General features: G+C 36.0%; 2 protein-coding genes across 5 annotated transcripts; one reads left to right on the plus strand and one right to left on the minus strand.

The window, feature by feature from the left end:
- Positions 1-1,684: 1,684 nt before the first annotated feature.
- On the plus strand, positions 1,685-99,152 carry LOC130010785 (anoctamin-4-like). Its single transcript, XM_056098828.1, has 26 exons — positions 1,685-1,850; positions 4,965-5,092; positions 27,376-27,498; positions 33,524-33,562; positions 38,996-39,034; positions 40,789-40,866; positions 45,371-45,426; positions 50,817-50,918; positions 57,704-57,865; positions 66,547-66,645; positions 68,980-69,110; positions 75,293-75,411; positions 75,911-75,966; positions 76,198-76,254; positions 77,750-77,814; positions 78,394-78,528; positions 79,822-79,988; positions 81,698-81,777; positions 83,250-83,312; positions 86,449-86,472; positions 90,973-91,047; positions 92,162-92,326; positions 95,784-95,820; positions 96,342-96,453; positions 98,158-98,215; positions 99,099-99,152. The coding sequence occupies exons 2-26, from the start codon at positions 5,044-5,046 to the stop codon at positions 99,150-99,152; spliced, it is 2,145 nt and encodes a 714-aa protein (XP_055954803.1). The 5' UTR covers positions 1,685-1,850; positions 4,965-5,043.
- A 10,509-nt stretch (positions 99,153-109,661) lies between these two features.
- LOC126810245 (uncharacterized) lies at positions 109,662-123,320 on the minus strand. Of its 4 annotated transcripts, none has more exons than XM_056098569.1 (9): positions 123,231-123,320; positions 117,935-118,016; positions 117,029-117,370; positions 115,280-115,666; positions 114,770-114,919; positions 112,753-113,814; positions 112,026-112,128; positions 111,532-111,621; positions 109,662-111,093 (listed from the first exon to the last, which is right to left on the minus strand). In XM_056098569.1, the coding sequence occupies exons 2-6, from the start codon at positions 117,957-117,959 to the stop codon at positions 113,180-113,182; spliced, it is 1,539 nt and encodes a 512-aa protein (XP_055954544.1). In that variant the 5' UTR covers positions 117,960-118,016; positions 123,231-123,320; the 3' UTR covers positions 109,662-111,093; positions 111,532-111,621; positions 112,026-112,128; positions 112,753-113,179. The 4 variants fall into 4 exon arrangements, with proteins under 4 accessions (XP_055954544.1, XP_055954542.1, XP_055954545.1 ...); XM_056098567.1 differs by having other exon boundaries at positions 117,029-117,373; XM_056098570.1 differs by lacking the exon at positions 123,231-123,320 and adding an exon at positions 120,580-121,580.
- Between the last annotated feature and the right edge of the window lie 2,952 nt (positions 123,321-126,272).

The raw sequence follows: 126,272 nt of genomic DNA on the forward strand, positions 1-126,272 counted from the left end.
TATATTGTGTGTAATTATACGTAGAAATACTGTTTAAACCAATTTATGCTAATTTCAATAAGTCATACATATTCGAAAACTAATACTAGCAATACAGTAGCATAACGGAAATCCGTATCCATTATACATAGTGCGTAATTATGTTATAGAATTAATGTTTAAACCATACAAATTTGAAAACTAATACCAACAATACAGTAGCAACGGTAATCGGTTATTTCAAATATGATGTATATAAAAGCAGTCAAAATGTTTATCCTACCTTGTACAGAAAAAAATATAATAGATTTATAGACTCAATTTTAACACAAGTAAACAGATCTTACTGACAGCCACAACAGGGAATTTGTGTGATTGGATCTGATTGTTTATTGGATTACTAGGCTTGTCATTAATTAACAATAAATGGTGTGATTAGGGTCTTGTATATATTGCTACCGGAGTTTTATACTATAAAGTGTGATTTAATTAACTTTGTTTAATGTGTATATTACTAAGACAATTTTACACATTTGTCAACCTATTTAGTGTATTGCATTCAACACTTGTCTAGATCAGGAAGGTCTCTGTCTCGGCTACTACTAAATAATAAAATATTGGTTTGTAAAGGAATTGAATCGCCACCAAATGTCTCGTACATATATGAAATAAAATGATATTTACTAATTAAAATATTATACAAAGAACAATTTGTCTGTCATTTTTTCAACTTCACTCATTACAAAATATCGCATTCGTTGCAGTAATTATACTGATAGGAGGCTATTTGATATTGGGTTACAATTTGATAATACTGGGTAGTATTTATTGTCATGCAATTAACATATTTAAAACACTCTCGTCATTAGTCTGATCATGGTCTGAATCAGCCAAGAATCTGGTCCCAATCAGCCAAGAATGTGAAGCATCTTCTCTGTGATTTAGCTCATTTGTATTGAAGCCGTCATTCACTAATTACACTATTATTTGTGACAAATTACACTATTTATTGTCATAGTTGTCTTATTATCAAAAATATGCAAACATATAATTTTAAATACTCGCGTCATTTAAGTAATGGTCTGAATGAGCCTTGTTGTGGTTCCAATCAGCCATAAATCTGGTCCCAGTCAGCCAAGAATCTGGTCCCAATCAGCCACAAATCTGGTCCCAGTCAGCCAGGTCCCAATCAGCCATGGTCCCAATCAGCCAATTAACCTTGACAAGGAAGGAGTAGGGTCGCCTATCCAACCTCGTCGGTTTTCTCCGAGTCCTTCGATTTCCTCCCACTGCTAACTAAAGACCCCAGCTATGAAATAAAATTGAACCATATGTTAGTCCCGAAATGACCTAGTTTGTGTCGAGTGGACTGTAAACCCCATTTCTCTCTCCCTCCCTCCGCTTTCCTCCCGCTGCTATTTTAAAAGACCCCGGCTACGCGCAGGCGAATTAATGAAATAAAATTGAATCATATGTTAGTCCCTAAATGAACTAGTTTGTGTCGAGTGGAGTCAGTGGACGTTAAACCCCGTTTCTCTCTGCTGTCTCATAATTAACATTTTATCAGCTGGTCCTAATCAGCGTGTCATGACTGCTCCGCGCCGCCTTTGTCAGTGTTACATATCACCAACATAGTTGTCGGGAATAACCCGACTTGTGAGCTAAAAATAGATGTTTTTTAAATCGAAGGCGAGGCTTTGCTATGGTTGAGGGATTCTCCATAGTGCAGCGAACTGCTTCGTTTTGGGAGTGACTGTTATTATTTTTGACCCAATAATTTCTTCTCGAAAGTAGGAATATAACCAGTTAATTCGACAGAACCACAGACTAATATCAATGTAGAAAACAATCATCCATTTAACAAAATTTAGGTGAGTGTAGAATGTAGTTTTGTTTTTATTTTTGTGAACTCAACAAGTCGAGAAAGGAGAAGAACGATAGCATTGCCTTTGCGTTGGATTGGATTTCAAACCATACAGCTACCGGTTCCTGCTCACCCCGAACGGTACCAACACTGTAAAAATTGGAACCATTTTAAAAGTTGAAAGTAAAGCTGTGCAGCTAAGCTATATGTATGTTATAGTAAATTTTTGTGGTGTTACGAAAGTATAATTTATCTTCAACGTTTTCTTGTTGTTTATGATTTATTTAGATGGTTAACGTCATTTATAATGCAATTGAATATGTGACTTGCGTGTTTACCGTTAAGTATTGGACAGTAAATCAATTTATTTTTATGAAGTTTAAAGTGTTGACAATTTATGGGTCTCATATATTGATGGTTCGAGGGCCCAATTGGTTGAATATTGGTTGATAATGGTTAATAAATAAATTCAAGGGCAGATCTAGGCTGGGGAGTAGGCTTGCACGTCTGTCAGTCAAGGCTGTCTGAGCATACATGTATCAAAATTTGACTGCCTGTCATGATGGATAAGATGCGTTGCCATGACTATTGCATTATGCTCGCGATATTTATTAAAGTCTGTATTTCATTTATTTTCATGCTGGGCCCCATAAAACTTCTCTCAAATACCGCAACCAGAAAAGAGTTCATTTGATTACTTAATTAAATAATTTATTGTTAATAATGAATTTGAGTAGCCTACAATTCAGCGTAAATTATGCCATAAATAATGAAATATTGCCTAAAAAAAACTGAAAGCCAGGTCAATGAGAGACTAATACTTTGTACAGATTTTGCGTGTGGGTCTGTGGGGAATTGGGGGGGTTGGATGATCGAATGGTTAGCGTGTGCACGCTGTATCATAAAGTCTGTCACAGAGTCAACTCGCGTTGTTTCGAATCCCCGGTTGTACGTGACAAGGAGTAGGATCGTCTGTCCAACCTCGTGGGTTTTCTCCGGGTCCTCCGGTTTCCTCCCACAGCTAAAGACCCCTACACGCAAGCAAATTATTGAAATAAAATTAAACCATATGTTAGTCCAGAAATGACCTAGTTTGTGTCAAGTGGATGCTAAACCCATCTCTCTCTCTCTCTCTCTCTCTCTCTCTCTGTGGGAAGTTAGGGGGAGGGGTTGGTCCAGAGAAAGAGAACATGTACCATACCGGTATTTAAAATTTAACAATGGATAGGTAACCTTGCACTTGACTGACAAAAAGGATGTTTGCCTACACCCAGATTTTGAGATGAACAAATATGAACAGAGCAAAAGAAATCATGCTCTCTCAATATATTATATGAAGGCGAGTAGGCGGCATTACAGCCTGTATATTGAACATGTACATCAGGGGCGGATCTAGGAATTTTGAAAAGGGGGGGCGCTGCAAAATGAAGACATTGACCGCAGAGACAGGGCACGCCGCTGTGTGTGTGTGGGGGGGGTCCCCAAGAAAATTATCCGTCATTTCTTTGCATCTGTAGCCATTCCAAGAGCTATTTCCCAGACTGGTGTGTTTGAGTCGATGGTTTGAGTCATTTGGGATCCCTACAACGGGTTGGGAACGGACATATTTGAGTCTGAGAAAAGGCACTTTCAGCAGTAAAAAAGGGCACTGTCGAAAATTAGGGGGGGTCCGCGCCCCTCGCGCCCCCCATTGAATCTGCCTCTGTACATGTACTAGTCATTGACTGTCAGAGACTGGTGAATGGTCGACATGTGACCACGCCCAATCTCGTGGGTAAGATGCTGGCTCGCTACCTCTGAGGTCGGGTGTTCGATCCCCGGATTGGTCGATAAAGATAATCAGGATTTTCCCACATGGTTTCCCCCTTGTCAGTGGTGCAGACTGGAGTGTTTGACAAGGACAGCTATCTAGTCCTTCGGATGAGACGAAAAATCGAGGTCCAGTGTATACATTGGAATGCACATAAAAAATCCCTTGGCAGCTAGAGTAGGCGATAGCGCCGCTGCCCGGGCAAAATTTCCCTCATAGCACACTATATGGCGTATGTCTGTCTTCATTACCCAGACGGAGTAGATCAGCACGACGTTAAACCCTATTTCATTTCATTTTTCCCCCTTCTCAGTGGTGCAGAACGGAGGGCCTGACAAGTACAGCTGTCTAGTCCTTCGGATGATATGGAAAAACTGAGGTCCCATGTATACATTGGAATGCACGTAAACGATCCCTTGGCAGTTGGAATTCGATATAAGAGTAGGCGATAGTGCCTCTGCCCGGGCAAAATTTCCCTCATAGCACAGTACCTGTATATGGCGTATGCCTGTCTTCATTTACCCAGACGGAGTAGATCAGCATGACGTTAAACCCTATTTCATTTCATTTTTCCCCCTTCTCAGTGGTGCAGAATGGAGGGCCTGATAAGGACAGCTGTCTAGTCCTTTGGATGATACGAAAACCGAGGTCCCGTGTATACATTGGAAAGCATGTAAAAGATCCTTTGGCAGTTGGAATTTGATATAAGAGTAGGCGATAGTGCCGCTGCCCGGGCAAAATTTCCCTCATAGCACACTGTATGGTGTATGCCCGTCTTCATTAGCCCAGTATAGGAGCAGAACAGTAGGACGTTAAACCCCATTTCATTTCATTTCAGTACCGTAGCTGTTTTTCCACAAGTACATTGTAGTGTACATGTATGGTTGATTGCTCTATCCAGTTACTAAATGCCTCTAAATGTATTGCGGGGGTTGGATGGCCGAATGATAAGCACGTGCGTGCTGTATCATACCGCCTGTCATTGAGTCAACTGGCGTGGTTTCGATTCCCCGGTTGTACTTGACACGGACTGAAGGGTTGCCTGTCCAACCTTGTGGGTTTTCTCCAGGCCCTCCGGTTTCCTCCCACCCCTACGCGCAAGCGAATTATTGAAATAAAATTAAACCATGTGTTAGTCCCAAAATGACCTAGTTTGTGTCGAGTGGATGTTAAACCCCATCTCTCTCTCTCTCTCTCTCTCTTAATGTACATGTATTGTATTAGCTGTTTACCATAAATGTGTTATATTTTATTTCTCTATCCAATCAATAAATACTTCTACAGTATTAATAGTTTAATGTTTAATTGTAGGTAATGATTTGTGTGTTTCATTCTGATTTGGAATATTTTTTGTGAATTGTGAATTGAAGGATTACTAATAGAGAGGAAAATGGCCGACCCAGAAAATAGACCAATTGGATTTGAGATGATGGAAGCAGGTAAGTTATCGTCTGTTGTATTGTAATTTGGAGACAATTTGTCTGCCTCGTATCCATTGCCGATATTGAGAAGCCTGTATTGTGTGTGTCTGTGTGAGGACGTCTGTATTAAATCTTTCATATTGATACAACTTGTATATTTACACAATCTCTTTAAAATACAGATCTTTTGTTTCATTTTTTATACGTTCGATGGCCTACACTACATGAAGATCTGACCAGTTGTAGCGATAGGTCGTGTTAGAGGTCATACAGGTGGCTTTTGACCCTATGACATCAGACATTTGATTAACCAATCAGCATTGATGTTACTAGTGGATTGCCCACAGTTCTGTGCAAAACACGTCTAAAGCTCACTGTAACAGACCGTTTCATTGGCTAATAGCTCACATCATTCAGACCATGTCTAAAGCTCACCATAACAGACCGTTTCATTGGCTAATAGATCACATTATTCAGAGCACCTCAATGATAACAACTCTTCCAGATCTTAGTGTAGTAAAGACAAGTAAAGCGACATTTTGAACAATAAAAACGAAACAAAATAGGACCTGTGTTTTAGTCAGATTGATATTAACAATAAACTTATAGACTGACAAATTAACTCCTGTCTAAAACTACAGATGATAGCTGATAGGTGGAAGAATCTCACACGTACAGTGTAGGCAAGATCCAATCTGGAATTAAACTCTTCTTCTTCTAAGACTATCTTGTCAAGTTCTTTGCTTGAGGAATTTTATCTATAAATTATTTATAAAAGATGTGTTCCTGGTCTCAACCACAGACACTTGATGGGATTAACACTTTAAATTTATTAATATCTAGAAGATAACTTGATTTGGACAGGAAGTTATATATTTGAACTACCGTTTATATTGGTGTGGGGGATGGGGGTAGGTATATGTACATGTACTTTGCTCGGAGACCTCAAATATTACTTAAGACAGCCCTGGCTCTTGGGTTGTATTGCACGTCTTCAGGGGCGGATTCAGAGGTGGGGGTGGGGTGGGGGTGAACCCTGCTCAGCTACATAAACTTTTTTGTAAATCAAAACTTTTTATGAGAAAAGTTTCTTGGCCGTTGGGCATTCAAAGCACAAGATAATGATATAGACATTATGTGATGTAAATTGAATCACTGCCATGGTATTAATTCATAATAAAAATTGACGTCAAATGAGATGTTGAAAACCCCCTCCTGCAAAAATTCCTGGATCCGCCCCTGGTCTTTATTGCTTTTCTGTTTACAAACACCAGAATCCGGAAGATTGGATAAAGAGTATTTCTTAAATACTCAGTAAGATAAGCTAATAACTTATTTCCTGCTTGCACCCACACTTGAATTTTAATGTATTTTTTTTTGGGGGGGGGGGGGCGGGGCTATTTCTTTAATACGTACTCAGTAAGATTTGGCTATCCACAATAACCAAACCATAATTTCCTGCTTGCACCCACACTTTGATTTTAATGTATTTGTTTTGTTTGTTTATTTTGGGAGGGGTGGGGGGGAGGGGTGGGGACGCGAGGGATGCAGGTATTTTACTCATTCATTTATACATGTATATAGACAGGATTGTTACTTGACACAATCCGGCGTAGTCCCCCCTTGTCAGTGATGCAGGACGGAGGGCCTGACAAGGACAGCTGTTTAGTCCTTCGGATGGGACGAGAAACCAAGGTCCCATGTACACATTGGCATGCACGTAAAAGATCCCTTGGGAGTTGGAATTCGATATAAGAGTACGCCGTAGTGCCATTGCCCGGGCAAAATTTCCCTCATAGCACACTGTATGGCCTATGCCCGTCTTCATTAGCCCAGGTTAGGAGCAGAACAGTAGGGTGTTAAACTCCATTTCATTTCATTTACTTGACACAATGTTAAGTGAGAGGGGAAGATGTCTACACTGTACTCAGATAAATAAAACAACGAAGAGCGATACATGTAAAAAATAGTTTGATGGACACCTTGAAGCAGTTAACTATTTTTTGATTATGACAGCGAACAAGATAATCAGAGTATATTGTCAACACCCAACATAATACACTTTATTACTGAATCTATAAATAGTTTTATTGTTGTTCATGCATGAAATACTGAAATATTTATCATAATAATGACCTCAGATGATGTCACGAGAGGTTAATCTCTAAATACGAGATGAATGAGATAAATGCCCCATGTTTTGTGTATATAGACCCAAGTTGTTTACTTGTGATATTATTATATTGTAAGCCAAGGTTTAAGGTTTATAGTTTTTATATCAAATTTTGTATACGTGGGAGCCACGGTGGCTAAGTGGGTAAGACGCTGGCTCGCTAACCTGGAGGTCGGGTGTTTGATCCCTGCATTTGCCGAGAAAGTTCATCCAGATTTTCGGGCGTGGTTTCCCCTTGTCAGTGATGCAGACGGAGGGCCTGACAAGATCAGTTGTCTAGTCGTTCGGATGAGACGAAAAACTGAGGTCCCGTGCATATATTGGAATGCACGTAAAAGATCCCCTGGCAGTTGGAATTCGATATAAGAGTAGGCGATAGTGCCGCTGCCTGGGCAAAATTTCCCTCATAGCACACTGTATGGCATATGTCCGTTTTCATTAGCACAGTATAGGAGCAGAACAGTAGGACGTTAAACCCCATTTCATTTTATTTCATTTTTGTATACGTACAAGAGATACACAAGTAGGGATTATCACTTGAAGTTTAAAGAGTTTGAACACTGATTTGAAAGAGTTCTGTCTTGAATTTAAAGTAGCTAAGTCTCTTACTCATTGAAAACAAGAATTATTTGTCAATTTAAATCAACATTGATGTTGTGATCTTACCGGGAAAAGATTGGCATCTGATATCCAATATTTAAGACAAAATAAACATTTTGCTGTTGGTACATGAATCGTGTATCATAATGCATTTCAGTGCCATTTGTAACAAGGTATTCGAACATCAAGGCTAGACATATTCCACAAGTCATATCACAAGCATACTGTATGGCCGTCTTCATTAGCCCAGTTCGGAGCAGAACAGTAGGACGTTTAGCTCAGGAAAAGAGGAGTTATTTGGAAAGAGGTTATTATCAAGAAAACAAAGTTTCCCTAGTTTATTGGGACTTGTTCTGGTATTTGATGCACAGTATCATAAGGTCTGTCATTGAGTAAACTGGCGTGGTTGTGGTTTCGATTCCCCGGTTGTATGTGACAAGGAGTAGGGTCGCCAGTCTAATCTTGTGGGTTTTCTCCAGGTTCTTTGGTTTCCTCCCACTGCTAAAGACCCCTACATGTATGCACAAACGATTTATTGAAATAAACACCATTTAGTTTTGACATCGGTCATCTAGTTTTGACCATTTAGTTTAGTTTTGATATTGGTCATCCAGTTTATGACCATTTAGTTTCATAAACTAGACAACCGATGTCAAACTAAACGGTAGCACAAACTGGGCGTTATTTGATGAATCTTGATGGTATTTAATACTTTCTGCATGGCAATCTATTAACTGAATATGTGTATTAGATTATAGATGGTAAGCTCAGTTTCTTTCCTTTTTTCATCAAATCTGAATGATACCAGGTCCCTAGTGTATGTTAGTCCCGAAATGACCTAGTTGGTGTCGAGTTGAGGTTAAACCCCATCTCTCTCTCTCTCTCTCTCTCTCTCTCTCTCTCTCTCTTTCTCTCTCTTTCTCTCTGTCTTCACCTTCTTTAAGATTTATATACAGGCAATGGTTTCATCAGCTGTATTTTCTGTACATGTATATTCACGTACATGTATACAATTATTTACAATGTTTATACAAGTACATTTATTTTATAAGAGGAAAACCAGAGATATTTTATTATAATCCACACAAAACATTTATACCTACTTGAACTTTAACATTTCGTCTCACTGTTTACAGGCCATAGGGGTAATAGTCTAATAGGATAATAGTAATTTGTGTACAAAGTTTTATTTATTTGTTAAACCACAGGAAATAGTTTTATTTTTAAACAATGACAAAAGTTGTGAAGGAATCTAAATATTATCAAGTAGTATTTAAACACGGACAAAGGTCGTGAAGGAATTTAAACATACATTATGCAAGAGATAAATCTGCCTATTGCAGGTCTTTCTTTAGGCCTGAAATGTTATATAAATTATTAATTAGACATTAATTAACTTATCCAGGCTATAATCAACTCTCGATGGCATTGAATTTCTCCGATATTAAATAGATTAGAACAGTACAGCCATATTTTGATTTTCGCCATAAATGGAGGAGCGAGCCTTAGCTTCGAACAACCAGTGCAGTGGTTGAAATTATTGCACACGTCTTGTCAAACCTTCAAAGGCTAATATCTTCGCTCGCAATAGAGTAATTTGAACGAAATTTTCAAATTATTCATTTTACATTATCTATTTTCAAACTTTTATAGCAAGAATGGCTAGCTCTTTATCTAAATCTTACATAATGTATCTTTAAATATTATCTAATAGTTTTTAAACAAGAACAAAGGTTGTGAAATACAGGTCATCAAGATATTATCAAATATCTTTTTGGGGGTAATTTTCTAAGAATGCCTTGTCGCAAAGAGAAACTTACCGTGCCCGAGGTTTCTCGTAAACTATATATTATCAAATACTCTTTTGGGGTAAATTTCTGAAAATACCTTCCCGGAAAGAGAAACTAACCCTGTCCAAGGTTTCTCTGAGGGAAGTTTATCTGAAGATCTGGTGATTTCCGAGAAACAAGATACTAGATTAGATAAACATGCTGTACCCATTACAAGGAAATCGTGAGAGAGAGCCCAAGTGAAGGTTTATGTTTCCCTGAGAAAACACCTGACAATGAACAGTGTATAGTTGTTGGGATGAGACAAAAAAAAACCTAGGTCCACTGTACACATTGGCGTACATGTAAATAACCCTTGACAGTTGGAATTAGAAATAAGAGTAGACCATAGCGTCGCTATCGCTACAGCGGACAGCTGTTATTTTATTTCAATTAGGTGTATGCAAACAGAACTAGATGAAACTCAACCGGGACAATTCTTTGAAACATTACTATCTTTAAACATGAACAGGGCATAACAGTGGCTAAGTGGGTAAGACACTGGCTCGCTAGCCTGGAGATCGGGTGTTCGATCCCTGTATTGACCAAGAAAGTTCATCCAGATTTTCCGGAGTGGTTCTCCCTTGTCAGTGATAAAGGACGGAGGGCCTGACAAGGACAGCTGTCTAGTCGTTTGGATGGGATGAAAAGTCAAGGCCCAGTGTACACATAGGCATGCACGTAAAAGATCCCTTGACAGTTGGAATTCGATATAAGAGTAGGCCATAGTGCCGCTGTCCGGGCTAAATTTCTCTCATGGCACACTGTATTGGGTATGCCTGTCTTCATTAGCCCTGTTCAACAGCCACCCATTCGGTAACACCCACCTACCCAACCACCCCTTACCTGGTGCAACGGCCGCCCAACCACCCCTTACCTGGTGCAAAAGGGTAAATACTTAATTCATTACATTTCTTCAGGTAAATCCGGAGTTGAACTTATTGCCCTTTGTTTGATATTTCATGCACTGATAAGTGAACACGCCCAACACACCCTACATACAACAGACTACAATACCCAGTATATACATGTAGGACGTGAATTCAATATGATAAATAAAAGTTTTATGATGTAGAAAAGGTTTTTTATGTTGAATTGTGAATATAGAGTAGATAAACCTGTTTTATGATGATATGAACATTTTTTTATATAAAAATTATCATCCATTTTTGCGGAAAAAAATTGAAAGCCAGTGTGAGCCCTGCTCATAATCCCCATCACTGATGAAAAGAATGAAATGGAGAGAGGGAAGAATGGGGTTTAACATCCACACGACACAAACTAGGTCATTTTGGGACTGACATGGTTCAATTTTGTTTCCATAATTCGCTTGTGCATAGGGGTGTTTAGCAGTGGGAGGAAACCGGAGGACCCAGAGAAAACCCACGAGGTTGGACAGGTGACCCTACTCCTTGTCAGTACATCTGTTGAATCGAAACCACGCCAGTCTACTCCATGACAGACCTTGGGATACAATGCGTACACACTAACCATTCGACCATCAAACCCCCGATATACATGTAGTACATAGAGAGTAAAATATTGAGTGGGGTCACCTGTCTAATCTTGTTGGGGGGTTTTCCGGTTCTTCCCACTGCAAAAGACCTCTACATGCAAAGCGAATTATTGAAATAAAATGGAACCATATGTTAGTCCCTGAATGACCTGGGTGGAGGTTAAACTCTCTCTATCTGTCTCTGTTATTTCAATTTCCAACTGTCTGTGACAAGTAATTTCTTTTACATTCATTCAATATCGAACAACTCTGTAATAGACAACTCTGTAATAGACAACACAGTAATCAGGGAGTTACGTGATCAAATCTATTCATTTCCACATACACAACAAGCACACAATAAACCACAAACTGGTAACAGCAGAATTATATGCTATAATAGCTTGTTAACTAATTGTTCTATTTATTAGCTACATATTTCAAATATTGCTGCTATACATGTATCCATTAATATTGAATAATAAAATCATGCTCAGGGACTTTAATGTAAACACCAAAAAAACAACAGTAAATATTTGTCAGTAACTATAGAGTTGAGATCTTAATTAATCGACAAACTCGTAACTACAGAATATTTCTATAATACAGTACCTGTAAATGAAATGAAATGAAATGGGTTTAACGTCATACTGTTCTGCTCCTACTGGACTAATGAAGACGGGCATAGGCCATACAGTGTGCCATGAGGGAAATTTTGCCCAGGTGGCGGCGCTATGGCCTAGTCTTTTATCGAATTCCAACTGCCAAGGGATCTTTTACGTGAACGCCAATGTAAATATATATATATAGAGAGAGTTGAGAGAATAAAAGTTTTGTTTAAACTGTAAATAAAACACTAACTTGTAATATAATCAATATTTTATAAAAGATCTTAAAGGGACCATCCTGATTTTAACGGAGTCTCAGAAATAAAAGTCTGTATACGTATGACATTATTATAGCGCCAAAATATAGAGGAATGGTTTATTTACCCTGTCTCAGTTATTTTAGAGGACTATACCAATGTACATGTATATATTTTATCCCTAATTTTAAAATAAATTAGGTTATATATCCTGAATGTTAAAATAGATTGTGTAATTTATCCCTAATCTTAAAATAAATTGGGTTATTTATCCCAAATTTTAAAATAAATTCACAAATTTTAAAATAAATTCACGAATTTTAAATAAGTGCACGAATTTTAAAATAAATGCACAAGTTTTAAAATAAATTAGGTTATTTATCCCAAAATTTTAAAATTATTTCTCCCGAATTTTAAAATAAATTGGGTTATTTATCACAAATTTAAAAAAAAATAGGGTATTTTATCTCAAATTTTTGTTGTTACTGAATGAAAGAAATATAATATTATTATAGAATATATTTACACAGCTGTAATATAATCTGTATTTATACAAGGTATGTAAGTACTACTAACATACTGGCCTTCAGCTGTGTTATCAGTATGAATATCGTAGATTAATACATCATCTTTATAGAATGAGAAATATGTCAATCATCTTCACATTCAAGTATTATATTTACATACGGACTGACGTGGATTTCCCTGGTTAATCAACGAATAAAAATAGACAATTTTATAATCAATGAATTAACACAATATTTTGATCTCATCATAAACCACTGAAATAGAAAATATTCATCAATTGTCTTAAAATGACCACAAAACATTGTAAGTTGATGCAACATTACCCCCTCCTCAATTCCATTTGATGCAGGGAGATTTTAGACCCAAACTCTTGGACTGTACTGAGTGTCAGGAAACATGATATAACCTATTCCCAAGCCTTGACATAACCATCTTCAATAGAAGGCTTGATCTCACTTTAACTACGTACATCTTATCAAGGCCTTCGCGTAATACCCTGCATATTTCAGCACTAATTTCGATTGGGTCTTGACCCAGTTTGAGAGCCTATCAGATTCCTCGATCATCACCAACACCAAGTCTCATGCTTTCCAGCTAAAATGTCAAGGTTTCTGGGTTCGCTTTAACTCAATCTTCAATAGAAGACTTGATCTTGCTTTAAACTCTGTACATCAAGTCCTTCCCGTAATACCCTGTATATTTCGGCACTAACTTTCCATTGGGTTCTGACCTAGCTTGAGAGCCTTTCAGATTCCTCGATCATCGCGAATACCAAGTCTCATGCTTTCCAGCTAAAATTTCTACCTGTGATAATCGAGTTACAATGTTCAAGGTTCATTCAATGTCAAGGTTTCCGTGGAGGTCACGATGTCACATCCTCTGATTGGACGCTACTGTTCACATGTCTGCAGTAAATGGAGATAAGGTAGCTATTGTAAAGCAATCTAGCAACGTCCCGTTGCTTCAAGAACATTAAGGTATCTGTAAAACAATCTAGCAACGCCTAGATGTTGTAAAACTCGTAGTCGTGGCTTCAGGAGACTTTAGACCCAAACTCTTGGATTGTACAGATATAACCTAAGATGCCAGACATGTATTGATAATATCAATAAAAAAGACAAATCAGTACCGAAAGAAATGACCTGACCTCCCAGTACAACTGGTCAGATCTTCGTGTAGTGTAGGCCATCGAAAGTATAAAAAAACGAAAGGAAATATATACACTGTGCATTTTGTGCTGCATCAACCAAAGTCGTTTTTCCATGGTATACGGTATTTGGGTAGAATGTCAATTTGTTTCACATTTTTATTTTGCTTAGAAATGTTGAGTTTGGATGCAAGAGACAAACTCAGTAATGTTTTATCAAGTGTTTTAAATCTAAACAAAGTCCAATCTAATTAAAATATAGATCTATATTTCGTTTCGTTTTTTATACTTTTGATGGCCTACACTACATGTAGATCTAACAATTTATAGTGGGAGTTCACGTTCTATGACGTCAGGTACCAAGCAAGCGACATTTGACCAGATTACGTCAGTCATTCGATTAACCAATTAGCAACCGCCATGTATTTTTTTATCTACTTTTGCTTTGTTTTGATTTCTATTGCCGCTAATGTCTACCCACAGTTCCGCGCAAAAAAGGTCAAACGCTCGATTGACAGACCATTTGATTGGCTGACCCCTAATTTCAAACAGAACACGAGTTAATTAACAACGCTTCCAGATCTAAGTGTAGTAAAGACAAGTAAAATCGAAATTTTGAACTATAAAAACGAAACGAAATTTGATCTGTGTTTTAATCAGATTGAACAAAGTCATAATTTTAGTGTGTATACTTTCTTTTAGACATCGTCAAACCTTGTGGGTTTTCTCCGGGTCCTCCGGTTTCCTCCCACTGCTAAAGACCCCTACGCGCAAGCGAATTATTGAAATAAAATTAAAACCATATGTTAGTCCCGAAATGACCTAGTTTGTGTCGAGTGGACGTTAAACCCCATTTCCCTCTCTCTCTATTCGGATCAAGATTGTTGTGTTGGTTAAATGACTATACATGTATGTATAAAGGTCGCCTGAAACTTGATGCTGATCAATATAAAATCTGTGCCACTAGATAGTTATTTTTATCCTAAACATTCTTTGAGTGTATATAAGCATCTCAAGAATATTGGATTAACCAGTAGCATTGTCAGTTATTACACGGATATGTGGAAAAGTGTGAAACTGTTAAAAACAGACAAATTTTGATTTCAAATTTGAATGTTTTGAATTATTTATAATAGTCTATGGTATTTTTTTTTATTAATGTAAGGTACACACATGTATTATAATTGTATATATTGGTGCTGACATTTCTCAAATCTTATAACTCATTATACCTTCCTTGCAAACATTATTAAAAAATACCACCTTTTTCAGTTAATCTTTACGTCCCAATAACACTGATGGCCTAAAGGGGGATTAAGGTGTAAATTCTGACATGAACATATAAAATGTTGTGTTTTTTATATTTTCCTTGGAAAGTTTTATGTATAAATGAAATGAAATGGGTTTTAATGTCCTATGATTCTACCCCAACTAGGCTAATCAAGAGAGTTTTATGTGTGAATTATAAATAAGGTAATTTACATATTGACTGTATAATATCAGTATTTACTATAAGCTGGATCTACATGTATTGACTGTATAATATCAGTATATACTATAACCTAGGTCTATTTACTATAGTATATAAAACTGAATGTATTTAATGGTAATTTGTAAGAAATATGCCAATCAATAAATCCAGTACAGCGAGTTGTTTAAAAGGCGTAAGTATCAAGGATATTTGTGTGACCAACACTGTTCTTGTATCTAGATAATTAGGCTGTCTCTAGCAAGCAGATTAACTTCATATCTTGAGTGCAAATCATTTTCCTGACATTTACATGGGAGGGGTGATGTAAAGATAGGAAGATTTTGAATCATGTTGGAGAGAGAGAGAGAGAGATAAAGAGAGACTAACATCGGATGGTGTTATTAAGAGATTGCAAAGCGCTGGGGGGAGAGAGAGAGAGAGAGAGAGAGAGAGAGAGAGATATGGGGTTTAACCTCCACTTGGTATTATAAGAGTAATAGATATTATAATTGCTATATTAATCTCTAATTATAATCGCCATGGGAACATGGATAATGGCTAATGACAACCACCATTATTGGATCAGTCTCTGTGGTCCGTGTTAAACAAACAAATGGAATAATAATCACACTTATTATTCATTGGCTGAATTATTGTAGAAATCCCTTCCGGTGAATAATTTACCCAATGAATTATAATCTCACTTATTATTCAATTGGTGAATTATTCACTGGAAGGGATTTCTACAATAATTCTAGACATAATTATTAAAGGCTTGTTTCGTAATTGTAATTAAAAGTTTCTGGATGTCATTTGAGGGTATTTCAAACTACAATATTTTTAAAGAATATCAGTTCGAAAATTTCACAGTACTATTATACTGTTGTGATAATCTGCCAATCGCTAACAGTGTATGGGAAATAGCTTTTTTTTATGTCCACTTCCCCCGAAGTGATATCGCAGATGATTAATTACAAGGTGATAAGTCCCCCCCCCCCCCAAATTATATGAATTAAAAAATATTTATATATGCACAGAAAGAAAAAAAAAAATTGAATGGATTAAGAACGAACCATAAAAAAAAAAACCAAGAAAAAAATTTAATGATGTGACGATAACAGTTATTACAATATGCAAATAGAGACAAATATAGACATTTTACAGACAGACACACATCGTACCGGACAACACGAACAGTTGATAAAACAAGACAGACATACATCGTACCGGACAACACGAACAGTTGATAAAACAAGACAGACATACATCGTACCGGACAACACGAACAGTTGATAAAACAAGACAGACATACATCGTACCGGACAACACGAACAGTTGATAAAACAAGACAGACATACATCGTACCGGACAACACGAACAGTTGATATAACAAGACAGACATACATCGTACCGTACAACACGAACAGTGGATAAAACAAGACAGACATACATCGTACCGTACAACACGAACAGTTGATAAAACAAGACAGACATACATCGTACTGGACAACAGGAACATTACACAAAACAAACATGGATAGAGACGAAGATAATTAATTAATGTTTCTTAAATTAACCGGGGGTTGGATGGCCGAATTGTTAGTGCGTGCACGCTGTATCATAACGTCTGTCATTGAGTCAGCTGGTGTGGTTTCGATTCCCTGGTTGTATATGACAAGGAGTAGGGCCACCCCTGTCCAACCTTGTGGGTTTTCTCCGGGTCATCCCACTGCTAAAGACCCCTATGTGCAAGCAAATTATTGAAATAAAATTGAACCATATGGTAGTCCCTAAATGACCTTGTATGTGTTGAGTGAACCTCTCTCTCTCTCTCTCTCTCTCTCTCTTTTTTTTTTAATGTACATGTAAGCTATCTCATCATCAACTGGCAACAGAGCCTACTAAGGGAGATACGATATTAATCATGTCACCAACACGCCCAAACAAGTGGTAATACGTGATACAAGATACATGATGATCACTCGACTTCCTGAATAATTAACATAGTCAGAAATATTCTGTTATGTCATTAGATATCAATATACATGTGTTGTCATTATTCATTGTGACAGATATATATATATTATTCAATATCCATTAATACTATTAGACACCTTGAATGACCACTCTCGGAGGGCCTGACAAGCATAGCTATCTAGTCGTGCATGCACATAAAAGATCCCTTGGCAGTTGGAATTTGATATAAGAATAAGACGTAGTGCCGCAAAATTTCCCACACTGTATGGCGTATGTCTGTCTTCATTAGCCCAGTTTGGAGTAGGACATTAAACCCCATTTCATTTCATTTTGTGGTACTACTCATCATGAGTATAGGATTATAAAGTATGGAATTGATGAGGTGCGAGATGCCAAGAGATAGAACAGTGGGACGTTAATCCTCAATTAATTCCATTTTCCAGAGAGAGAGACAAATCTGGTTATCATCCATTCGACATAAATTAGGTCATTTCGGGACTAAAATAGGGTTCAAGTTTATTACGATAATTCTCTTGTTTGCATGGGTCTTTAACAGTGGGAGGAAACCACAGGACCCAGAGAAAACCTACAAGGTTGGACAGGCAACCCTACTCCTTATCACATACAAGTGGGGAATTGATACCACGTCACTTGATTCAATGACAGAAATTGTGATGCAACAATACACGCGTTATCCAATCGGCTACCCAACACCCCCTATACCACAATTATTTTTTAGAACATGAATATTGGAGGGATTCTTGTTGAAGTTTAAGGATTTCCCAAATTTATGTAAACATTTTTTCTCAGTCGCTGACCTAAATAAAAAATGATTTGTGCTTTGAAAGCAAAAGGTAGAAATTTATATTGTTTGGATGGTTTGCTTTCTAGATATTCAAAGCTATTCCTAGATTTCCAAAGCCTTTTTAGGTTTGAATGACTATTTAGTTAGTACCTGGAAAAAATTAAAGTTTTAAATTGGTTTGACCTGAATATGGACTGACATAATATTGCGAAATAGATAATGATTTAAATTGGTTTGCCTGAATTTGGACTGACATAATATTGCGAAATAGATAAAGTTGAATAAAGTTTGTTGACTATGTAAACTATTATGAAAGGTTGTGAGAGGATGTCACCATAGTCGAGTGTTGTTGTGGGTGTATTCTTTATCCCATTAAATTTAAGTTTTCAATAAGTGTGTGATGTGGGGGTGGAAGAATGGGCGGGTGCAAAACATAGGGGGGCTGGGGGTGATATGGAGGAAGGGGTAAGTGCAAACCAAGGGGGGTGGGTAATGTTGAGGAAGGGTTAAGTGCAAAACAAGGGGAGGGGGTGATGTGGAGGAAGGGGTAAGTGCAAAACAAGGAGTAGGGGCTGAAGTGGAGGTGGAAGGAAGGGGCAGGTACAAAACAAAGTCTTGCAGAGCATAAGATTTCTTCCCAAGTTAAACCGTGCAATAATCGACTAAACAATTTGATTAAGATAATAAGGCCTGCCATTGTGTCCCAAGTGATCCCACATGACAAGGATTAGGTTTGACTTGTGGGTTTCTCTGGCTTGTTCCTTCAGTTTCCTCCCACTGCTAAAGACACCTACATTCTAGCGAATATTAATGTTTACAACTGAGAATCGGATTATCAAAGGTTGTTGTCTACCTGTAGTCACAGATCAGTGGGACAAATGAAATAAAATGAAATGGGGTTTAACGTCCTACTGCTCTGCTCCGAACTGGGCTAATGAAGACAGGCATACACCATACAGTGTGTTATAAGGGAAATTTTGCCCGGACGGCGGCACTACGGCCTGCTCTTATATCAAATTCCACTGTCAAGGGATCTTTTACGTGCACAGCAATGTGTACAGGGGACCTCATTTTTTTTCGTTCCACCCGAACGACTAGACAGCTGTCCTTGTCAGGCCTTCCGTTGTGCATGCAGTGGGACAAAATAACAGATATACCAGTGATTTGTCTGATTTTGTGCCCCGTGCCTTATTCTATTTCTAGGCTTGTACATGTATTTCAATGAAGGATTGATTGGCAGATTGGTCTCAAATTTTGAATACAAGAAAAACAGGGTTTAACGTCCACAAACTAGGTCATTGTGGGATATTATAGCCTTTGAAGGTTTTACAAGACGTGTGCAATAATTGCAATCACCGTACTGGTTGTTCAAAGCTAAGCCTCGCTACTCCATTTTTTAGCTTAAATCAAAATATAGCTGAACTGTTCTAATCTATTTAATATCAGAGAAATCCAATGCCATCGAGAGTTGATTATGGCATGGATAAGTTAATTAATGTCTAATTAATAGATAACATACATTGTAGATAGGACCTGCAATAGGCAGATTTAGTTCTTGCATAATGTATGTTTAATGTAGTCAACCTACATGTATCAGTTATGTCCCTTTAACTATCTTCAGCTTAATTTCTGTCATGCTCCAGTGGTTTAGTGGTTAAATCGCTGTCATGCTTCAGTGGTTTAATGGTTTAATCGATGTCATGCATTAGTGGTTTACTCCCTGTCCTGCTTCAGTGATTTAATCAATGTCATGCTTCAGTGGTTTAATCGATAACATTATGAAATTCAAGGGAAATAAAATGAAAGAGTCTTTGACCATTGTCAGGGCGTTAACAACATGCTGCCAACAGTTTTCAGTCCTATTGAAACAATTTTCCTTTGCAAGGACATCAATCCTGTTCCATAAGATGGATACCAGGATGGTACCCACATTCATTTAATTTTCCTCTTTAACCCGTTAAGCGTGACGTTTTTAAAACGTTAACTACCCCCTATTGTGTAATTAATTTGACGAAGTGACGATGAACTATGTACTATGTTCTAAGAATAGGTTCGTTATACATCTATTACGCCCTACACACAGTGAGTGGCAGTTGTCCAGGATGTTATATAACGACCTACGCACTTAACAGGTTAAAGTTCTAGTGTTCGATCTTACTTGCTACATAACGTCCACTTTTATAGGTATACTGCTCTCCCCCCCTGCCCCAATTTGATTGAATGCAAACATTAGATCTAAATACTACCGCTGCCAGTCAGTATGTCAGCTATTTGCTCAACCAGAGCTTCATGTATATGATAAAGTGCTAACATTTTTAAAAGAGACAAACTTTATTCTAAATATTAATTGTATATATTTAATCATGAATCTTGTTTTAAATATTTATATATGTAAAGATTTATATATTTATGTTTAATTATATTTTCTGTGATATTTGTTTTTATTTACATATATAAATTCATTTATGTGATATCGTTTTAATTTGTCTCGTTAGATTCACCATATGTTTGGCACAATATAGCCCGGTTGGAGCTGGCGCACCATTAAACAACATTTCATTTCATTTCCCCCCAATTTAGGGTTTGCCAGTAGTCGTTCAGATGGGACGAAAAGTCGAGGTCCCATGTACACATGGGCGTGCACATAAAAGATCACTTGGCAGCTGTATTTCGATGTAAGAGTAGGCCTAAGTGCCACTGTCTGGGCAAAATTTCCCTCTTGTCATAGCACACTATATGACGTATGCCCGTTGCAAGAAGAACAGTAAGACATTAAACCCTATTTCATTTCGTTTAATTTTTTTAGAGTTTGTCACGTCCATACCATACCTTATAAAAAATGACATTTGATTGTTTTTGGTATTGTTTATATCACCTGTAGAAACATTAGCCTAATTTTTGTCATACCAAGCAACCACACAACAATAACAACATTAAAATAACTGACTATATATATAGATTACAGGATATATTTACAGAGAGAGAGAGAGGGGGGAGGGGGAGAGAGAGAGACAGAGAAAGAGAGAGAGAGAAAGACATAGAGAGACAAAGAGAGAGAGATTAACCTCCACTTGACACAGACTAGGTCATTTTGTGACTAACACATGGTTCAATTTTATTTCAATAATTTGCTAGTGCGTAGGGGTCTGTAGCAGTGGGAGGAAACCAGAGGACCTGGAGAAAACTCACGAGGTTGGACTGGCGACCCTATCCTTGTCACGTACAACCAGGGAATCAAAACCACACCAGTTGACTCAATGACAAAGTGCACGCACTAACCATTCGGCCACCCAACCTCCCACAGTATTTAAATCATGACAGCTCTAATTTTTATACTCTGGTCGATATAACCGCGACAATAAAACAAGTAACCACAAGGGAGGGATGTTTTGTTTCCTGGCATCAAATAGATGGAACTATGTACATGTAAATGAATAAAACAAACTATCATTGTCCTTGATTTCCAGGCAAACATTCTATTTTCCGTTAATATTTACCTCATTAAACCACGGGAATAGGAAGGAATGACATTGATTGGTCCATTGTCTTACAATACAGAAGTTCATATATAAACAATATATACATGAAGCTACCAAAATAAAAGTATGAATTATCTGTTTATTTAGGTATCCAAACGGATGGAAGCATTAGAACCACAAGAGAATACTGACGTACAGTTTTATTTGGTTCCCAGTTTGGCATGGTACCCCATTTTGGTGGACCGACAGGGAAATGTTGTCATATATTGCCGTCGCTTGCGTCCGTCAGACAGTCCATCAGTCCTCCGTCCACACTTTCTTGTGAACACTCTACAGGCTACATTTATCATCTGATTGTTTTAAAATTGATATATGTTGTTTACATTAGTGAGATGAAGAATCCTATTTTTTCCTAAATTTACAAAGTACCATAGTACTATGTATACTGGGCTTACAGTTTAAGACGATTGATGGTGAGACTCACTCTATGGCTCTAGCAACTATTATTTTAAATTCCAACTGTCAAGGGGTCTTTTACATGCACGTCAGTGTTTCCTATCTCATCCCAACAACTAGACCTCATTCCTGTACCATTGACAAAGGGAAACTACTCCAGAAAATCCAAAGGAACTTTCTCAGTCAAAACAGGGAGTCAGTGGTTACAAAGCCAGTGTCTTACTTGAGGGTGGGAGGGTGGATGGCCGAATGGTTAACATGTGCACTTGTATCATTAGGTCTGTTATTGAGTAGGGGGTTGGAAGGCTGAATGGTTAGCATGTGCGTGCTGTATCATAACGTCTATCATTGAGTCAACTGGCGTGGTTTCGAATCCCCGGTTGTACGTGGCAAGGAGTAGGGTCGCCTGTCCAACCTCGTGGGTTTCCTCCCACTGCTAAAGACCCCTACGCGCAAGGGAATTATTGAAATAAAAATTGAACCATATGTTGGTCCCGAAATGACCTAGTTTGTGTCGAGTAGAGTTAAACCCCATTTCTCTCTCTCTCTCTCTGTCATTGAGTCATCTCCCACTGCTAAAGACCCCCACGTGCAACCGAATAATTGAAATAAAATTAAACCATATATGTTAGGCCCAAAATTACCTAGTTTGTTTGGAGTGATGGTCAAACCCCCTCTCTCTCTCTCTCTCTCTCCCCCCCTCTCTCCAGTGCATCAGATCTGAGTCAAACCAGGTACATAATACCAAATCAAACATGCATGTACATAGTATAGTTTTACCACAGTCGAGGAGCCACGGTGGCTAAGTGGGTAGGATGCTGGCTTGCTAGCCAGGAAGCCGCGTGTTCGATCCCTGCATTTGCCAAGATAGTTCATCAGGATTTTCCGATGTGGTTTTCCCTTGTCAGTGGTGCAATAAGGTGGGTCTGATAAGGACAGCTGTTTAGTTGTTCGGTAAATTTCTCTCAGCACACTGCATGGCGTATGTCTGTCTTCATTAACCCAGTATAGGAGCAGAACATTAGGACGTTAAATCCCATTTCATTTCATTTACGACAGTCAAGTGCACAATGAATTAAGTCAAGCCAGGTACCGTATCAAACTTCTACATCAGTATTTAACGATTAATAGCGCCATTGTCTTCCGTGTTTTATTGTGTATATGACATAACCATAGCAACACAATGTTAGGCAATAAATGTATTCAATATAGTTCAAGTTGCCCCAGGCGAAAATATATATTTAATCAATTTCTAATTATATTAGGCTGCTATGTAACTTCTGATTTGACAGTGTTATTGTTGTGGGCGTCGGCTGTCTCAGGTATGTCAACAGTAGCCATTGACTGTTAATGTTAGATACCTATACCTGTATTTACCTGTATCCAGGTATTGTGATACTGTTTCCAGTAACTAACTACTGAATTATCTCATAGTGAAATGTGAAATGTTTTGTGCTCCAAGGTTGGAATATTTGATTTCTGTTAACGCGATTGTGTTGACCGACTGATTGATTGATTGATTTCGGGTTTTCACCTGTGTGATTTACTTGATCTTGAGTAGTATCTATATGTAATATATCACTCTCACCTGGAGAAAAACTAAATAATATATGGCAGGAGGTAGAATTCTTGATCAAATATATTTCATATCACTGGAATCAGAAGGAGTATAACAATATGAAAGTGAGGAATTCCTACTGAATTCTGGAAAAATAAATGCTGGAGGAAAACTTTTAAGTACTGTATTATATGGCATAACCAAGTCTGTTGAATCAATTCCTAAATGATCTATACATGTAGATACAATGTAGATGCTGGAGGAAAAGTAGTAGGACATCGAACTGAGGTATTCCCTTGAACTCTGGAAAAACAAATAATGTACCTGAAGAGCTGCAAGAGGGGAAAACACTAAATACTGTATTATACAGCCTTCAAGAGAAATCATTCTACGTCAACTTTTATTTCTTAAAGGCAATGAAATGAAATGAAACAGAGTTTAACGTCCTACTGTTCTGCTCCGAGCTGGGCTAATGAAGACGGGCATACGCCATACAGTGTGCTATAAGGAATATTTGGCCCGGACAGCGGCACTACGACATACTCTTATATCGAATTCCAACTGTCAAAGGATCTTTTACGTGCACGCCAAATGTGTACACAGTACCTCGGTTTTTCGTCCCATCAGAACGACTAGACAGTTGTTTTTTTCAGGCCCTCCATCCTGCATCACTGACAAGGGGGAACCATGCCAGAAAATCTGGGTGAACTTTCTCGGCCAATGCAGAGATCAAAATTTCTTAAAGGATCTATGGATTAAATACTGGGGGAATTGTGAAAACTAGCAGAACTTCAAAGTGAAGGATTACTCAAATTCTGGATTCATAGATTTTATGTTAATATACTAGGAGAGCCAGATTAAGCTTGCATGGGTCCCCTGGATAAAAATGTCACTAAGGTCCTTTCATTAACAGTTAAAATAGGGCATATTATTAGGTGCCCTTTTAATATTGGGGTCCCTGGTTGCAGCCCAATCAATCTCGCCTTTAATCCAGTCCTGAGTATAGGGGTGTTTAATAGAAAAGTTACAGAAAACTGAGTAGGAGGAAGGAGGAAGTTAGTGGTGCTGGACTGAGGGTCTGGCAAAGGACAACGGATGGGATGAAAATCTGTGGTCCTGTGTGCACGGGTAAAAGAATCCTTGGCAGTTGGAATTCGATATAAGAGTGGGCCATAGCACCGCTGTCTGGGTAAAATTTCCCTCATAGCACACCGTATGGCGTATGCCGGTCTTCATTAGCCCAGTTCGGAGCAGAACAGTAGTGCGTTAAACCCCATTTCATTTCATAGGTTTGTGATGGTCTAGTGTAAGGAGATTCCTCGGGTGTACGTGACAAGGAGTAGGGTCATCTGTCCAATCGCGTGGGATTTCTCCGGTTTCCTCTCACTGCTAAAGATCCCTGTTTGTCAGTGAATAGTTGAAATAAAATTGAACCATATGTTAGTCCCGAAATGACCTAGTTTGTGTCAAGTCAATGTTAAACCTCTCTCTCTCTCTCTCACTCTCTCTCTCTCTCTCTCACTCTCTCTCTCTCTCTCTCTCTCAAGGAACACTAGTTTTGGGTGTTCCAAGTAAAGACGTGTCATTGTTAATTGATAGTGAATTGATTTACACCTGATTTATAGATCTATAAAACACACTTTCACGTTAAAATCTTTATAAAATACCTGAATAGTGTACCTGGCTTGGACATTATTATTAGTTACTTGTCACAACTTGTAATGTAACCATGTCATCAAGAGAGATCAAGTATTAAAATAGCCATGAGTTGTATAATTTATAACATCTGATAAAGTTAACGATACTGTTGCTAGAATATAACTGATAATATTATTTATAATCCAATCTGATTTGTACGGAAATGCATTAACGTGAACAATATTAAAGACTTGACATTCAAACCCCCCAAAAAATCTAAAGCAAACTACGTATACATACAGAGAGAGAGATGGGGTTTAACGTCCACTCGACACAAACTAGGTCATTTCGGGACTAACACATGGTTCAATTTTATTTCAATAATTCGCTTGTGCATAGGGGTGTTTAGCAGTGGGAGGAAATCGGAGGACCCAGAGAAAATCCACGAGGTTGGACAGGCGACCCTACTCCTTGTCACGTACAACCGGGGAATCGAAACCATGCCAGTTGACTCAATGACAGACTTTATGATACAGCGCGCACATGCTAACTAGAACCCAAACCAAACTACATATACATGCAAACAAACAAAAAGCCATATAAAACTTGAATGCCCATATACATGTTACGCATAACCAAAAGGTAAAAATATATAAGTATTATGTGTATAGAACATTGGCTGTACCTGAGGAACAAAAAGTATTTGGCCTAAGTGTTAGGTGTATACTATTAGTCTACATGTATAGTCACATGGTATACAAAATACCACAATCTTGAATAGATATAATATATAGGTATTGAAATATATGAATTAGAATAAATATATATACATGTATATATATATAAAATCAAATAATGTTTCTAAGTACAGGATCTGTTTTTCCAGAGTTCACGGGAATCCTTCAACAATAAAACGTTTTCTAGTGACTATTTCAATAAATTAATGTTCTCATCAACTAGTGATAAATGTGCTGTTTATTAAAACTGATGTGATAATCGTTTATAGAGTCTAGTGAGGATTAAATTTGGATCAATAATACGTATACAGTGTGCTTGATATTGGTTAACTTAACAGTAAAAATGTATTTTAGAAGTACGTATTTTTCACAATATTATTTGATTACAAATTTTTATACAATCAATAATACGTATTCAGTGTGGTTGATATTGGTGAACTTGTCAGTAAAAATGTATTTTAGAAGTACGTTTTATTCACAATATTATTTGATTACAACCTTTTTTGCAATCAATAATTAATTACCCTAATTCAACACAAAATATAAAAAAAACATGTGAAATCTCATCGCTGAGGGCAGTGATTGTGTTGGAAGAGTTATTGTCTAGATAACACAGTTTTGGTGTCATCAGTTAGTATGATGGTCGGGTGTGCAGTTGGGTGGCTGGGGGTCAGAGAGAGATGGGGGGGGTAGTGTGGACTAAAGTGTTGTGTCATAGTTTTGTTTTTATCGGTTATCGCGGATGGGTGGGAGGTGGGGGAGTCTTGTAGCATAAAGTGATGCTCTAGACACGACAACTTCAATAGTAGACTTGATCTCGCTTTAACTCCGTATATCTTATCAAGCACTTCACATAACACCCTGTTAATTTTGGCACTAATTTCCATTGGGTATTCATACCAAGTCTCACGCTTTCAAGCTAAAATGTCTACCTGCGATAATCGAGTTGCAAATTTCAAGTTTTGTTCAGTGTCAAGGTATCCGTGGAGGTCTCTATTGCACAACCTCTGATTGGAGCCTACTGTTCATGTGTCAGCAGATATGTTCAGGAATTGTAAAGTAATGTAGCAACGTCCAGATGTTGCTTCAGGAACATGTAGACACTATATTTATTTTTCTATGCAGTTATTGGTAAAAGAGTCTTTTGGTAGTTAAAATTTCTTGAATAGTGGATATAAATGCCACTGTCCTGGTCAAGATTACCGGTACAATCATACATGTAGCACACTACATGGCACATACATGTAGCACACTACATGGCACATACATGTAGCACACTGCATGGCACATACATGTAGCACACTGCATGGCACATACATGTAGCACACTGCATGGCACATACAAGTAGCACACTGCATGCCACAAATATGTAGCACACTGCATGCCACATACATGTAGCACACTGCATGGCACATACATGTAGCACACTATATGGCACATACATGTAGCACACTACATGGCACATACATGTCTTCATTAGCCTAGTGGGTGTAGAAAAATAAAATGTTAAACCCCATTTCATTTCATTTATTTTTATTTCCAGGAATGGCGGTATCGCCACAACCACCTCCACCAGAAGAATTAATCTATCCACCCGTTGGTCAGAATATGGATACGTCTCCGTTAGTATCTGGTAATATTCAACCAATTGGATTCGAAGATCAAGGTATGGTTTAATATAATACACCTCATTTATTATACAAACATTGATTCAATTTGTTTCATTTTGTATTTTCTGTTATTTTCAATATTCTTAGTCCTGAAATTTAAGGCACCAGGCACAAATTCTGGCTTTGTCAGAAGGTGTGGAAGGAATGTCTGATATCAGGTAGTTGTGCTGTTTTAGCAGGTGTTTCTGTATTTATTGCTTAGTTTCAAACCATTGTACATCTCGTTGAAGTAGGAACCCAATAGTTTTCTATGATTCTCAACGAATTGGAACAAATTGCCAACAATTGTTTGAAACTAAGCATTAAATACAGCAACAGCACAACTGCTCGATACCCAAGTAGAGTTACCCCCCTTGGCAGGAGCTGCTGTATTTATTGCTTAGTTTCAATCAAACCATTGTACATCTCGTTGGAGTAGGAACCCAATAGTTTTCTATGATCCTCAACAAATTGGAACACTTTGCCAACAATTGTTTGAAACAAAAGATTAAATGCAGAAGCTCCTGGTAAAACATCGAAACTACCTATTTACTACCCAATATTTTGGACATTATGCAGGATTAGAATTATCAGTAGAAACAGTGCAATGAGACAAATCCGTACCTGATGAAGCCAGAATATTTTGTCTGTTTGTCATTTTGTTCCTCACAGATTTAGTTATATTTTTGATTCAAGTCTGGCCAAACGTTCCAATTGTCAGGTAGCTCAAACACTGAGTTCCTGAGATTTTGTCATGTTGCTCAAACGTTCTAAAATCATTATTACCAGACCTGGTTCATTTTGAATGTATGGCATTCATATATGTGATAAAAATTCTAAATTTGTATATCTGATTCTGTTTGTCTTGTTGTTCTGTATAATTTGCAGATCAACAGCCTTGGTCACCAAGGTGTCCAATTTAAGTATTATGTTAAATCGGATGTCTTGGTGACCTGCATGCATTGACTGTGTGTAGACCTATGTGTAGGCAATGACTGTGTGTAGGCCTATGTGAAGGTAATGGTTAGCGTGCGCGCGCTGTATTATAAAGTCTGTCATTGAGTTGACTGGCGTGGTTTTCAAATCCCTGGTTGTATGTGACAAGGATTAGGGTCGCCTGTCTAACCTCGTGGGTTTTCTCCAGGTCCACCGGTTTCCTCCCACTGCTAAAGACCCCTACGCGCAAGCAAATTATTGAAATAAAATTAAAACCATATGTTAGTCCCGAAATGACCTAGTTTGTGTCGAGTGGACGTTAAACCCCATTTCTCTCTCTCTCTCTATGTGTAGGTAATGACTGTGCATAGGCCGATGTGTAGGCAATGACTGTCTTATGACTGAGTAGGCCTACAATGTATGTCTATAATCAATGAATATTACAAAGTATGCAATCAATTGTTACTCCCTACATGTATTATTTAATAATTTTTTTTTTTCAGATTTGTATAGGATATGTACAATATATTATATGATTTCTATGATAAAAAAAAAATGGTTTCTATGTTAAAAATACATAATTTCTATGATAAAAATACATAATTTCTATGATAAAAATACATAATTTCTCTGGTAATGAACCATTATGTGGTAATACATAATTTCTATAACGAAATGCAGTTTCTTCACATAATAAAAATACATGACTAATACACATGTACATGTGATTATAAGTTGATATATCCTGGTTGATAAGGTTAAAGGTCAAGTATACAAATATAAACAATGTATACTTTTTATAGATGGTCAGGCTAATATAAAGTATACATTGTGTACCATAGGCTGATAAACAAAGAGGAGAATGTTTAACTTTAGCTTTAGTTATTTTCTAATGAGTCAGAAGGGGTGGAGTGGTTTAAACATCTGCATGTTACATCATAAGGTCTGTCCTTGAGTTATGTGGCTTGGTTTTGATTCCTCGCTTGTATGTGACAAAGTGTAGGGGGTGCCTGTCCAACCTTGTGGGAGTTTTCTGGGCTTTCTCTAGGTCCTCCAGTTTCTTCCCACTGCTAATTACAAATACATGTAACCCTATGCGCAAATGAATTATTAAAATAAAATTGAACCATACTGTATGTCAGTCCCAAAATGACCTAGTTTGTATCGAGGAATGTTAAACCCCATTTCTCCCACTCTCTCATATAAATGTTAAATAATTAATTTGAGTAGATTTTTAAGAGTAGAGTAAACAAGAAATAAATCTGTCTAATGCAGGTCTTTCTTTAGGCCTGAAATATTACATAAATTATTAATTAGATATTAATTAACTTATCCAGATCTTGATGTCATTGCTAGTCTTCGATATTTACTGGATTTGAACCCTATCTGCTGCTCAATGCTCATTCATAATTAAATCCAAAAATAGATAATCGAGATTGTATTGACTTTAGTAATGATGATCGAGGCTAGGCCTAAATTTCAAATTTGACTGAAATTTTCAGCATAATCGCTTTATATTATCTAGTTTTTAACTATTAGATTGAGAATTGCCAGCTCTTTATCTAATCTTCCATAATGCTCTTTAAGTCGTGAAAAATTAGAGATTGCTAGAAAACGCACGATGGAGATTGTTGACTATTAAGCCATCCTATTATATTGCGATTATAGTATGCATGTTTTACGTGTGAACGTGTGCTATCTGATAATTAACGGCCTAGTCACACGTTACGGACGGTACTACCATTTATTGATTGAAAGAATCTCCCTGATGACTTCTGATGAGAACATTTGCTATCCATTTGATTTCATGATTGGCATTTGCGATTGCTTCTATATTAGTGGGCTAGCTAGGAAATGTTGGATGAGCAGTAAAGTGTCCCAAGAGAACTCTAAAAGATGCATTATGTAAGATTTAGATAAAGAGCTGGTCGTTCTTGATAAATGTATGGGGGGTTGGATGGCTGAATGGTTAGCGTGTGCACGCTGTATCATAAAGTCTGTCATTGAGTCAACTGGTGTGGTTTCGAATCCCCGGTTGTAAGTGACAAGGAGTAGGGTCGCCTGTCCAACCTCGTGGGTTTTCTCCGGGTCCTCCGGTTTCCTCACACTGCTAAAGACCCCTACACGCAAGCAAATTTTTGAAATGAAATTAAAAACCATGTTAGTCCCGAAATGACCTAGTTTGTGTCGAGTGGATGTTAAACTCCATTTCTCTCTCTCTCTGATAAATGTATAATAGCTCAAAAATAGATAATGCAAAATGAATATATTAAAAAAAAATATCAGTCAAATTACTATTGTAAGCATTTTAAGTTTTGACAATATCTGGTTTAGATTGTTCATTATCGTAGCAACGGAACTTGGCAACCAAGGCTTAGTCTTGATTATCCAATTTATTGTTAAATTTTAAAATCTTGCATGTGTTTTAATCCGTTCAAATCTCAGCCATCCGATGATCTAGAGAATTGATTAACGGTTTGTCTAATTAATAAGTTATATACATGTAAAATTTAAGGCTTAAAGAAAGACCTGCAGTAGGCAGATTTACATTTGTAGCTCTTACATAATGCATCTTAGCACACTGTATTGCGTATCCCCGTCTTCATTAGCCCAGTTTGGAGCAGAACAGTACAGTAGGATGTTAAACCCCATTTCATTTCATTTCATTTCATTTCATTACATAATGCATCTTTAAAAAAATGATATGGTAAAATATGAGAGTTTTCCCCGGAGGGTTTAACGTCTGACTATCTGCTATTAGGGAATTGTTTGCTACTCTTTTTTCCTATATTCTGTCAAGATATCTTTTTTGTCCCAGAATAATAGATATTAATACAGACATCAGTATATATTGTAGATAATATAAATAACTCTTGGTAAAGTCTAATGTTCAATGGTGGACAACTGCATTACTAAGTAAAGACAGAACAAACAATACAGGTGGCTTAGCAAGAAACAGCATATAGTCATTCGAATGGGACAAAAAAAAAACAACCTGGGTCAACCCAAATCATCTTATTTATACTTGTGTCCAGTTTAAGGCTAACTGATTGATTTGATAATGAGTGTCCAATTTACAAGTATTTAATTTCTTGACCACTGTTCAAAAATTAATCATTATAGATCAATAATCATTTGGGTTGGGTTTTTTTTAACAGTGATCAAGAAATCAAACACTTGTAAATTGGACATTCATTATCAAAATTTAATGGTCAACTTTAAGTTGGACACAAGTACAAATCGGATGATTTTTGGCGATTTTAAATGATTTTTACAAATTTTTAAGCAAAGATTTGATATTAAAAGAATGTGAAAGAAATTAGTGCTAAATACATAAGATTAAATGATACCCGGATTATAGTGCATGGTGGACTGAAAATTCTTCTCAAAAGGACTGTTAATGAGTGAATTGGCATGGTTTCCATTCCCAAGATTCCCTGCTAGTGGAGGATAACCCCATCTCTCTCTCTGGACATAACTCACCAGATCTATGTAGGATAAGAAAATATAAATTTTAAGGCATCCTTCGTAACCTGGACATACATCTACATGTATGTGAATACTACCTGTACTTTTGTTATGATGTCAGTATAACCCTAATATAAATCTTGAGTCTAACAAATGATTGCAGACAGTCTATAAAATCATCAGCGTAATGTAATATCGTGTGAGGTTGTCGTTAAAAATAGAATCACAAAAAATCTTGAATGAATAGGCATAGTTTAAATTCTCTATTGTGGGAAGAGAAAGGGAGAGAGAAAATGGGTTCATCATCCACTCAACACAAACTAGATCATTTTGGGACTAACATTTTATTTTAATAATTCACTTGTGCATAGGGGTCTTTTAGTAGTGTGAGGAAACCGGAGGACTTGCAGAAAACTCGCCAGGATGGCACAGTCAACCCCACTTCTTGTCACTTACAAATTCTACATATGACTAAATAAATGGTCTCTCTTAGTCTCTATCATCCAGAAAATATTCTACGAATATTAGTCTGGATGCCTTGTCAACATTTGAGAATAATGAGTCATTGACTAGATTATCTGGTCTTTTACATTATCATAGACAAAGTCTAAGGGAGGTAATTAGTCCTCAAACAAGATGTTGACGCCCATGAAATTAATTCAAGAATGTCATTTCAAAAAATCCATTTGATTGCATTCCCAGTTTAATATGAAACACTCTTAATTTTTTTTTTATTGTAAAATTTCTCTCTTAATGGGCCATATATATACATGTACGTTTTTTTTTTAAATTAATCCTTATTCGTTGTCACATTCATGTTTATATTAATGCAAGAATTATGGGATATTTTTGCGGGAAGGGGCGCAACTCTTACTTGTCTTGGCCAAAGAAACAGCCCGTTTTGGTCAAAGGACTTTTTCCTACTCGTCCCGAACAGAGTGGAATGATCTGCCACTGGAAATAAAGAACTCTCCAGATATTGCTGTGTTTAGATCCAGACTAAAAACCTTTTTGTTTAAAGGCTCAATACCACTCTTGTTGTAACTGAATAATATGTCCCAATCTTTATTCTGGTCAACAAAATGTACTATTTTACAACATTCCAAGTAATTGATGATACAAATTTCATCTTAACCCACCTTATTTAAAAATTTTGAAAAATTCAACATAATGGTTTGAAACGTCTAACATAAACCTTTTCAAATGAAACTTCGATTTAAAAATATTTTCGAACCCTCTGGACAAGTAAAATAGGATGTAATGGATAATTTACACAACAGGTAGGACACTTAAACGTCTAGTACTTAGATAGAGATATTATTTATTTTCTGGAGCTTTCAAGACAGCAAGAGTGTTATTGTCCCTTTAAGAAAGCATTCACTTTATGACAGTTGTGATCATTTTTGAACTGCGCTTTGAGCATGCTCATGCATGGATATAGCGCAATATAAATAGACAATTATAATCAACCACATTAAAAATCAAACTCTCGGTTACGCAAGAGCAATGGACTTTTCGTCAAATATTGACAACAGTTCCCGAGACCCTCCATCCGCTGAAGATTAAGAGGTTCTGGGTGACCAAGACTATATCTCTCTATGCATGTTGTTTGATATCTATGTTTATAATTTAATTCAGTCAATCCAGCATTTCGAGATGATGTTCCTTCTCAACGAGGTATAATATTCATAACAAGTACACGCTGCAAAACAACATAAATAGCTTCTATTTTTAAACACGCTATTTTCAATTTGTTAGTTTTATTAAATCTGTCAGTTTTATTTTTACACATCTACTTTCATTTTGTTAAAACAACATAAATGGCTTCTATTTATACATAATGCTACTTTCAATTTGTTACTTTTAATAAATCTATTAGTTTTATTTTTACACATCTACTTTCATTTTGTTAATCTAATGGTTTTTATTTTATACATACTAGGTAACACTACTTTCATTTTCTTTCAGCTTTTATCTAAATATACATACTCCTTTAATGTTTTGATTTTTTTTTCTGCTCAGAAAATATTTGAACAAGATGTGACATTTGACTGAACTTGATAAATTCATTTTATCACTTGCTTAAAGCACAAATATATGTTTGGGCCTGCATTGTAATTGAGTTTATAACGCATATAGGGCAATTATCCAAATAATTCTGACACTTTCCTGACCTCCGATAGATGCACTTTTAGCTATAAATAGAATTCTTTAAAATATAGCCGTCAGGGGTTGAGGAAAAGTAAGAACAATTTGAAAACATGCATGCAGACGCACGTGTAGCCTATCTAGCTTTTAAAGTGGATAGTGTTATTGTCCCCCGCCTTTCGAAGAAAGCAGGGGACTATTAAAATGGGTTCGTCCGTCTGTCTGTCCGTCTGTCTGTCCGTCACACTTTTGGGACACAATAACTCTCTTCCTAATTGAGCTAGAATGTTCAAACTTGGTGTATGTGTTTATTAGGTCAATGCCTTGATGGAGTTGGAAGATGAGCATTTTCCGCTTAGGGTAAGCAGAGATAAGCAATTTGATTGGTTGATGCTTTGGGACACGATAACTCTCTTCCTAATTGGGCTAGAATGTTCAAACTTGGTGTATGTGTTGATTAGGTCAATGCCTTGTTCTAATTGGGCTAGAATGTTCAAACTTGGTGTAGGTGTTTATTAGGTCAATGCCTTGATGGAGTTCGAAGATGAGCATTTTCTGCTTAGGGTAAGCAGCGATAAGCAATTTGATTGGTTGATGCTTTGGGACACGATAACTTGAGTTCTAATTAAGTGAGAGTGATGAAACTTGGTGTATAGTTTTATTACATCAATACCTTGACTAAGTTCGATAATAAGCATTTTCTGCTTATGGGTACGCAGAGCGATAAGCAATTTGATTGGGTGAGACTTTGGAACACATTAACTCTCCTTCTAATTGAGCTAGAATGTTCAAACTTGGTGTAGGTGTTTATTAGGTGAATGCCTTGATAGAGTTCGAAGATGAGCATTTTCTGCTAAGGGTAAGCAGAGATAAGCAATTTGATTGGTCGATGCTTTGGGACACGATAACTTTAGTTCTAATTAAGTGAGAGTGGGGACACTTAGTGTATAGGTTTATCTCATCAATACCTTGAGTAAGTTCCATAAATAAGCATTTTCTGCTTATGGGTAAGCAGACCGATAAGCAATTTGATTGGTCGAGACTTTGGAACACAACTCTCCTTCTAATTGAGGAAGAATGTTCATACTCGGTGTAGGCATTCATTAGGTGAATGTCTTGATGGAGTTCGATGATAAAGCTTGTCTGCTTACGGTCAGCAGAGATAATCAATCTGATTGGTTGATAACTTTGGTTTTAATTAAGTGAGAGTGATGAAACTCTGAGTATAGATTCGTTATATCATTACCTTGACTAAGTTTGTTAATGAGAATTTTCTGCTTAGGCTAAGGATCGATAACTTTGATTCTATATGATAGAGAGTGATCAAACTTAGTGTATAGGTGATAATTTGTTTGATTGCTTGATACTTTTGAAAAAAAATAAATGTGCTATTAATGAATATGTGTCATCTATTTATTTTGGGATTTCGGCGGGGGACATCAGCCTCACTGTTGGCTTGTTATGTCTGCTTTTGTTAACACAATTTTTCAGAATTTATGTTATATACAAGTATTTTCAAATGTTTTCTGTGTCTGTCTTTATAAATTTGTTCATTTTAATTTAAGTTTTTTTTTGTTTTCAACTTTTTCTCTTATCTTTTATCATAATTTATTTGGGTTATTTTCTTTTTTTTACCATTTCTTATTAAGGTCAATTATTTTCTATTAACACCCCTTTTTATACAACTCACATTGAATTGTTGCCTGGCTATACACCCACATTGAATTGTTGCCTGGCAACCGCTGGCTATACACCCTGGCTATACACCCACATTGAATTGTTGCCTGGCAACCGCTGGCTATACACTCACATTGAATTGTATATATTGCCGTCGTCACTATTGGTCAATCCATCCATCGTCAACAGTTTCTTATGAATGCTCTATCATAGACTATATCCATCATCCACTCTTTATTAAATTTTTATGTGTCATTTAACCTATCCTTTTTATACACCCACATTGAAATGTGGTCATAGATTGTCGTTGCCTCCGTCCGTCAGTCCAGTGTCCACAATTGCTTGTGGACGCTCTAGAGGCAGCAGTTAATATCCAATTGAATTTAAACTTATACACTGTGTTTAAGGTCATGAGACAAAGAATCCTATTGATTTTTAACGATATCTGATAATTACTACCCGAGTTATGGCCCTTGATCACTTTGTAATATCTTGTGGGTGTTTTAGATTCTAAAGCTATCATCCGATTGACTTTAGATTGATAAACAGAGTTTAAGGTCTTGAAACGAACAAGTTTATTGATTTCCAATGAATTTAGATAACTTGAACAGCTAAATCTATGATATTAAATGTTTTGTATTCTAAACATTAGCATGGGGCAGAACTAAAAGCGAAACAATTTCTAATGATTTTCAGATAATTACTTAATGAGTTGTTACTCTTAATGAGATTTTAGTTTATTATAAATGTTTCATTACCAACAATAGAACAAATATGCGACAAATCTTGTTGACTGCTCGGATGACTTAGCTGCTGTGTGCAGATGTTTCATTGCCTGGCAACCTATCTTTATTAACTGTCAGAGTTATTCCCTCTTAATTTGTCACTCATGTGAACAACCCTTCCACAATGAAACAGATCAGCTGATATGTTTGAGATTTATACTTTTATGCATTACTTATGGGATTAGAATCCGATCTGCTGCTCTATGCTCATTTATGATTAAATCAAGAAATAGATAATCAAGACTATCTCTTTTTATCATATTGACTTTAGTAATGATGATCGAGGCAAGGCCGAAAATTCAATCATTTAATTCTTGGTTCATAGTGGATGAATTTGACTGAAATTTTCATCAAATTGCCTTTACATTATGTAGTTTTTAACTATTATAGTGAGAATTAACTGCCAGCTCTTTATCTAATCTCCAATAATGTATCTTTAACAATTTGACACTAATCGTTATAAACTACTCATACGACAGGCTTTGTTGTGGGTGTATGTTGTGTTACCTGGCAACTCATATACTTGACACAAGTATAGTGAAATCTAATACAGTGTTTCCTGGTTAGATCTAAATATTAAGGCCACTTCCCGATTTACGCGATGTTAACAGGACTAGCGCTACTTCCAGCTTTCGTCAAGGTCACAACATGTAGCGCTAACCCTAGCCCTAACCTTACCCTAACCTTACCCTAACCCTACCCCACAATCCTGGCCAACACTCACGTATCCTGGCCCTGTTTACCTCCCGTAACCCCGACGTAATCTAGAGTAGGCCTTAATATTTAGATCTGAGTGACCAGTATTTCATATAGAACTAGCAACAATCTTTTCAATACAAAGAGATTACATAGCTTATTTAAACATGTAGATAGAAATACAGATCTATATTTCGTTTCGTTGATTTTATACTTTCGATGGCCTACACTACATAAAGATCTGACAAGTTGTAGCGATAGGTCGCGTCAGAGGTCATACAAGAGGCTTTTGGCCTTATGATGTCAGACATTTGATTAAGCTGGCTCCCCAGTCATATGGATATCAAAGGGAACGATCAAGCAGACTCGGCTGCCAAGTCTGCTTTAGATCTTCCCGTATCTGAATTTTATATACCTTTTAAGGATTTTAAATCCATTATAAATACATTTATTTATGGCCGTTGGCAACAGTCTTGGGATCTTGCAGGCACAAACAAACTTCATCACGTTAAGCCTCTCTTAGGAGACTGGCCAAGCTCCTATAGAACCAACAGGAGAGATGAGGTTGTTTTGTGTCGCTCTCGCATAGGCCATACATTTTTAACACATTTTTTCATCTTAAAGCGAGAGCCTCAACCAGAATGTGAACATTGTCATGTTCCCTTGACAGTGAAGCACATTTTGATTGAGTGTAATCATCTCAAGAATACAAGATCACGGTATTATCGTTGCCAGTCACTACATCACTTATTTGCCCAGCCCGGGCTATATTGCGAAATGCTAAACTTTTTAAAAGAGACAGGTTTTTATTATAAATTTTAATTTGTTTATAATATATATATATATGTAATATTTATTGTTTATATGCATAAAAGATTGTTTTTATTTTTAAATTTGATAAAACTGTGATATTGTTTTTATTTATGCATATAAAATTTTTGTGATATGATTTAGCTTGTCTCAAAGAATCATTATTATGTTTGGCGCAATATAGCCCTGTTGGAGCTGACGTGCCATAAAACCACATTTCATTTCATTTCATTTCATTTACATTTGATTAATCAATCAGCATTGATGTTACTAGTGGATTACCAACAGTTCCATGCAAAACACACCTAAAGCTTGTCATAACAGACCGTTTCATTGGCTAATTCCTCACACCATTCAGAACACGTCAATGATAACAACTCTTCTAGATCCTAGTGTAGTAAAGACCAAACGAAAATTTGAAGTATAAAAACGAAACGAAATAGGATCTGTGTTTGAATCAGATTGGGACACCGTCTTTAATAGAGTTATTAAACATAATATACAATGTGGATGAACAGCACTTAGAAATACATAGACATAATATAGCGCTTTATAAGATTATTATTATTATTATTACCAATACATACAAATTAGCTTGCAAACAAACACATTGATACACTTCACTGTACACTCTTTAAATCTTATATAATAATTAATTCATTAAGTTGTTTTATAGTTAATTAATTGATTTTTTTTTTAATTTTTACATTCTAATTTATTTATTTTATATATATATTTCACAGCATAAACATTGAATTGTATTTAATACTTAGGTCATTATGTTATTTTTATTTATTCATTTTCCCAATAAACAGTAAATATTATTAATTAGTTCATTTATAAGGTGTTTCATTTAATCAATCAATTGATTTTTATAGATTATTGATTAATACCAATACATTTATAGTTGATAAATCACAGTTACATACTTATATGTATCAGAAAAAAAATACATCCATGTTTGATATAGAAATATTTTTATTTTAATTCATAGCTAAGGGTCATGTTTCATTTTCTGGTGTTTCCAGCCGAGGTAATTTTTAACGGGATGTCTTTAATCTTGTCTCCTCTCCTTCAAAGACTTTTATCTCTGATAACACAGAGTTTTAGTTTAATGAAATATAACTCGAACCTTTTAGTTAGAGATATCGGATTATATTTCAGCCTTTTAATTCATTCATAGCTAGCATTAAAGAAAATTTACATGTAGCTTGCTCTTTTCTCAGATTAGAATTAATATTTGTCACAATATTTATATTGATATTTAGTTAGAAATCAGACATTATTCTTAGCTTTTCACTGTATTTACAACAAGCCATTATAGGCCTATTTAATGCTGAATATATGTAGTTAGAAATCAAAGATTATTGTAAATTTTCAGCCAACAAATCAGAATTCAGAATGTCATACGGTACATGAAACATGTAACACTTAACTTTTAAAGGACAATATTGGTGTCAGTCATAATTACATATGTGATAGAACTTGTTAAATACATTCCAAAAATAATTTTAACACAGAGATATGCTACTGGAGATGTGTTACAACTTTTCATCTTCAACTGAATTATCAGTAAAATGAAATTCGATCGCGTGTCTGTTATCGCTCGTTACTTCAGTCAGATATATAGAGGGATTACTCGTGTTTGTCATGTTTGGCGTCACTTCCCGTTTCTTCACATGCTTGTTACACATCTCCCGTAGCAATGATCTCTGTGTTAAAATTATATTTGGGATGTATTTAACAAGTTCTATCACATATTTTATAATGACTGACACCAATATTGTCCTTTAAGAATATTCACTCAGATTCTGTTCTAACAAAAACATTATCAGTTCCAGATTTGAATTCAATATAACAGTATGCCATAGTGCCGCTGCCTGGGCAAAATTCCCCTCATAGTACACTGTATGGCATATGCCCGACTTCATTAACCCAGTCCAAGCAGAACAGTAGGACGTTAAACCATATTTCATTTCATTTCCATTGTAAGCCACTGAGTCACTGTTAAGGTTCAATAATGGTGTAAATATTTTAACATTTTTACAGGATATCAATAGTTATAGTCAATCAGATTAAAACACAGATCCTATTTTGTTTCGTTTTACTTGTCTTCACAGCACTAGTATCTGGAAGAGTTGTTATATATAAGCCGCATTTCTGGTTAATGTGAGGGATAAGCCAATGTAATGGTCTGTTTTGGGGAGTTCTTGGCGTGCGATGGCCGGAACTGTGGGTAAACCACTAGAAACGTCAACGCTGGTTGATTTATCAAAAGCCACTCGTATGACCTCTGACGTGACCTCCCAGAACAGCAAGTCAGATCTTCATGTAGTGTAGGCCATCAAAAATATAAAAAAAACGAAATATAGATGTGTATTTTGATCAGATTGTATATATAGTCCTAGTATAATATATAGGCTACAGTACACACTAAAATTAAAATATATTACAAATAATTACTGTAAGTAACTAGAACTTAGAGAATTTACTTTTTAGAGATTATTACTAAACAGTAGAAAAAGGTTTTCTTTTCATAACACAACACAATACAATAAGGTACCAGTATATTTGGATATAACTACTTTTCTATTATTTGATAACGATGTTTCGTAACACATACAGGTCACGTTTTCAAGGTTATGATAAATATCCATCTAGTCAACCTGTATGTGTTACGAAACGTCGTTATTAAATAATAGAGTGTTGTGTTTTGTTATGAATAGTTAACAGTGCTTCTAGATTTCATTAAAAGAATTGAAGTTTTTCTTTGCTTCTTGAATCTAGCTCTCATATTTCCTGGGGATCAAAATGGTGTAACTCTGATTGGAGTGAAGACACTAGTCACGGAGATTGATGTCACAGGTCCAGTTTTTTGATATATTCACCTTTTTTTTTTTTTTTCAGTAACGTAATTGCATGGACGTTTTTGTTCAGGGAGTTTATGTTAAGGGAGTTTTTTTTTGTTTTATTAATAGTTTTAGAATTGTTGTGAAAGTCATTTTCAATATATTTTAAAAGCTGACAATTTTCCGTTTTAAGAGTCTTTTGTAAATGAGGTTTTTCTTGACTTGAATTTCTCGAAATTACTTCCCTTTTAGCTTCAGAATTATCTCCCTTTAAATTGTAGCTTAAACCCAGAATTACCTCCCTTTTAAATGTAGCCTAAACCCAGAATTACCCCCCTTTTAGCCTACATCTAGAGAACTACTTAATAATGTTGAGAGAATAATCTTCGAAATGTCGCCCAAATAAATAAATAGCTGTTTTTCAATAAGTATGTGTAGTTGTGTATAATTACTGAACCCTTATTATATCTCATACCATCTGATAAATCAAACATTCTGGCACGATTGTTTCTGGAACTACTTAATTAGAAACCAGAAATATTTGATAAATATTGTATCATGTGTCGGCCGAAAATTGATTTTGTTTGTGTTAGACCCTCGGATCATAAATCAGTTATGAGAATGAGATTGTCTACAGATCGGAGATCATATTTGTTTCAACGGTATTGGATAATGAGATCAATCGAACTAGAATTTGTTTCGTACATGTATTTGTTTTAACGGTATTGGATAATGAAATCAATTGAACTAGAATTTGTTTCGTACATGTATTTGTTTTATAAACGGTATTGGATAATGAGATCAATTGAACTAGAATTTGTTAATAAATATCAGTTGCAACAGCATTTGGGTTATTGTTTGCGGAAAGATAAGTAATTATCAGACAGAGCTATTAGTAGCGGAATTCGGGTTTCAGCGAATCACAACACCAGCCATCTGTTTGCACGCAGGCTGGAATCTAATTATAACACAAATCTCAAATTTCCTTGATTCTGATTGGTTAAAAAGTGTGATTGAATAGTCAATAAATGCACTCTGTTTTAGCTAGGTGACTGTCCAATGGTTCAAGCATGCTTCAGTCATCTTCAATGGACTAAAAACCTCGTCTGAATTAGAAACAGGAAGTTTAGATTCAAATGCCCTAAAAACCCATCTAAATTAGAAACAGGAAGTTTTCAGCTCCTAATTATAAAATAGAGCAGTTTAGGTTGAAATACTCTAAAAATAATATATTGAAAGGCAAACATGCACAGTTCCTAGCTCTTTAATCTTTTTGAATATTTGATTAGACTCCAATAAGGTTTCAGCCAATCGAAAGTGTCCTTAATTCAAATAAGCTTGGTAATAAACCATCTGGTTTCCCCTTGTCAGTGGTACAGGGCGGAGTAGTGTCCCCATGTCAGTGGTGCAGGACAGAGTGGTGTCCCCATGTCAGTGATGCAAGATGGAGGACCTGTCTAGTCATTTGGATGGTACATGTACGAAAAGCCAATGTCCTGTCTACATGTTGGCGGGCATGTTAAAGAACTCTTGACAAGGCCCATCTTCATTAGCCCAGTTGGTGCAAAAAAGTAGGACGTTAAATCCCATTTCTTTCTTTTCATCAGTGTTGGATGTCGTGACGTTGAAATATGCCACATGTATCTCTTCCTATTCTGGGTTACGGATGTATGCTACATGTATCTCTTCCTATTCTGGGATACTTCGTGTGTCGTACGTCTGCTTGCTGTCATTGGCAGGTGTTGTGCGTGAGGTTGGGTATGCTCTCTATTCCTATTCTGGGATTTGTGCGGTGTGTCTGCTTGCCGTCACTGGCAGGTGTTGTGCGTGAGGTTGGGTATGCTCTCTATTCCTATTCTGGGATTTGTGTGGTGTGTCTGCTTGCTGTCACTGGGGCTCTTGTCGTGCTTATGCTCCTCCTATTACTTTATTCTTCTATCATGGCGTTGTCAATGAAATTTTCAAAATTTGTCCAGAGGGCTTGGTGTTTTGACCTCTGGCTACGATTGATTGCCTTTGGTTTTTAACGAGAAATAGAAATACGTTACAATTCTCTGATTAATCGTAGATTTTATAGATTTCAGTATATTTTACAGTTTCCCAGTTTTACAGTCGTAACCAGATTTTTATTACTTACCTGTTCATATAATATGATTTTATGATGTAATTTATTCTATTAGTTGATAATGAATAACAGTTTTTGCTTATTTTTTTTTTTCATATAAATACTATATACATGTAGTTTTTATCGAAATGATTTTATTCTTGGTTTATTGAATGAATTTTCTTTGTTTCTGTAAGCGTATTATAGCAATTGTAACCATATGTATATATACATTTTGTAGCAATATTTACATATAAAGTCTCTGAAAGCCGTTTGAAGGATTTTTAGTCCCTTGCAGGCTAAAATATTATGAAAGCTGAATCTCCAAAGGTATATCAGTTTAATTATGAATCGAAAACTTAGAGAGATATGATGAATTGAAAATGTTTTAAAGACATAATGAATTGAAAATCTAGAAAGAAATAATGAATTAAAAATTTAGAAAGATATCATGAATTGAAAATTTAGAAGGATATAATGAATTGAAAATTTAGAATTATATAATGAATTAAAAATTTAGAAGGATATAATGAATTGAAAATTTAAAAGGATATAATGAATTGAAAATCTATAGTATATAATGAATTAAAAATTTAGAAAGATATAATGAATTAAAAATTTAGAAGGATATAATGAATTGAAAATCTAGAAGGATATAATGAATTGAAAATGTTATAATGAATTGAAAATTTGGAAAGATATAATAAATTGAAAATCTAAAAAGATAAGATGAATTGAAAATGTTATAAAGACATAATGATGAATTGAAAATCTAGAAAGAAATAATGAATTGAACATTTTACAAAGAGATAATATGAATTGAAAATTTGTCAATTTGTCAACTTTCAGCGTCTTCTGCACAATAGTGGTCTCTACTCTTTAATCTGGTTGAATGCAAGCCAGAAGATTATCCACGATTGATTGATATTTTGATTTAGGTTTAATGTGGATTAAGCGGTTGAAAATTTGAGATTGTCAGAAAAATATAAATGGCTTACAAAGACTTTATTTTTAAAACTAACAAATTTTTGATAATTTAGTTTTAAATTAATCAATTATTCTTTTAACCCTTTAGGTGCCAAATTGCAAATGGTTTCCAGAAATCATATTTGGGAGAACTTTTTACTAAGTACCTCGTCCCATCAGTTTGCAGTATTTTGGTTAATGATGTTAAAATTGCCCAACATTGTCATAAATCCTTAAAGCTCCCACATTTGGCAAAGGATATGATTTCTCTGTTTCTTTTTAGATTTAGAAAATGATATTAATGGTAGGTTCCCACTTACGATAGGATTTATAACCAAGCATTTGAACATTATGCTTGGTCATATATGCCTCCTATTGAAGATTATGCTTGGTCATAGATTGTCCCTATTGAGTCCACGATCTGCTAGGTTCAGATACGGCCAACACGATAAGACCTGTTTACCGTTCCAAATTGAACAAATCAAATGCTAGGTTCCCATTGTCGTGCGATGAGCTCGGTTAGGATTGTTCCTAATGAGTCCATCATCAGAGAGAGGCCACTGGTAATATTTGGCAATGGAAGTCAAAAGTCACTGGGAATCTGGCACTCAGCAAACCTCGGCAAATTACAGTACCCTACATCGACATACAGCCGAGGCTAGGTGTAGGGTACTGTAATCTGCTGAGGTTTGCCAAGTGAGGGATCTGGTACCTAAAGGGTTTAAAAAAAAGAAATTAGTGAAAATATACAGGACCTTAATTAGTTGTACTAAATTTATTAGCATGATTGTTGCATCTATTTATAGCAAGATTCATTAATACAGCAATTAATATTTCATTTCATATATACCTGGCCCCAAGTTCACAAAGCATTCTTAGATTTAAGTTAAGAATTTACTCAACTTTCAATCACTGTTTATGAGAAATATCTTTGATCCAGAAACACAAAAATTTGCACATAGTTTCTTATTGATGTATTTGGTACATTAAAACAAAAAATATTTTATAAAGGGCTATATTTTTGTTAAAATAAGGCAAACAATTTCGAGTAAATTCTTTACTTAAGTTTGAGAATGCTTTGTGAACTCGTGACCTGAACATTTTATCAGAACTTTATGTTAATTAACATAATATTAATTTTAAAAGTTTTATTGTAAAATTGAAATGATATATTGGCATGAATTCCCATGTGTTCATCATTTTAGAAGTTATTCATATTTGCATAATATTTGTAAATAAATGAATCAGCATGAATCATTCAGTATTTTTGTTTCCATATGAATTAATTAATTAATGAAATCATTAAAATCTAACACATGTTCATTAATACGCATCTTGTTTCTCATTCAAATTCATTTAATCTTTAAAATTGTTTGGGAAAGATATTATGGAATTGTGTTCATTTATTTTTGCGACATTTAAATGTTTTGCGTATTTTTCTCTTTATCAGATGAGGGGAATACAAATGGTCATCCAAAAACTAAAATTGCCAAGGATGGAACAGAGGTATGATGTGATCTTTTTATTTTTAGTATTTTTTTTTGTTTTTTTTGTTTTTTTGTTAAATAATCAAAGTTTTGTTGTGTTCCATTCAATGGCACTGTCTTTAAGAATGTTTTTTGGTTGCTAGGTGTGTGAATTTTGGTTGCTAGGGGAGTGAATTTTTTTTGGTTGCCAGGTGTGTGAATTTTTTGGGTTGCCAGGTGCGTGAATTTTTTGATTGCTAGGCGTGTGAATTTTTTTCGTTGCTAGGTGGGTGAATTTTTTGATTGCTAGGTGTGTGAATCTTTTGGTTGCCAGGTGTGTGGATTTTTTGGTTGCTAGGTGTGTGAATCTTTTGGTTGCTAGGTGTGTGAATTTTTTGGTTGCCAGGTGTGTGAATTTTGTATGTACACAAATAACACTTATGTGCATGTCCACCTATTCCTATCTTACTGTTGCAAGTTTTATGAATTCTGTTAACAATGAACAAAATTCTGTTCATTTCTTCTTTCGAGTTCTTCACCTATCTTTAAGAATGTATTTTGTGTTTATTTTAAATTTGTTATACTAATATACCCCTGTATGGATTCAGTATAAATGATGATTTCTATGTGTTATACAATATACCCTAGTATAATCTTATATTATAGTATGAATTCAGTATAAATGATGATCTGTGTTATACTAATAGTAATACACACCTAATCTTACATTATTGTATGAATTCAGTATAAATTCCTTCCATTGCTAAAGACCCCTATGCGCAACTGAATTATTGAAATAAAATTGAACCATATGTTGGTCCATAAATGAACTAGTTTGTATAGAGTGGATGTCAAACCCCATATCTCTCTCTCTCGCCCTCTCTCTCTCTCTCTCTCTCTCTCCCCCTCTCTCTCTCTCTCTCCCTCTCTCTCTCTCTCCCCTCTCTCTCTCCCCCCCCTCTCTCTCTCTCTCTCTCGCGCTCTCTTATTGTATGAATTCTCTAAGTTCATGATCGGAAGTTGATTCACTTTTGCCAGTCATGAATTCTGTGGTTGGCATCTGATGGGGAGGGGGGGGGGTGTCTCCTACCCCTCCCTTGAACCGACCGCTTAATAATGTTATTTGTAGCTACATTAGTCGATTTACCCAGATGTAATTATTTCCCTTGATAGCGTCCTTGTCTAGGAAGTCACATGTTTCATTGGGAAACTGGGAAATATTTGAAAATCATTTCTGGGTACACCCCCTCCATTAAGTAGATTTTAAGATTGATACAAACGTTTCAACTTTGAAGTCACAAACGGTTCAACTTTGAAGTCATATATATATATATACAATGTATATATCTCCAAATCACATTGGGGTTCACGGTGGCTAAGTGGGTAAGACGCTGGCTCGCTAGCCTGGAGGTCGAGTGTTTGATCCCTGCATTTCCGGCATGGTTCCCCTATGTCAGACTTTTATTTTGTAGAAGTAATGTCTCGGTGAAATTTACCTTTCGTTATCAAGTTAGCCCATGGGTCATTCACTGTATAAACCTCAAAAGGAATGGGGATCGATTAAAAAGGGTTACGCGTCCGGATAAGCAGTTTTTACGTTCACGTCCAAACGACTCAGTATTTTGAGCTAAAATTTTGAGACGGGGTAAATACACCATTCCTCTATATTTTGGCGTTTAAATTTTATAAGTACTCAGACTTTTATTTTTGAAACTCTGTTCAAACCTTGATAGTCCCTTTAATTTAAATGATTTCTGATCAGTTGAGAAAAATTGACATCCATGAGATTTTTATTACATCATTTTGTTTATTTCACACATATGTGTTTATGTCTTTATTGTCAACCCTCTGTAATATACTACCGGTATATGTTAAAATCAATAAAGTTTATTTGAAACAGTCTGTTACTCTAGGTTTATATGTTTATCAAATTATTATATATATTTCTCAAAAAAAGGGGTTTATAAATCTATAAAAACCATCTGTTACCACACAATTAAAACAGAAATTAAAACTCAAGTCGGTGTGAAGTCTTTCACATGTTGAATAATTAACCTGTTACAAAATGGATAAAATATCGTTAAGACAAACAAAATATGGAACGTTAGATGATTCAGGTGAAGTTGAAAAGGTAAAAATCTAAATTCATTAATTTTACGATGATTTGAAAGATAAATGAAGAGTCCAGGGGAAGAACGATTTAAGTCACATTTTTGCCTTATTCACGTAAAAGGCAGAACAGTCTTTTGGACGAGAATGCTTAACGTGAACAGAACAACGAGTGGGTTTAATTACAACTTCAAAATGATGTTTAATACGAATCATAATTACCAGTACAACAACTGACTTCTTCTTTTTAGCCAAATTAAGGTCAAATAAAGGGTATGATGGGCGTATTTGTCCAGGCGACCATTTTAGAAGAGCCTTGGTTCGATGTGACTCCGATCATTGTTACCTGAAATTGATTGTTCCTCAGAAAGCTTAAACAATTTGCTACCAGACGGTGCCATTAACTGGGGTTTGTTGAAAAAGTGACTTAGATTGTTCTCCGATGGAGCTCTTCAATTGAGTAGTTGGCTGGTGATACCTGGAGCCAACTCCTGAATGGTATGCCCCTTATCTTCAAGTTTAGGGCCTAATATCAGAAAGGAGGACATTTTAAATACTGTAAATAAAGCAGGTGAAATAAAGCTTTTATTTAAATTAAATATAAATCTGCTACGTTAATTAAGTTTGGTGTCCCATGTCATATGTCCAGTAATATCCACGCTTTGCATGATGATTTCCTTAAATTACTTTTATAATTATTTCTCTATAGAATTTGTACGTTGTCAGTTCTATTTGTATAGAATTTGTATGTTCCTAGTGAATACATGTTTGTATAGAATTTATATGTTCTCAGTGAATACATGTTTGTACGTTCCTAGTGAATACATGTTTGTATAGAATTTGTATGTTCCCAGTGAATACATGTTTGTATAGAATTTATATGTTCTCAGTGAATACATGTTTGTACGTTCCTAGTGAATACATGTTTGTATAGAATTTGTATGTTCCCAGTGAATACATGTTTGTATAGAATTTATATGTTCTCAGTGAATACATGTTTGTATGTTCCTAGTGAATACATGTTTGTATAGAATTTATATGTTCCCAGTGAATACATGTTTGTATAGTATTTGTATGTTCTCAGTGAATACATGTTTGTACGTTCCTAGTGAATACATGTTTGTATAGAATTTGTATGTTCCCAGTGAATACATGTTTGTATAGTATTTACATGTTCTCAGTGAATACATGTTTGTATGTTCCTAGTGAATACATGTTTGTATAGAATTTATATGTTCCCAGTGAATACATGTTTGTATAGTATTTGTATGTTCTCAGTGAATACATGTTTGTATGTTCCTAGTGAATACATGTTTGTATAGTATTTGTATGTTCCCAGTAAATACATGTTTGTATAGTATTTGTATGTTCCCAGTAAATACATGTTTGTGTCTAGTGATGTAAGTGTGCCATGATGAAATGTACACAATATAGTATCTCGTTGTGATTATGATAATGAGAATCTAATAATTGTGATGTTTTTCATTGCTTGTTTACATAAAAGTTTTTCCTTTCTGTGCATTTGTGTGAAGTTATCATGCATGCTTATGAAGTATGACATACCCTCCCTATAATGTATATATATATATACCCCTCCCTGTATTGTATACACACTGTTATACCCTTCCTGTATTGTATACACACTGTTATACCCTCCCTGTATTGTATATATATATATATATATACCCCTCCCTGTATTGTATACACACTGTTATACCCTCTCTGTATTGTACGCACACTGTTATACCCCCCTGTATTGTATATATCCTGTTATACCCTCCCTGTATTGTATATATACCCTGCTATACCCTCCCTGTATTGTATACACACTGTTATACCCTCCCTATATTGTATACACACTATTATACCCTGCCTGTATTGTATATACACTGCTGAGTGTTATATCCTTCATGTATTGTACTGTATGTACCGGTACTGTTATACTTATACCCTCCATGTATTGTACTGTATGTACCGGTACTGTTATACCCTTCCTTGTATGGTATACACACTGTTATACCCCTCCGTGTACTATTGTATATACATTGTTACATCTTCCTATATTGTATATATTTTATGTTGTTTGTCATTACATCATACATGTATGTTTACAATGTACTTATTGTCCCCTACAATATATATATTTTTTTTTTTACGTCGTTATTTTATTTCAAATTTGGTTGACAACACTTGGTAATCATCACTAGGATTTCAATCAATCTTGACCTCTTTCAACTTGACCTCTTGACCTCTTACATCTTGAATTCAGGGAGATGCTGTAAGAACCATGCTCCCAGTACACAAAATATTTTCAGACTTACGAATTTACTCAACTTTCAATCACTGTTTATGAGAAATATCTTTGATCCAGAAATACAAAACTTTGCACATATTTTCTTATTGATATGTATTTGATACACTAAAACAGCAAAAGTTTGATAAAGGGTTATATTTTAGTTAAAATAAGGTTTATAGTTTTGAGTAAATTCTGAACTTAAGTCAGAGAATGCTTTGTAAAACTGAGGCCTGGACTCTCAACTAGAGTTATTCAGGGTAAAATCTTGGTTCATCACTTGGACCCAGAGAAAAAAACGAGCAAAAGTTTAAAAGAACGTCTTCCATTGGCAAAGTCATGGCCTATTTTTTCTGAGAATCTGGGCATAAGATGTGCCGGTTTTTGAGAAGAATCTTGGGATTTTTAACATACGTCAAAGGTAGCAACAAGGATAGTTATAGGCTCTAAACTTCAAGCCTAGTTCTCAGTGGAGCTGACAAGGAAAGTGATGTTTAGTCATTTAGATCGGACGAAAAATCGAGGTACATTTGTGTACCGGGTTGCTCTTTTCTCTAAAGAAAAATGTCTAATCACTTGGATGGGATAAAAAGACTGAGATCCTGTGTACACATTGACATGTACGTAAAAGATCCCTTGACAGTTGGAATTTAATGTAAGAGGAGGCTGTAGCGCCACTGCCCAGACAAAACTACGCTCATAACTTTATGGTGTATGCCTGTATTCATTAGCCCAGTTGGAGCAGAACAGTAGGACGTTAAACTCTGTTTCATTTTATCTCGAAAGCTTTCAGCTCAAATAGCTTTAAAGTTTAATGGATTAGTCCCGAAATGACCCAGTTTGTGTTGTGGATGTTAAACCCATTTACCTCTCCTCTCCCTTTAATGGATGGTTATTTATCAAGGACTTGAAAAACTGAAAATTTGAATGCTGAGAGTTGTCAACCCCAATGTATCTTTGTTGCTTGCCATTCATGGATCATGTTATTTTTTTTTTGCTTAAATCTAAATTGTGTGTCCCTCAAACAGAGTTTCATACCCTACGTAGACGGTGTCGACGATAATGAAGATATTGTTCTATTAAGAAATTTTGAACAGCAACAGCAACGACATGGTTCGAACAGTTTTAAGGTGAAATCATGTGACTGCTCTTATCCAATCAGCTGTCATAACACATCTATTGTTTCTAACACTGTAGATGCATGTTGTTATCTGTAACTTCATTGGTTGAAAGCTAATTGTCATGATTTTTAACTTGCTCGCATCACAGATTGGCTAGAAGTCTTTAATAATTGTAAGGACGATTAAAATCATTTTAAAGGAGCTGCCCCAGAGAGAGAGAGAGAGAGAGAGAGAGAGACAGAGAGAGAGAGAGAGGTTTAACATCCACTTGACACAAACCAGGTCATTTCAGGACTAACATATGGTTCAGTTTTATTTCAATATTTCGCTTGTGCGTAGGGGTCTTAAATCCAAACGAATTATTGAAATAAAATTGAACCATGTGTTAGTCCCAAAATGACCTAGTTTGTGTTAAGTGGACGTTAAAACCCACTTCTCTCCCTCTACACAGATTACCGATTTTAATAAAAACCCGAACCATATGTCAGTCCCAAAATAACCTAGATTGTGTCAAGTGGATATTAAACTCCATTGCTCTCTCTCACTCTTTCCCTTTGAAATCTTGGACAGCTCTTTCAACTGATCAGTAATTTTGCACCAAGTGGCTATAGCGTATTATTTTTTTTTAGCTCACTGTCACAAATAAATTTGTCTGACATTCAGAATGTTATAATGACCTAAAAATGTTAGCATGTGAAATATGATTATAATTTAGAATATTAGATTGAATTATTTTTATTATGCATGTTTACATTATTGTCTGCGACATTCATTTAATTATTTAAATTTATTTTAATTTTTTTATTGCATGGTTGTCAGCGTGATGAATATGTAAGCTATGATTATAGTCTAGTAAACCCCAAACTTCAGCACTCCCTTTCTCAACACTCATTAATCCCTTGCTGTTAACCCTATGGTACCTGAAACGCTGGAAACTGTCTGAAACGACTTTTCCTTCTAATGTCCCAAACTTCCAGTCACATAGCTATGTACTTCCAGTCACATAGCTATGTACTTCCAGTCACATGAATGTATCAAATAGCTATGTACTGCCAGTCACATGCTTAGATCAAGTAGCTATCTATTTCCAGTCAAATGAATATATCGAATAGCTGTGTACTTCCAGTCACACGATTAGATCAAATAGCTGTGTACTTCCAGTCACATGATTAGATCAAATAGCTGTGTACTTCCGGTCACATGATTAGATCAAATAGCTATGTAATTCCAGTCACATGAATATGTCAAATAGCTGTGTACTTCCAGTCACATGATTAGATCAAATAGCTATGTACTTCCAGTCACATGATTAGATCAAATAGCTGTGTACTTTTTAAAGACCATGTGTGGTGGTGTAGAGAACATTAGATTTGAGGTATTTCGCAGATGAGCTAAAAAAATGAAATGTTAAAAAAAATCACTTTTCTCAGATTTATTTAGTGAAGTGTATATAATAGTTAATATTTACATATACACCAGGTGCTAGAGGGTTTAATTTATCTCTGTACCATTTTTCTGCGTTTAATTACCTCCCCTTAATTACTTACAGACACATTCCATTAATCTTTCCACTACCTTCAACACAGTTAGTGCTAAATGATAAGGCCAGATCAATTTTTTGCTATAGGTCACAAAATGTAAACAGGGCTAGTGCTAATCCCAACCCTAACCATGGACCTTGCCCCAATGCTCACCCTAACCCAAACCTACAATGTTGCCAAGAATCACGTGTCCTAACCTTATTTATATCCCAGTGACCTTGACAAAAATTGAGATGGCATTAATAAATAGATTTAGTCCCTTGAACACACCAGAAAGAACAACTTTATAATGAACAATTTGATGATTTTTAAGGGCTGATTTTGTTGGGTGTAGGGCAATCAGAGAACTGGTCAAAGTACCTGACACGGGGGGGTTGGTCGCAGCCTTGAAGCCCCAGGGTCTACACTGAACAAAATAACGGAGAAACATCCAGCAACTCGAGTTTTAAAATATATAAAATATCTAATTTATTCTTATCATTTTTTTCAACCGTGAAATTCTGCTCAATCCTTCTTTTTTTTTGGCATTTCTCTGCTGTGTCGTTTATATAAGAATGTATATTTACGTGCAGGTTTATTAGATCGTGAAAGTTTATTGAGAGTAGACATATTTGTAGGCAGGTCGTAGGTTCTAACAGGATATATCAGCTGTATATTCATTCAACCATGTAAATATAGACTTGTATATACATACATATAGTAAATACATCGCTACTCAATAAATAATAAATAACTTTTATATCTTGTAAATAATAAAAAAAATCAAAGAGATGCCCATCGCGCTTCGTCGCCGCAATCCACCCCCCACTTATATGGTGTAAAATAAACCAACATGACCCTGTGAATGCTTTAGACCATAATTTTGTTCAATTTGGGCCGGGTGAAGCTGGGTATTCAGCTAGTTTTACATATGATTAGTAAATACATCGCTACCCAAAATATTTAAATACATCGCTACCCAAAATATTTTTAAAATTACCTCATTAAATGATTTATAACTTGAAAAATGAGAATATTGGATTGTATAAAAAAAAAAAAAACTAAAAAAAAAACCATCGATTGAAGTAATTTATAAAAGAATCCTAAATGAAAAGTTGAAAAAAAAATTATACCATTTGTCCAAATATGATCTAGTTTTTGTTGATTGGACATTACCACAATAATTGTAGAAATATTTTATAATCTCTCTCTCTCTCTCTCTCTCTCTCTCTCTCTCTCTCTCCCTCTCTCTCTCTCTATCTATCTTTTCCCTACATATTTTATATTGTTTTAAACCCCACTTATTTAAGATGTCATGCATATTTCCACTTTCATTATTAAAATATATGATAAAATACCAGCTTCCAAACCACGTACATCCACTCAAACCACATTCATTATTAACTTTCAATTTAAAAACTGATGACAATCTGAGATTTGATCTGTGATATAAGAGTCACGTTGTTGACTGTAATGTAAAGTTAAGAGTCAACTATCCATGGATCAATGCCTAGATACATTGGAGTGTCGCTGAATGTTTAGGGCGTGGTTGTTAACCTAAAACTATTTCACTCTCTATACATATATATATATAAAAAGTCGAATGTATGCTAAAGACAATTAATCTAGGGAGATAGTCGAGGTTGTCAAGTTGAATGTTTGCTGAAGACAATTAATCTAGGGAGATAGTCGAGATCGTAAAGTTATATACTGGGACGAAAACAATGGTTTACATTAATATATCCACATGGTCGTGACACTCAAGAAAGCTGAAATAGGCAGGATACATGTGGTCGTGACCCTCGAGAAAGCTCATATACACGGGTAGTGATTAATGAAGTTTTTAAGTATTAATTTTTAAATCTGTTTTGATATAGACAAAATCAATACCGTTATAGGAGGGAAGTGATTAATGAAGTTTTTAATTATTATTTTTTAAATCTGTTTGGATATAGAGAGATAGATAAAAATCATTTAGCAGAGAGGAATTTAAACCATGTTATATAATATACATGTATATACCCTGTCGTGAAACTCGAGAAAGCTGAAATAATCGAGATACATGTAGATATAGGAAGTTTTTAATAATTAGGATACGAGAGACGGTGTTAATTATTACAAACATGTAGATATTAATCTTTCTGGTTAAATATTGATTCTGGGATGATATTGTGTATAATGTTCTGTTGTATTCGCATGCGACAACAACGAGAGGATTAACGGAAAAAGTGTGATAAGTTAGCGAAGTAAAAAAGGATATGTTTAAAAATGCCTTGTTGTGTAAATAAAACAGAGGCCTACGATATGGATGAAGATAACAAGGATCCTTCTGTGAGGATTTTCATTTTTTAATCAATTTTGAAATTTTTTTAATAATTTATTTTCTTCAGCCTATTTTATTCGGGGGATCACGGTGTTTAAGTGGGTAAGACGCTGGCTTGCTAGACGGGAGGTTGTGTGTTCGATCAATGCATTGGCCGAAAAAGTTCATCCAGATTTTAGGCGCAGTTCCCCCTTTGTCAGTGATGCAGGACAGAGGATCTGACAAGGACAGCTGTCTAGTAGTTCGGATGGGACAAAAAGATCCCTTGACAGTTGGAATTCGATATAAGAGTAGGCCGTAGTGCTGCTGTCCAGGCAAAATTTCCCTCATAGCACACTGTATGGCGTATGCCCGTCTTATTAGCCCAGTCTGGAGCAGAACAGTAGGACATTAAACCCCATTTTAGTTCATTTCTATCGTATATACGTAGAACACAGGGGTTAATAAAAGAGGCCTGTCTATCCGTCACACTTTTTGTTATAGAACACATTAATCTTGTTTGTAACTGGAGGCAGGGCGGCCTGTCATTGAGTCAAGTGGTGTGGTTTGGATTCCACGCTTGTACATGACAAGGAGTAGGGTCGCCTGTCCAAGTTGAATTTTCTCTGGGTCCTCCAGTTTCCTCCCACCGCTACAGACACCTAAATGCAAGCGGATTATTGAAATAAAATGCTAGCTTGTGTCTAGTGGATGTTAAACCCCATTTTGTTACCATGGATATATTCCAATCTGTTTAGAATTATATATTAACTCATAGTTTTCAATGGTTTTTAGATTTATTTGGTTAATGTAAAAAAACACAGTTAAAGTAATAACAATATACATATATTATAATAATATTCTGAGTAAATGTTTATATATTAAGTAATATTTGATGATAGAGTCATTTTATTTAAATATTATAACATATATTATAATAATATTCTTAGTAAATGTTTATTTTGAGTAATGATATTACATGTTTTATAACACTACTTAGTCGTATATATTTATATATTAAATATTATTTCATTATAAAACCAGATTGTTTGACAGATCTACGTTTCAAATGTTTGTTTCTCACATTTTAAACCAGGAAAAATCTTTTTCAGATAAAATACAAAATGATTAGATCATATATCAGTGATTTTAAATCAATATTTTATATGTATTTAAAAATCTCACTAGCCTGCAGGAGGTCGGGTGTTCGATCCCTGCATTGGCAGAGAAAGTTCATCCTGATTTTCCGACGTGGTTTCCCCTTGTCAGTGGTGCAGAGCGGAGGGTCTGACAAGGACAGCTGTCTAGTCCTTTGGATGAGACGAAAAACCGAGGTCTCGTGTATACATGTACATTAGAATGCACATAAAAGATCCCTTGGCAGTTGGAATTCGATATAAGAGTAGGCCATAGTGCCGCTGCCCGGGCAAAATTTCCCTCGTAGCACACTGTATGGTGTATGCCCGTCTTCATTAGCCCAGGTTAGGAGCAGAACAGTAGGACGTTAAACTCCATTTCCATTTCGTATTTAGAAATATTTTAAAGATACATTATGTAAGATTTAGATAAAGAGCTGACCATTCTTGCTATATTAGCTCAAAAATAGATAATGTAAAATAAAATATTGAAAATTTCATTCCAAGTACTTCATTCAGAGCCAAGTTATCACTGTTTGTAGTTTTAACAAGATGTGTGCATAGTGTTAACCAGGGCACTGGTATATTTGAAACAGCCTCGCTTTCCCAATTTTAAATTTTTAAATGGCGAACTGTTCTAATCTAGTTAAAATCTCGAGTATCCCATGGCATCAAGAGTTGATTAATTGGTCTTGTTTTGTTTATAAATACCTAATTAATTATTTAGATAACATTTAAGGCCTAATAAAAGACCCACAATTTGCATATTTAGCTGTTACATAATGTATGTTTAAAGGATTTGAGAGGGGTGTTGATAAAAGGGAGCTCTGTTGCCTAGAACAAACAGAGATGACTCTTTTCTTGAGAGGAGTAGGGTCGCCTGTCCAACCTTGTGGGTTTTCTCCGGATCCTCCGGTTTCCTCCCACTGCTAAAGACCCCTACACATAAGGGAATTATTGAAATAAAATTAAACCATATGTTTGTCCCTGGTTCCTCCGGTTTCCCTCCACTGCAAGCAAATTATTGAAATAAAATTAAAACATATGTTCGTCCCGAAATGACCTAGTTTGTGTCGAGTGGACGTTAAACCCTTATTGTTGACAGATAGACAGGAGATAGAAATATTAGGCCCTGCTTTTTTTTAACTAGAAAATGTATGCATTCTTTTCTAAGCTTATAATGGTAAATAGCCACACAGAACAGGGCTTAGTATTTTTGACTGAACATAGAGAGCAAAATGAAAATTTTTCCCAAGAGAAATAGCATCTTTTACCCTATTCGGAAATAGCCCATGCCGTGTATCTTCCAAAACAAGCGGAAAAACCATTTGCATCATTAAGAAGGCTGATATGCGAGTAGAAATGTTACAATATAAATAATTGGGCTTTTCATGACTGATGCCGACCGAGACATACATGTCAATGATATGTATGTCGCGTTGGATAATATTTGAACCTTTTTAGATCTAAATGGATTCACACAAATGGCTATACAATTGCATAATATTTAGCTTAGCCCCGAAGGCTCCCCACATTCTTTTTATTTATATCTGAAGTAGAGGCTGTCATCTGACCAATTAGGTCCTCTTTTTGGGGAAGTTTTATTCAAAGGACCTAGGATATTAAGAAGTACCCCGAAATGGTAAATAGCTACATGTTCTCAGGCCTTGTTTGTTGATTCAAACATAGGTTCATCTGTCCACAAAAAGGACAGGGCCTTGTTTGATTCAAACATAGGTTCATCTGTCCACAAAAAGGACAGGACCCTGTTTGTTCAATTCAGTCATAAGTCTCTTAGAGAATGGGTCCATAACTATATATTATCCTTTATTGTAGATACCGGCCGTGGAAACATTATATTTCCGTGATGGCGTCAAAAGAATTGATTTCGTTCTGGCTTATAACGACACAGACGCGGACAAGAAAGTTAACAGGCGGAACTTGTTCGAGGAAAATCTTAAAAAAGAAGGAGTTGAACTGGAATATGAAGAAAGACACGTAAGTCTAGTAGAATCCAAGTTTTATTGTTTGTGACATTTGAATGCATTTTGTTGGATGTTGGTTTCTTATATTTATTGTTCGTGTTGATTTAACCCTTTGAACTTGAAACTCCTGAACTGGAATATTGTCAAGATTTTCTTATGTGTTTTCCCTTTGTCATGATAGTGCGGGATAAAGGGCCTGACATGAACTGCATGCACATAAAAGATTCTTTGATTATTGTGGAATTCAAAATAAAGAGTGGGCTGTAGTGGTGGTGCCTGGGCAAAATTTTCCTAATAGTGTACTGCCCAGTTAGTGCATGAAATGAAATGGGGTTTAATGTCCTACTGTTCTGCTCCTATACTGGGCTAATAAAGACGGGCATACGCCATACAGTGTGCTATGAGGGAAATTTTGCCCGGGCAGCGGCACCATCACCTACACTTATATCGAATTCCAACTGCCAGGGGATCTTTTACGTGCATTCTAATATATACACGGGACCTCGGTTTTTTGTCTCATCCGAAGGACTAGACAGCTGTCCTTGTCAGGCCCTCCGTTCTGCACTACTGACAAGGGGAAACCACGTCGGAAAATCTGGATGAACTTCTCGGCCAATGCAGGGATCGAACACCCCAGTTAGTGTAGACAAGTAGGAAGTTAAACCTCATTTCGTTTTGTATTGCAATACGAATATAGTCTACAATACACAGCTATATCTTGTGAGGGGGATCACGGTGGGGAAGACGCCCGCTCGCTAGCCTGGAGGTCAGGTGTTTGATCCCTGCATTAGCCGAGAAAGTTCATCCAGATTTTCCGGCGTGGTTCCCCATTGTCAGTGATACAGGACAGAGGGCCTGACAAGGACGGCTGTCTAGTCGTTCGGATGCGACAAAAAACCAAGGCCCCGTGTACACATTGGCGTGGACATAAAAATTCCTTGACAGTTGGAATTTGATATAAGAGTAGGTCGTAGTGCTGCTGTCTGGGCAAAATGTCCCTCATAGCACACTGTATGGCATATGCCCGTCTTCATTAGCCCAGTTCGGAGCAAAACAGTCAGACGTTAATCTCCATTTCATTTCATTTTTGTATCTTGTGAGAATTTCTGATTACTGTGTAATATTGATGTAACAAGGTTCAAAGGGTTAATTATTAGATGACTGACTGATATTATGTACTAAATATAAATTGAGCTTGTTAATTATACTGTGTATCGGAACCATTATATAGAGAAAGTCAGGAAGTTAGGTCTTCCAACGCGAAAAATATCACTTTTAGTTGGGAAGTTATGGTCTTCCAACGCGAAAAATATCACTTTTACATAAGAATTTACTAGAACGTGAAATGGCAAAAGAGAGAGAGAAATGGGGTTTAACGTCCACTTGACACAAACTAGGTCATTACGGGACTAACACATGGTTCAATTTTATTTCAATAATTCGCTTGCATGTAGGGGTCTTTAGCAGTGGGAGAAAAACCGGAGGACCCGGAGAAAACCCAAGAGGTTGTACAGGCGACACTGCCGTGACAAGGTAGTCTGTCCAGCCTCATCGGTTTTCTCCTGGTCCTCCGGGTTTCCTTCACTACTAAAGACCCAAACATGATGAAGCATATTATTGAAATAAAATTGAACCATATGTTAGTCCCGAAATGAGTGAACTAGCATTCTGGTTGATGTGTGGAATTAACCAATGGAACAGTCTGCTATGGCGAGTTCTTGGCGTGCAATTCACAGACCTGTGAGTAGACAATCACAGTGAAGACAAAGAAAAAGTTGGATTTCCAAATACCCACTTGAAACATCAATGCCTCTTGTATGATCCCTTGTGGGACCACCCACTACAACTGGTCAGATCTTTCATGTAGTGGAGGAGGCCATCGAAAGTATAAAAACAAAATGAAATATAGATCTGTAAGGGGGGTTGGGATGGCCTAGTGGTCTAGAGTGTCACGCTTCGACCTCTAGTTGGCCGGTCACCTCTGGCTTGCGGCTGTGGTTTCGATCCCAGGTGTGAGCGTATGTGGCTTGGAGATAGGGACGCCTTCTCAACCTCGTGGGTTTACTCCGGGTACTCCGGTTTCCTCCCACAGCAAAGACCCCTGCGCGTGCGCTAAGATCATTAAAATGAACTTGTCTGCGATATCACCTTCGGTGGAAGCGGACGTTAAACGCTAAGAACAACAACATAGATCTGAATATTAATAAGTTGTAAGTTGACCCAACTCTCTTTGACGTTAAACCCTATTTCTCTCTGACCCAACTCCCTCTCTATGTAATGGTTCGGTACTGATACTCCTGCATATTTAGTGTGAAATTTTATAGAATAACTACCACTGTTTTATTAACGTGCAACGTAACGACGATGATACTCTCGTCTTAATCAAGCAAATGATTGACTATTGCATGTCAATAAACCAGTATTGTTATTCTATCACTAGTTTTTAGTGTGTTTTTATTTGATTACTAAAGTGTGAAATTTGGCAGAACTTTAAAATCTGTCCATTGCTTAGATTAGCTATAATAATAATTTTTTGGGGGTAGTGTTAGAAGGGATCATGCTGGTAGAATGGTAGGCCACCGAGGTGGGTTGGAGGGGGGCGGGGGGTAATAGTGCTAGAAGGGGTCGAGCTGGTATGGCACTGGGGTGGTATAGTGTTATAGACACTGCAAGCGAATTATTGAAATAAAATTGAACTATATGTTAGTCCCGAAATGACCTAGTCTATGTCGAGTGGTACCAACTTGTTGAGGAACTTCTCCTGTAAATCACTAGAAATCCATCGAAATCCACCTAGGGTTTTAAGAGGTATCTACTTGACATTTTACCATTGGTAATATGAAAACCTTTTTGAGAGAGAGAGAGAGAGAGAGATATGGTTTAATTTTATTTCAATAATTCGCTTGCGCATAGGGGTCTTTAGCAGTGGGAGAAAACCAGAGGACCCAGATAAAACCTACAAGGTTGGACATGCGACCCTATTCCTTGTCATGCACAACTGGGGATTTGAAACCACACCAGTTGACTCATTGACAGGCCATATGATAAGCGCGCACATGCTAACCATTCGGCCATCCAACCTACCATTTTAGCTGGAATCTTATATCCATGGGGATGACACAGACTTAAAATTCTCGACCACAATTTCTGCCGGCATTTTAGATTTTTATCTAGGAACGAAATAGAATTTATTAGTGAAATTTTAGATTTTTATTAAGAAAATCAAACAGAATTTATTAGTGAAATTTTAGATTTTTGTAACCTTATGAAATTTTTATTACAAATGATTATATAGAATCATTACATTATTCCCAATTCTTTACAAAAATAACCTCTAGTTCAGTTTGGGATACCTCTGGTTCAGTTTGGGATGCATTTTGATAGTTATAAATAATTTTGTCCCTCGCCTTTCAGAGCAAACGCGGAACTATTTAAATGGGTTTATAACATTATCGTCCTATCATCTGTCTGTAACACATGTGGTGGAGATGGTTTTTTTTTTTTTTCATTTCTTTGTACAGTTTTCAGTGTCATCTATTTTGGGTGGGTGGAGATCGGGAGGGGGTGTTGTTAAGGTGGGGGACATCAGCTTGATTAGTAATCTTTTAGTTTTAGTATGTTCAGTTTTTGTATTCTATTAACTGGCTTGTTCATGCATTTAGCTTTTATTTATCTTTTTATTTTTTACCCTATTTTGTCCTGTCTCGTCCTTGATTGTGGAATTATGGATCTAAATGTACGGTAAGTAAGCATGCATTATTATAATTAGAATACTGATATTTTAATTGTCAAAACTTGAGAAAGAGTTACACGTATAATCGTGAGAGTCAAGGTTTATTTTTGTATCTAACCCTTAAGGCGGCTTTCGCTGTAACCTGGGTATCATTTAATCTTGTGTATTTAGCACTAATTTCTTTCACAAATTCGATGATTTGGGGTGATTTTAAATGATTTTTACGAATTGTTAAACAGATTTGAAAGAAATTAGTGCTGGATAAACCAGATTAAATGGTACCCAGGTTACAGTTGTTAGTGTCGCTGCCCAGGCGAAAAAAACAAAATAACTGAGGTCCTGTGTACACATTGGCGTGCACACAAAAGATCTATTGACATACGAGTAGGCGGTAGCGCCGCTGTTCGGACAAAATTCCCCTCATACAGTGTATGCCCATCTTCCTTAGTCCTGTTGGAACAGGACAATAACGTGTTAAACCCCATTTTATTTGTAGCCTGCTTCCAACCACTACTAACAAACAACCTAACTAATAGTAACAACTTTTACTAACAGGAACAACTTTTACAAATAGGAACAACTTTCATCAAATGTCAATAGAGACAATTTGCAGCATTGATATAACACTGTAACCAGGGTATCATTTAATCTTGTGTATCCAGCACTAATTTCTTTCACATTCATTTACATGTAATATCCAATCTTTGTTTAAAAATTTGTAAAAACTGTTTAAAGGGACTATCCCGATTTGAACAGAGTCTTAAAAATAAAAGTCTGAGTACGTATGAAATTTAAGTACCAAAATATAGAGGAGTGGTGTATCTACCGTGTCTCAAAATTTCAGCTCAAAATATTGAGTCGTTTGGACGTGAATGTCAAAACTGCTTATCCGGACACGTAACCCTTTTAAGATTTCAGGACAATTTTTTCGTTGGGTGATCTGATAATCGATCCCCGTTCCTTTAGCGGTCTGTACAGTGAATGGCACATGTGCTGTACTTGATAACGAAAGGTAAATTCCACCTACACATTATTCTTATAAAATAAAAATCTGGTTTTATCCAGACACCGTATAATACAGCTTGGGACACCGGTCTCCATTTCCAGATGGAGACTGACGGATTTAAGTTGTTTGAAAACATGTCACATATATTGAGTTAGTTGCTCGGCCCTAAGGTAGATGATTTTAAGACAAATTTATCTCCAAAATATTATCGGAATTGGCCCTTTAAAATCACCATAAATTGTTTAATTTGTACTTGTGTCCAGTTTAAAGCTGACCATTCAATTTTGATAATTAGTCTTTAATTTCTCAATCACTGTTAAAAAATAAACAACCCAATTGATTAATGGTGTATAATGATTAATTTTTGAACAGTGGTCAGGAAATTAAATACTTGTAAATTGGCCACTCATTATCAAAATTAATCAGTCAGCTTTAAACTGGACACAAGTACAAATTAGATGATTTTTGGTGATTTTAAACGATTTTTACAAATTTTTAAACAAAGATTTGATATTAAACGAATGTGAAAGAAATTAGGGCTAGATACAGAAGAGAGAGAGAGAGAGAAATGGGGTTTAACGTCCACTCGACACAAACTAGGTCATTTCGGGACTAACATACACTACAGTGCTGGAGTTTGGGACTACAATCGCCGAACACCGCGGAAAAACACTCTATTTCACGGTGGAATCTTGGAGAATCGCTAGCGAAACGGCAGCTAGCCAAATCACTGCGAAATAGGGTGTTTCGCGGTGAATTATGGTGTTTCGCTTGAGTGCCGATATCATCCCGATGTAAGCATGTTGACGAAAAATGTAATTTATTTAAGTTGAATACAATATATGTTAACCGTTGGCGAGGCAGCTACGGTCGTATTTCTAACACACTGTACATGTATAATGTTGTGCCACAATGTACGTGTATGCAAACAATGAATAACTTACAATTTTTTAAACGTATCATTTCATCTTATTGGCTGCTATCAAATCCAAACTTTAAATTATATTCGATGAGATTTTACACATAACTTCATTACTCGCAGCTTCAGTTAACCTAAATCAACCATTCATAAATCACAGTGCCATACATGTAAATCACTCCTCAATGCGGTTAACCGTACATCATGTGGTCAGAAACGCGCGAAAACATGAGATGTTGGGTTCGACACGGGGACTATATATTCTTACGCTGTGTTACTTGGCGAAAAGTATTTAGCAAATCTTGACTGTCACTGGTATATGATAATAATGTATTATGACGTATTAAAATAATATGGGTGGGAGGGGGTACACTGCGAAAGTCACAAAAGTGACAAATAGAACTTGCAACGGGAGTCGAAAGCGCTTTCAAATCAGACATAAGAAGCTTGTACTTACCGCAAAAATGAAATGAACGCGACACAAGTCTCCGATGTCAGAGAATATTAGTAAAGTATAACCGCTATCAAATCCACACAAAAATCCAAGGCACTCATTTTATTTTAGAAAAGAATAACTGTAGGCTCGATAGAAAAGCCTATTCTTCATGAACCCCAAACCAATGGTAACTGTCAACTTGTATGTTGTCATTCTCGTGCAGATTTGTTTGAATAACAGAAATGTCCCGTGTATCAAAAAATAAAATCGCACGTAGCCACTCTTTGTTGTTTTTATGCGAATTCAATTAATCTAAAAGGGGCTCCGGCGCAATTTAAGGAATTATTTTTGAGCCAATATTAACCATCGCCAATTTTTTAAATCATGGGATAAAGTCAATTAACAAACAATACGGGTCTACTTTATTACAAAAACATTGGTGAACTTACCATTTTGTCTAAAATCATAACGCTAATCAACAAACAATACTATTGTTCTTTATTACAAAAACATCGGTGAACTATATTGTTTTTGTACATATTGTATTTATTTATTTGTTTGTACTATATGTTATACCTGATGAGTCTTTGGCTTAAAGGAATAAAGAATTTGAACTCGAACTAATCGCTGTCGGGATGGCGAGCCAAGCTAGTTGATTATTAGGTAAATAAAACAATATAAACAACCAATGAGTAAAAGTGATCTATTCTAATCAATTAAATAATATACAAGTCAAGTACCGGTATTACCTTAACCGTGGACGGGTTTGCTTGTGGACGGGTTAACGGACACTCAACTTACAAATATTAAATCATCGCAGTATTGGCACTGACTGACGGCACTTCGTGCACGGACTGTTGAGTTCTCGTTTAACTTATTGTGTTAATTTCACTATTGTTTAAAATGTAAACAAAATCTTATCTCGAGTACGTAGTACCGTATATCGAGCTAGTCTAGTAAGTAGTAGGCTAGGTTAATCCAGACTAAAACGAAAGTCCTTTTATTGTATTAATAACATTGGCTTCTGGTAGACTCGATTGTCATCTAAGGGATTATATTTTCTTTACGCGGTCTATTTATAGAACAGTAAAACGATTGTAAATATTGGCGCGATAAAAATTTAATTATAAGTCCAAGCTATTGTTGATAGAAAATAATAATGATTTACGTGTATCATAGATTATATTAAGTAACAATAGAATGAAAATACTGTTTGTTGTTTTTCGAGTTTTAGGTCATTATTACTTATTTTATGCATATTTTTGGTATGAAATTTTTTGGACCAGTAAAATCTCATTCGGTCCAGCAATAGTTGGAATAATACCTGCCCAAATGTCCAGTAAAAAAAATATCATTTCGCATGGACTGCAGGGTACATGTATATGCAGTAGGAAATCGACAAGTTGGACGTACAAAAGAATGGAATCATTCAGAAAGTGTACTCAAAATAAGTAAATTATAACGGGGTGAAGACGAGAATTAACACACTCGTGGATATTGTATAAATATATGAGGCGCATGTAATGTACACGTATGTGTGTGTGAAATGGCTTTATTCAATATCTGCTCCCACCGAAATGAATTGGGTGACATAAAGTAGATGTATATTGTCACAGCGGATATTATTTGCCGAGTAAAACAGCGTAAGAATATACATGTAGTCCCAATCTTTTGCCGCGTTTCTGACCACGTAACATACCGTTAAGCGACCCGCGGAGTGATTTACTGTACGTGCTGTATGGATAATTGATTTAGATTAACCGAAGCTGCGAGTAATGAAGTAATGTGTAAAAGCTCATCGTATATAATTTAAAGTTTGGATTTGATAGCAGCCCCAAATTGACGGATTACATCTAAGTTATAAACGAAGATGAATTGATATGTTTAAAAAATTGTAAGATGTTCATAGTTTGCATACATTTTGGTCGGCGTTATGTTACGTATGTATAAAGTGCATTGGGGAAAAATTCCTAACCGATACAGAATGCCGGTAAATGTCTTCCCGAGATTACCTAACTCATTTGTTATTCAAACCTGCCTGTACATTATACATGTACACGTTTCCCGGGAGCATTACTATATTACAACTCCTTTAATTTATTATAGACAATATTAGTTCGACCCTAGCTTAAGGTAGGCTCTCGAATTCCTTGCGGGAAGCACGGCAAAACACGATGTATTCTTATCGAAACACGGTGAATTCCTAGAGAAACACGGCGAATTCCTAGAGAAACACAGTGAATTCCGAGCGAATCTTAGAGAAAAATCGCCGCGGAATCAAGCGAAATTCCACCGTGAAATCTAAGAGAATTCCGAGAGTTTTTTTTCACCGCGTCGCGGCGATTTCGGTCCAAAAAATTTGGGAGGAACTGTATAGTTTAATTTTATTTCAATAATTCGCTTGCGTGTAGGGGTCTTTAGCAGTGGGAGGAAATCGGAGGACCCACGAGGTTGGAGCTAGATACACAAGATTAAATGATACCTGGGTTACAGTGTAAAGTTTCATTAGTAGATATCATCTGTTTATAAAGTGAACAGTATTAGTTTTACAGTGTAAATATCTCCACATATTAAAACCCAGTTATTTCCCTTTATTTCAGCGTAATAAGAAGGACAAGTTAAGGTTTGTAAAGATTCACTGTCCGTGGGAAGTATTGATAAGTTACGCAGAAGTTATGAGTATGAAGATGCCTTTAGCTGTAAGTATTTAAAGATACATTATGGGAGATTAGATGAAGAGCTGGCAGTTCTTACTATAATATTTAAAAACTAGGGGCTTGTGTTTCATCAACAATAGCTAAGTAATAGTTGTTGGGGCTTGTATTTCATCAATAATAGTAATAGTTGTTGGGGCTTGTATTTCATCAATAATGGTCATAGTTGTTGGAGCTTCTATTTAATCAATAATGGTAATAGTTGTGGGGGCTTGTATTTCATCAATAATAGCTAAATAATAGTTGTTGAGGCTTGTATTTCATCAATAATAGTAATAGTTGTTGGGGCTTGTATTTCATCAATAATGGTCATAGTTGTTGGAGCTTCTATTTAATCAATAATGGTAATAGTTGTGGGGGCTTGTATTTCATCAATAATAGCTAAATAATAGTTGTTGAGGCTTGTATTTCATCAATAATAGTAATAGTTGTTAGGGCTTGTATTTCATCAATAATGGTCATAGTTGTTGGAGCTTCTATTTAATCAATAATGGTAATAGTTGTGGGGGCTTGTATTTCATCAATAATAGCTAAGTAATAGTTGTTGAGGCTTGTATTTCATCAATAATAGTAATAGTTGTTAGGGCTTGTATTTCATCAATAATGGTCATAGTTGTTGGAGCTTCTATTTAATCAATAATGGTAATAGTTGTGGGGGCTTGTATTTCATCAATAATAGCTAAGTAATAGTTGTTGAGGCTTGTATTTCATCAATAATAGTAATAGTTGTTGGGGCTTGTATTTCATCAATAATGGTCATAGTTGTTGGAGCTTCTATTTAATCAATAATGGTAATAGTTGTGGGGGCTTGTGTTTCATCAATAATAGTTAAGTAATAGTTGTTGAGGCTTGTATTTCATCAATAATAGTAATAGTTGTTGGGGCTTGTATTTCATCAATAATAGTAATAGTTGTTGGGGCTTATATTTCATCAATAATAGTAATAGTTGTTGGGGGCTTGTATTTTATCAATAATGGTAATGTCTGTTGGGGGCTTGTATTTCATCAGTAATAGTTGTTGGGGCTTGTATTTCATCAGTAATAGTAATAGTTGTTGGGGCTTGTATTTCATCAATAATAGTAATAGTTGTTGGGGGCTTGTATTTCATCAGTAATAGTTGTTGGGGCTTGTATTTCATCAGTAATAGTAATAGTTGTTGGGGCTTGTATTTCATCAATAATAGTAATAGTTGTTGGGGGCTTGTATTTTATCAATAATGGTAATGTCTGTTGGGGGCTTGTATTATAGTAATAGTTGTTGGGGCTTGTATTTCATGAATAATATTGGGGCTCACCAGAGACTTATGTTGAACTTTGGGATTATGCAATAAAATGATACATGACAAGAAGTAGGGTCGCCTGTCCAATCTCGTGGGTGTTCTCCGGGTTCCTCCCACTGCTAAAGACCCCTACGCGCAAGCAAATTATTGAAATAAAATGGAACCATGTGTGAGTCCCGAAATGACCTAGTTTGTGTCGAGTGAGGTTTGGTTTAAATAATCAGTGTCTTGGTATTGGGCAGATCATTGACCCCTTGGGTTGGAATCCTGTGTGCTTAGTCAATCGGATGGGATAAAAAAAACTGAGGTCCACTCACTATCACATTGACCTGTACATTATACGTTGCTTTTCTGGCGAACCGACGAATCTGAAATACTTAAGTATAGAGAATTATGCGTTTGAAATTTGCGCTCTGTTGTTATCTCTATGTCCATTAAATAATAACATTTATGTAAATGGCGGCCGGTGTCCTGATGTGTATGTATGGAATATTAAATCATAAATAAATGTTAATGTTTGATGAGTACAGAGATAACAACACAACACAAATTTCAAACGCATAATTCTCAATACTTAAATATTTCAGATTCGTCGGTTCGCCAGAAAAGCAACGAAAAATGCCTATTCCAATCTGATTAAAATACAGATCTATATTTCATTTCGTTTCTTATACTTTCAATGGCCTCTACTACATGAAGATCTGACAAGTTGTGGGAGGTTGCATCAGAGGTCATTTGAGCGACATTTGACTCTATGGCGTCAGAATTTTGATTAACTAATCAGCGTTGATGTTTCTACTATGATACCCACAGTTCCGTGCAATGCACTCAAAGAACTTATCGTAACAGACTGTTTGATTGGCTAATCCCTCACATCATTCAGAACACGGGTTATATAACAACTCTTCCAGTGTAGTAAACAAAATATGATCTGTGTTTTAATCAGATCGAGAACCATTCCAGTGAAAGACCGTTACTATTTGAGTAAATGAAGGAAGAAATTATTTATTTATATTTTGAATATTTTATGTTTTTGTAGATGAATGATTTAGATGAAGAGACCACAAGCTGCTGGTCAAAATGTCCGACACCGTTCGATCTGGACGAGGAATATTTACCTCCCGTACCTGATTATTTTACTGCAGCTTTCTCTAGAAACAGACTGGATAAGTAAGTCTACAAAATAATATGATCACTGACACCCAGACTCATATCATTCAAATTCTGTTTTCCCATGTTCAAAATGTGTAATTTTATGACGTCTTTGCAGATTGACAGATTGAACAATTAATTACGAAAACAAAACCGAAATATCACGGGTAGATACGCTCGAAGTTTAATAGATAAGAGGCCCATCAAAATATTTTACCCAGCACTCTCGCTGAGGTGATGCCGAATATTGACAAATTTTTAATTCATCATATCTTTGTTAACTCTAAGCTGACCCAAGCTGACAACTGTTACGTATCCACGGCGACTTTTATCAACAAAACTGGTTAGCTGAACGAGAGTTACTTCCCTTATAAACAGATGACTTTCACTCGTTTGTTTACTTCCTGTTTGACATCTTGACAGTTAAAAATTGTGCTGTTTTTTTTTTTGAAAAATTATAATTAAACGGTGATATTGTCTAGGCCTACACAAAAAATATTCTCCTAATCACGGATTACCATGATGACATGGTTTTTATGACACTATGACGTCAAACCTCTGGGTCACTGAGGAGCCACGGTGGCTAGGTGGTTAAGACCCTGGATCGCTAGCCTGGAGGTCGGGTGTTTGATCCCTGCATTGGCCGAGAAAGTTCATCGGGATTTTCCGACGTGGTTTCCCCTTGTCAGTGGTGCATTGGTGACAAGGACAGCTGTCTAGTCCTTCAGATGATACGAAAAACTGAGGACTCGTGTATACATTGGAATGCATGGAAAAGATCCCCTGGCAGTTGGAATTCTATATAAGAGTAGGGGATAGTGCCGCTGTCCGGGCAAAATTTCCCTCATAGCACACTGTATGGCGTATTAGCCCAGTATAGGAGCAGAACAGTAGGACGTTAAACCCCCTTTCATTTCATTTCTGGGTCACTGAAAGGAACTAAACCATTTAGAGATTCAACTTTCATATTATTGTGTTTTTTTAAGCGATGCACGTAGCGCCGCTGTCCGGGCAAAATTCTTCAAATAATGAGCAGAGAATTTCGATAACTAAAATTCAGGCCTTTGAATAAAACAGAAATCTAATCCTCATACAAACAATGAAATTTTGAATATCTGAATAAAACTTGTGAGGCAAGAAACGGCAAAATAAACTATATGATAAATTTAAGTAAATTCAATTTTTATGATCAAATCAATGCGATTGTGTCTTTACTGATGTCATTTTCACGATTTCTGGACCTTGCACTGTACTTAGGGGCCCTGCTTCAGGAGTGTCCACCTCGCGTCTTCTCCCCTGAACTCAGGTTTTTTGGTTTTATTTCATTCTTTTGGTAAATTTAAAGGAATAAGAAGTTTTTAGGGAACTAGATTATTGTAATTCCCCAGTTTCATGTGGAATTTTTTTGATTTATTTATGAAATCTGATTTCTTGTAATTTTTTTTTCTCTTTTTCTCTCTACAGAGGAATGTAAGACCATTTATCATTGCATGTTAAAATATGTACAAACTCATTTCCAAATCATTGTAAACACAACACCAAACCTTTTCTTGAAAATAATCAATGTCTGGCCGTTATGAGTGGCCCAGCCAAAAGCAAGGTGCATCGATGTAAGCGTGGGTGTGCATGTTAAAGATCCCTTGATAGTTGGAATGTAATATAGAGTAGGTAGAATCAGCGCTGCCTGTGCAAAATTCTCCACTCTAGCATTTCAGCATAGTTTAAGAATGTCTGAAGTATTGGTGTTGAAAACACCTGATGCCATTTCCTTTCTGGAGTTCGGGGATCAAGGTGGCTGAGTGGGTAAGACGCTGGCAAAATTTCCCCCATAGCACACTGCATGGCGTATGCCCATCTTCATTAGCCCAGTTGGAGCATAACATTTCTCTGGATTTCACATTTTGAATTTACAAGGAATACTATTTTTGTGGTATAAAATCAAGGAATCGAAACTGGTTTGTAACAAAAGGTTTGGATTGTGTTTAAAGTGAGTTTTGGAAGAGATGTGTATATATTATTATAACAACTATTTTTATAAGTTATATTATACTTATAGTCAATGTTATTGTGTTTCTTATAATATTGTTATGGGCATTATGATAGATTTAGTTAAGCCTGGTATTGGGGCAACAGTCAAAGACAATGTCAGGCACAAATTCAAGCTTTGTCAGGCACAAATTCAGGCTCTATTAGGTACAAATTCAAGCTCTGTCAGGCACAGATTGAGGCTCTATTATTCAAGCTCTGTCAGTCACAGATTAAGGCTCTGTCAGTCACAGATTAAGGCTCTGTTAGGTACAAATGCAAGCTCTGTCAGGTACAGATTGAGGCCCTATTAGGTACTATCTCAAGCTATGTCAGGCACAAGTTCAAGCTTTGTCAGGCACGAATTGAGGCTCTATTAGGTACAATCTCAAGCTCTGTCAGGCACAAATTCCATCTTTGTCGCACACAAACCTTCTTGTGACTCTCATTTTTGCCGGCACATATTTGTCTTTTAGCCTTGTAGTGTTTTATTAATATTTTAAATAAATATATGACACAAAGTTTAGAATATCAGATAATGATTATCGCCTGACATTTGGTCAGGTACAAATAAAAATTGTTATTACCTGACAGGTAGATTAGTTACTGGGAGTGGCGTGTGATGTCTGCTTTTTATAGTTAGTTGGGAAATGGGTAGAGTCAAGTGAAGGGTAGTGTATTAATATTACCTGGGCCTACAAGAAACGACCTAGTTATTCTTTTAGCGGGTGGTGGATCAAGAAGAACGTTCAGGATTTTGTTAATTTCAATTCCAACTTGGCAGAAGTACTATCATGCTGTTTTATACATAATCTTTAAGTAGCATTTAACGATTGGAAAACATTAACTGAGCACAATTTTTATGGGAAACAATCACTTGTTTTATACCTAAGAAGACACTTGTGGAAACATTATGTCTTTAGAATAAAACCAGGAATTTGTTTCCCATAAAAATTGTGTACTGTTATTGTTTTGGTTTTTTTAAAAGCAGATAGATCTTCGGTATATTTAGGGGGTTTGGATGGCTGAATGGTTAGAATGTGCGCGCTTTATCACGAGACCTGTCATTGAGTCAACTTGCGTGGTTTTGAATCCCCGGTTGTACGTGACAAGGAGTAGGGTCGTTTGTCCAACCTCATGGGTTTTCTCCATGTCCTCTGGTTTCCTCCCATTGCTAAAAACTCCTACTCGCAAGCGAATTATAGAAATAAAATTAAACCATATGTTTGTCCATAAATGACCTAGTTTGTGTCGAGTGGACGAGTGGACGTTAAACCCTATTTCTCTCTCTCTCTCTCTCTCTCTCTCTCTCTCTCTCCCAATATTTTTACATCAAGGCTGTATGTGTATTGTCAATAGATTTGAAAGGGGTGGTCAGAAAATCTGTAGCGATTAGGGAAATAAGGAGTTACATGTGTAATGTTTATTGAGAAAAAATCCAGATTAGATTAATTTATGCTGGGAGACATTTGTGCTGATTTTTGTTGCATTAAGAGTTGCTTTTAATAATTCTGTTTGCAGAATGAAGTAAATTTGGCAGGCACTGTTTACTGTTACTTATTAACAATGTACTCACATAAACAAAGTCCATGGTCCAATCAATCTGGGATCTTCATGATTAAATCCATCAGAGATATCCATGGCCCCTTTGATCTGGAATGTCCATGATCCCATTAATCTGAGATCTCAATCCTCCCATCGATCGAAGATGTCCATGGCCCCTTTGATCTGGGATGTCATGGTCCCATTAATCTGAGATCTCCATGCTCCCATAAGGTACCTTATTGTAGAAATAGTATAGATCCCAGTCACTAGGTCCAACAGAAAGTTTTAATATCAATTATTGTGTGATGTCCTCGTGTTACAGGGCCATGATGTAATGAAATGTTTAAACAATATTTAAACTTTTGTTTTCAGAGTATATTTATTATTAATAAGCATGCAGCTATTTAGCCTGATTTATAAATCTAACTAATTAATAACAGCATGTTATCAAAAACAAATAGAGGTTATTTGTACACACAGTGTTTAAGATTGGGGTCCATTTTTGGGACGTCTCCGATGTTGTTTCCCCTATCTAGTAATTCGGATGAGATGAAAAACTGAGTTCCTGCACGTAAAAGATTCCTTGGCATTTGGTGAATTCAATATAAGAGTAGGCCATAGTGCTACTAACCAGGCAAATTCTCTTCATAGCACAAGTAAACCCCATTTCCTTTCATTTATTTGGTAGTGTCAGTTAGCTAGAATAAGAGGTCGTCAATTCCTATGAAGCGTTTACGAGATAATAGTAATTTATAATTACTGCCTGGTATACAGTATATACCAGGTAACCTTTATTCATAAACATTTCGATTCCCCGGTTGTACCTGAGGAGTAGGCTTGCCTGTCCAACCTTGTGGGTTTTCACTGGGTTCTCTGGATTCCTCCTACAGCAAAAGACCCCTACGTGCAAGCGAATTATTGAAATACAATTGAACCATATGTTAGTCCCGAAATGACCTAGTTTGTGTCGAGTGGACGCTAAACCCTATTTCTCTCTCCCTAACTCTATCGATAAACACTGTATGTGTAATAACCTCCTCCTATGAAATAATATATTTAACTACTTATTATACCACATATGTTACGTTACATGTAGCTTAGTTGTAAATAAATTTACTATTATCAAGCTACGCACCAATATTTTATCTAATATACTTGTTCAGATATACTTGTTCGAATATAGAAGCTGATTAATGATTTATCGAGCAAAACTTGTTTAGACTTAGGGAATCGGAGATCCTATTTTTATTACTATTCTTATCTCCAAGTGTCAGTCCACATGAAGTCATATTTTGTGTCTTTCATACCAGTAGAAGCCAAATTGGCTCAGTGTCGAAAGCACTTGCTCACTGAACAGGAGGTGGAAGGTTCAATCTTGGCTTTCGGCCATAAAAAATGACCACATGGGGAGCCACGGTTGCTCAGTGAGTGGCTTACTAACCAGGGGGTTGTGGGTTCGATCCCGTTATTTAGATGTAGATGTGTGGCTATTATAGTGGCAAACCAGGGTTATGATCGGGATCAACAATACTATAGTGTGCTTTCTCCCCACCCAAACTCTGTCATTGTCTTCTTACCTTCCTAGTATAACCTTTCTTGGTAGTGTATTGTAGCTGGGATAAATAAATACTGCCTCTGATTTTTAGAAACCAGAAAAGGACAGATATCGGAGTTGTTTTGACTACTTCTTGAGTCCATGTAATAATATGGGTATAACTACACTCACATTATCTGGTAGACAAAAAAAAGAGCGCAATATTTTTTTGAACAGATATTCAGAATTTGTGTTAAAAACCTCAGAGTACCTCCGCACAATTTATAGTCTTACGATGATTTGAAATAATTTAACATAGTAAACACAGTAATTCAAATATATGCAAATTAACAATATCCATGAATGAACAATCAACTTAACAATATCCTTATATGGAATATCAACTTAACCATTAAATGTAGATTTAGAATCTAAAGCTAACAAGTAATGATCAATAGTATATTATAACTTTTTTTCCAGTTATCAAAGTGTTAAATTTCAAGGTGTTAAAACCCCTTTGATTTAGTACGAAAATAAATTGTTGAATTGATTTCATCCAGATGTGTGATTATGATTGGTTTACCGCATGATTAATCAAAGGGTTAAGCAGGAGTCAGTGTGTTGCTGGTCTGAATCTTTTAAAAGTAGAAGGAGACTTTGTTAGTCCGAATGGCATGACCAAACTCCGGTCCACTTGTATTTAGATTGACAGTTGTAAATCAAAGGAAAATTGGCGAAAATGCCACTGTCTGTACAAAATTCTACTACAGCGGATTGTACACGAAACCATTGAAATAAAAAATACTCATATATTAGTCTCAAAATAACTGAACTATTTTGTTGAAGAGACTTTATGTAGAAGTGTAGAAGACACATTACAATCTTGTTAGTCATTACTATGATATGATAATCCAAAGTCCCGGAAACAGTGGGACATTAAACCCTCTATTTCATTTCATTGTAACCAATCACACAAGACAAATCAACACATCAAATTTAATCAAAGCAACACATTTGTTTTCTACCCATATCAAAATGGTTTAATCCATTCTAAGATCATTTAAAAAAAACAGCATTTGTTGAATTTATTTTACAGGTTTATAGTTGATAATAAGGAGACGTTCTTCTCGTCAGCACAGCGGGGATTAATCGCGTATCAGGTCTTGAGTAGATGTACGTATGAAGAGGCTTCAGACAAACGAAAGAGGAAGTTTGGTAAGTTTATTGAAAGTTTTAACAACGCAATTACAAGATATGATCCTCGGCAACAATCACATGCCCTAACCCTGTTTACATCTCGTGAATTTGAGGAAATCTGCAGGTGGCCTTAATATTTAGATCTGATCCTCACTTCCTGATCATAATAGCAAGTGCATGAGACACCGGTGGACAAGACACAGAAACTACACAGCTATTGCAAGTAATATAGGTGGGGGTTGGATAACCGAATGGTTAGCGCGTGCAAACTGTATCATAAGGTCTGTCATTGAGTCGACTGGTGTGGTATTGATTCCCTGTTGCAAGGAGTAGGGTCGCCAGTCCAACCTCATGGGTTTTCTCCAGGTCCTCTGCTCAAGTAAATTATTGAAATAAAGTTGAGCCATATGTTAGACCCGAAATGACCTAGTTTGTGTTGAGTGGACATTAAATGCACTGTTTCATCAGCTGTAAACAATAATTAATGCTTATTAACACTTGATATATTTAATTTCAGGTATTAAGAATTTAATTAATTCTGGAGTTTACCAAGCGGCATACCCCTTACATGAGGTAATAATACAGTTTATTTATTTACATTTATGATGTTAAACCCCATCTCTCTCTCTCTATCTCTCTCTCTCTCTATCTCTCTCTCTCTCTCTGTCTCTCGCTCTCTCTCTGTGTCTCTCTCTGTCTCTCTCTCTCTCTGTCTCTCTCTCTCTCTGTCTCTCTCTCTCTCTGTCTCTCTGTCTCTCTCTCTCTCTCTGTTATCTATAAGTGAGAATATATTTTATACTTCAGGGTGAATATCTGAGTCCCCATTCTCTACTGACCAGAGGCAAGAGTAATGATAGACATGTAAGTGTTGTTTTTATTTTATTAAAGATGTATTCCTCCCAACATAACTAGGTTGTCTATTTTATTAAAGATATATTCTCTACAACAAAATTATTTAATTTTATTAAATTCAAGATATGTTCCCTACAACATAACTAGGTTATATGTATTATTAAAGATGTATACCCTCCACCATAATTAGGTCATCTATTTGGCCCAACAAAACCTTTATAAAATTTCAACTCTAAATACTCATCTTTCAAAACTCTGATCTGTAAACAATCAGTGAATATAACACCCAATAGATCATATTTCTAATGAACAGGATAAGTAATAATCTAAATAAGATATATGTCATAATCTAAGTAAGATATAAGTTAAAATCTAAGTAAGATATAAGTTATAATCTAAATAAGATATATAATCTAAGTAAGATATACGTTATAGTCTAAATAAGATATACGTTATAATCTAAATAAGATATAAGTTATAATCTAAATAAGATTTGGCGCAATGGTTAGAGAGTAGGATTTGTGACCGAATGGTTGCAGGTTCGAGACCCGAATTGTGCGCCGAGTTCTTGTGTCCTTGAATAAGACACTTTATCCCTGTATTCCAGTCTACCCAGCTGTAAATGGGTACCGGTAGGATGGTGTGTGCATTATACAAAAAACTGTTGCGCTCCTTGAAGCAGCATATGTTGGGGCTCTTTCTAAGAGTTCAGGGGTAAAGGGAGGTAATCAGGCTTTACCTGTATCCTGGAGACAGGGATAATAATTGTGTAGCGCTTTGAGCATAAACTTGGTTTATGGATATAACGCATTATAAATATACTCATTAAAAATATACTCATTATAGATAATCTAAGTAAGATGTATGTTATAATCTAAATAAGATATAAGTTATAATCTAAATAAGATATACATTATAATCTTAATAAATATAAGATATAAGTTATAATCTAGATAAGATATAAGTTATAATATAAGTAAGATATAAGTTATAATCTAAGTAAGATATACGTTATAATCTAAGTAAGATATACGTTATAGTCTAAATAAGATATACGTTATAGTTTAAATAAGATATACGTTATAATCTAAGTAAGATGTATGTTATAATCTAAATAAGATATAAGTTATAATCTAAATAAGATATACATTATAATCTTAATAAGATATAAGATATAAGTTATAATCTAAATAAGATATAAGTTATAATCCAAGTAAGATATACGTTTTAATCTAAGTAAGATATACGTTATAATCTAAGTAAGATATACGTTATATTTCTAAGTAAGATATACATTATAATCTTAATAAGATATACGTTATAATTTAAATAAGATATAAGTTATAATCTAAATAAGATATAAGTTATAATCTAAATAAGATATAAGTTATACTCTAAATAAGATATACGTTATAATCTAAATAAGATATAATCTAAATAAGATATAAGTTATAATCTAATTAAGATGATAATGAATGTATAATATGTATTATTGTTTTTTTAGTTGCTGTATGAAACTTGGGCCAAACCCGGCCGATGGTACAAATATCAGCCACTTGATCATATTCGGTTAGTATGCAGCTCTGAATTCTTTATTACAGCAGTGGCTATAAATGAATAAGACGCAGAATCACTAACCAGGATGTCCCCAAGTTGATCCCAGTGTTGGCCAAGAAAGTACCTCTAGATTTTCCTGCCTGGCTTCCCCTCTGTCAGGACGGAGGAAATCCAAGGTCCCATGTACACATTAGAATGCACGTACAATAACCCTTGGCAGTCTTGAGTGGGTAAGACGCTGGTTCGCTAGCCTGGAGGTCAAGTGTTCGATCCCTGCATTGGCTGAGAAAGTTCATCAGGATATTCCAACATGGTTTGTGCCTTGTCAGTGGTGCAGGACAGAGGGACTGACAAGGACAGCTGTCTAGTCATTCGAATGGGACAAAAAACCGAGGTCCCATGTATACATTGTCGTACACGTAAAAGATTCCTTGGCAGTTGGAATTTGATACAAGTGTAGGCCATAGTGCTGCTGCCCGGGCAAAATTTCCCTCATAGCACACTGCATGGCGTATGCCCATCGTCATTAGCCCAGTAGGAGCAGAACAGCAGAACGTTGAACACCATTTCATTTTATTTTATTTTTTACAGGAAATATTTTGGTGAGAAGATCGGAATTTATTTTGCATGGTTAGGATATTATACAGCCCTACTTTTACCAGCGGCATTGATTGGTCTAGTAGTTTTCATCTACGGATGTGTCCGCCTGTTTGATGATACTGTAGGGTAGGTAACTCTGCTGACTTAACGGACTAAGACTAGTAATTACTGCATATGTTGGTTTATTAGATTACAGCAGCAACATGTGAGGTATATTGACTCAGACTAGCAAAACATCAACCAAAACATGCAGGAAAAGAGGAGTAGGTAACTCTGCTGACTTTGCTATAGCACGACTCTCATATCAAAATCTTATCACTGGTTTTTGTTTAATGGTGTAAGTATAATTGATGTGTTTTTCTGAAGGAGGAGGGCGGCAAATACAAGGATGGCATAAAATTTATAGTGAAACTCTTGTCGGTAATTTCACGATGTATCCACTATTTGTTTTATAACATAGTTAGACTTTTGTGGGTAATTTCACGATGTATCCACTATTCGTTTTATGACATAGTTAGACTTTTGTTGGTAATTTCATGATGTATCCACTATTCGTTTTATGACATAGTTAGACTTTTGTTGGTAATTTTACGATAGGTATAGAAATACAAACATGTTTCACAATATTTTTGAAAAACTACAGTGGAAAATTGCTCATTAAAGAACAGACCATGATGCAATATTTGTTTTATTACATAGTTAGGCTGGGGTCATTAATTTTAAGATGTATCCTCTAATTGACATAGGGGGGTTGGATGGCCGAATGGTTAGCACGTGCATGCGCTGTATCATAAGGCCTGTCATTGAGTCAACTGGCGTGGTTTCGAATCCCCGGTTGTACGTGACAAGGAGTAGGGTTGCCCATCCAACCTCGCGGGTTTTCTCCGGGTACTCCGGTTTCCCCCAACTGCTAAAGACCCCTACGCCAAAGCGAATTATTGAAATAAAATTAAACCATATGTTAGTCCCGAAATGACCTAGTCTGTGTTGAGTGGACGTTAAACCCCATTTCTCTCTAACTGACGTCTACTGTAAATTGTACCATATATACGTAGTGAGAGAGAGACAAATGGGGTTTAATGTCCACTTGACACAGACTAGGTCATTTCGGGACTAACACATGCTTCAATACTTTATTTCAATAATTCGCTTGCGCATAGGGGTCTTTAGCAGTGGGAGGAAACCGGAGGACCCGGAGAAAACCCACGACGTTGGACAGGCGACCCTACTCCTTGTCACGTACAACTGGGGATTCGAAACCACGCCAGTCGACTCAATGACAGACTTTATGATACAGCGCGCACTTGCTAACCATTCAGCCATCTAACCCCCCACGTAGTGAAATAGGTGTTGGTAATTTTACGATGCGTCCACAACGTAACATCATCAAGGCCTTGTATCATATTTTTAATGTTTCAGGAAAGAAATCTGTGATGAGAACGGTGTCGGTAATTTTACGATGTGTCCACTATGCGATGTTCGCTGTACCTTCTGGAAATTAAAGAAATCGTGTACATATTCTAGAGCTACCTACATCTTTGATAATGAAGCTACAGTATTCTTCGCTGGATTCATGGCCCTGTGGGGTAAGTAGTCATTGTTAGGATCCAAGACAGCACGGTACAAGCTCTAATAACAGTAAGGTTGCTGGCCCAACCTCATTGGTTTTCTACAGGTCCTCCACCAACTGCTAGAGAGGAGTTGGATGGCTGAATGGTTAGCATGTGCGTGCTGTATCATAAAGTCTGTCATTGAGTCAACTGGCGTGGTTTTCGATTCCACGGTTGTACGAGATAAGGAGTAGAGTTGTCTGTTCAACCTTGTGGGTTTTCTCCGGGTCCTCCAGTCTCCTCCCACTGCTAAAGACCCCTACGCACAAGCAAATTATGGAAATAAAATAGATCCATATGTTAGTCCCGAAATGACCTAGTCTGTTTCGAGTGGACGTTAATCCCCATCTCTCTCTCTCTCTTTCTCTCTCTCTTTCATGAAAGTGAGTGTTCAACCACAATTGACAATTTCAAAAGGGATTACATTAAAGCTCCTGGCAACATGCATTTGTCAGCGATAACAAGTATTCGTATATAAAGTCTTATACAAATATAATATTCTGAACAATCTCCTTAAAGATACCTTCCCACGTATAAACTGAGTGATTTGGTGATATATTTGGACTAAAAACATATTCAAACTAATTAATCTATCAAAATTTGCTTCAAATCCCTATCAAAATTCTGTATTCATAGGGAGATACCCCAAACTATAAAAAAATCTGTTTTTGTCCCCCGCCTTTCGAAGAAAGCAGGGGACTATTAAAATGAGTTCGTCCGTCTGTCTGTCTGTCCGTCTGTCTGTCTGTCCGTCCGTCTGTCTGTCCGTCACACTTTTTGGGACACAATAACTCTCTTCCTAATTGAGCTAGAATGTTCAAACTTGGTGTATGTGTTTATTAGGTCAATGCCTTGATGGAGTTCGAAGATGAGCATTTTCCGCTTAGGGTAAGCAGAGATAAGCAATTTGATTGGTTGATGCTTTGGGACACGATAACTCTCTTCCTAATTGGGCTAGAATGTTCAAACTTGGTGTATGTGTTGATTAGGTCAATGCCTTGATGGAGTTCGAAGATGAGCATTTTCCGCTTAGGGTAAGCAGAGATAAGCAATTTGATTGGTTGATGCTTTGGGACACGATAACTTTTAATTGAGCTAGAATGTTCAAACTTGGTGTATGTGTTTATTAGGTCAATGCCTTGTCCTATTTCGGCGGGGGACATCAGCCTCACTGTTGGCTTGTTAGAAGCCATGTTTGTGACCTACATTGATTGAGGCAGGGTCCATTTTTCAGAATGTATTTGTCATTACTTTCTGTCCATGTACCATACATATTGAGGCCTAAGTAAATTCTTGAAGTATTTTCTGCCAACTTCTATAGACTCAAGTCTCACGTACTTAATGAACGTGAATATATAGTTATACATAAAAAACAGTTATCAAAGACCTGCAGAAATTAGGGGTATAAATTAGGGGGTATAGGAGGTATAAATTAGGGTGTAGAAGCAAGTTGGATCAGAGCTCACCTAGAAATTCCTATCAGCCATTATTATTGAGAACGAGGAACCTGCAAAGCCATTACATCTTAGCAATAAAGTTGTAAAACTATTTTATGCTGTAGTCTTGTTTACGGTCAGCAGGAAATAAGCACAACAAGAAAGAAGTCCTATAGTACTACAAATAACCACCCGATAAATACTTTCGTGAGAATATATGTATCTTTAAGGTTTGGTTGTTCTTTTCAGCGACATTTTTTCATGAGATGTGGAAACGGAAACAAGCTGAAATAGAGTACGATTGGGATGTGGCAGATTTTGAACAGGAGGTAATTATCACTGTAATTTGGTTACCGTTTAATCTTGTGTATGTAGCACTAATTTCTTTCACATTCGTTTAATATCAAATCTTTGTTTAAAAATGGGGGGTTGGATGGCCGAATGGTTAGCATGTGCGTGCTGTATCATAAAGCCTGTCATTGAGTCAACTGGCGTGGTTTCGAATCCCTGGTTGTACTTGACAAGGAGTAGGGTCGCCTGTCCAACCTCGTGGGTTTTCTCCGGGTCCTCCGGTTTCCTCCCACTGCTAAAGACCCCTACGTGCAAGCGAATTATTGAAATAAAAATTAAACCATATGTTAGTCCTGAAATGACCTAGTTTGTGTCGAGTGGAGTTAAACCCCATTTATCTCTCTCTCTCTCTCTCTCTCTCTCTCTCTCTCTTGTTTAAAAATTTAGCACTAATTTCTTTCACATTCATTCAATATCAAATCTTTGTTTAAAAATTCCTAAAAATCATTTAAAACCACCCATAGTCATCTAATTTGTACTTGTGTCCAGTTTAAAGCTGACTGATTAATTTTGATAATGAGTGTCCAATTTACAAGTATTTAATTTCCTGACCACTGTTCAAAAATTAAACATTATACATCATTAATCAATTGGGTTGTTTATTTGGTGTGTTCCCACTTAGTCATTACTAAAGTCGGTAAGATAAAAACATAATCTCGATTATCCATTTCATGATTAAATCATGAATGAAAATTGAGCAGCAAATGGGATCCTAATCCAGTAAATAACGCAGGCTAGCGAGAGTTGATTTTGATCTGGATCAGTTAATTAATGTATCTTTAATAATTTATATAACATTTCAGGCCTAAAGAAAGAACTGAAATAGGCAGATTTAGCTCTTGTATCATATGTTTAATATATATTTCAGTGTCTAATGTCTTACTAATTATCTGGGGGTTGATGGCCCGAATGGTTAGCATGTGTGTGCTGTATCATAAGGTCTGTCATTTGAGTCAACTGGTTGTACGTGACAAGGAGTAGGGTCGCCTATCCAACCTCGTGGGTTTTCTTCAGGTCCTCCGGTTTCATCCCACGTCTAAAGATCCCTATGTGCAAGTGAATTATTGAAATAAAATTGAACCATGTGTTAGTCCCAAAATGACCTAGTTTGTGTTGAGTAGACCATCAACCCTCCCTCTCTCCCTCTGTCCCTCTCTCTCTCTCCCTCTGTCCCCCTCTCTCTCTCTCTTCTTGATGATCAGGTACATGATTAAAAGGAATATAGGCCTAAAGAAGATCAGGTTTTTTTGTCATGTTATGGTAATTGGTAAGTGCTTGCTGTGTCATGTGATGTTAATTGGCAAGTTCTTGTTGGGTGATGATAATTGGCAAGTGCTTGCTGGGTGATGATAATTGGCAAATTCTTACTGGGCCATGTGATGTTAATTGTTTTACACATCTCTCCTTATAAATATCTTCATCTATAATTTTTATGTTGGGTAATTTTTAGGAAAATATCCGACCAGAATATGAGGCTCAGGTGAGCACGACAAAGAAGAATCCAATTAATCAGGTAAGATTATTTTCTATATTTGTTCCCAAATCTGTGGTTTTAACCCTTTAACCCTAAGGCTCCTTAAACCACCTGTTACCTGCATAGCTGTGGCGAAACCCAAAATCGTCCAATAATACGGAAAACTGTTCAAATATCTCCGGTGGTTTAGGGCGATCTAAGGATCAACAGTTTAGGTCTCTCCTGGGCCCTGTTTCTTGAAATCTTAACTTACGATATAAATCCAAATTTTAGTAGATACTTCAATTTTGATTGGCTCTGCACTAAAATCAATCTAATATTATCCAATCAAATTACTAAAATTTGAATTTTATCTTAATTAATGGTATTAATGTTTCACTTCACTTGGACAGTTATTATTTATATACATGTATCAAGTGTTATAGGGTTAAAGATACATTATGGAAGATTAGATAAAGAGCTGGCAGTTCTCACTATAATAGTTAAAAACTAGATAATGTAAAGGCAATTTGCTGAAAATTTCAGTTAAATAGATCCACTATGAAACGAGAATGAAGCGATTGCAATTTCGACTTAGCCTCGATCATCATTAATAAAGTCTGTAAGATAAAAACATAGTCTCGATTATCCATTTCATGATTAAATTATGAATGGAAGTCGAGCAGCAAATGGGATCATAATCCTTTAAGTATCGCAGGCTAACGATGACATCGAGAGTTGATTATAGTCTGGATAAGTTAATTAATATCTAATTAATAATTTAGATAACATTTCAGGCCTAAAGAAAGATTTAGCTCTTGCATAATGTATGTTTAATTGTATGTTATGTTATATTCTAGTGTGTACTATAAGTAACATACATAGTTGATATTTTTGATAGTAGTATAGGATTTTTTTATATGTGTGTGGATTTTTTTTGGAATGTTAGTTTATAATTTATAGAGTTTTTATATTCATCCTTGTGCACCTTGGATTTTGATAACATATTGTTGTTGTCCCCGTCTGTCCGTCCATACGTCATTTACAATTTCTTGTGGATGCTATAGAGCAGTGGTTCTCAACCTCTTTCTGCCACCGGCACACCTTGGAACATATGAAAAAATAGCGGCACACCTGGCTAATATGAAAAATATTTGAATTTTGCAAAATAAAAACATGGCAAGTCAAAGACGGCTTACAACCATAGACAGAGACTAGTGATAGACACATAGAATGACTCTAACTAAATAAAGAAAAACGCAGCTATGAAGTTACCAGTAGACACCAGTGAATACTCAATTAGGATCACATGTTTTTTTCGCATTTTCTTAGTGTACCGTTCAAAATTTCACGGCACACTTAGGAAGATCTGGCGGCACACCTGTGTGCCCCGGGACACTGGTTGCGAATCACTGCTCTAGAGTTTAAAGTTAACGTCAGATTAACCTGAAATGTATGCCCAGTGTTAGTGTTCATGAAGAAATGAAGAAGCTATTAATTTCTTTCAGAGTTATTGCCCAAATAGCTATATTTTTGATTGACTTAAGCCATTGATAAGATTTCATACAATGAAGAGTAGTGCACATGAAGGATCCCTCAGTGGTTGGAATTTCAGAATTTATAAAAGAGTAGATGAACACGCCACTGCTTAGGCAAAATTCACACTTGCTTTGCACACAAATCATAGAAAGTACCACATGTTAAGGTGTGTTTGTTATTGGTCGTGATTACATTCAAGGGCACGTAAACAAAAAAACTGGCAATCTGAATTTGAAGAAGATTATTTTGGGTCGCAAAATGCACAACAACTCTATTGATGCTTCGAGGTTTCACCGCAAGCAACCAAACACACCATTGGTGCTGTTTCTATTGACGCTTCGATGTTTCACCGCAAGCAACCAAACACACCATTGGTGCTGTTTCTATTGACGCTTTAAGGTTTGGCTGCAAGCAACCAACACGCCATTGGTGCTATTTCTATTGACGCTTCGAGGTTTGGCTGCAAGTAACAAACACACCATTCATGCTGTTTAACCGCAAGCATCAATCACACCGTTGGTGGTGTTTCTCCGGGCGATTTGAGACTTCACCACAAACAACAAACACACCATTGACACTGTTTCTTTTGACGCTTCGATGTTTCACCGCAAGCAACAAACACACCATTGGTCCATCAATGAACAAAATATTTATCTTTAATGGACATTAAATTGGCTTTTATCTTTTTCAAAGCACTTTCCCCAGTTGAACCAATATTTAAGTGGTATTTTTTTTGTTTTTTTTTTTCACCTGACATTTTTACAGAGATCAACGTCGTCTCAATGCTCTTCTACTTCATCACCTTATAGAGATCCAGTAAATTTAAAATTTATTCCCAAATTTATCCTCGGCGTTGATTCTCAAAAAAACAAGCCCATTATACATTTTGAATTCAACCTTGATATGTCTTCATGGGAGTCACAGTGAGTCAGTGAGTAGGACGTTGTAGGTCCCTAGTTGGATCCCTGCATTGGCCGAGAAAGTTCATCTGGATTTTCTGGCGTGGTTCCACCTTCTCAGTGGCGTAGGATGGAGTGCCTGGCAAAGGACAGCGTATAGTTGTTTTATGTGGCGTGCACGTAAAAGAACCCTTGACAGTTGGAATTAGAAATATGAGTAGGCTATAGCGCCTCAATTTCATTTCATAAATGGTTGTTATGGTTTTTTCGTATGCTTATATACGGCAGGGGGGGGGGGGGGCGAATGGTTAGCACGTGTGCGCTGTATCATAAGACCTGTCATTGAGTCAACTAGCGTGGTTTTGAATCCCCGGTTGTATGAGACAAGGAGTAGGGCCGCCTGTCCAACCTCGTGGGTTTTCTCCAGGTCCTCTGGTTTCCTCCCACTGCTAAAGACCCCTACGCACAAGCGAATTATTAAAATAAAATTAAAAACCATATGTTAGTCCCGAAATGACCTAGTCTGTGTCGAGTGGACGTTAAACCCCATCTCTCTCTCTATATGTACGGAAGAACTAGCCGTTCCAGATGTGCCTAGAGTATTTCATAGGTTTTTAAAATGTATTTTTGGTTTAGTTTTAAAGAGATGACTCACTCCATGCTTTAGATTTATGTCGTGTCAAACTTTTCTATTTTACGATCATAATTTTATTTTTATTGTATTTTTTCATTATTCAAATTTTGAATTATTTTACCAGGCAAGAAGCCTTCTTTTACTCGAGGTAGTTTTCTTGGTTTTTTATTGACGTCTCTAATTGCAAATCCTGAAACCCCTTAAAACTGTAAATGAATGTGTAATGAAGGGATTTCTGAATGTTCTGTAATAACAAATTATTAATAATTTACTAATAACAAATTATTAATTTGTGAAGTAACAAAGTAATCATAATAACAAAAATTTACAAATGTGTTTGAATATTAACAACTAATGAGAATTTACTAATTGAATATTGACAACTAATGATAATTTACTAATTGAATATTAAGAACTTATGATAATTTACTAATTGAATATTAAAAACTGATAAATATTATGACACGTTAGTCATACTGAGAAAAAACCCCAAGAAATTATTGAATTAATTGAGTCCTGATTTCAATCAGCATATTTATGTTTTCTGTTAGTCTCGAAATGACCTAGTTTGTGTTGAGTGGAGATTATACCCTATTTTTCTCTCTGTCTCTCTGCATTTTTCTTGGTAATTTCTAAATTTTCACAGCTGAATGCCTGTTGATTTGCATTAATCAGTGTAAAATCAGTTCCTCAGCTCCGCCCCCTAGTGGCTACTGATTGGCAGGATTTGTTAGAATGAAATGCTGCCGATTTCAAAATGGCTGTTGAGTTTTACCAGAGATAAAGGAAGGGGGGAGTTATCTGTGGGATCGATATTGATTAGTTTCATGATTCAATAATTTCTGAGGATGGCTGAATGGTTATCATGTGCGCGTTGTATCATAAGGTCTGTCATTGAGTCAACTGGCGTGGTTTCGATTCCCCAGTTGTACATGACAAGGAGTAGGGTGGCCTGTCCAACCTCGTGGGTTTTCTCCGGGTTCTCCGGTTTCCTTTCCTTGCTAAAGACCCCTACGTGCAATCGAATTATTGATATAAAATAAAACCATATGTTAGTCCTGAAATGACCTAGTCTGTGTCAAGTGGATGTTAAACCCATTTCTCTCTCTCTCTCTCTCTCAAACCTGGTGTGTAGTACTGTGGTTTTGAGAGGACGAACCCTATTGACATGATTACTTGCATTTTATAAACGATTTATGAAGCTTTTCCGGTGAGCTTTAACCCCTTAACTGTGTAATTAATTTGACGTAAACTACCCCCTATTGCGTAATTAATTTGACGATAAACGTCATATTTGGGCCTATTTTTTCCTGAATACAAACAGTAAATAGAGTTGTCTCCCTTCAATTAGATTTCCTCGACCAGGCGTAATATAACGTCTTACAAATTGTGAGATTGTGTTCGAAGAATAGGTTGGAGAAAATATCTCCAGGACGTTATATTACGTCCTACACACGGTGAGTAGCAGTTGTCCAGGACGTTATATAACTTCCTACGCAGTTAACGGGTTAACAACATTATTTGTTGCTTGGTGGGTCGTCGGGGTGTTATTTAACCTCTGATTCCACCATCATGATATGACTGACAAGCTTGGGTTGACATTCTACTAATAATAACGATAATCTTTTCAATTATTTTTTATGTTAATGTTAATATTAAAGATACATTATGAGAGATTAGATAAAGAGCTGGCTATAATAGTTCAAAAACTAGATACAGTAAAAGCAATTTGCTGAAAATTTCAGTCAAATTGATCCACTCTGAACCGAGAATTTAGCGATTGAATTTTCAGCCTAGCCTAAATCATCATTACTAAAGTTGGTAGGATAAAAAACATAGTCTCGATTATCCATTTCATGATTTAATCATGAATGAAAGTTGAGCAACAAACCGGATCTTAATCCAGTATATATCGCAGGCTAGCGATGACACTGAGAGTTGATTATGATCTGGATAATTTAATTAATGTCTAATTGATAATTTAGATAACATTTCAGGCCTAAAGAAAGACCTGCAATAGGCAGATTTAGCTCTTGCATAATGTATGTTTAATATTGATATTAAACACTAAACACTCCTTCTTCAAATTTGAATTTTACTATTATATTTTATTAAATTTTAGTTGCTTAGCAAGGTAATCTTATGCTTATTGTTCTAGTAAAGTAGTGTTTTATTCTTTCGTAGTTTCTGCTTGCACATATGTATTCATTCCTATTTTATTTCAATATGCATGATTATCACTTAGTTTATTTTTTTCCTGCTTCTTAAGTTTTATGCTTGAATATTTAAACTTCAACTTTGAACTCTTCAGAAATCTCTTAGATTGCCTTTTGTTACAGTGAATGACTTCTTGCTTTCAGTGGAAATGAAACCAACACCCTTTCACCCTTTCAGGAATGTCCACTATTGTTTTGATGTATTGGTAATCTGGGTTTTTATGTATAAAAGAGTTCCTGTGGTGTGAGGACTCTGTGAGGAGTGGAGTAACACTCAAAAAATGACTTTTGGTTTTGATTTCCTTTATTTTGTTTCTAAACAACAAGATTATAAGTAAATTTTGCATAGTTTTGAGAAGAAATATTGGAGCCCACAAGCATCCTCGAATACTACGCAGGACGGAGGACCTGACAAGCACTGCTGTCAAGTCGTTCAGATGGATGAAAAATCGAGTTCCTGTATACACATTGGCGTGCATGTAAAAGATCCCTTGGCAGTTGGAATTTGATATAAGAGTAGGTCGTAGTGCCGCTGTCCGGACAAAATTTCCCTCATAGCACACTGTATGGCGTATGCCCGTCTTCATTAGCCCAGGTTAGGAGCAGAACAGTAGGACGTTTAACTCCATTTCATTTCATTTCGAATACTACGAAGTGAGAATGGATTTCAAAGATGACAACTGGGATAAATGAGTGTTGTCAAGTGGCGTGGTTTCGATTCTCAGCTTGTACATGACCAGGAGTAGGATGGCATGCCTAATCTCATGGGTTTTTTCCGGGTCCTCTGGTTTCATCCCACTACTAAAGACCCCTGCACACAAGTGAATTATAGAAATAAAATTGAACCATATGTTAGTCCCGAAATAATCTCTCTCTCTAAAAGAGAGTAATCAATAAATCAATAATTCAAACAATCAATCAATAAATCAATAATTCAATCAGTCAATCAATATTATTGTTGAACTTTTGTCATTGAGATTTATTATGTCCATACAGGTGACAGATGAACGATGGGCGAGAATAATTGAAAGAGTAAAAAAAAAACAATATTTGTTTAGAGTTATATTGTTTTTGTTTTAGATTTTATAACGTTGCCAGGAGTTAGGGTGGCTTAATGGTTAATGCATGCACGCTGTATCAGAAGGTCTTTCATTGAATCAACTGCCGTGGTTTCGAATCCCTGCTTGAATTTAACAAGGAATAGGGTTGACAGTCCAACCTCGTGGGTTTTTTCTGGGTCCTCCGGTTTCCTCCCAGTGCTAAAGTCCCCTACTTGCAAGCAAATTATTGAAATGACCTAGTCTGTGTCTAGTGGACATTAAACCCCATTTCTCTCTCTCTTTCTATATCGTTGCCCACAATGTGGGTTTATTTTGAGATGTTTATCTCAAATCTCCCAACATACCTGTATGAAACTTTGTACGCACATAAACCTTTTTTGCTAATTTTCACGTTTCCATGGAAACTAATTTTTTGTTTTTAAAATTCCCAAAAGGACAGATTTGGGGGAATGTATTGTTAGGGATTTTATAAGGTGTTAGATAAAAGTGATATTACGACCCCTTTGGCATAGCCAATAAACACTCCTGTTTTGACTCTGGGTGGGGGGGGGGGAAGGTAGGGAGGGCGGGCAGTGTTTAATTCTTTATGGAAAGTTTTTATTCCACTTTAAATATCTTCTTCAATTTCTGTTATGTTTATTTATAGTTTAGTTAAAAAACATTTTTTGGTCTTAAACTGTTGGGTTGGATGGCTGAATGGTTAGCACGTGCGCCCTCTACTAAGGTCTGTCATTGAGTCAACTGGCGTGGTTTTCGATTCCCCGGCTGTATGTGACAAGGAGTAGGGTCGCCTGTCCAATCTCATGGGTTTTCTCAGGGTCATTGGTGCAGAATTTAGGGCCTGGCTGGGACAGCTGTCTAGTCATTCAGATGGGATGAAAAACTGAGGACCCTTGTTTTCATTGGCGTGTATGTAAAAAAATCCCTTGGCAGTTGGAATAGCACACTGTATGGCAGAACAGTAGGACGTTAAACATTCCAGTGCCATAGGTTAGCCACCTTGGTAATGATGATATAGTGGGGTGGGGTGGGTGAAATGATTGAAAGAGTAATTTACCAAAGATATTACTTTAATATCAAATTATATATTTTATAATATATATTTTATGTCTCTGAGCTGATGTCAGGGGTGTTGTCATGGAAACTGATGCCAGACGTGTTGTCATGGAAACTGATGTCAGGGGTGTTGTCATGGAAACTGATGTCAGGGGTGTTGTCATGGAAACTGATGCCAGGGGTGTTGTCATGGAAACTTATACAAATACAATAAATCAGCAACATGTTGGATAACGGTAGATTCTATTGTAGGCTTATTATATTAATTTTATGCATCGTCCCACTTATTAATATTTTATATTTTGTATATTTCAGATGGAAGAGCCTCACGTTCGGTTTGCTCATCGTGTGTGTCGATTTGCTTCTTCATTTATAACCGTGGTGTTTATGGTAATTTATGATATATGCCTACTATTTCTAGAACACCTTATACCACTGTCATTTATAATCAGGGTGTTTAGAACACTTATGAGGTTGAGGGGCCAAATGCACATTTGTCAATGAGTCAACTGGTGTGGTTTCGGTTCCCCGGTTGTACTTGACAAGGATTAGGGTCACCTGTCCAACATCGTGTGTTTTTTCCAGATCCTCTGGTCTTCTCCAACTGCTAAAGACCCCTAAATGCAAGTAAATTGAACCATATGTTAGTCCCAAAATGACCGGTTTCCTCCCACTGCTAAAGACCCCTATGCACAAGCGAATTATTGAAATAAAATTAAACCATATGTTAGTCCCGAAATGACCAAGTCTGTGTCGATTGGACATTAAACCCCATTTCTCTCTCTCAAGTGATTCGTGACAATATATATATATATATATATAGTTATTTACGTTGCTAACAAGAGACATCACGATTAATCACAAGACCTTTAAACATGGAATTATGTGCGGTTTCAGGGTCGAGAGCGAGACATTGCGTAATATATTGAAACAACACAAGGGAGGTAAGTCACAAGTGTTGTGACTAATATATTACGCAATGTTTTAAGCTCGAGACCAATTAAACAACTTAAAATACAGACACTCGCACGTGCTTTGCAATGAAATTGTCACACAGGTCCAAAATTTCAAGTTCATCCAGATTTTCCGACGTGGTTTCCCCTTGTCAGTGGTGCAGAACGGAGGGCCTGACAAGGACAGCTGTCTAGTCCTTCGGATGAGACAAAAAACCAAGGTCCTGTGTATATATTGGAATGCACGAAAAAGATCCCCTGGTAGTTGGAATTCGATATAAGAGTAGGCGATAGTGCCGCTGCCCGGGAAAAATTTCCCTCATAGCACACTGTATGGCGTATGCCCGTCTTCATTAGCCCAGTGTAGGAGCAGAACAATAGGACGTTAAACTCCATTTCATTTCATTTCATTTCCAAAATTTCAAGTATCAATAATGTACGCTTGGCACATTGCCTGTATCATTATTTAAAATAATGATGATGTCATATCTGTATTTTGAATGTAAATATTGGTCAGTATCAATGTGTATATTTTGTTTTTCTCCTCCTAGTTATGTTTGGTTGTTGCTGCTGCGTTTGGTGTGATTGTGTACCGTGTGACAGTAGCAGCCATTTTCTACAGCGTGGACCAGGAAGAAATCAGTGCACGAGCCAATCTTATTACAACTATTACGGCAGCTATTATTAATTTGATCATCATCGTTATTCTCAGTTGGGTACGAACATTTTCATTTTTATGCGCCTGCATTTAACTCTGGTTTTATATTATTGCCTAAAATCTGGCCATCACCCCCATCCGTCGACAACACAATTGGAGCTATCGTTATTCTCAGTTGAGTACGAACATCTTCATTTTTATACAGCTACATTGAAATCTGGGCCCTGTTTCTCAAAATCTTAACTAAAGATAAACTCAAAACTTTAGTAGATGCTTCAATTTTGATTGGTTAAGCACTAAAATCAGTCTAATATTATCCAATCAAATTACTAAAATTTTGATTTTATCTTAGTTAAAATTTTGTGAAACAGACCCCTGGTTGTACATTAGTAATGATAATCATTGTCATTTTCTAGAGCGCTAAACATGCGAACAGTTTGACTGCTCTGATGCTCTTTAAAAGGTATAGAACATGGATAACGAGCACATGCTCTCCAATCTGACTAAAATAAAGATCTATATTTCGTTTCGTTTTTTTATACTTTCGATGGCCTACACTACATGAAGATCTGACAAGTTATAGCGATAGGTCACGTCAGGGGTCAAAAGACCGACTTATGACCCTATGATGTCAGACATTTGATTAACCAATCAGCATTGATGTTACTAGTGGATTACCCACAGTTCCGTGCAAAATACGCCTAAAGATCGCCGTAACAGACCGTTTCATTGGCTTATCCCTGACACCATTCAGAACACGAGTTAAATAACAACTCTTCCAGATCCAAGTGTAGTAAAGACAAGTAAAACGAAATTTTGAACTATAAAAACGAAACGAAATAGGATCTGTGTTTTAACCAGATTGCATGCTCTGTGGTGCTTTGGGGAATGGTTAGCATGTACGCGCAGTATCATAAAGTCTGTCATTGAGTCAACTGGGCGTGGTTTCGATTCCCTGGTTGTACATGACAAGGAGTAGAGTTGCCTGTCCAACCTCGTGGGTTTTCTCCGGGTTCTGCAGTTTCCTCCCACTGCTAAAATATCCCTATTGAAATAAAATTATTGAAATAAAATTAAACCATATGTTAGTGTCTAGTGGACGTTAAACCCTCTCTCTCTCTCTCTCTCTCTCTCTCTAGTTTATGTTGAGAGGGTTAAACCCCATCTCTCTCTCTCTCTCTCTCTCTCTCTCTCTCTCTCTCTCTCTCTAGTTTATGTTGAGAGGGTTAAACCCCATCTCTCTCTCTCTCTCTCTCTCTCTAGTTTATGTTGAGAGGGTTAAACCCCATCTCTCTCTCTCTCTCTCTCTCTCTCTCTCTCTAGTTTATGTTGAGAGGGTTAAACCCCATCTCTCTCTCTCTCTCTCTCTCTCTCTCTCTCTCTCTCTCTCTAGTTTATGTTGAGAGGGTTAAACCCCATCTCTCTCTCTCTCTCTCTCTCTCTCTCTCTCTCTCTCTCTCTCTCTCTCTCTAGTTTATGTTGAGAGGGTTAAACCCCATCTCTCTCTCTCTCTCTCTCTCTCTCTCTCTCTCTCTCTCTCTCTCTCTCTCTCTCTTTAGTTTATGTTGAGAGGGTTAAACCCCATCTCTCTCTCTCTCTCTCTCTCTCTCTAGTTTATGTTGAGAGGGTTAAACCCCATCTCTCTCTCTCTCTCTCTCTCTCTCTCTCTCTCTCTCTCTCTCTCTTTAGTTTATGTTGAGAGGTTTAAACCCCATCTCTCTCTCTCTCTCTCTCTCTCTCTCTCTCTCTCTCTCTCTCTAGTTTATGTTGAGAGGGTTAAACCCCATATGTTAGTGTCTAGTGGAGTTAAACCCTCCCCTCTCTCTCTCTCTCTCTCTCTCTCTCTCTCTCTAGTTTATGTTGAGAGGGTTAAACCCCATATGTTAGTGTCTAGTGGAGTTAAACCCTCCTCTCTCTCTCTCTCTCTCTCTCTAGTTTATGTTGAGAGGGTTAAACCCCATATGTTAGTGTCTAGTGGAGTTAAACCCTCCTCTCTCTCTCTCTCTCTCTCTCTCTAGTTTATGTTGAGAGGGTTAAACCCCATCTCTCTCTCTCTCTCTCTCTCTCTCTCTCTCTCTCTAGTTTATGTTGAGAGGGTTAAACCCCATCTCTCTCTCTCTCTCTCTCTCTCTCTCTCTCTCTCTCTCTCTCTCTTTAGTTTATGTTGAGAGGGTTAAACCCCATCTCTCTCTCTCTCTCTCTCTCTCTCTCTAGTTTATGTTGAGAGGGTTAAACCCCATCTCTCTCTCTCTCTCTCTCTCTCTCTCTCTCTCTCTCTCTCTCTCTCTCTTTAGTTTATGTTGAGAGGTTTAAACCCCATCTCTCTCTCTCTCTCTCTCTCTCTCTCTCTCTCTCTCTCTAGTTTATGTTGAGAGGGTTAAACCCTATATGTTAGTGTCTAGTGGAGTTAAACCCTCCCCTCTCTCTCTCTCTCTCTCTCTCTCTCTCTAGTTTATGTTGAGAGGGTTAAACCCCATATGTTAGTGTCTAGTGGAGTTAAACCCTCCTCTCTCTCTCTCTCTCTCTCTCTAGTTTATGTTTAGAGGGTTAAACCCCATATGTTAGTGTCTAGTGGACGTTAAACCCTCTCTCTCTCTCTCTCTCTAGTTTATGTTTAGAGGGTTAAACCCCATATGTTAGTGTCTAGTGGACGTTAAACCCTCCTCTCTCTCTCTCTCTCTCTCTCTCTGTCTCTCTCTCTTGAATAATGCCTGTTTAAATCACACCACCTTTAATAATAGACACGAGTTGTCTGAGCGGCTCAGTGAGTAAATACTGGGATGTCTCTCGGGTTGTTGGCAAAGAACGACGTTCATCTGCTTTCTGATTAAAACAAAGATCCTATTTCCTTTCGTTTTTATAGTTCAAAAGTTGTTATCATCGACGTGTTCTGAATTGTGTGAGGAATTAGCCAATGAAACGGTCTGTTACGGCAAGCTTTAGGCGTGTTTTGCACGGAACTGTGGGTAATCCACTAGTAACATCAATGCTGATTGGTTAATCAAATGTCTGACGTCATAGGGTCAAAAGACGCTTGTATGACCTCTGACGCGACATATCGCTACAACCGACCCGATCTTCACGTAGTGTAGGCCATCGAAAGTGTTAAAAAATGAAACGAAATATAGATCTGTATTTGAATCAGATTGTGTTATCTGGGATTTTTCTTGTTGATGGTGCAGGATGGACTACCTCTCAAGGAACGGTGTCAAGTTGTCCATTTGGAAAGAAAACTCTCAGGTTCTGTGTTGGAATTCGAAATAAGAGTAGGCTGTAATGCTGCTGCCTTGGCAAAATGTAAAACATAAAATGCTGCTGCCTTGGCAAAATGTAAAACATAAAATGCTGCTGCCTTGGCAAAATGTAAAACATAAAATGCTGCTGCCTTGGCAAAATGTAAAACATAGAATGCTGCTGCCTTGGCAAAATGCTGCATGGCGTATGACTGCTTTGATTAGCCTGGTTCGAACAGAAAAGTAGGATGTTAAACCCCATTTCATTTGGTTTGTTTTTAGGTTTATCTACAAATTGCAACATTCTTGACAAATTTTGGTGAGTAGTCATTTTAATTATACATACAGGTGTTTATTGTCAACAATGATACCTGTATTACCTGAGGAATACAGAACAGGTGTCTCCCATATTCCTGAAGCAATGGTCAGAGATATCCCTCTCTGCATGAAATGAGAGAAGACCGTAGCGCCATTGTCGTAGCAAACTTCCCCGCAAAGCACAGTCCATGGCATATACCCATCTTCCTTCGCTCAATTAGAACAGAAATTAGGACTTAAATCCTATTTCACTTTATTTCTATTATTATGTGTTCTTGACTTCATCACTTTGATTATGGCCGGGGTTTGGGTGCAAGAATAGTTAACGTGTGTGCATTGGATTCCCGGGTTGTATGTGACAAGGAGTAGGGTAACCTGTCCAACCTCGTAGGTTTTCTCTGGGTCACCAGGTCTCCTCCAATTGCTAAAGATCCCTGAACAGAAGTGAATTATTGAAATAAATTGAACCATATGTTAGTCCCGAAATGACCTATAATAGATGTTGAAACAATTCTATTTCAGAAATGCCGCGTACTGAGACGGAATGGGAAGATAGTTTTACGTTTAAAATGTTTCTGTTTCAATTCATCAATCATTATTCATCTATATTTTATATCGCATTCTTCAAGGGCAGGTAAATAGGGTTTTATTTTATATCACGTTCTTCAAGGGCAGGTAAATAGGGTTTTATTTTATATCGCGTTCTTCAAGGGCAGGTAAATAGGTTTTTTGGGGTTTTTTTTTATTAAACATACATTATGCAAGAGCGAAATCTGCCTATTGCAGGTCTTTCTTTAGGCCTGAAATGTTATATAAGCTATTAATTAGCCATAATCAACTCTCAATGCCATCTGATGGGAACAATTATAAACAGATTTGAAGCTGATCTGTGAGTCAACAGCTGCTTGTGATTAACCGTAGAACTGGATAATAGAGACTATGTTCATTATTGGAACAACGGTAACAATGACAATCAAGGCTACATTTTTTTGAAATTCTGTTTTTCAGCCAAGAGTAAATTCGAATACTGTCAGCTCATAACGCCGCTTTAATTAAATGACATACATCATTACTATCATTTGATAGATTATTAAACATACATTATGTAAAAGCTAAATCTGCCTATTGCAGATCTTTCCTTAGGCCTGAAATGTTATCTAAATTATTAATTAGACATTATTTAACTTATCCAGACCATAATTAACTCTCGATGGCATCGCTAGTCTGCAATATTTATTGGATAAGGTTCCGATTTGCTGTTCGACTTCCATTCATAATTAAATCAAAAAATTGATAATCGAGACTATGTTTTTTATCCTACCGACTTTAGTAATGATGATCGAGGCTAGCCCCAATACTCAATCGGTAAGTGGATTAATTTGACTGACATTTTCAGCAAATTCCCTTTACATTATCTAGTTTTCAACTATTATAGTGCGAACTGCCAGCTCTTTATCTAATCTCCCATAATGTATCTTTAATCCTTGAAAACTACAACATTGCGGAAGTTGAATCTCTAAAAATGGTCGGCTATTTACAAAGATTTGATGAATTAAAAATTGTGCTACTTTCGGCATTCTCTACTGACCAAATTTTGGCAGAATTTGCTTGTTTTTCTCCTTTTGATTATTTTTCTTGTCTATAAAGCTCGTCAACCTTTCTTTGAAGTTGTACTTCTGATATAAGAAAGACTGTGCCACCTTAGTATTGGGTAAAATCGCCTGTGTCACTTAAAGATACATTATGTAAGATTTAGATAAAGAGCTAGCCATTCTTGCTATACTAGTTCAAAAATAGATAATGTAAAAAGAATAATTTGAAAATTTCATTCCAATTACTCTATTGCAAGCGAAGATATTAGCCTTTGAAGGCTTGACAAGACGTGTAATAATTTCAACCACCGTACTGGTTGTTCGAAGCTAAGTCTCGCTTCTCCATTTTAAGATTAAATCAAAATATGGCTGAACTGTTCTAATCTATTTAATATCGGAGAAATCTGATGCTAAATCAAAATATGGCTGAAATGTTCTAATCTATTTAATATCAGAGAAATCTGATGCTATCGACAGTTGATTGTGTCCTGGATAAGTTAATTAATGTCTAATTAATAATTTAGATAACATTTCAGGCCTAAAGAAAGACCTGCAATAGGCAAATTTAGCTCTTGCATAATGTATGTTATGGGTAAAATCTTTAGATGGTCTCTTTTTAATTGAATAAACAATTTCAGTACATCTCAGCTTGCATGAAGTTATTAAAAATTACATCTTGTCCGAAAATATGAACAATGAACTGTAAAATCGGTTAGTTTTGATATTTTATTGGTTCTGTATTTTAGATTTATTGGCCGTCCTGGTGCCTATAACAGACAGATCAATTTCACCAGACAGGAAGAGGTAAACTTTAATTTTAAATGGAGAATAGAGAATTTTTGATATAATGACCTCCAGAACCAGCCTGATCTCCTCCCCAGCTAGCCTGATCTCCTCCCTAACCAGCCCAATCTCCCCCCCCAACCAGCCTGATCTGCTCCCCAACTAGCCTAATCTCCTCCCCAGCCAGCCTGATCTCCTCCTCAACCAGCCTGATCTCATCCCCAACCAACCCGATCTCATCCCCAACCAGATCTAATCCCCAACCAACCTGAACTCCTCCCCGACCAACCTGAACTCCTCCCCAACCATTCCCATCTCCTCCCCAACCAACCATTCCCATCTCCTCCCCAACCAATCTGATCTCCTCCCCAACCAACCTGAACTCCTCCCCGACCAACCTGAACTCCTCCCCAACCATTCCCATCTCCTCCCGAACCAATCTGATCTCCTCCCCAACCAACCTGAACTCCTCCCCAACCATGCCCATCTCCTCCCCAACCAATCTGATCCCCTCCCCAACCAATCGATCTCCTCCCCAACCAACCCGAACGCCTCCCCAACCAGCCCAATCTCCTCCCCAACCACCACAATCTCCACCCCAACCAGCTCAATCTCCTCCCCAACTAGCCTGAACTCCTCTCCAACCAGCCTGATCTCCTCCCAACCAACCCGATCTCCTCCCAACCAACCTGATCTCCACCCCAACCAGCCTGATCTAATCCCCAACCAACCTGATCTCCTCCCCAACCAGCCAGATCTCATCTCTCCTCCCCAACCAGTCTGAAAATAGACATCGCCAATCTTAAAACATGTCATTCTTTTTATCATTGCTGTTATAAGAGGATGGGGGAAACCTCAGGTTTTTTTTGGTTTCTCTGATCGCCTTGGTTTTGTATATTTTTAGTGTGACCCAGCTGACTGTCTGATTGAGTTATGTTTTTGTATATTTTTAGTGTGATTGAGTTATGTATTTGTATATTTTTAGTGTGACCCAGCTGGCTGTCTGATTGAGTTATGTATTCAACTGGGTATAGTTATGGTTGGTAAACAAACGTTTAACAATTTCAAGGAAATCATTTTACCGTGAGTTCATTATTATTATCCTGATTGGTATTGGCAACTTTTCATTGATTGAGTTAAAATTAAATTAAATGAAATGGGGTTCAGTGTCCTACTGTTCTGCTCCAACTGGGCAAATGAGGTCTGGCATATGCCATTCAGTGTACTATGAGAGAAACTTTGCCCATACAGCGGCACTACAGACTACTTTCTCTGATTTCAAATTCTTTTTTTTGTCCCATCCGAACGACTATACGTTGTCCCTCGCGACGCCCTTGGTCCTAGCAAATCGCCTGAAGCCCAATTATCGATGACCTAAAACATTCAAGGGGTTATGCTGGTTAATTTGATAACACATATGAGGGGGTGGATCGTGGTGATGGGCGAACACACACCCACCCCCACGCACACACACCCACACAAACACACACACACACACCCATTCATCCAAACATCTTTGATGTTATTCATTTAGATGAAATTAAAATGGAGGAATGTATTTAGAGGGTATTGTTCGAACATTAACATGGAAACCCTATTATCCAGACAAAATTGCCCTCATACCACATGGTGTGACACTGCTATCCAGACCACTTGGCATGACACTGCTATCCAGATCATCTGGCGTGACACTGCTATCCAGATCACCTGGCTGACATGTGTCCGATTACAGCTAATTAAATATTTATCTTTTGTTTCCAGTAAAGTTATGAATTGGTTTAAAACTCGTAATGTACCAAAAGAAGAGAAACAAACTTTACCACGATGGGAAGATGATTATAATTTAGCCCAGATGAATAAACTTGGATTATTCGATGAATATCTTGAAATGGGTAAGTCTCTTGTGTTTGTCATTCTACCAGAGGCGGATCAAGGCTCTGATGGGCCCTAGGCAGCTCGATCAGCTGGGCTCTTTGTGGAAGTGGTTTGCCGTTTTAAAATGAAAGCGAAACCGAATGCCAGGCTAATGCAAAGTGAGTGAGTGACCAGTCTCCCAGTTGGAGTGATCGATTACGCTAAAACTCATCTCAAGCACTATGGTGTCACAGACCGTGTGGGCTTCTTCCCTAAGAGTGAACGTCCGACACAACCAAGTGAGGTTCGTCAAATTTAAAAAGGTCGCCAAAAATTTTATGGGCTCTAACCTACACTGCCTATGGGGTAACCATCTAAAGAAAGAGAGAGAGAGAGAGAGAGAGTTTAACTCCACTCGACACAAACTAGGTCATTTTGGGACTAATATATGGTTTAATTTTACTTCAACAACTCGCCTGCGTGTAGGGGTCCTTAGCAGTGGGAGGAAACCGGAGGACCCGGAGAAAACCCACGAGGTTGGACAGGCACGTACAACCTGGGATTCGAAACCACGCCAGTTGACTCAATGACAGGCCTTATGATACAGCGCGCACACATGGTAACCATTCGGCCAGTTTTTTTCTGTGTCCCCAGGTTTCCTCCAACTGCTAAGGACCCCTGGGTGGGTGTAGAAAGGTAGAAATGAAATGAAATAAGGTTTAACGTCCTACTGTTCTGCTCCGAACTGGGCTAATGAAGGCGGGCATAGACCATACAGTGTGCTACAAGGTAAAATAAATGAAATGAAATGGAGTTTAACATCCCACTGTTTTGCTCCTATACTGGGCTAATGAAGATGGGCATATGCCATACTGTGTGCTATAGGGAAATTTTGCCCGGATAGCAGCACTAAGGCCTACTTTTATATCGAATTCCAACTGTCAAGGGATCTTTTACGTGCACGCCAATGTAACATTAAACAACATTTAATTTTATTTTGTTGTCGCTGATCCTTAACAATAAAGATGGTGGGTGGATATTATTTGTTAATCGGGAACTCTTCTGGTTTTTTTTAAGAATATCATAATTCCATTTCAGTCAATATATTTATATATATTTTCAGTTATCCAGTTCGGTTTTGTGACTATTTTTGTGTCTGCGTTCCCATTGGCTCCGCTGTTTGCACTACTGAACAACGTTATAGAAGTACGATTGGATGCTTACAAGTTTGTCACGCAGTGGAGACGACCGTTAGCTGTTCGAGGTCAAGATATCGGTATTTGGTTTGGTATATTGCGTGGTATATCTACAATAGCTGTCATGTCTAATGTAAGTAAATCACCAAGTAATCGCTTTCATGTCTGAGGAATAATGTATATTCGTTCGAATGGGATGAAAAATGGTGCGCACGTGAAAGAACCCTTGACAGTTGGGTTGATGTCGTCAAACAATGCCCTACTCTCCGGTCCACCATGGTTTCTCTGATTGGTTAAAAGTTTGTCAGCCATATTGTCATCAAAGAAGTATGTATGTCTGTATGTTCACCCATCCTGCTTCATTGCTGCGATCCACCCCCCATAAATGTGGTAGAAAATTAACTAGCATGACCCTGTGAAAACAAATATGGGGCCTGGGCGATTATGGGCCTCTGTCGAATTTGGGCTCGGGTAAAACCGGGTATACTGTTAGTATAGTCAAGTAGCTAACACATTACAGCTAACAATTTTCAGCAGTTATTAATTAGACATTAATTAACTTATCCTGATGCTGACGTAATTAACTCTCGATAGTCGCTAGTCTGCGATGTTTATTGGATTAGGTTCCTGTTTCCTGTTCGAATTCCATTCATAATTTAATCATTAAATGGATTATTGAGACTATGTTTTTATCCTACCAACTTTAGTAATGATCATCGAGACTAGGCCGACGAAAATTCAATCGCTAAAATCTTGGTTCAGAGTGGATCAATTTGTCTGACAGTTTCAGCAAATTTCCTCTACATTATCTAGTTTGTAACTATTATAGTGAGAACTGCCAGCTCTTTATCTAATCTCCCATAATGTATCTTTAAAAAACGAACGTTTTGAACAACCGATCCCTTGCCTTTAAGTGTAGTTTAATGGTCGAGAGCGTCTTAAAATCGAGACCATTAAACAACTTTAATACAGACACTCACACATGTTTTGCAATGGAATACGTCACAAGGGTCCAGAATATTAACTAGTATAAATAATGTACGCTTGGCACATTGCCCATACAATAATGTATCTTTGAACAAAGCTAACAATTTAGAGATTTATAGCTACCTAAATTTACGTTATTGATTCCATTTGGACCAATTATTTTTATGCCATTTCAGGCGTGTATTATTGGATTTACTACAGAATTTATTCCCAAATTGGTGTACGTTTATGGCTACAGTAAAAATCAAACTCTCACTGGTTATGTGGACTTTAGTTTGTCAACTTTTAACGTGAGCCAATTTGAACCGGAAAGTCTACCAGCCAATAATAAATCAGATGTTTTCGGGGTTGTTACCAATTGCAGGTATATTCTACATTCTATTTCATGTTGGAGGGTGGAAATATAAGCCAATTTTTTCTCTCTTTCTTGTTTCGGTCTTGGGTTTGGTTTGACAGTTTAGACCATAAGGTCTAGTAGACCTCTACCTGCGAGCAAAATGGTTTAATTTTATTTCAATAATTTGCTTGCACATAGAGGTCTTTAGTAGTAGAAGGAAACCCGGAGGACCCAGAGAAAACCCACAAGGTTGGACAGGCGACCCTACTCCTTGTCACATACAACCAGGGAATCAAAACCCCGCCAGTTGACTCAAAGACAGACGGTATGATACAGCGCGCACATGCTAACCATTCGGCCATCCAACACCCCTCAAAATATTGAGATAAATGTGTACCATATGTTAGTCCTGAAATGACCTAGTTTGTATTTTATTTATATTTAAAACCTATGTTTTGATGTCAGTTCCACCAGGAAACTTTTTGCTCACTATCAAATATCTTCAATTATTATTATAATTTTAATTGGAGTGGACTAGTGCTTTAACGCGTGCAGGTGGAAATCACTATCAAATAACTTCAGTTATTATTATAAAATTAATTGGGGTGGGAGATGGTTGGATGGCCTAGTGGTTTAACGCATGCACCTGGAATCACAAGGTCTTTCATTAAGTCAAGTGACATGGATTTGATTCCAGTTACCTCCCACTGATAAAGGTTACCTGTCTAACCTCGTGGGTTTTCTCCGAGTGCCCCAGTTACCTCCCACTGATAAAAGTTACCTGTCTAACCTTGTGGGTTTTTTGTCCGAGTGCCCCAGTTACTCACACTGATAAAGGTTACCTGTCTAACCTCGTGGGTTTTCTCCGGATGCCCCAGTTACCTCCCACTGATAAAGGTCACCTGTCTAACCTCGTGGCTCTTCTCCTATAGCTAAAGACCCCAATGCGCAAGGAAATTATTGGAACATATTCGAATCATATATGTGTCCCGAAATGACCTAGTCTCTCTCTCTGTCCCAAATTTTAATTATTATAATAATAATAATAATAATAGAGATAAATTTTGCACTGTTGCGCGCAGAGGGGGGGGGGGGGACGTAACGAAATCCCGGACCGAAAATCCATTATTGGTGGCATACAATCAAAGAGTTGACTTCGGGCATCACCCAACCTTGGCATGCCACTGATTCAGCATTATTTAAATCAAACATTAAAATTAAACATGTTTTTAAAATTAATTTGTTTTTGCAGATACCGCGATTTCCGAAGCAGTGAACTTAATAAATACAACCTTCAATTCTGGCATGTACTTACAGCTCGACTTGCCTTTGTTATTGCTTTTATTGTAAGTATTATGTAATGTAATAGTAAGAACAAGACTACCGTACTACATGCAAAACAAAATCGACAAGACAAACCAGCGGACAAGACTAATTACACTGACAAAAGAAATAAACAACATACATCAAATCAAGTGAACAGATCCGGGAGCCAGCGGTAATCGTTCACTGCACTGAAGGGGTGTGTGGACTGAGTGAATGAATCCAGGGCCACTGCACTGTTCAAGGGAGGCTCTTGTCAGCAGTATTCATCCACTGCAATGGACCAGTGATTGAGGGGCAGGCTCACTGAACACCAGGGTCGGGTCGAGAATGTTCTTCAAGATTTACTAGTGTGGTTTCCGCTTGTCATTTGTTCAGGAACAGGGTCTACACGTAAAAGAATCCCTGACAATTGTTCAGGAACAGGGTCTACACGTAAAAGAATCCCTGACAGTTGTTCAAGGAGAGGGTCTGCACGTAAAAGAATCCTTGACAGTTGGAATTAGACACAAGAGTAGGATGTAGGGCCGCTATCCAGGTAAAATTCACTCATAGCAGACTGTATGTGATATACTCATCTTTATTAGATCTGTTCTAGTAGAACGGTACATTGCCTGTATGGCGTATGTCCATCTTCATAAGATCTGTTGTAGCAGAACGGTACATTGCCTGTCAACCTAGCTTCTCTTTTACGGCATACTATTATTTTGAATTCCAACTGTAAAGGGTTATTTTACGGGCACGACAACATGTACATGGGACATTGTTCCTTTCTAGGGCCTCCTACCTACATCAGTGATTAACTTTCTCGGGACTTGCAGAGATCGCACATGGGACCTCCAGGTTAGCGAGTCAACATCCAACCCACTGATCCACCGTGGCTCCCATTTTGTAGTAATAAAAGTGTTTAATTTTGTATAGCTTAACAATAAAAGTGTTTTTTTTTTTTTTACTTATTTCAGCTATTAGTGTTCTTCCTATCATGGTTAATAGCCTACATGGTACCCGACATCCCAAAAGGTGTCAAATTACAAGTCTTACGTGAAAAATATCTGGCTAAGGAGGCCATTATGGAGTCTGAATCTGTTCGGAGACGTAAAGAAAGGGCTGATAGTCAACCAGATGAGGGAAGTGTAAACTATTAAAATGAAACACTGTGAAATGGATAATGTTCACTTATAAACCAATGACTTTTACTAATGAAAATTTTTGTCATTAAATTATACTTAACTAATGTTTAGTATTTATCGACTGTGGTAAGAAATTATACAATAGTCATTAATTAACAGGTGTGTAATTGGCTTGACTAATTATAATACCTATCTCTATTGAATACACCAACATGAACAATAGTTACAATCTTAACAACTAGTGACATAATACCCACTTTATGACTACTGCTTGATTACTGACCATTTTAATGGACTAGTAAACATTCTGCATATAAAACATGTTTGTCTCAGTCATTTATCTTATTAAAAGTCATTTTTTAAATAAGTTCTCGATAACAACTTGACCGGGTATAACCTTAATAACCACAATTTTATATTTTATTTTATATTTAATATTTCTTGTGATTTCTAATTCATTGTTACATTTTGAACTTCTGTAAGATTCATAATCAAATTTATTTGGTATTCTGAAGTTGTTGTTTTTTTATTGTAAAATATTTTGTGTAAATAACCAAATGATGAATGGTTCTGTCAGAAAGGTTTAAAAATTGAATAGTTCAACTCCTTAGCACTTAGAGATACCCGTATATTCTTTCACAACCTTGGGACAGTCTAAGTGTTAAAGGGCAGTATAAGGAGCCCTAGTTATGGTGGTTTGTTACGGTCTAGGTGTTAAAGGGTCAATTATCCATAAAGTAATATATCCGTTCACAGCCTTAGGACAATCTAAGGAAGTAAGAAATTCAGATATTTGAAGGAGATTGTCTAGTTTGATAGGCCCAAGCGTAAAAGGATCAGTTATACATGAAATAATAAATTTAGACATTTGATGGTGTGAAATGACATGGAAGTAATAATTTTTAAGATTTAGTTGAAAAGTTAAAGTTTCTGATCCCAAGTCTCCAGTTTTCAGACAATATCTGAGTTTGATTAAATTGATTATTTAACGGAACCAAAATATCAACAGCTGATAATCTTCAAACTTGAGCTTGCATTGAATCAGATTTTAAAAAATGCCTATTCACTCGCTTATTCAAAATACATTTAGATACATGTAAATAGATTTCTGATAGAGTAATTGTACATAGATAGTTGATATTCCATAAATGTGACTTCCATAATCTGTGTTCTAACTTCTAAGACCAAAACATGTTAATATTCTGTTCTTTGGGATCTTTATAACTAAATACACAATAGGACCTTAATCAACAATGCTTTGTTTTCAATTTTTAAAATTTGAACAAAAAAGCTTTGGAGAAGAGCAACAACAAAGTAATATTCCCCCAAGGTTTCGGGGCTGGGTATGTGTGTGTGTTGGTGGGGGGGTGCAATCATTCGCTTCCTCCTAAGGGTTTTGGGTACTGGGAGGAAACCTGAGGACCTGCAGAAAATCTACTCCTTGGAATCGAAGCCACGCCACTTGACTCAATGACAGACCTGGTGATTCCACATTAGACCACCCAACCCTCCTGTGTATCTCTAGGAAATAGAAAGCAACATTTGAATTGGTGTTCCCCAAGAACAGATATTGAAATGTGGTGTCTGTGAAAGTGTTTTTGTTTGTGCATGCTATTATGCAATAAGGTTTGTGTTATTGTTAAGAAATTTCTGATGTTTATTTTGATGATTGTTTTTTTAATTCATATAACAGTGTAACCTATAATTCATATAACCTTACTACATGTTTGATGATAGTGTAACCTATAATTCATATAACCTTATTACATGTTTGATGATAGTGTAACGTATAATTCGAATCCCATTTAAAGATTATAATAAAAATTTGAAGGTTTTTATAACAAGTTTTATATAAAAACCAAAATAACAATGACACCAGAAGAGTGGGTGGAATTGGTGTAATATTGTATTTACACATCAATATATTTCTTTGGCTTAAAATTAAATAGATAAAAGATTTGTATTGAATTTTGTATGTTGATTTGTATCTTTGGGTTGAAAGTAATTTTTGGTAATTTTTAACATCTTAATTTTCTGCCCTGACTGGGCTAATGACGATATGATTTTTTTCTTGCTGTGTCTGTAGGTAAACCTAACTTAAATTTTATGACAATTTGTGTAAATGGAATATTTAATGAAAATCCTAATTATTCCTTTTAATTAGCATAATGGAATTAATGTATATAAATCTTCTTCATACTGTCAAATAAAACTTATATATTTTTATTCTTTTGTTTTAATCCTATATCCGTATGTTAATGATATAAATCTGATATAAGTACTTATAATATATTTAACACTAGTTTTCATATAGATATTCATTTTAAATACAACAAGTCTTGTTTATAAATACAACAATATTATTAAATGTCGTTCTTCCACTGAAATTCTTACAATTAGCATATACCATTGTACATACGTATATCAGTTAAAGGGATTGTTTGAGTTTTAGTCCAGCCATGCGAGAAAATTATAAAGTGACTTGAACATCAACTATTAACTGATATTTAGATATTTGTAGTTAAAGAATAAAAATCTCTGTTTTAGTAATGAAATGATTCTTGAAACATGATGAGAACCCACAACAAATGCCGGAAGAATATGGTGACAGTCCCTTTAAATAAAATTCAAGTTCACATCTTTGGAATACATGTAAATCATGCCTTAAATTTTGATAGTTATATTTATTGTGAGAGTTATTTACTTAAATAAATGTTTTTACTACCGTTATTTAAACATTGTATATTGATGTAAATACATGTATAAACGTCATTCTTGATTAATTGTTATATTATTATACTATATTTAACCTCATTCTTCTGCTCAATCAAAATATATTTATGGTAGTTGGTCTTCTACACTTTGTATTATTTCTACAAAACATCTTGTATTATTTTGAACCTTTTTTTAAAGTGCTGTTAGAATTTCACCTGTGGCAGCAGACTGATAACAATCATTTGAATTTCAAAATTAGAATAAGCTCAATTTACGAAGAAAAGCTTATAAAATTTATTAATGTTTTTATATTTTTTGATGAAATAATTAAGAGTAGATTGTATTGTTGTAATCTAAAACTATATCATTTTTAATCTTTACTGTCTATGAGAAAACCCCCTGCCTCAATCCTAAACAATTACATATATTCCTGTAAATGTGGATAGTATGACGTTATGTCAGTAAGCCATTCTGACTTATGGTATATAAATTGTATTAATCTGAACTAAGAAATATATGTTAGTGTAATAGATACAGGTCATACAATTTATATAGCACATATTATAGTAGCAACAAGAACAAATTATCAGGAATCGCTAACTGAGTTATTATAGTTTTTTTTTAATTGTTAATTAATTTGACAAATGATAAAAGTAGTTTACTGACCTACTAACATTAGTGCTAGTTTTTACCTACCATAATATGATATACATTCGTGAATTGCCTTCATTGTGTATTGAATAAATTTATATGAAAACCAACAAGTTCTTTTGTTTTATCCCAAATAACATACCAACCTATATTAATGTTTTAAGTGTGTGCTTGCTTAGGTCTACTTTGATGGGACAGAATGCAAATCTTTGTCCTCGTCAAACATCAAATCCAATTCGCGATGCTTAACCACAAGAGTATAAAGTGGGTGGGTGGGTGGGGGGGCTAGTGGTTTAAAGCGTGCGCGTGAGATCACAAGGTCTGTCATTGAGTCAAGTGGTGTGGTTTCGAATCCCCACTCGAATGTGTCAAGGAGTAGGGTCGCCTGTCCAACCTCAAAGGTTTTCTCGCACTGCTAAAAATCCCTACACGCAGGTGAATTAATGAAATAAAATTAAACCATATGTTAGTGCCGACCTAGTTTATGTTGAGTGGACGTTAAACCCCATTTCTATTTTTGTCCCTCTGTGAGTATAATGTATAACTCGAGGAGCAGCGGTGGCTCAGTGAATAAAGCGCTATATCCAGGAGGTCCCGGATTTGATCCCGTTGTTGGACATAATACGTGCCCCTCGAACGACAAGAAGCTGTTCCTTGTCAGGCCCTCGTTAAAATCAAAGGTGCAATTTAGTGAATATCAAGCACATAAGTGACACATCCCTAGGAATATCTATTAGTTTTAGACAATGGGAAGAAACATGTTATTGGAACCATAGTCATGTTAATATGTAAATCAAGCGACCTTTTCATAATTCAATAAAGTCCAGCGTTATCTAAACTGGAAAGCCACAGCTGTACACTGAAGGTGAAACCCAATTAGAATTAACCAGCCTGATTTTCATCTGTACAGCTGACAAGTAGTTTGGATGGCCTTAAAAAACAGAGATCCAGTCGTGAACACAGTGACAAGCATGTAAAAAGACTACTGACAGTCATTTAGCAACAAACATATTTCTATAATTTTGTGGGCAATGCAAGGTAGGAGAATTTTGCCCAGACAGTGCAACCTTTCCATGAACCTCTTTGTCGATTTCCAACTGCCAATGGTTCTTTTACGTGCACACCAATATGTACACACTGGGATGCTGGTTTTTTATTTATATGTAAATGAACTAAAAACAATTTTACATTTGTTTATTAAATAATACTATTTATAATTTACAAAAAAACATAATATGGAACACAATTACTATTCCATATTATGTTTTTCCATATATGTTTTTTTGTATTACGTATGTCAATTGCTAAATGCCGCTCAAAGAAGATATTTATAATTTGTGAGATGGGTGTAAGAACAGGACCCTCATATAGGGAGGGGCTGCGAGAACATATGCCCAGATGCGACACGTCTTGGGGTGGGTGGGGGGCGGCAAATTACCTAAGTGAGGTAGCAATTCAGCAGCCTTGACTTCCACAAAATCTGTGTAAACCAGTTCATATTTCAGCAAATAGAGAGGGTAGAATTATGATTTTTCCAAGATATATATTAGAGTTTTTCGATCAAATGGAGAGTTGAAGGGAAAATAAATCTAACAATTTTACATATAAGTTGATTTTATACATAGTTATTTAGATAAAGTGTTAAAAATATAAAAAATTGTATTTTAAAATGTCTTTAAATCATAAAAGTCAAGTGAGCCTAGGCATTGAACAAAGCAGTTACAGTATGCAAGAGGGGGGAGGGGGTCACTGAAACTTTTACCCTGGAGCAACACAAAGGGTTGTGATGGCCGTGTGAAAGAATTATAAAAATGTTTTTAAAACATACGAGAGCTTGAATCATGCCTCCTATAGGCTCACCACAAGCAATAAGAACTTTTATTATAGCTAGAACTGTTAGCTCTTTATCTAAATCTTATATAGACTCACCACAAGCAACAGGAACTATTATTATAGCTAGAACTGTTAGCTCTTTATCTAAATCTTATATAGACTCACCACAAGCAACAAGAACTATTATTATAGCTAGAACTGTTAGCTCTTTATCTAAATCTTATATAGGCTCACCACAAGCAACAAGAACTATTATTATAGCTAGAACTGTTAGCTCTTTATCTAAATCTTATATAGGCTCACCACAAGCAACAAGAACTATTATTATAACTAGAACTGTTAGCTCTTTATCTAAATCTTATATAATACTTCTTGAAGAAAGCATAATTAATCTCCTGAGTCGGATTGAAAAAAGAGTAATCAGAAGATTTTAACGAAGATTACAGGTGGCCTTGACTTTTGATCATATCCCATTTATATCATCTGTAGAAGATTCCGAATATTGACCCAATTTTTCATTCATCATATCTTTGTAAAAACTCAACAGAATTTTTGGGGGGTCTGGCACGCCCGTCAGTGATTCAATTTTTACAATATTTCAAATATTAGAGACATTGAATAAAATGTAAATAAATATTTTCGTAAGTAAATTGTAAATTTGAAGCCTAGATTGTAGAATATATATATTTGGTATTTTTATCGACAAAAGTAGAGGTATATTATAAATTATTTCAATCTTTTAAGAAATCTACAAATTCTTCTAGTTCTCTTTGTTTAGCTTGTTTATGTGCCCATCAATTCTCCATTACTTCAGCTGACACTTTCCATTTTTCATGATAAATTCATTTATCACAGAAAGGATATTTTTACCTCCTAAAAAACAAAAACAAACATAAGCTATGTCTTTAAAGACATATGTTAAAGGAGACATGCTTGAACTATTTATAATAATCTTATATTATGTGTTATTATTTATTTTAAATGTAACACAAATTAATTAAATAAAGTAACACTCAATAACCATACCATTTCAGCAGGATTATAACAATATGATATGGTAAGCAGGATTATAACTTTATGATATGGTAAGCAGGATTATAACTATATGATATGGTAAGCAGGATTATAACTATTTGATATGGTAAGCAGGATTATAACTATATGATATGGTAAGCAGGATTATAACTATATGATATGGTAAGTGGGATTATAACTGTATGATATGAAATGGGGTTTAAGTTTTAATTTTCTTCACCCATTCAGGTAATGAAGATGGTCGCCATGACTGCCAGCAGTATTATAAATATTTACCTATAAATGGAGGTGTTTTCATGTACGTATCTAAACAACCATTATGAAACAGATGACCACAATAAACTCACTACGACCTTTCAGTTGATTCTGAAATAAAATATTTTTCACACTTTATCTGATTGTTCCATCTTAAAGTCTTGATGCATCATTTTTCACATATTATCTAATTGTCTACATCTTAATCCATGCTAAAATCTACCGGTACTCAAATTAATTATTTCAAATTTAATTTAATTAAGAAAAAAAAATAAGAATATCAACAGTGGTATATCTTTATGATCCCCTGTTCACATATCAACCTATTGCAGTAGTTCTGCCTCTTGATAAATTTCACAGATTTAAAACTTTTTGTGTTTCTAACTAGTTTATAAAGGGCTGCATCCTAGATTAAACCATTATTAATATTATACAGTCTTTGTCAAGTTTGTTGTTAGAGAATTAATACGCTTTGGTTATTAGACAATAAAATATAAAAAAAAGATCAGGCCTACCTCAGGATCTTCCGCTAAAACAGTGGACAGTTTTCTAGTGGATATTTCTTGACACAATCACGTATCAAATAATCACAAACAACTTTTAATGAATGTAGCAGCTCTGAAAAACATAAACAAAACATAGGTTTTCTTTTATAGATAATGGAGAGAATATTTACAAGGCGCTAAAAACATATCAAGGTATTGTTTATACTATTTTTAAAATTATTCTAATTTTTTAGATATATTTTGTAGTTTTTTTTACACAGAAACTATCAATGTAACTTTAAGGTTCAATTCTTAGAAATTCTATTTTTTAACAGTATCAGTTGGTCAAATAATGGATTAAATCCTACTTCTATATCATCCAGAAAGGATAACTCTTATTTGACTTATCTCCCCTTAAACCTCAATTTAAAACTTGTCTTCCTTGTACCTCACTCAATAAAAACAATTTACAAACATTTCTAAATAAAATAGTAAATCTCCCCTTAAATAAGAATTTTAAACTTATCTGCAGAATCGCATCACTCAAAAATATCACATGGCTAAAAACATATTCTAAATAAAATTGTAAATGACTAATCTATGTCAAGATAGACAGAATCAACTGCAACAAATATAAACAAAGAAATCTGGAGAGATATATTCTAGGAATCATTTAATGATATTGGGTATTTTTAACTCTGACATCAGAAAAGTGGATGTTAATTTATAAAATGAAAAATAAATTAATTTTTCTTACCTTCTATAGTAAATATATTCTTTAAACATCATTTCAAATATTATTCTGATTCCTCTGCAATCTTATCTCTTGGTTAATATAATTCATTGTGTTGTTATTTAAAACAATATTGGGTTAAAGTTGACTTTGATGACCACCAAAACATCACATCAGTTGATTTTCTATTCCTGTTATTCAACCTGGTAATACTACTTTCAATTTGTTTATAAATAGATTTAACGTGACCTATTGACCTGTGACGTTGTAATCGCATGTTACTAGTTTTAATGACAGGTAGCCTGTCTGTGTACAGAATTTTGTTGATATTCACAGAAAATGGTTTATAACAAATCTTTAAATTTACATCAAAATAAAACAAAACATTTTCATTTAGTTCTAATATAATTATTAACTAGTAAAATAAAGATGTTGTATGATTATTTATATTCTATTTATCAAGGCCTATTTCACGTAAATATGATTCACATTCTGTGTTACCGAACAGACGAGCATATTCTAATAAACTACCAAAATCACTCTTAACATCTAACATGGCACCCGCAGAGTAGAGTAACTTTAACTTCTCTACTATTTGTTTGTCAGATAGAATACAATAAAATACTGGTGTCTTATTATTATCATCCCTACCATCTTTATCAAGTCCTTGTTCCAGTAAATATTGTATACAGTCTGAGTCTGTTGTACTATACCAACAAGCATGGTGTAATATACTACGACCATTATTATCCTTGACATTTAACATGGCACCAGCAGAGTAGAGTAATTTTACCTTCTCCATTGGGTTAATTTTAGATTGAACACAATAAAATATTGGTGGTAGTCCATAGACAGGAATATTTACATTTATATTTTTTTGTATTAAATTGTTGACTTCATCAAGTGTACCACGTAGACAAGTTTTACGTATTGATTCCTCGTCCATTATATTGTTGTCGGTTGTTTTATTATAGTTAGTTGTTATTACATCTTGTGTAACAAATGGTTGGTTTAATAATGAAGTTGTTGATGTGATGGTGGCCATATTATTGTTTTGTATAGATGTCTGACTATATTTAACATCATCTGAAATTATATAATATTAATATTAGTTAACTACCTGTTCGTATATACCGTTCTGATAGTGGTTAAAAACCCTGACCATCTTTAAACTAGGTTATCTTTGTTGTCTGAACGTACATGTGAAACAAGAAGATATTGGACAATATCATATTACATGCAATTCTACTATTTTATTGTCTGCGATATCACCCAAAGTAGAAGCAGATGTTAAGCTCCAAAAAACAAACGATCTACTGTTTGTGTAAAGGGGGGGGGGGGAATTTAAGTTACGGTCGGAAAAACATCATAACTCATCTACGATTGTTGTGTTATGTATACATATATATTTGAACGTTAATCAAAATCGAATCAAACGTTTTGATTTCTAGAGGTTTTATAAACTGTAATTGCGGGCATTAATCCACAAAATGATGACCCGGTATGTACCAAAATTGATCCCACAAGAGTATTTTGAGATATAAACATATACTTTAAATTTAAGAAACAAAATCAGAAAAGTTACAATGATGGTCAATGGTACTCTATTTTTAATTAATGTCAACAAGGCTATGTATGACATTTTGTTTCATTTCTAGGTAGTGGATTATGATATCTGATCAATGTTTGCTTCAGACACCACACTACAAACTGCTAAGAGCATTTCTCTATTGTGATGTGGATTTTAGCGCCCATAAGACTACTTATTATGTATTATTATTATCTGTATTCTGATTGGTTGATAGTATGCGCTTTAGTCAATGATCTTCTGTCTTAATTGCTAGATGTTGTTGGTCACACATGTAAGTGACTTCTTCAGAGTGAGAATAATTTTCAATGTTACAATTGGAGAACATATAAAGTCGCTATGTAACAACTCCTGTAGGGGAATCAAGTGAAAAAATCCATTAGTGAAGACAACACGGCAATAATTTACAGTACATGAACTGCCGAAATAGGAATATATCATATTTTATATTACCTGTTGTAATGCCGTCAAGTGGTTTATCATCTGGTGGTAGACTACAGTCTATATCATCTGTCTCATTTACATCTAGAGGTTCTTGTTTTACAAGCAGTTTCCCATCTGTTGCTTGAATATCAACTGGTGAATAACCGGAATCATTTATTCCTACATTTGAAATATTGAGATAATAAATAAAAAAAAGACAGATATAAACTAAATGGATATAAACACGTAATATTAGTTTCAGATTTAAATCTTTAAAATCAAAATGCACCAAACGAATCTGGCTGTTATAAGATCGGGTACGCCATTTGTCACTTATGGATAAATAAATGGATAAAGAATTCCATTAAAGGAATGGTATATATATCAGATAGTGTAAACGGTTCTCTCCGTATAAATTATTCATAAAAGAGTCAAGTTACTGTATATTGGGGTTGGCCAAGAATGTACTCTGCTCTGAACATAATACTAAATATACAGCCACTGGTTGTTAAATATCAAACACAGTTTATCCTGGTTTACCTTGTCCATTATCATCGTCTTCAATTTCTTCTTTAATTCTGTCTATAATAACGTTTTGTTCATAAATTCGGTCCAGTTCATCGCACAAAATACTGTTTCTCACTTTCGTCATTTGTAGGTCTTCATTTCTTGAGTCCCTTTCCTCTTTTAGTTGGTCCAATAGCTTCGTTTTTGTTCTCATCTCTGACTTGAATCGAACAAAGATATTGGTTTTTGTTTTTACAGCTAACCTTAACGAGTTCAACGTCATTTTTATCCTTTGGTTCTCCTTTTCACTTATCTGTTTTTCTTGTTTTATTTGTTGAAGTCTTTCCTGTAACTGTAAATATTTGTCATCTTCCTCTGATTCTTTCTCTTCCCTTTCAACAATACCATCCATATCAATATCTGAAATTATTATAAACAAGCCAACAGTGAGGCTGATGTCCCCCGCCGAAATTGCAAAATAAATAGATGACACATATTAATTAATCGCACATTTATTTTTTTCACTAAGTTTCATCACTCTCTATCAGATAGAATCAAGATTATCTTGTCCCAAACCATCGACAAATGAAATCGATTAGCTCTGCTTAGCTTCAGCTCGAAATGTTAATTATTGAACTCAGTCAAGACATTCACCTAATGAACATCTACATATACATCAAGTTTAAACATTCACCTAATAGACACCTATGCCAAGTTTGAACATTCTACCTCAATTAGAAGGAGAGTTATTGTGTTCCAAAGTTTCTACCAATCAAATTGCTTATCACTCTGCTTACCCTCAGCAAAAAATGTTCATTATCGAACTTAGTTAAGGTATTCATATAATAAATCTATACACCAAGTTTCATCAATCTCACTTAATTAGAACTAAAGTTATCGTGTCCCAAAGCATCAACCAATCAAATTGCTTATCTCTGCTTACCCTAAGCGGAAAATGCTCATCTTCGAACACCATCAAGGCATTGACCTAATCAACACATACACCAAGTTTGAACATTCTAGCTCAATTAGGAAGAGAGTTATCGTGCCCCAAAGTATCAACCAATCAAATTGCTTATCTCTGCTTACCCTAAGCGGAAAATGCTCATCTTCGAACTCCATCAAGGCATTGACCTAATAAACACATACACCAAGTTTGAACATTCTAGCTCAATTAAAAGTTATCGTGTCCCAAAGCATCAACCAATCAAATTGCTTATCTCTGCTTACCCTAAGCGGAAAATGCTCATCTTCGAACTCCATCAAGGCATTGACCTAATCAACACATACACCAAGTTTGAACATTCTAGCCCAATTAGGAAGAGAGTTATCGTGTCCCAAAGCATCAACCAATCAAATTGCTTATCTCTGCTTACCCTAAGCGGAAAATGCTCATCTTCGAACTCCATCAAGGCATTGACCTAATAAACACATACACCAAGTTTGAACATTCTATTTCAATTAGGAAGAGAGTTATTGTGTCCCAAAAAGTGTGACGGACAGACAGACGGACGGACAGACGGACAGACAGACGGACAGACAGACTGACAGACAGACGGACAGACAGACGGACGAACCCATTTTAATAGTCCCCTGCTTTCTTCGAAAGGCGGGGGACAATAACAAAATAATGTTATGTTACATATCTGAAAGAGAAAATTTTCAGCGATTAACTCGATTCATCTTATTAATATAAGAATAATAGGAGAATCCCTGAAGGGAAAATATTTAAATGAATATTACTGACAAATTAAAATATATAAATTGTGCTAATTTACTTACCCGATGCTAATTGTTCAGCTACTGCTCCATATCCAAATTCATTTAAACAATGAATGAATTTAGAATATGCATTTATACCACAAGTCCGAAGAATATCTAGAAATTGACGTATCATTGCTTTTGTACTCCTTGATTCCGCTCTTCTGATTTTTTCCAAGTCATCTTCATTTAGTACTTGTTTTTCATATAAACTGTCTAATAATGGTTGTAGAGGAGCCAGATTCTCGGTTAAATACACATAGTTAGATATTATCCTCAAGTTATCTTCAGGTAACATCTTCCCTTTCTCTCTTCGAGTTATAACCTTTCTCCTCTTAGCATCGGGTGAGCTCTCTGGGTATTCTACTGAGAAAATATACAGTACAATATTATAACTGTATCTATAATAATAATTTGTATGATTACCAATAATATTATAACAACAAGGTTTATTTATCAGCTGTTAATGCCCTGTAACTGATTTTCTGTCCGTTCTGTGGGGCTACAGTCACTAAGTGAATCTGGCACAGGGTAATAAGCCAGGAGGTGACATGGAAAAATACCTAGTCAGTCGGATGAGACGTGCGTAACAGAGCTTTGAGTATAATTTCCGTCCAAATATGACAAGGGAAACAATTTGCCACAAGAAACAACTGCATGATTCTTGATGGCGACATATAATTAACAGTTATTGTAATATGACAAAGGAATGCAGCAAGAATTTAACCCGTTCTGTTAGACTCCATACAGTGTCTGATCCCTGAACATGTATCTATATCTTTTATTCAATATAGTATTCATTTCGACAATATCATATTAAGGACGACCTCAAATCATTTATACCGATGCCTACAAAATATTTGACCCTTTCTAAAAATACTACATCATTATAAAATTCAACACAGATTAAAATATTAGGTTAATTACCTGATACACTGGAGACGCCAGCCATTTTCTTTGATATCTGTTAATTGAGATAATTTTATCAAGATATGACCATACCAGATATCTATAATATAAATCAATAATATAATCAATAATAAAATCAATATAAAATACCAGATATCTATAATATAAATCAATAATATAATCAATAATAAAATATTGATCTAGTTCTAGATTTACTCTTTGGATCGTACCTTAATTACAGTCTCTCTTGCTATAGTAAGTGTCAATTGAGATGCCCGTCTACTCAACTGTATATACATGTACATATGTGTTTTATAATACAAGTATCGTATGATACAAGACAGAGATAATGTCATCACACCTGGTTGATCACGATTCAGTTAAAGAGACATATCATGGACAAATAATCAAATAATGACAGAAGTTCAGTGTAACCAAGAATTTACAAATAATATACAAATATTTGATTTCATATATTCTATATTAAAGAGTCACCCAGCTATAGCCTATGTGGTATATCAAAATTAAAACGTATCAGATAAGATAATAGTAAAATATGCCTTTCTAATCAATGGATATATCGTCAACTACTTTAATATTTCAATAGATGATATAATTACTTTATTCAACAATATTTGACTTGGTGATTTTTTTTTTCTTTTAAAATATAAAACATTGTTATTGCCTACTTCACTCCGATTTTGTTTTGCTTCTGTTATTTTGTCTCCTATTTCAGATATTTTGACGTCTTATGAAGAAACAAAAGTAACAATTGTCCCAGATATTGCTATGTTATTATCCGAGTTGTTAGATATACCCTTGTAATAATGGTATATTCACACATCGATGACGTGAAGTATGTATTATTAGAAGTCAATATATATAGTTGTATCAGGGGTTGGTATAATAAAATGAGTGGATGCTATATATTAGTATTTATCTGAAAAGTGGGTGGAGCTTATCATTGACACACGGATTATGAATACTATACCAATAGGGAGATGCTAATTGTAGGCTGGTTGGGGAGGTACGGAAATTTCCGGAGTCCACAATGAACCCTTTAAATGAATGAGTATTTTGAGGAATACTAACCCCATTGTCGCCTCTGGAAATTTCCGAAGCTCTCCAACCACCCTACAGTTAGCATTCACGATACTAGTAGGTGGAAATTAAGAAGAATACCAAGCCTTGAACCCGAACCTTGACCCCGACTGACAGCTGTCAATCTGTTATCATGACTTTGTAAACCGAATATGGGAGGGGCAATATCTACCCTAACTTTGAGTGATTCTCTATAGGTCTACTCGATTGAACATTCCAGAATTGAATTCTCGCAATCCCCCAAATTAGTGACACTCGAGTGAAAAGGGGTATTTCGGGTTATAACGCATGCGTCAACTGAATAAGAAAATATCTCAATCAACCATGCAGGCCAAACATATTTGTTGTGTTTAAACACGTCACGATTCTATTCACACCACCTCCATGGTCAGGACTGACAGAACTGTGACAGGACTGAATTCCGCGTTACCCGATTGCAATTCTGTCCGAATCGAGCACCCCCTTAGTAGCATACAAGGCAGTACATTACTAATAAATATATTAGTATCATAGACTAGATTATATAAGACAGGGTTCATACAACATTATTTAACAAATCATAGAGATGAATAGGCCTACAATACATGTACATTAAGATATATCTTTGAAAACTAAACAAGGTTTAAGTATATACATACCAGCTTTGTTTGATTCTAATATATTATATACAATGTTATAAAACCCTAGATATTACCTTGTCTTGATCTGTCTAACAATTGTTCAGCTATTCGCCCTACTGCTCACAATATAATAATGTCCACCCAGTTAGCAAACAACACGTCAGGTCTATTGTTACCTTGAAAATCCAGGCTAATAGACATGTCAGCAAACCCGATTTCTATATTTAAAGATGCATTATGTTGGAGTGAAATCTGTTTATTACAGGTCTTTATATTAACTTCAAATGTTATATAAATTATCATTTAGACATGAATTCACATGGCAAGCCTATATGATCAACTCACCCTCTAGCATTACTGCCCGCGGGCCAAATCTGGCCCACCAACAGTTTAAATGTGGCCCGTTGAACAAATTTCAACAAACTGACGTATCGATAATTCTATGAAACTAGCGGTGGAAATCATTTATTATTGTTTTCCGGTTTCAGTACGGCCCTGACTTCTGTACTGTATGTCATAGATATCTAAGTTGGCTAATTTCGTCCATTTCAAAGTAATGAATTGTATTATAATATGTAACGATTTTAATCAAATAAATCAATAAAATTTTCTTTATCTTGATATCTTTGTATATAAATTGTTAATTCATGTGGTCCCTGAATCGAAATGAATTTTATCACCCCTACTCTAGAATATCGGATGGCGGAGATTTAAATCAAATATAACACATACTTTATGGAAACACAGGTACTAATTGATTTTGTTGAAAAGGATACTGCCACATCTCCATATTGATGACGATAATAATCTTTAATGCCCCTTACATTACTAGCTGTTTTTACATACAGTATGTGTTATAGTTTAATACAATACATATATTAAACTAGATTTAAAGAAGATTTATTTATTCCTATCGTGTTTAAATAATAATGATCTCATTACCTTGAATAACTGTACTTTAAATTACTTATATCGGCTTCTACAGATGATATTTTACATCAGAAGATGAACGAATTAATATTGATACTGGAAATAGTATTCTGCTTTCTACAAGACTCGATTACATAGTCTCTAGGCGTGCAATGTTTAAATTCATGAATGAATATGCAAATAAACGACTTGATACAAAGAGCTATTAAACTGGGTTTTCCCCTTACCATAAATAGATATTGAGTCATTTATGACATATTTCAAGCGGTGTAAAGGGAGTTTGATAGTTAATCAACATGCAACTTGGTGTGAAATTTACCTGTCCCAAATAAATTCACAATGATACGAAGAAATGTCATGTACTGATAATACAAGAAGGTGTATATTATAAATGACATTTAAAGACATGTCTTCTATTCACTTATTCATTAAATATTAGCTTATCTATGTTAACAATTCCACGCTGATGAAATAATAATTATTATTTGCAGTTTTTTGGACACAAATTAGATTTCAAGATAATTTAAATGGACAGAAAAAGACATTGCCGATCAGTGGCGATGGCCAAAGTGTATTTTAATAAATCTAACTGGACGACAATATTTCTTTTTCTTTTTATGCATTTAACTAAGGCAGTTTAGTCGGGCGTGTTTACATTACAAAGTATGCAACAATTCAGACCAATCTGCCCATTCATATTTAAGTTAGGAGAAAATTTATTTAATTGATCCACATAAAACTTTTTATTAAAAGTTTGTCAACTGGTGGGAACATTCTAACGTGTGTCTGTCGAAATTTACGAAAATATCTATTTGAATTGAACACAGCCTTTTATACTAGAAACTCATTTATTTTGTTTTATGTCTGGTGAAATATGTTCTTCCCCTGTTTATTGGCGACATTGTTAGGGTGACTCACCATAAATAAATATCTCCATATATCTCGACAATTTCGCCACAATATTTATATATATGCCAAGCCTCAAATCAGTTTCACACAATTATAGTCACTAAATAAACGATCATGTTGTACTTAATAAGCTATGACCATTATCATGTATAAATAATAGACTGAAAACTGGTTCCATGTGTCGTCCATAACATCCAGACACTTTTGAGTAAAAGATAGGTTACGTGCCCTTGTTTTGAAATTAGTCTCGCTTAACCAGTCTATCGACCATTCTAGGGCTGATTGACAGGTCGGGATAATCAAGACTACTCTTTTACGAAACATAACAGAAAGCTAGAACAAGAAATTGAATTTAGAAATGAGCACGTTAGCTAGCTCAACAATTGTTTTAAGAAGCTTGTAAAAGTAAAATGAAACTACTGATAGTATCATGTTCCTGTCTAACCCGAGTGTTTCAGAGATATTATTTGTACTAAACCAAAAGATGCCGCTCTTAACGGTACAGTTAATGATAAAGCGATTTAAAAAATGAAACGAACGTAATTTCTAAATCTGCTGTAATAACCAAGAAGCTTAATTTTACTGCTATTCAAAATCGTCAACAAAAATTTTTTTACGGCTGTAATAGTTGATAGATTTGTAGAGAATTGCACGTGCCATGGCTATTTATAGTATCATACTGTCAGAAAGTTGGCCTCGACACGGCGAATGTGCACGCTTCAGTGGTAGTCTCGAATTATCAGCGGTTGACTGTATTTCTGTAGGTGCGTGGGTCACCCTAACATTGTAGAGTAAATATCTTCCCTGTTAATGGTTAATGGGAGGTAACTCTTTCTGACAAATCAGGATTTCAACCACTTATTTTCTGCCATTGGCTTCAATGTCAAATCCATGAAATTTTCCGGCCAATGACTTTCTCTTTTTACAGTCCGATGCACGATTTGATTCTTTAAAATGGTAAAAAGACCAACATGTCACAATCAGCTGATAAAAATATTGAAGGCGGTTGACCATTTGGTTTTTGTTCTAAATTTGATCAAATGAATCAACAGACTGTGACGTTTAGGTGATTCCCCTATTTCATGTGTGGTTAAAGGCTCAATACCACTCTTGTTGTAACTGAATAATATGTCCCAATCTTTATTCTGGTCAACAAATTGTACTATTTTAGAATATTTCAATTAATTGATGATACAAATTTCATCTTAACACACCTTATTTAAAATTTTGAAAAATTCAACATAATCATATGGTTTGAAACGTCTAACGTAAACCTTTTCAAATGAAACTTCGATTTAAAAATATTTTCGAACCCTCTGCACAAGTAAAATAGGATGTAATGGATAATTTACACTACAGGTAGGACACTTAAACATCTAGTATTTAAATAGAGATATTATTTATTTTCTGGAGCTTTCAAGCCAGCAAGAGTGTTATTGTCCCTTTAATTCATGATGGCTCGGCCGTAAAATCACGAATATTCAGCAAATCCTGACAGAAACTGTGAATCCAAACACTGTCGTTCGATTCTAAACCAAATGGTCTACCAAAATGGTTATTAGGTAAAAATAGGAAAAAGAAAGAATATTGCTCTATTAATAGACGGGCGACATTCTTACTAGCCTCAGCTAAGGCTTAGTTAAAATTACATTTATACACACCTTGTGGTCCGCTCTTTGACAAAACTTTATCCTAGCAACTAACCTTTTACCCTAGCAACTCACATTCTACAGCCCTTTGTTCTAGGAACTCACCTTTTACAGCCCTTATTACTCTAGGAACTCGTGTAGTGTAGTCGTCTGGTAAATTTTTCCTGTTTATGGTTTCGGTTTATATGCAAGGGAGATAAATCTATTATTCCACTTGGGGACAGACCACCATTAAATTTCACCATTAAATTCTAGTTCGTCTATTTATAGCAATTCTCTCTCTGTCTTTTTTCTCCCCTTTTGCATGCCCATTTTTGTTGATTTTTTGGTCTAGAATGGACGAAGAGGGTTTGAATTAACAGTTCTGCCAGGTTTTGGTAAATATTCCTGATTTTGAGGCGTAAGAATAACAGGGTTATCAGGTTGGTTACGATGATATGTACGGCAACTAGTTACATGCTTTTGTGTATCTCAAACTTTTGGTGGTCAACCTCATATAAATTTTAGTGCAAAGACATGACCATTTGTTCCCCTGTCTGTAGTGAAAAGCATTCAGCCCAACGAAAATTTGGGGAAAAGTTGGAGGTTGGCAAGGAGGCCAGAATTAACATTGAAGTCAATGGGGAAATTAATGGTGGTCTGCCTCCATTTAACTGTTAAGGTACTGTCAAGGTTAAATGGCCACAGATCACGAATGATTATCGTCTCTTAGATCGGCTCTAACCATTCCCAAACTTTCGTTTGGTAGAACGATTTCTACCACAGACAGGACAACATGTGGCAACCTTTTGTCCCAAAGCACGCATGAGATTCATTATGAAAAACTTGAGATACACAAGCTGGAAGTAGAGACAATTAAGCATGCAATTTTTCTCCCTACATTTCAGCATATCCAACCTCATAACTCTTGTATCCTTCCGCCCCAAAATCATGAATATTCACCAAAACCTGACAGAAAATATATATTCAAACCGTTTTCTTCAGTTCTACACCAAAAAATCAACACAAATCGCCAAGTAAAAGAGGGGAAAAGAGAAAGGAGGGGAATGACAAAAAAAGCCTTGGCCCTTGGTGAGCTGTGTCCATATTAAGCAATATGGTTTCGGAATTTACGTCACGGTTTAAATAATAATAATAATAATATTTAATGAGGCAACTTATTTAGTTTGCAAACAAATCAATCTTCCATAAGTCCCCCCTAAGCTACAAAGACACATATACATGTAATATCAGGAAAAATTCAAAATCCTTTGAAATGCAATAGCATTTTAAAGTGGGAAGTTTGGGAAGTCACTCCAAACTACAAAACATATACGTTATACAAGTAGTATATAGGACGAACACTATAATTACACACAAAATAAGATATACTGCAGTTGCAAATTAATTATATACGAAAATAATAAGTATATCACCAGTTGAATATTACGGTTTCTTCAGTGCTCAATATAAATAAGTTTTCGGTTTAATCTTAAAATTTTCAGCATTTTTACACATCTTTATATAAAAAGGCAGATTGTTCCATAAAAGACATGCAGAATAATGAAAAGTACGTTTCATGGATTCCGTTTTGCATTTTTGAAGGAAAAGAGATTTTCTGGTCTGTGAACGGAGCAAGATATCAGTTTTGGAATCAAGAGATCTTTCAATTAAATAGGAGTTTAGATACAATGAAATATTAAATATAATAATTTTGAATGATAAGACAATTTTATTATAAAGAATCCTCTGTGTATGTGTAAGCCAACCGAGTTTAGTAAATAAAGAGTTGGATGGAGTTTCGATTGGTGCATCAAGAATAATTCTTGCTGGCCTCTTTTGTAATTTTAAAAGAATGTCTAATCTACTTTTAGTAGCATTCCCCCAAATAATAGAGCAATAATCAAATATTGGTAGTATGTAACTATTATAAAACAAAATTATAAAAGGTAAGTGATCTTTTATCTTATTTAGGAGAAACACCTTTGATGCAAGTTTTTTTTAGACATATTATGTGCTATTTGTGCTTCCCAATTATGGTCTTGGTCAATTTGAATTCCGAGTAATTTTGCGGTAGTAACCGTCGCAGTTTTCTCAACATGGAGTGATAAAGTTAGATTTTTCTGATTTCTTTCGTGTTTTGATGAAATCAGCATTGATTTTGTTTTCGAAGGATTGATTACCATTCCATTGTTTGTGAACAAGGCAGGGTACTCTCATCTTCAAACAAATCTATCTGACTTGATTCAATATTGAGTGGGAGATCATTTATAAAAATAAGGAATAGGAGAGGACCCAGGATCGAACCTTGTGGAACCCCGCATTTGACTGTAGTAATTGAGGAGGTAATTGATCCTAAACAAACTTTTTTGCCTCCGTGAGTCAAGATATGATTCAATCAAAATTTGTGAATTATTATCAAATCGATAAAGATGTAGTTTTTCGATAATAAGCTTGTGATCAATGAGATCAAATGCTTTGTTAAAATCAAAATACACTATACCACTCATCACACCATTATCGATGGCATCAAGCCAATTGTCTGTCATTCTGATCAGTGCAGTAGCACGTGAATGATTTGATCTAAATCCAGATTGATATGCATAAAGAACATTGAAAGATTTGAATTTGAGTGTTCAGGTGCCTTTCGAATATTTTTGAAATTGTAGGGAGAATTGATATTGGCCTATGATTGTTCGGATCATCTTTAGCTCCCTTCTTATGTATAGGAATAATTTTAGCAGGTTTAAGGGCACTAATTATATATACAAGGAACATGTTTTGAGAAATACAGAGATTTATGATAAATGTCAAGCTGCTACAAATTGTATACGCAGACAATTTTAAAAGAGTTATGGTCCTTGTTTGACTTCATGGAACCTTGTGGGCCCCCTAACGACGATTAACATCCAAATTGTATGGAAGTTTTATGCATGAATTAAATTGGTAAAACGTACAATCGTTTAAATTTTAAAAACGATAAAATTGGTTATGTATCCGAATTTCATCTTATCAAAACGCTTATCGTCAATATCAAAGTACAGAAATCGGATTGTTAAAAGTACAAAATGACGTCCTCTTATCCACTGATAATCAATGCGGTTGCTGCTTTTAGATCTTACAGTACCATTTGACCACGACTTGCTGATGAACTTGGTCTAACAGTTT

The sequence above is a fragment of the Patella vulgata genome, chromosome 2 (genome assembly GCF_932274485.2).
Source record: "Patella vulgata chromosome 2, xgPatVulg1.2, whole genome shotgun sequence".
Lineage (NCBI taxonomy): Eukaryota > Metazoa > Mollusca > Gastropoda > Patellidae > Patella > Patella vulgata.

Coding starts and splice junctions, on each gene's coding strand:
- LOC130010785 (XM_056098828.1), top strand. CDS start 5,044: ATGGCCGACCCAGAAAATAGACCAATTGGATTTGAGATGATGGAAGCA. Junction 78,529..79,821: donor CTGTTTGATGATACTGTAGG/GTAGGTAACTCT, acceptor TTAATGTTTCAG/GAAAGAAATCTGTGATGAGA. Junction 81,778..83,249: donor TGGCAGATTTTGAACAGGAG/GTAATTATCACT, acceptor GGTAATTTTTAG/GAAAATATCCGACCAGAATA.
- LOC126810245 (XM_056098567.1), bottom strand. CDS start 117,959: ATGGCTGGCGTCTCCAGTGTATCAG. Junction 114,920..115,279: donor AGACGATGATAATGGACAAG/GTAAACCAGGAT, acceptor TTTCAAATGTAG/GAATAAATGATTCCGGTTAT. Junction 113,815..114,769: donor ACTTGACGGCATTACAACAG/GTAATATAAAAT, acceptor ATATAATTTCAG/ATGATGTTAAATATAGTCAG.